This window comes from Zootoca vivipara, chromosome 10, assembly GCF_963506605.1.
Source record: "Zootoca vivipara chromosome 10, rZooViv1.1, whole genome shotgun sequence".
Taxonomy (NCBI): domain Eukaryota; kingdom Metazoa; phylum Chordata; class Lepidosauria; order Squamata; family Lacertidae; genus Zootoca; species Zootoca vivipara.
The window spans coordinates 41,408,314-41,530,240 of NC_083285.1; the positions used below are offsets into that span (position 1 = coordinate 41,408,314).

At 45.6% G+C, this 121,927-nt stretch overlaps 3 protein-coding genes and 1 pseudogene across 6 annotated transcripts; 1 reads left to right on the forward strand and 3 right to left on the reverse strand.

The window, feature by feature from the left end:
- Window positions 1-5,768: 5,768 nt before the first annotated feature.
- SHISA8 (shisa family member 8) lies at window positions 5,769-39,405 on the forward strand. Its single transcript, XM_035128044.2, has 4 exons — window positions 5,769-6,613; window positions 32,181-32,308; window positions 36,173-36,322; window positions 38,678-39,405. The coding sequence occupies exons 1-4, from the start codon at window positions 6,051-6,053 to the stop codon at window positions 39,049-39,051; spliced, it is 1,215 nt and encodes a 404-aa protein (XP_034983935.1). The 5' UTR covers window positions 5,769-6,050; the 3' UTR covers window positions 39,052-39,405.
- A 15,100-nt stretch (window positions 39,406-54,505) lies between these two features.
- Window positions 54,506-90,584, reverse strand: SREBF2 (sterol regulatory element binding transcription factor 2). 2 transcript variants are annotated; one of them, XM_060279788.1, is made up of 20 exons: window positions 90,282-90,584; window positions 77,368-77,757; window positions 77,212-77,289; window positions 75,493-75,674; window positions 74,556-74,696; window positions 73,267-73,491; window positions 72,722-72,836; window positions 72,368-72,549; window positions 71,570-71,762; window positions 70,532-70,713; window positions 69,056-69,329; window positions 68,195-68,364; window positions 67,810-67,978; window positions 67,155-67,275; window positions 65,885-65,994; window positions 63,505-63,637; window positions 62,324-62,492; window positions 59,345-59,530; window positions 58,494-58,605; window positions 54,506-57,831 (listed from the first exon to the last, which is right to left on the reverse strand). In XM_060279788.1, exons 1-20 carry the CDS (start codon window positions 90,364-90,366, stop codon window positions 57,611-57,613), a joined length of 3,438 nt encoding a protein of 1,145 aa, XP_060135771.1. In that variant the 5' UTR covers window positions 90,367-90,584; the 3' UTR covers window positions 54,506-57,610. The 2 variants fall into 2 exon arrangements, with proteins under 2 accessions (XP_060135771.1, XP_034983007.2); XM_035127116.2 differs by lacking the exon at window positions 77,212-77,289 and having other exon boundaries at window positions 90,282-90,582.
- Window positions 61,056-62,317, reverse strand: LOC118090842 (large ribosomal subunit protein eL36-like; annotated as a pseudogene).
- Window positions 90,585-94,921: 4,337 nt separating the features above from the next.
- CCDC134 (coiled-coil domain containing 134) lies at window positions 94,922-120,004 on the reverse strand. 3 transcript variants are annotated; one of them, XM_060279789.1, is made up of 9 exons: window positions 119,836-120,004; window positions 107,799-107,958; window positions 105,874-105,969; window positions 102,610-102,722; window positions 100,735-100,856; window positions 99,332-99,416; window positions 98,205-98,386; window positions 96,922-96,993; window positions 94,922-95,616 (listed from the first exon to the last, which is right to left on the reverse strand). In XM_060279789.1, exons 4-9 carry the CDS (start codon window positions 102,710-102,712, stop codon window positions 95,491-95,493), a joined length of 690 nt encoding a protein of 229 aa, XP_060135772.1. In that variant the 5' UTR covers window positions 102,713-102,722; window positions 105,874-105,969; window positions 107,799-107,958; window positions 119,836-120,004; the 3' UTR covers window positions 94,922-95,490. The 3 variants fall into 3 exon arrangements, with proteins under 3 accessions (XP_060135772.1, XP_034983590.2, XP_034983591.2); XM_035127699.2 differs by lacking the exon at window positions 105,874-105,969 and having other exon boundaries at window positions 119,836-120,002; XM_035127700.2 differs by lacking the exons at window positions 94,922-95,616; window positions 105,874-105,969 and adding an exon at window positions 95,626-95,981 and having other exon boundaries at window positions 119,836-120,003.
- Between the last annotated feature and the right edge of the window lie 1,923 nt (window positions 120,005-121,927).

Here is a 121,927-nt window from a genome sequence, read left to right on the forward strand (position 1 = left end):
CCATCCATCTCCACCATCCTATAAGCCAAGCCTCTTCATTTGGAGGGCCTGAGCTGCTGTCTCAGTCATTGGCTGAAACATTAGCATGATGCCACTGGGACTTCTGAGCTGGAGTCCCCAGGGTTGAAGGACAGCTACTCAACTTTCTCAGGTTGGAGAGGTTCAAGCCAAATGGACTTCTTTTGTACTGAAGTTTCCAGGGCAGAGGAGAAACCTTTAGGGAGAAATCTCCTCTTGCCCTCTGATTCCTGGTCTGGCCACACTGTATATGGGTGATGGGTGAAACTTGCCAGGCCATGCAAGTAAGAAACTGCCCTCATACAAGGCTTGTTTTGCTGCAGCTCTAGGGTGGGCTTGTGACCCGTTTATACAGTCAGAACAGAAATAAGGCTTTCCCCAGAACTTTACCACATTAAGCTTTAGGTTGTAAGGAGAATAATAATAATAATAATAATAATAATAATAATAATAATAATAATAATAAATTTATACCCCGCCCATCTGGCCAGGTTCCCCCGGCCACTCTGGGCGGCTTCCAACAAAATATTAAAATACAGAAATCCATCAAACATTAAAAGCTTTCTTAAACAGGGCTGCCTTAAGATGCCTTCTAAAGGTCTGGTAATTGTTGTTCTCTTTGACCTCTGGCGGGAGGGTATTCCACAGGGTGGGTGCCACTACTGAGAAGGCCCTCTGCCTGGTTCCCTGTAACTTGGCTTCTCGTAGCGAGGGAACCGCCAGAAGGCCCTTGGCGCTGGACCTCAGTGTCCGGGCAGAACAAAGGGGTGGAGACGCTCCTTCAGGTATACTGGACTGAGGCCGTTTAGGGCTTTAAAGGTCAGCTCCAACACTTTGAATTGTGCTCGGAAATGTACTGGGAGCCAATGTAGGTCTTTCAGGACCGGTGTTATGTGGTCTCGGCGGCCGCTCCCAGTCACCAGTCTAGCTGCCGCATTCTGGATTAGTTGTAGTTTCTGGGTCACCTTTAAAGGTAGCCCCACGTAGAGCGCATTGCAGTAGTCCAAGCGAGAGATAACTAGAGCATGCACCACTCTGGCGAGACAGAATGCATGTTGGGCTGTCTTGCATATGCACACACTTTCTCTGAACATAAACAAACAGCATACAAGGAGAAGGCTAGGCTTACCCCTTCACCCTAACATGCTAAATTTCTGTTTGCAGGGACCTCAACAACAGGGAAACTTGCAAAGACACTCCTGTCACTCTGAAGCCTGGACAATATGTAAGAAAAATCTTACTCCCTGACTACTTGTATAAACTGAGGGCTCTTCTGGGCATAACTTGTCTTCTTTGCGATAGAAAGGGAAAGCTATGCTAGGCACAAGCCAGCAATGCCATGACAATGTCTCCACAGCACTGGTGAGAGCCTGAGAACCTCAGGAAGCCTCCCTTCTTGGGACTGGCCTAAATTGCAGGGGGGTTGCGTTGCGTTGGGGGAGGGAGAGTGATTTCTGCTCCTGCACACAGCAAACTGCTCTTTGTCTCTTTTGTGCTTCATCCTGTTGTGAGCTTGCTATCTGCTTTTTCTGAATTGGCCTATGATGATGGGTTTTGCCTTAAAATATTGACTTCTTATAATACACTATTTGACAAATGAATGTTAATGTTCCTTTTAACAGCTGCCGACATTCAACTGAATTGGCAATTCACTTGCAGGAGTGGGGTTTAGAATAAGCGCTTGGCAGTGTGTGTGTGTGTGTGTGTGTGTGTGTGTGTGTGTGTGTGCGCGCGCACTTAAATTCTGTTGCTTCCCCACTCTTTTCTGCTCATAGTATCACAAACATGGGCTGATTGGAGAATTGAGGAGCAGATTTCAAATTCTCTTGCCAGATTATGGATAATTCATCACTTTTGCTGGGGCTCCTAGGCATTCCTCTCCACATATCTGTGTAATATTCGACTTGGAAAATAGAGCTGCAAGTCTTTGGAGAAGCCTTCTGGTTGTTCAGTCACCTGAGCTTGCAGCTTCTTCTCGAGGAAGAAGCCACTCTGGAGTTCAGAAGCTGGACAGTTCCCTTGTTGGGAAATCTGACGCAGTTTTAGATTTGTGAGGTGGTTATGCAGTAGTCTGTGTATTGTGATTTGTGGCACTGTGGGTTAAACCACAGAGTCTAGGGCTTGCTGATCAGAAGGTCGGCGGTTCAAATCCCTGCAATGGGGTGAGCTCCCGTTGCTCAGTCCCAGCTCCTGCCCATCTAGCAGTTCGAAAGCACATCAAAGTGCAAGTAGATAAATAGGGACCGGTAAACGGCGTTTCCGTGCGCTGCTCTGGTTCGCCAGAAGCAGCTTTGTCATGCTAGCCACATGACCCGGAAGCTGTCTGCGGACAAACGCTGGCTCCCTCGGCCTATAGAGTGAGATGAGCGCCGCAACCCCAGAGTCGGACACGACTGGACCTGATGGTCAGGGGCCCCTTTACCTATACCTATGCAGTAGTCTGTGTATTGTGATTTGTGGCCAGTGGGCAGTTTACAGCACATTGTAAGCCTATTGACATAATAAGCGGTTGGGATACCTTTTGCTTGTAAAAAGTAAGGGCAGCTGTGTTGCCCCCCCAAAAAACAACACAACATTAGGGGAATGCCTATCAGATACCACAAAATAGGGCACAAGCTTTCAAGTTCTCCAGAACTCTTAATCAGACTAGACGGTAAAAAAAAAAAAGGCTGAGGGAGAAACATGACTGGTGATCATGCCAAGAGCTTGCCTCCTGCGAGAGCCTTAAGGCACAGTGGGGGAGGCATTCGAATGTAGCTCTTTGAGGTGCTTTGCAGGTTACATCGGGTTGCATCTAATCCTGTTGGGAAGAAGCAGAACAAAATCTCTGGAACTGCATCTTCTGCAATTACAAAAAGCAGCTATTACCCAGGTTTGTCTCCATCCTTAGGTGGAAAGCACAGGTTTCTGGATTCAAGGAAAACAGGGAGAAGGAGATCCTATAGATTCTTCCACATCCTTTCCTGAGATCAGTTCCTTGAAATTTTGCTGTCAAATGTGCTTCCCATGTGCTGAATATTTGCTCACTTGGTCACTTCAGTTTAGGCTAGTTCTTTGATCGTTATTGATTTCTGTTATCCCCTGGGGAGGAAGTTGGATGGTGCCTGCTGCCGTGTCTTGAAGAATGGAAAATATTATCAAACCCTTGATTGCATTTTTATAAGCCGCCTTTGTCGGAAGGGGCCCAAGGCAATTTGCGATTTTGAACGGTGAAAGCAATCGATGAAAAATATAGAACAGAGGCCAAACCATGGCTCCTTCATGAGCTAATGGCCTGTGTTTCTTCCTTCCGGGTATGTGGGTATGGGTACACACACACACACACACACACACACACACACACACACTCCTTAAGTGGCTCCAGGGGAGATTAGGGAAATGACTGCCCCAACAGTTTTCTCAGTCTGATCATACTCCCTGCCCTGGGTTCCTTCTTTTTGTTAAAAGGTAATGTGCTATTACCACTAAAGTGAGTATTTTGCAAGCAGTCAGTCAATCTGGCTTCTCTTCCAGAAAGAGGTTGTTTAGGGGGCATTTTCGCAGTTAAGCTTCCCACTGACGAAAAACAAGTGGGATTATTTTTAGCTGCATATTTTAACACTAGCTAAGGGCCTGTCAGTGTGACAGGCCAGGAGTGTAATTGAACTTCCCTCCTGATGGTCCTGCATGCCTTTCCTAGAGCCATCACAACATCTTGTGGCAATTAATTGTGTAAGTTAATTATTTGTTGTGCGAATAAGTGTTTTCATCTTGTTTGCCCCGAGCCTTTGTTCCTGGTTCTAACTTGTCCTTCATTTTGTATGCAGGCAAAGCTTCCTTTCTAAAATTAATAGGCAGTCTTGCCAGAATAAGTATGACAGTACAAAGCCCTGGACAGTTCTCCTCAGACTTGGTTTATTTTTCTCTCAAGTGTCCTGGAAAAAAGTTCTCTGGCTGAAAGAGAATAAGAGTACGGATTAGCCTGTGCCCTTTCAGGAATACGGTGAGCTTCTCCGTGTGTGTTTTTCTAGATTTGAACACCTTGAATCATTCCCTAAGGGCACAGGGGAGCTAGAATTTTCATCTCCCAATCTGAAAGAGTAGCTTTAATGCTGCTTTGACGTTGGAAAAGTGGCCTAGAAATAATTTAAATTCATAGCTAAATGCTTTGGGGGGGGGATCAATAAAAGCAGCTCCTCCTGTCACAACATCAGCCTCTGCCACAGAGCTTTCTTATTTAATTAACCCAAAAGCTGTACGCATTAACAGGTGGGGAATTGCATAAAGTTCACAAATGGAGAGGGGAGGGAGTGAGTGTCTCTGTGTGCATGTGATAACTTCTCTTTGTCCCTTCCCCTTTCACACTTTCGCATATGTATTCATGCCGCTCATATCCATATATGCCCTTCTCTCGCACACCATTCAGCGTAGCTCTCATAAACAAGTAGTATTTTGCACTGCCTGCTTACCAACACTTCGTTCTTGTTGCCTACACTCTTTTTCTGCTGAAACCCTTCCCACAAACAGCACAGTGCCCCATCTGTCTCTAGACTCTGTGGGCTGACCAAATAAGCACATGAGTCGTGCGAATGTTCGTAAACATTCCGTGACACTTCAGCAGCTGAGCCAATGACTAAGGCTGGGGACTCATTTCAAGAACAGAAGCCGATGTCCTTACAGCCAATCACTGTAGAGGTTCTGCAGGCTGCAGCTTGTGTTTAGCTTTCTTTTGTCGGATTTGATGGGAGGGCAGAAAATTAGTAAAACAGCTATGTTCTCTGCAAGTGTTCATATTCTGTACCTCCTTAGTCTCTATGCCCCCCCCATCCAACCGTAGCATGTGTCTTTAATGTTTGACCTCAAACAGATATCTAGACTAGGGCTGGTAGTAGCTGTAGTTGCTCTTGCTGTTGCTGTTGTCTTTACACAGCGGCAGCAGCAGCAATGCTCTGGATGACCATCATTTCACAGTCGTGCTCTCAAACATAACATTGCAGTTGTAATACTGCCAGATTGAAGTTATATCTGCCTGTGTGCGTTTGCTAAGAAGCAGCTCTACTTCTCCGCAGAGAGCTGCACATGTGAAAAAGGAGAGCAAAGAATCCAGCACACATCCAATTTCCTCCTCTTCCTTGCAAGTAGCATGCTTGTTTCCCTCATGCCACTTGTGCATGCGGCCCTGTGGACACGGTCAATAAGGAGCTGCTGGTGTCCTCTTGCATCCCCTCTGGCCTAATGACAACCTCTGGCAGCGAGCCAGGACTTTGCACAGAGGGCACGGAGCGCATTGGAGGAGTTGGCGAAGCTTCTTCTCTGGTCTGCTTTGGAAACTGTCAGGCAATTGTGGATCTGGCTTTAAGAAGAAATAAGGACCACTCTCACTCCTCCTAGGCTCCCTCTCCCTCCCCTTTTCTTTCTTTCCCTCCTGACAATCCCTCCCTTTCTCAGTGGTGCAAAGGATTTCTTTTTTTTTTCAGAAAGCAGTGTCTCTGAGGAAGAGGGAGCGAAAGCGAGAAAGGGACAGGCTGCTTCCAGGATTCTGTTCGAGCCAAGATGGGAATGTAGTCTGTGGTGTTTCACAGTGGCAGCTTCTCAAACGAAACTAGAAGCATAGAATATTTGCTACGAAAGAAGAAGAAAGAGAAGGAGAATTTTACATCTCCCCACCTCCTGGGATCGCACAGGAAATTGTGAGGTTGTCTTTTCACTTAGTCAGTGCTGCACATTGTTTTGATATTTCTCCTTAGCCTCATCCCCTCCCTCCCTCCCTCCTTTTAACTTCCAGCTCCCATCTTTATTTCCACCCATCCCACACCCTTCTCTGGGTTAGAGGGTTTTGCTTTGACTGTGGGGTTTGCGCCGGAGAAAACTAGTGAGGAGGGGCTAAAGTATCTCTTCTCCACTGGAAGTGGTAGACGACGATTTGTGCTGGTTACTTGAGCTTTTAACTGGGGATTTTTGAATTCCCTTCTTTGGATTGTCTGTCTGGACAAAAGAAGATTTTTCTCCTTTGGGGAAGTCAGTCAGAGAATAAGAGAGACAAGAACATTTCCATGATGAGCTGGGGTGGCTTGCAGATGGAGCGGGGTTATATTTTTGGATTCTGTTGCCTAGTTCTCTTGGATCCAGGACAGGTTTGGACTGGGAATCCCAGTACCCAGAAACCTGAGCCAGAAGCGCAAATTGAAGTCAACAGCAATGCCAGCTTTGGCCCCACTTTGGAGGACACTGCTGTGGCCCCCACTGAGGCCATACTTTGGGGGGATCGGTGCCTTGGTTATTACGATGTCATGGGTCAGTGGGACCCACCCTTTAACTGCAATTCTGGGATCTACAAGTTTTGTTGTGGGACCTGTGGGTATCGCTTCTGTTGCCAGTTCACAACTGGGAGACTGGACCAAAGTGGCTGTACCAATTATGACAGGCCAGAATGGATCAACACAGGCCAACCACCACCTCAGGTGGACGAGACCCCCGAGAATCCCACACGGGACAAGACCAACATGATTGTATACATCATCTGTGGTGTGGTGGCCATCATGGTGCTGATAGGAATCTTTACAAAGTTGGGACTGGAGAAATCACAGAGCCCCCAGGCAGAGATGACCATGTCCAGGTAAGACCTCCCCCCCCCAAAAAAAAACCCATATCTCTGTCTTTTATCCCTTCTGTGTCTCCTTTTGACTTTTTCTTTGCAGTGAATTTCGATAAACAACATATCCTCCTGTAGCTCTGTCACCTCCTTTGAGGCGGACACTGAGGTCTACAAAGTCAACCAACATCTTTTCCTCTTCTCATCTCCTCACTCTGCCCCACACATACAACCTTCTTAGTCTTTAGGTCTAAGTCCTCAGAAGACAAAGAGAGAGAATGATATGGCTCTGGTGAATCATAAAGGAATTGTGCAAATGGGTGGGAATGAGGATTCCAAGTAGGTGAAGCTTAGCAAATAATGTTTCTTGAGAGTGGGAACTGTTAATTTTACTTAAGAGACTGAAATCTAAGAGGCTAATTTCAAAAGAAAATGTAAGTTGTTATAAAATGTGGAGAGTGGGAGGGAGGGAGGGAGAGAGATATACTGTGAAGAGAATAAGAAGGGTGTTAAGATTAGCCCAGGCAGGCAGGCAGGTACACTTCATGCTTGGTATCTACAAGGCTGAAAGTAAAGTTGGTGATATATTCATGTGTTGAGAGAGGTGTGTGTGTGTGTGTGTGTGTGTGTGTGTGTGTGTGTGTGTGTGTGTGTGTGAATAATGGACCTTTCTTTTCTCCAGGGACCCTGTTTTTAAAGCAAGGCTGTGGAACTTTGTGGAACTTTATATGCAGTTTTGTGTTTGTGTTTGTGTGTGCGTTTGAGGAGGGGGTGATGAACACTGGTGCCTAGCAAGCAGAAACATGCTTGCAGCTGCCCCTTGCCAGCACATTGCAGAGGGATCAAAAGGCAAGTGGCGCGCAACACTGTAAAAAGCTAGGATATTCAAAAGCGACACCTCTCCAACTTTGCTACTGCTCAAGGAAAAGCAGCCCGGAATGCTGCTGCTGCGGTATGTGTGATGAAAACAAGTTCAAAGCCATGGGGGGGGGAGTCGGGGGTCGGTGGAGATTGGAAACGGGTATTGGCGGTTAAGCGTCTCCTGCTGGGACCAACCCTTTGCCTCCTCTCACTTTGCAGCTGCCATCTCTGAAACAAAGGAACTGAACTTGGCAATTAATTGTAGGTTGTCTGGTGGCGTTTCCTATCTGCATCTCTTGCGCACGCACGCACACATTCTCCCATAGTGTGCATTCCCTTGTTTTGTTTTGCTCTCCTTCGCTTCTTTCTCTCGTTAAGCTTCCGTTCCTCCGGTTTCATCCTCTCCCTCTGTTACAAGCCCAGTTGTGAATTGTCCTCTTTTCCATTCCCCTCAACTTCTGTGCCTCCCCACTCCCTTGATTCTCCAGTCAGCCCTTTCTGCCAGGGGCCTCTCTCTGCCACCCACCCACCCGTCCCCCCAGAAGCAATAGGGGAAGAAGAATTAAGTCTCTTGTCAAAGGCGAAGTTGTTCCTCCCAAGGCTATGTAGCACTTGTAGGTCACGAGTCATGGCTCCTACAACACACATAGCAACATGCGCGGTCGTTTTGTCAGTAGTTGTGGGAAGGGAATGTGGGGGCTCAGGGATGATGACATACAGCGTGGAAGAGCCAGGGAGGGGAGGGAGGGGGCAGGGAAGCAGTGCCACTCTGGGTGCCAGCTCTTTGTACTGCTAGCGCTTGATCTGCTTCTGTGCCAGGACTGCAATCTTTTTACCTGATGTGTAGCAACAGCAAAGAAGATGTGCAGCCAAGGGGGCTATTTGCCCAGTCAGCGACTCTCTGTTTGTGCTTGGCATCGAAGGAGGTGTCGAGGCAACTGTGTGTTCCCTTCTCATGGGCATAATAAGCATCCCGTGCAAATGGCCCCGGAGCATCTCTCTCAGCCCAAATCCACTGATCAGCTGCTCCTCTGACTCCCACTGGGCAGCAAGGGAAGCAGAGTCCAAGCCAGAGCACCGCACCAGAATCAAGGATGTGATGAAGGTCTCCACCTCTTTGTATGGGGGGCTGCCAGGGATGATGGCCCATCCACTGTAGTGCCACAGAAACGGTCTCAGTTCAGGGGCACCCAACAGCCTGCATGATGCACGATCACAAAAGTAGCCAAATGGGCTTTTCTAATTGCTATGCTGTGAACTATTTCCAGGCAGCTATGTGAATCTGGTGGCAAGATTCCCCCACCTGCTGTAGCCCATGGAAAGGATCAAGTTCTAGAATGATGGAGTCAAGGATCCAGGGAAGGCTGAACTTTGGGTTTCATGCCAGATTTGCAGGGTAGGGTGGGAATACCAAATTCTATCACACAAATGTCTTTTCCCCAGGCTTCTTTCTGTTTCTGGCAGTGCAAAATATTGAGGTGTTTCTAATGACACCAGAAGTATGTAAACAACTAACAGGCCGACGGAATCAGACCCAAGTCTTTCTGTTCTGTTTCCAGCAGTGGACAGCCAGACATTTCTGAGAAGCTTAGAAGCAACTCCCCAAGGCAATGGCCTGCCCTCTTCTCTCCCTAGATTTTGGTATTGCCTCTGACCATAGAGGTTCCACCATACAATGTCTAACAGCCATAGAGAGCTAGTTCCCTCCCCATTAATGGAGGGGTGCCCACATCCTCCTTATCTTTTCCATCACATATCAAGTTTGAAACCATGGATGCCTTAACTTGCTATAACTTCAGCAAGACTGAAATTTGGTAATGCCATCCCAAAGTTCAAGCATTTCATGTGATGGTTATGTGACGTATTTTACAGATCTAAAAAGAAGAAATAGGGGAGAAATTAAATTATTCCCTGTTCTAACAATTTGACCCTTTAGCTAAATATGGTTGTATGTGTGCATAAACACATCCAAATACTTTATTCCCACTTTAAATCATCCCATCAATGCTCTTCTCTATGACAGCGCAGTAACGAGGTTACAAGTGGCATCATCTACATGGCTGATCGGGCATAGTTGTGTTGTGATGCCTGTCAACTGCAATGCCAGCATAATGGCTTGCTTCAATAGGATCTGGGTTTTTGCTAGCAGTGGTTGGTTCTGTGATGGCCAAGTGCCTTTATGGGTGTAAGTGTGTTGTCTCCCTGATTCACCTCCCTCTGACCACTGCCATGCTCCTCTCCTGTTGCTACGCTGCGCAAGAGCTTTGAAACGCACCAACATACCACATCTGGTAATGACGCACATTACTGGCACAATAGCACAAACCCATCTGCTACATTTTAGAAATGTGGTTAATAAAGCAGTACTAAGTAAATGAAATAAAATAAAATTTCATTAAGAAAATAAAATAAAAACAGGATCTGCAATGCAGGGTACAACTGCAGCATCCTTCTGAATTTGGCTGTCTGGCCTCTGCTTAAACACCTTCTGCCCACCACCTCCCAAGGCATTCTGTTCCACTTTCCTCCCTGCAAGGAAGTGTCTTCTAACGTTTAGCCAAAATCTGCAAATTTACACCTATTTTTTCTAGCCTTCCTCTTGCGAGCAACAAATTTACAATGATTGTTTGGGAGCTCCATTTGGCTATATAAGTTTTTGCGGTGGTGGGCCAATATAGGTATTGCAAACAGGCCTTGATTTCAATAGTTTAAATTAGCACATGTAACTTAATGTTAAATTATAGCCAGAGCCAAGTGAGTTCTGCTTTGGATGAACAGCCAAACTTGGGAATTAAAAGGAAAAAAGAAATCTTTCTATGCTTGGCAAAACTATTGCATCTTGATGCAATTGTTCCACTGTGCCCTTGATAGCAAATAAAAAGCATTGATTTTGGATATGGTTCCTCTGTTTTGAATGCAGGTAAATATGACTGAAAATTGGGGTATTTGCTGAGCAGCCACTGCTGTACAAATTTCTGGTTTTTTGGCTGACAAGAGGAACTTTAGATTAAAGGGGCCGGCCAACCTGTGCCCAAGAAGCAATTGCTTTGCTCAAATGTCTCTTGTGCTTTTCCTTTGCTAACTGCACCTCATTCTCTGCCCCGTGGCTAGAACCAAGCTGATCTTCTCCTGACCATGATGTTCTTCCTGGGTGCTTTGGGATGCAACTCACCATGCCCCTCACTTTTATTAACATGATACTTACTGTATTTTTTTATTTTAAAATTATTGCAAGCCAATGTATTTGCAGGGTGGGTTATAAATCTAAGTCATACGTAAATGCATGCGTAAGTTCATCAATCACCAATGAGACGGGTGACCCTGCAACTCACTCTGGAGTAAGGGAAACAAAACAAGGGATGTTTAAATAGGCACTTGTCCTCTAGCCCAAAGGAAACTATGGATGCTACCATCAAGCTGCTTCTGGAATCTACAGAGGTCATTGCAGGAACTGTGAACTGGAACAAAATGTGTTGCCAAAACTAGGAAAGTCATAATCAGAAGAGGAAGAGCCAGATTTTGGTTTCTATAGAGACAGATGCTAGGGATGAAGTCTGCCTAGAGGCCAGGTGTGTTGGCAGAGGTGGCAGGAGAAAAGAGCACAGAAATAGCACCATCACAGTTAACACAGGTGTCACTGTTTCATCTTGCTTAAGTTAATGCTCTTGTTTTACTATTTCATCAAGTCAAATGTGTGCACGGCAATATTTCCTGGAGCAAGGTGTTAATAATTCCTGCTAGAGAGAGAACGTTTGGAAATCAGTCCTATGCAAGCTTCCTATATATCCAGCCCCAGTTTTGCATCTTTCCTGACCTTTGATAATCACTCTATCCTCCATAGTACAGCGATTGTACAGGCAGCACTTTATCGCTTGACTAACTTTGCTAGACAGGTAACTGGGAGTGGCTGCTGGGACCATATAACACTGGTCCTAAAGGATCTACACTGGCTCCCATTACATTTCTGAGCGCAATTCAAAGGGTTGGTGCTGACCTTTAAAGCCCTAAATGACCTTGGCTCTGTATATCTGAAGGAGCATCTCCACCCCCATCATTCAGCCCGGACACTGAGGTCCTGGTCCATGGGTCTTCTGGCGGTTCCCTCACTGTGAGAAGTGAAGCTACAGGGAACCAGGCAAAGGGCCTTCTTGGAAGTGGCACCCGCCCTGTGGAATGCGCTCCCATCAGATGACAAGGAGATGAGTAGCTATACAACTTTTACACCTGAAGGCAGCCCTGGAGAGGCCATACAGAGGCAACAGGAAGCTCCCTGAGGACAGGCACTGGCTCATCCTCCTCCCCAAGCTTGGCAGCAGCTGCACTGGTGGAAGAAATAAGGACATTCCCCATGCCCTCCAAGTGCACCAATTTTCCAGGGACAGTCACGAAATTAAAAAAGCCATCCCAGCTTCTGATTTGATCTCAGACAGCAAGCAGCTCTCCGGGGCCTTAAGCAGGCATCTTTTCATCACCTGCCATCTGATCCTTTCCTCTGGCGATGCCAAAGACTGAACCCGAGACCTCCTTCATACAAGGCAGGGGAAAGGAGTCTTTTTCACCTTGAGGGCCACATTCCCTTCTGGGAAACCTCCTGGGAGCCACATGCCAATGGTGGGTGGAGCCACAGGCCAAAGTGGGTGTAAATTTTACCTTTGTTCGGTAGATTAGTTTCTACAGTCACTCACTCACACACAGTTCTCTCTATCCTCCCTGCAGACTAACAAGAGGCATTGTCAGAGTTCATGGACACATTCCGGCCAGGCTAAAACACTCAAGGCTGGTATAAAGCCAGGTAGTGAGGGTGTGACCTGATAAAAGGAAGTGTAGCTTGAGGAGAGTTTTGAGGGGCAGATGGATAAGTCCAGAGGGCCCCAACTTGGCCCCTTTCCCAGATAAATCGCTCTGCCCCTGAGTCCTTCCCCGGCAGCTCTCGAAGCTAACAAGGCTATTGAAATGGACAGGAAATGTAAAAGCTCTGGAAATTTGGTAACTTATTGCCTCTGTGAGTGTCTGAGCAGTAAGGTGCCTGCTGTAGCCTGCAGATTGTCTGCTAGGGAAACAAGTTTAGCAATAAATCCATGTTATATTTGTGGGTGAGTAGGGTCTTGAGAGTGAATTAAATGAAATAAAAAAGCTATGAGAAATTGTTTATTAGGGCAAAGAGACCTGATCTAGGAAACTGCTGCAAATTACAGCACAAACCGCTTAAATTTATGTTTGGGCCTCCACATGCTTGGACACAGCTTATGGAAACTGAGTGGTGGATATGGCTTTCAGCTACACAGTCCCTGGGAATAAAGCCCACTGAACTAGATAGGATTTACTTATGAGTAGACATGGATAGGATGCACTGTGAGTCACACAACCAATATATGGCATGAAGAAAAGAAGTGGGCCTTGTGCATATGAATCGGCTTTTACTAGTGCCTGAACCAGGGGTCCCCAAACTAAGGCTCGGGGACCGGATGCGGCCCAATCACCTTTTCAATCCGGCCCATGGACGGTCCAGGAATCAGCATGTTTTTACATGAGTAGAATGTGTCCTTTTATTTAAAATGCATCTCTGGGTTATTTGTGGGGCCTTCCTGGTGTTTTTACATGAGTAGAATGTGTCCTTTTACTTAAAATGCATCTCTGGGTTATTTGTGGGGCATAGGAATTCGTTCATTTTTTCCCTTCAAAATATAGTCCCCCCCCCCAGGTCTGAGGAACAGTGGACCAGTCCCCTGCTGAAAAAGTTTGCTGACCCCTGGCCTAAACCTATATACCGTCTTTCCCACATTTTAAGACACCGTCTTATCACTTTTTTTCCTCAAAAAAACACTGGGTGGCTTATTTTCAGGGAATGTCTTACCGGTATTTTTATTACATCAGGAGCAGTGCCCCTCTTGCTCCCTGTCTCCCTGCGGGGCAGGACTCTTGACTGAAAGAAAATGACGGGCAACAGCCACCACCAAGCTCCATGAGAGGGAGTCTGAGGGAAGGGAGGTGTGTGCATCGCTGGCCCAGCCCTCTCTCCCTGGCCCTGGGATGTTCGTGAGGGAGGGAAGGAGCTCCTCCGAAGGGCTGCTCTCTCTCTCTCCCCTCACAGGTGGGGACTCACTTAATAGCAATCTGCTACACTGGAGCTTCTTAAATTTAAACCAGTACAGTATAATGGAATCTATCTGTGTGATGCAGTCGTAGCAGTAGCCTATACTAAAGCAAATAAGGATCTCTACCAGCCAGCCAACTGCCCAAGACTTAAGAGCGAAAGTTCCAACAATGTAGCACTTTGTAGCACTGATAGCAAAGAGGCTACCGGCTGAGATACTGTAGAAAACAAAGCAGCCAGCTGAGCAGCAATTAAGATGGTAAATGGTAGCAATTAAGTAGCAATTGAGCCAGCAGAAAGCGGGGTGAGATAATCTGCTGGTCCTAACAACCCGTCCGTGTTTCTCTTACCCACAAAATGTTAACTTTTGTGTAGGGTGTAGGGCAGTGTTTAGCAGCTCCTAAACAGCGAGAAGGGGAAAGTCCTTAATCCCCAAGGCAAGGACTGCGCCACCGGCAGCGATCCCGGTACCGGTACAAATCCTTAAAGGGGAAGCTCTACAGACAAGCAATGGAAAGAAAAAAGAATCCTCACTTTTTAAAAGGCTATTAAAAGGGGGAAAGGTGGGGGGAAGCGAGAGGTGGGCTCTGTGTGTGTGTGTGTGAGAGAGAGAGAGAGAGAGAGAGAGGCGGGGGGGGGGGGAGAGAGAGAGAGACGCGCACACAGAGTCTCTCCCTAAAGGGGAAGGCAGCGTCTTCAATCGCCCCTCTTTTTTCCCTCGTGCTTTCATCTTCTCCCCACCGCAAATGCCACTTTTCTCCTCTTCACCAAGCAAGCAGAGCTCACACAGCCTAGCTAAAAAAAAATATTTTGGAATCCTTTTACAGGTATTTTAAAAAATGCTTACAGAAACAGGAGGGGGAATCACGAGGCTGCAGGAACGGCTCTACGGTGCATTTTTACAAGCTTTTAAAAGAAATGCGTGTCTTTGGAGCGACAGTAAAATGGGGAGAGATTTTTATGGGGGAGAGTTGGCTGGCGGGAGGGGGGAAGGGTCTATCACTATGTCTTATTTTCGGGTTATGGCTTATATCGCGCAACTGCTTAGAAATCCTGCTATGTCTTATATTATGGCTACGTCTTAAAAAGGGGGAAACACGGTAGTATAAGTGAGCAAACTATCACATGAGACAATGTTCGTATTCATTTTAAACCCGGTGTTTTGTTTTATTTAATTTTGTGAGCTGCTTTGGGCCCATCTTTGATGGAGAAAAGTGGAATAAGCTGTTAAAATAATAAGATGTTGAATTCCACCCACAGCAAACTGAAAAGAGGTCAGCCATGCTCATTCCAGCCTGTTCCCTGGGCCATCAGCAAGAATAATTATGCATAGTTATTGGAAATAACTTAGGGTGAAATCCAAAGACATCTACCCTGCCCACCATCCATCAGCAGAATGGGCACAATTGGTGGAAATGATTACTGTCCCCCTGATCCCTTATCCCCCCCCCTCCAATCTGCTCTGGCAGGTTGGAGATTCCTCCAAATCAGATGGGGTAGGTGGGAGAGGGCTACAGGGGGAGGAACAGAAAGGGAGGTCCTCTCTTCTTGCACAGCATGGAATGTCACCCTGTAACACAAAGATGTATACTGTATACCAGTATGTATTGGGCCATTTCAATAACGAATGTATGTAGGAAATATAGACCAAGAATAAAGACTTGTAAAAAATTATTCTTTGTTTGATAAGAGTACAATCAGGGGCTATTAGAAGTAATTAAATGGGAAGGAAGGGAGCTCTTGGGGGTATCTGACAGGGGCCCAAAAAGCCAGAGGAGGAAGTGAAGAAAATGTGAACAAAGGGATTTCTATTTATTTTCTTTAAAAGAGGCAGGCAAAGTACTGGCTCTGGGAAAGCATTTTAAAATAACCCGTTGATTACAGTAATTGCAAAAAGGGCCATATGCTGTGGAAACAGGTTGTGTGAATTGGCCCCAGCGGACATGTAACACTTCTCTGGTGCTGTTCATGCAATTTCTGGTGTTAAGACTAGAAGCGGCACTTCATTAGGAAGTTTATCAATTAACTGAGATCTCAATTTACACTTAAGGCTCAGTGTAGAAATGTTGGCCCGCGAAATGTACATCCTGCCCAAGAAGTCTATATGTTGCAGAAATCCTTTTGATTTTATGTCAACAACAAAAAAAGTGACACTTTGGAATGCCAATGAGCATGGGCAGAGGTCTATCAGCACCAAATAACTGAAACACGCCCTTCTAAATTTAGAACTCCTGAACTAGGTGTGGATAACCTCTGGCCCTCCAGATGTTAAAAGGTAAAGGGACCCCTGACCATTAGGTCCAGTCGTGACCGACTCTGGGGTTGCGTGCTCATATCGCATTATTGGCCGAGGGAGCCGGCGTATAGCTTCCAGGTCATGTGGCCAGCATGACAAAGCCGCTTCTGGCAAACCAGAGCAGCACATGGAAACGCCGTTTACCTTCCCGCTGTAGCGGTTCCTATTTATCTACTTGCATTTTGACGTGCTTTCGAACTGCTAGGTTGGCAGGAGCTGGGACCAAGCAACGGGAGCTCACCCCGTCACAGGGATTTGAACCGCCGACCTTCTGATCAGCAAGCCCTAGGCTCAGTGGTTTAACCACAGCGCCACCTGGGTCCCTAGTTCAGATGTTACTGAACTACAACTCCCATCATCCCTTGCCATTGACCAGGCTTGTGGGGCTGGCAGGAGCAACATCTGAAGGGCCAAAGGTTCTCCACAGGTCTCATTTTAGAAATTAACCACAGAATATTAACCAATGGGTTGCTTTGTTAAGATTCTTCCTTCAGATATGGAGGAAAGAAGGCTTTTAAAACAGGCTAGTGTCAGGGAGCAGATACTGTGCCCCCACCTGGAAATGTGCTGGATTCTGGTGCTGAGAGGTAGAAGTGGGGGGGTGGCTCATAGCAATGTTCTCATAAGGACAGAGAAGATGTAATGCAGCCAGGATTAAGCCAGATGGTCTCATACTGCATGCCAAGAGCCCCAGCAGCAGAAGGTGGCATGGATAATAACCCGTTCCCAAAAAGATGGCAAGGGCTATGAAGTGGAGTGTAATATACTTGAACAGTGGGCGACAATACATTTGTGGTTTGGGCTGGGTGAGGAATAACAGCTTTTGAGTGCTGACTATGAAGACCATGAAGAATAGAGATACGGAACCAGATTCAGCCACAGGGCTGGATCCTTATCTCCTTATTTTGGTCCATGGCCCAGTGGCGTAGGAAGCCGCTCAGGCACCCGGAGCAGCAAACATGACATGCATCCGGGGGCGGGGCATCGCTACATAGTGGGGTGCCAGCGGCGGCACTCGCGCTGCCCCCTAAAAGACGCAGCTAGGAGCGGACCGCCCCCTCCGCTCCCCACTTGCTATGCCCCTGCCATAGCCTCATCCTATGCAACCCACAGCTCCCTTCAGGTTCTCCCACAGGCAGACAAGGAAGAGCTATCGTATGAGGTAAAACAAGCAAAGGCCAAACTGGAGCTGAATCTACAAAGTTTGTGGAAGGAGTAGGAGAAGTGCTGGAAAACATATGCTGGCCAGAATTGCCTGTGTATTGTAGTTGTGAATTATGGGCAGTGGTGGTTCTGGTGTGTGTGTGTGTGTGTGTGTGTGCAGGATATGACAGCTTCCCCATGGAAGCAGTTTAGAATAACCCCTGACAGTTATATTGGTTTAAATTTGTTATGCGGACAAAATACCAGCACTGCAGAGATTCTGATAGTGAATTTCGGGCAGATATATCAGTGCAAATGTCTTGGACTGGAGGAAGGATGAAAGGGTAGAATTCTACTTGTGCTTTTGTCGTTTTTTTTTGTCTGTGCACTGAAAAAATCCTGATTCTGAATGTGTTTACTTGGAGTTGGAAGCAAGTGTGTCTGATTTCAGTGGAACTTACTTGCATTGAGATAGCTTAGTTGGCAGATCACGAGACTCTTAATCTCAAGGTTACGGGTTCAAGCCCCACGTTGGGCAAAAAGATCCCTGCACTGCAGGGGGTTGGATTGGGATAACCCTTGTGGTCCCTTCCAAAACTTTACAATTCTACGAAACACATTGAATGTTAATATTCTATCCAATTGACTAGCATTTTGATCCTTAGCACATTTCTGTGAAGGCATTACTTATAGCAGGTACGTGCATGCTTCAAATGAAAGTACTCTTATCACCCACGGTGGGAATGAAGATAACAGTGCTACGCTTGAGAAAGGAACCTGCGAGGCAGCGCGAGGTGCCCTTCCCCCAGCTCACTAATGAGAGCTAATTTTCATCTTGTCTCCTTTTATCTGTCCTAATGTCTTGCTTGCATGTAAGTTGAACGTACAGTTGCCCCAGGGAACAGGCCTGATTGGCTGGTGGAGTGATGTCTATTAGAGAAGAGCTGGCTCTCCTAAGAAGAGGTTCCCAGCCTGTTGGGAGGGCCACAGGTTGGGAAACAAGGGGACACCATAAATATTTAAAGCCCCATAGAGCTGAGGTAGGAGAAAGCAACCCATCAGGCTTGGTGCTGTAAAGATGCAGAAAATAATTGTCTTTCCCCACAAAAAAGAATTCAGCCTTTAAAAGGTATAATTGGGTAAATGCATCGGGAAGCAGGTCAGTTTGGTGATCTGATCAGGAGTGCAAGAAATGGTTGTGCCAAAGCAGGACTAGGGACCTGTGGGACTCGAGATGTTGTGGGGCACCCAGCTCCCATTTCAGCCCCTGTCTGTGCAGCCTATGATGTGGGGAGCTGTAGTCCAGCAACATCTGCAGGGTCATTTGCTCACGCCTGCCCTAAAGAATCCACACCAAGTCTACAAGCAGATTACACTTGCGTTAGTCAAAACTGCATATGAATGCGTGTTTATTAGGAGACATTTGCCCTGAAATGTTGATGAATTTTGATGAGGTAACAAACCCGCAAATCGCTGCAAAGTGCAGAGAACTGAATTTAAGATTGGGAAAATGAGAAATGGAGAGAACCAAAACTGACAGCTCCTTCCGTCCCCGGCTGCCGCAGAACTTACCCCTTCCAACTGTGGCACTGGCTCAAGCCAGAGGGGAAGAAGCAGTTGCCCTTCTACAAACAGGAACAAAGGTGCACTAAACACCAGGAACAAATCCAGAACTGCACACACACACCCCTCCAGAGGCCAGCAAGGTTATTTTGGCAACCTGAGGCAGAAAGTCTCACAAGTTCATTTCCTGGTAGTAAAGATGGAATAATTAAATAACTGACAATTTGTTGCCTTTTCATGTCAGCCAAAACGTTCTGCCAGAAGTGGCTGCCTCACTCTGGCTAATGATAGGGTTGGCCCTGCTAATCACTCATGGCATCGTTTAGCTGTACAGACAGTGGGTACTTCCACACAGCAGTTTATGGAGGACTCGGGGCTGCTCACACATGCATGTTTTGTGTGGCATCTGCATGAGATCATCCAAATTTCTTATTTGTGCACGAAATTCAGCAAGTTTAGAAAAATCCACAGAAACAGCAAGTCTGTGTTCAATGGGGAAATAATGTGTGGTGTCATTTTGATGAGGACTTTGTTGTGTGGGTGCTGTGAAAAACTTGCAGACAAGAGCAACACCGACAATAAACTGCAATGTAGAAGCATCTGGTGTCAAAGAATAATAGAATTGTAAAGTTGGAAAGCACCCGATGGGTAATCTAGTCCAATTCCCTGCAATGCAGAAATAACTGTCAATCCTGAATTTTTCTGCATGTTTTCTTTACACCTCTTTCCATCTCACCCTTACTTTATGGTCACTTGCAGACAGCCTGTTTATTGAGCATTCATCCTGATTTGCTTGTGGGAAGGTTATATGACTTCAGTTATCACATACTGTCTGGTGCATTGCTTTCCTGACCACAAAAAACTGTGGGTTTTTTAAAATCCTAAAACATATTGTAAACTCATACAGGGAACTCCAGTAGGGAAAGGCGGGACTCCACAGTGCCATCTGGTGTCGCAGTGTTATAGCACATATAAAACGCTTTTTTATTTACCAATCTAGCTGAGTCCCTGAATTTGCTGCTGGGTGATTGCAAAGTAACAACAGCCTGGAAGCAGCAGCCCTCTCCCTCTCCCTCGCCCTCCATCATTCTGTCATGGGAGCCCCAAACATTGCTTCTCTTTCTCACTGGCTCACATCCCAAAAGTGGTTTGTTCATTGTGACCAGGCGAACGTGTCGCAAGTAGTCTTGGCAGTTAAAACTGGGATGGAGTGTAAATGTTGGTGGGGCAAACAAGAATTTTGTGACACTTGTTTTAGTAGACACTGATTAGCTCAGTATTATTAGCTCAGGGCTAGAAAAGCAGTGATGTATAAGGATTTTGAAATGTTAAAATTATTCAGCCTTGTGGTAGGGCTGGTGCCTTAACAAATTACGATGGTTCTGAAAAGATGTTTTTCCCCCGCCCTGTCCAGTCCTCCGCACCGCACTCCTACTCCAGCCCTGCATTCAACATACTATCAAAGACAACAATCTAAATGCCATTGTGTGTAAACCCCAATATGGGTTGTGTACTAGGTTGTTGCCGCCCTGATTGTGCCCTTCATGGTACCCTTCCCTACCAACAGCCCCTCCACTCCTCTGGCAAGGATTCCTCAGCAACCTATGACCAGCTTCACCTCTAAACATGAAGTCAGAAGATTCCTGCTCAGGAGAATGCCATTCTCTGCTGTTCCTTATCGACTGGTCTTTTCCCTTGCAAAGCCACACTGTGGACCCTATTTATCCTTGCCCAGTTTCTGTCATTCTTTCCAGTGATACATCTGAGCTGCTCGGACACACGCTGGGCTCTAAATCTACATGGTCTGGACTAGCTGGGATTGCAGGTCATCACTCTGCCCAGAAATCCAGCATGGATGCCAAACTCCCCTCCAGAGCTGATCTAAGCCATTGAGCAAAATGAAGCAGATATGCTCTTCAGAATGCCAGTGTGTGTGTGTGTGATAATTATTGATTATGCAACTGGTACATAGAATTGCTCTTTTTTCCTTCCAGTTCTCCTTTTGCATCCCGACTCCTAGGGCTCGTCCACACTTTGCTTGTCCTGTGTCTAGAAAGCAGGGTCTGAGAGGTTTTCTGCTTGCTTCGCTGCTTTTCCTGGGACACTGAATTTACCACTGAATTAGAGCAAACGTCAGTATGCGGAAACACTGTTGATGTTTGCTCCAATTCAGCGAGTTTTCCTGGGGGGAAGCAATGAGACAACCAGATGTGTTGAAGTGCTTTTTTGTGTGTGTAAACAGCAATCCACCTTAACTGCACGTTGGCAGAAAGGCAGTACAGGTATATGGAGGGGAAAATAAATACTTTGAATACTCCTCCACCTTTTATCAGCAGCCCTTGTGTGTGGTGTAGTAAAACAATTTGTGTGTTCAGACCTTTAACCTCCCCCTTAAATAAATTCAGACAAGACTCAAATTTTGGTTTGGTTTCTGTCAGAATTTAGGCCACAACTTTATTGATTACAGCAAGTGAGTGGTTGCATAGGCTCTGGTTCAACTAGCTCCCTGCACCATTGCAGGTAGCGCTGACCCACAGCACCAGCATAGGTCAGCCTAGGGTGAACACTCGGATAGGTGGAAAGCCAGGAACAGGCTATGTCCACCACCCAGATGTCCCCCTGGACTCAGGCACGGGCACAACCCACTCACAGGGTTGACCAAATTGAGTCCCTGGATTCCTTTAACAGAATACCCTACACATAGGGATGGCAAGAGCATTCCCCCATCCTTATTACCTGAACCAGAGCCTATCCACCACACGAGCCAGCACTCGCCGCCAACCACTCACACCTGTAACCAATCTCTTAACCCCGCTGACACAGAGGTCAGCCACAAATCATTCCCAATCACAGACAGATGAACCTGTAAAGGGACGCATCGCGGAAAGTAATGCCCGGGTGATGGATCACCGTCCCACCCAAAGCCAGAACCTTCTTGGCCACTGCGCTCTGGATGCACTTTCTGGTCCTCTTGGTGGCAGCTGGGCAATGACTTCCTCTCCATTCACGTCACTGCAGGAGTTGCGACCAGAAAAATTTGAGTCCAGGAAGAGCTGCTTTCAACTCCTCCAAGTCCTCCTGCATACGGGTCCGCAGGCTCAAGCCAGGAGCTTTCGGCAGTCATTCTCGCCCAGCTGCACCACCATCGCCAGAGGTGTGCCTTCTGCAGACACCTTCGCCTGCACGGTTGGAAGAAGCTCCTCCCAACACATTCCTTGTCTGGACACCCAGGAGACGCTCACATGGTTGGGGAGCCCTAGCCTGCATCCAAATCCAGACTCCGCTGCCCTCTTGCCGGCCCAGTGGACAATGCTGTGCCCAACTATCCAGACTTGCAAGGTGGGCGGACCTAGGAATGAACAAAACAGCATTAACAACTGCACCTCAGTGCCGCTTCCGAACATAACTCTTGTATGCTTCAGATTTCCAGCTGCCCAGATCCTTAATCCTGTCAACAGACAGGCCCCAATGCGCAGCGGTGGTACCATGTTTCTCACATTTTAAGACGTGCCTATAAAATAAGCCATGGCACGATTTTCTGGAGGCAATAAAATATAAGGCATCCCCCAAAAATAAGACGTACTGCGGTATTGTAACGGTAGTGGTGGGAGCAGGTCTGCATGGCGCTTCTGCAGCGTGTGCCTCGCCGAGACCCAACTGGGTCGGGACTCGGCGCGCCGCGCGCTTCTGTCTTTCCCATGTCCCGCTGGGTCGGGACTTGGCGCGGCGCACGCTGCTGCTCTTGCCGGGTCCTGCTCAGTCGGGGCTCGGCGCTGAATATCCCTAAATATTTTACTTTTTTATGAATTTCTATCTCAATGCTTTGCACCAAAACAATATAAACAATTGCGGTGATAACGGACATCCTTGCCTAGTTACTTTTTGTATTTTACATTCATTCGTTATCACCTGCTTTACGATTAACTTCACATTTTGTTCTGAATAAATTGCTTGTATTCCTTTCAAAAATTTACATCCACAATTACGGTAATTTCTTTAAGCAGTTTTTTCATGAAATCCCAGGAAACATTATCAAAAGCTTTTTCCGCATCTATAAACATTATTGCTGCTCTCCCCCCCCCCCATTTTTTACCTCCAGTATTCTATCACATTCAATATGTTTCTTATGTTCTCTTTCATTTGTCTACCTGGAATGAACCCTGCCTGATCTTGGTGTATATATTCACCTAAAAAATGTTTCAATCTATTTGTTAAAATGTTTGCAAATAGTTTATAATCATTATTTAGTAATGAGATATGCCTATAATTTTTTATTTGCATTAAATCCGAATCTTGTTTTGGAATCACTGTTATATAAGCTTCTTTCCATGTTCCTGGAATTTCACCTGTCTTTAAGACATCAATCATCACATCTTTCAATGGGTTTACTAATTGTTCACTTAATTTTTTATAATATTTTGCCGTTAGTCCATCTGGTCCTGGAGATTTACCACTTTTTGACCAATTTATTACCTCTAAGACCTCTTGAGCTGTTACATGATTATTTAAGATCACAGTTTGTTCCCCTTTCTTTTGGCAGATTACTGTTATATATATATATATATATATATATATATATATATATATATATATATATACTCCTCTATTTTAAAATTCCTCTCCTTTCCTTTCTTGTACAATTCTGAGAAGTATTTTACAAATGCTTCTCTTATTTCCTTCATCTTAAAGGAAGCTCACATCTTCCTTTGTGGGCGCCCTTTAAAGGACCGTGCACAGCACCTCGGGCCACATGGGACTCACCAGCTGGTTGGGATGGCCTGCCTCCCTGTGCTAGTCATTGGGGGTTCCCGCCAAACCCCAGTTAACCTATCAGCACTGTTTGGAGGCAGGGCCAGTTGCATAAATAGGATTCTCATATATATATATATATATATATATATATATATATATATATATATATATCCTGCTTAATGCCAGAATAGGCTTCGAAACTATTTACAAGTATAAAAACCAATTACACAAGCATTAAAATATAAACATCTATAATTAAAATGCACAGTAACACAATCTCATTAAAACATGAAAATATAAACACTTCTGGAAGTGGAGAGCCTTCCGGGAAGAGGGCATGCTTACCCATCCCTTTCTCCAGCTAAGGATGTGCTAATTTGGTCTTTGCAAAGAAAGTCACTGGGAGGGAACTCAGACACAAGTCAGGCTGCAGGTCAGAGAGCAAAAATCAAGCCCTGGAAGCATCTTGGGGTGGGGAATCAGTATCTGCCGAGGTGTTCATGCTGTGAATTTCCACCTATATTCAACCTGTCTGTCTCCTTCCCATTTGCCCTGCATCCTCCCTTCATCACATCACTGCTCCCGCAATTAGATTGGGGGGGGAGCAAGGGCGTACCCACCGCGGGGCAGGGAGGGGCCGCTGCCCTACTCTAGAGGCAGGGCCGGTCGGGCAGCTGCGGGCAAGACTGGCGCTGCCGGCGGGGCTGGTGGGCAGAGGCGGAGGACAGCCCAGCGGAGCGCGAGTTCGGCGCCCGCAGCAGTCTCTTGCGCCCGAGCCGTGCGGAGTCCACACAGCCGCGCTGTGTGGGAGGGGGCAAGGGCTGACGCTCCCAACGTTCGGGAGACCTTTGCGCATGCGCAAAGCGGGGCGCATGCGCACAGCGCGGCTGTGGACTCCGGCGGCCGCCGTGCAGGGCGCATGCGCACAGCGCGGCTGTGCTCAAAGGTCTCCCGAACGTCGGGAGTCGTTCAGCGCCTGCCAGACCGCTGCAGCTACGGAGCCTCGGAAGGCTTCGCGGAGGCCGGGGCTTTGCTCCAGACCTCCGCGGAGGCCCCGATCCAAGCCTGGTTCCCTTCTCTCCCCCCCCCCCCGCCCACCCCCAGACTTCCCTCTTCTCCTCTAGGCGGCCGCTGGTTTTCTCCCCTTCGCCGCCGTCGCTTCAGGTTCACGTCTGCCTCCCCCCCACACACACCATCAAAGCATTCTTGGCATATGGCTGTCAAGCCTCTGCTTAAAAACATCCAAAGAAGGAGACTCCACCACACTCCTTGGCAGCAAATTCCACTGCCGAACAGCTCTTACTGTCAGGAAGTTCTTCCTAATGTTTAGGTGGAATCCTCTTTCTTGTAGTTTTAATCCATTGCTCCGTGTCCGCTTCTCTGGAGCAGCAGAAAACAACCTTTCACCCTCCTCTATATGATATCCTTTTATATATTTGAACATGGCTATCATATCACCCCTTAACCTTCTCTTCTCCAGGCTAAACATACCCAGCTCCCTAAGCCGTTCCTCATAAGGCATTGTTTCCAAGCCTTTGACCATTTTGGTTGCCCTCTTCTGGACACGTTCCAGCTTGTCAGTATCCTTCTTGAACTGTGGTGCCCAAAACTGGACACAGTACTCCAGGTGAGGTCTGACCAGAGCAGAATACAGTGGTACTATTACTTCCCTTGATCTAGACGCTATACTCCTATTGATACAGCCCAGAATTGCATTGGCTTTTTTAGCTGCTGCATCACACTGTTGACTCATGTCAAGTTTGTGGTCCACCAGGACTCCTAGATCCTTTTCACATGTACTACTCTCAAGCCAGGTGCCCCCCATCCTGTATTTGCGCCTTTCATTTTTTTTTTGCCCAAGTGTAGTACTTTACTTTTCTCCTTTTTAAAATTCATCTTGTTTGCTTTGGCCCAGTTGTCTAATCTGTTAAGGTCATTTTGAAGTGTGATCCTGTCCTCTGGGGTATAATACGCAAGTGTGGTGTCAGTTCCCAAAGGTCAACAACTCTGGGGACCCCTTCCTAAAATATGTGATCAGTTTGCTGTAGTTTTTACTGTTTATTTTGATTTCACCTGGGCTCTGTAGCCCCGCCCACATTCCCACTTTGTGGCCCCTCCCCTCCCGTGCCTTGCCCCCGCCCCTTGCCCCCCCCCTAGTTTTGATCCTGGGTACGCCCCTGGGGGGGAGCCTAATTGCAGTGTGATGCTGCTTTGTGGCTGGGGTGTCACAGCTTGGAAGGAGGGGTTAACTCTCCCTGCCCCATGCACTGCAAACACCATCCCGCAAATGTAGGATAACCAGCATGCTTAAGTCTTATTAATGCAGGAAGGAGTTAATTCCATAGACTAAGCTGTCCTGCCAGGCTTAGCTATGTCACTTCCCTTACCGAGGAAATAGGTAATCAAGTCTATTGTTCCTCCCCCTCCCCCAGTCTACCTTTGAATTCAATGTGTGAATAATGTTTGAGCTGGTTGCTCCAGCTCAACTGCATGGCTCTCACCAGCCACTCTTGTGTTCCTGTACCAATAATTTAGGAACTTTTACCACTTTGTAACTAAACTATGTTTTATTGGCTGTGCAAATTTTCAGCTGATGTATGTAAAAGCACATAAACCAAACTTTTGAAGAGTTTGTAAGTAAACCGTTTTTTAACTTACCAAACGTGTGGTTTTTTCCTATGCTGGGGTGGAAGAGGGAAATTTTGGAACTCACTTGGAAGGGCATATTTTTAGAGGTCTAACAGCCTATATTTCCAAACTTTACTGCATATTTTGTGACTTTAAATCTCTGCTAGGGTTCTCTCACCAAAGAGTTTTTCCCCCAAACTTGGATCCTGGTATACAGGATTTCATTCATATATATATATATATATATATATATATAGCCATGAAATCCCCTCCCGCTGGCAATGAGGTTTCTGTTGTATATGACATTTGGGGTTAGAATCATGGAATTGTAGCGTTGGAAGGGTTCACGAAGGTCATCTAGTCCAACTCCCTGCGATTCAGCAATATTTTTGCCTGATGTGGGGCTCCAACCCACAACCCTGAGATTAAGAGTCTCCTGCTCTACTGACTGAGCACAGGGGCTGCAAGATTCCAACCCCAAACTGCATGGATCAATGGACCACAATCCTTTTCAACACTTTGTCATACTGATCCTCCATTATATCAATGAAAAAAATAGCTTTGATTATTCCCATAATAAATAATAGAACTGTTGTTGCTGCTGCTGCTGCTGCTATTCTACTACAAAGGTACCTTAGTGGTCAGTGTCAGATCTTGTTCCTAAATCAGATGCAGGAAATGAAGGGCTATACGTCTTTACAATATATATAGGTTTCTGAGCAACGAGCCACTGTAAGCATCCTTTCATTCCAGAATGGAAAACACATAGTCCTCCTGAAGTTCTCATCTCAGCATGTGCTTTAGCCCATCAAGGCACATAAGGGAATGACCGCTCCCCACATCAAATGGGGAGCGCCTTTTGCGTGTCATGCGCAACCCCCCCCCATCCCAATGTGGCTCCCAGTAGTATGGGCTGTCTTCGCCCTCCCCAGGCTGGATACCTGGAGCTCCCTGCCTACCTCAGCCAATTGCCCAATCCCGCCTGGGGGGGGGCGTTGCCAGGGGATCGGCCAGGTAGGGGGAAGGACCACCCTGCCCACACAACAGAAGGTGAATCTGACCTGTGAAGCATCAGTTGGCTCCAGAGCTTCTCCCACCCTCCCCTCCCTCAGTTAAGTCTTCTTTTGCAGGTTAACCTCTTCTACACCGGTACGCGGGCGCTGCTACATCATGGTCGCTGTTGAAGGGCCGGAAAGGAATTTTCCTGCATAGGCAGGTTTTGCCTTCCCCATAGCAAAACATCACAACTTTGGCGGTTTCAGGCCTTGGACGGAATCCTTTAGAGAGCCAGTGTGGTGTAGTGGTTAAGAGCGGTAGACTCGTAATCTAGGGAACCGGGTTCGCGTCTCCGCTCCTCCACATGCAGCTGCTGGGTGACCTTGGGCTAGTCCCACTTCTTTGAAGTCTCTCAGCCCCACCCACCTCACAGGGTGTCTGTTGTGGGGGAGGAGGGGAAAGGAGATTGTTAGCCACTTTGAGACTCCTTCGGGTAGTGATAAAGCGCGATATCAAATCCAAACTCTTCTTCTTCTTCTATCTTCCTAAAGGGGGGGACGTGAAGCGGTGACCCACGCCCCCCTTGCGGTGGTGATCCCAGGGTTCCCCGTTAAAGGGGTCTTGATGGGAGGCATTGGCCATATGCCAAGAGGTTGTCATTGTTCTCGCCTCCAGCGGCGGCAAAATGGGGGGGGGGGGGCTCTCTGCTTGAACATAAGTTCTCCAGAGCCAGCCCAATTCCCACACATTCTGGATAACCCTGATGTCCCCCAGATGGGGACTGGGATGGATAAACGCCCAATGCCTGAGCCAAGGTCTCCCTACATCTGAAACTTAATAATGTTGTGGCCAATTTTAATCCCATAGCACGTTGTCTTGAGTCATTATTCACCTGGAGTCTCCTGGAGTTGGGGGGACTCCACCTGTCCATGCAAGTCAAAAGGATTGCAGTGTTTTAAATATGTTCCAAAAATGTTTAACTTTATAATGCCCTGAATTAAAGTACATCTTGGTGAATCCTGGGTTTAAAAAGGTGAATCACTTAAAATATACAACAAGCCATGTGCACTTCAAAAATATTCTAGTGTTTCAAGCAAACAAGACTTAACAGAACGTATGGCTTTACAGTAACATCAATTTGTCAACTAAATTGTAGCAATAAATACTTAAAATCTCTACCTATAGACTTACATTTTGATCTGGTTTAAACAATACAGAAAACAAACACCAAATGAAAATCTGCTGTAAAATTTTGAACACTCAAAAATCTTTTGAAATCATTTTTCAAAATCTAAAACCAAAACATTTAAATGGCATTACAGATGAACAATTCTTCGCCAAACTGAAAGAAACATTGACTTCAGATATGTAGGGGTTGGCAGCAGGGGAGGGGGGCAAATTATCGGGGAATGGGGGTCAGGAAAGAAAGCATATAGCCAGAGTGGTAGAAGGAGGGAAGGGGTTCAATAGAGATGAGTTATTCGTTCTTCTTTGTTTGTTTTTTCTTTCCTTTCTTTTCTTTGGGTAGAAATCTCTTTTTGGTCTGGACAATATTTCCCATACGGAAGCGTCCTCTTTTTTTCTCCCCCTTCTCTGGTGGGGGAGCATTACTGCCATCTGAAAGAGGACATCAATTTCCCCCCCTTCGACTTCCAACACTTCAGATGAAGAAACTATAGGGGGAAATCTGAATTTTCATTCTCCTCTTTGAGGTGCTGGTGGAGCCAATGGAGGACAGGCAGGTTTGGGAGGGGGATTTGGTCTGCCATAGGCCTTTTTCCAGATCTGCCTCGCTTTCCATACTTCTCCCCACTACATATCTTTCCTCCCACCTGATCTCTTCCAGCTTTAACCTCAAACAGCAATCCTTACAGGCATCATCATCATCTGTTGGTATTTGTCCACTCTGGGTGTGGGATATAGAGTATCCCACAGTTGCGTGTGCATGGCGGTATTCTCCCCAGGAAATTCCTTATGCGGTTCTGCCTTGTGCGGCCTAGCAGTGAGGCTCCCGGGAAGTTGAGCCCGCCCTCCACAGCTGGGTGATTGACGTTCCAGGCTGACCAATAGTTCTTCTGGGCTGGGCGGAGCTCTCAATGGGCCTGCTATGCACACTCCTCAATCAATCAATCAATTTGTAAGCTACCTTTCCAAAGCTAAAACCATGCTAAAGGTGGCTTACATCGTTGTGGGCTTTGTTACTGTAAGGGCAAGTCGTTGGTCGCCATCTTAGTTAAGGGCAACATTGGCAGGGGTCGGTCATTTTAGCTGGCCCATGTGACTCATTTGAAGTGAAGGTGTCCACGCAAGTGTGTTTTAAGCAAACGCTCAGTGGAACTTGGTAGCAAGAGCCCATGGCTTTTTTAGGGAAGCATATCACACCATGGATGAGACCTAGCATGAGAATGAAATCTATTCTTCAGCCAGAACCAAAGAATACAACAGAAAGGTTATCCGTTAACCATCATTTTGTTTGAAACTGCGAGTAAAGGAGTCCTTGATTGCTCTAGCTTCACATTTCACAGTAATCTGTGTCAAGAAAAATACATGCTGATAGTTAAAGCCGCTGCAGTTGCGAACTTCACTTAAGAATCTCCTGCCAGGAATCTCCTGCCACCCAGTTTGCTTCTGTGTCAATTTGCATGAAGAAAGAACTATTTTGTATAACGGACTCTGGAGCCGCACTATCGTAAGTGCACATGCCTCGGCCCAGGAGCCCCTGGGAATTGCAGGGAGGCTCCTAGTGTTTCAAATGCAAATGTGACACAAATTATAGATGTTCCTTACATGAAGTAATTTGGCACTTCATGCTGAAGTTATAAAAGCAATTGTGAGAAGGTATGAGATTGCAAGAACTGCTGGGTTTGGGCTATTCTCTAGGGCTTTTGTCTTATTATTATTTTAAAAGTTATCATGCAAGTTGCCATAATTTTTCTGGGGAGGTTTCCGGCCCCACCCCCACCCTACCCCCCGCTGATTATATTTTCCTGTTAAGAAAGCAGACACGCTTTTGCATGTATAACAGGCTGCGTTCGGGAACCTCAGGCCTGGGGTCCAAACTTCTGGAGAACCAGAGTTGCAGCCTCTAGGCCCTTCTCACTAGCCCTCATGACTCTTATAAGCTACACTCCCTGCCTCTGCCATATCCCCTCTCTCCAGGCCAAGGCCCTCTCCTCCTGTGCTTCCTCAAGTGCTTCTGTCCATCTGGAATGTGCCCTTGAACCATCCCCCACAAGTGTCCCTGAAAAAACGGGGCATCCTGTTTTTCCCTGCGAGAGCACAGCAGCCATTTTGGGCTCCATGATCTTACGTGGGTCATGTGACTCACACGGGAGCATGACTAGTAAGACATGCACCCTGGTTGGAGGGTATGTTGAACTGTCATAATCCTTCTTGCTTACCTGGATGGAGGGTGGAAAGATCAGGGTGCTGGTGTATAAATCTCTGGCTTTTCTGTGGCTGGAAGGTAGCCTGATGTACACACACACACACACACACACACACACACACACACACACTTATACCATACCTCTTGTTCTGCCAACATTTGGACCCACCTACTTTTTTTCTCTCAGCCTAGGGTTGCCATACGTCCAGGATCTCCTGGACATATACGGACTACTGCAGCCGGCAGCAGTGTCTGTTTGGAAATAGGTAAAAATGTTTGGGAAGATTCGGACATATGGCAGGCAGCCCCTGTTGGCAGTGCTCTTTTGGCATAAAAATACCTCGAAAACGTCATTTTTACTTCTTCTTTTTGCAATTTAGCCTGAAAAGCTCAACAGTTTTGTCCCCTCCTACTCTTACCCTGCCCACCATTGTTGCATGACTCCTGTAATGTGGCCCCCAAGTGGAAAAAAGGCTTGCCACCCCTGGCGGCTAAGGCCTCCGGCTCAGTCACTAATACCCCCAATTAAAGTAGTGAGGCTGGAGGAGAGTTGACGCCAGTCACAGTGTCCCATTCTGAAACAGATGGGCCAGTCGCCTGGCTTGGTGCAAGGCAAGTTTTTAATCTACACCCAGAGGATATGTCCACAAAGAGCCTGGCAGGCTCTGGATCAGTACTCATAAGGAAAGATTATACGTTGTGCAATGGAGAACAACAGATGAATTCCCCACAGGTCAGTTATTTGGGAAATGAATACATAAAGAAGAAAGACCCTGGAAGGCCAGAAAAATGGAAATAATAGCAACAGTGACGTGTTGGCAGCAGCCCAGATGTCCACACAGTAGCCCACTTATAATATGGCTTAATTGTTTCTCCATTGCTAATAGTTATGTATCTATTGTTGGTTTTGAGTTTCAGTTGTGTTTCAATGAGTTGAAAAAGTGGGGTAGATGTTTTTACAAATAAATGAAATGAAATGAAATGAAGGGCAGCTGGAAAGAAGCATGATCCAGACAACCAAAACACATCCACATTGTACATTTTGGTAGACAGCTCCCAAAATTCTGATTCGAAAACAAATGATAAGATATTCTCTCTGCCCTCTTCCCCTCCCCTTATAGAACGTGAATAAATTCTTGTTGTCAGTTTGGTTTCCTGTTAGTGCTAGACCAGGCTTCCTCATCATAGCTGCCAAGTTATCCCTTTTTTTAAGGGATTTTCCCTTATGCTGAATAGGCTTCCTCGCGAGAAAAGGGAAAACTTGGCAGCTATGTTCCTCATCCTCGACCCTCCAGATGTTTTTGGCCTACAGCTCCCATGATCCCTAGCTAGCAGGACCAGTGGTCAGGGATGATGGGAATTGTAGTCTCAAAACATCTGGAGGGCCGAGGTTGAGGAAGCCTGTGCTAGACCAAAGCCTCGTATTAGGTTCAGTAAAGCTTCAAGTGCAATTGAGATTTTTTAAAAAATGATGTTGGGGACACCGGAGCTGGTCCCCAACACTGGTGTTCGTGACACAACTCACAGACTATATAACCATGAAAATTGTTCAGCCCCATTCAAGAAAAACTGAGCTCTATCGGCAGATGAAAGAACAAAGCTGTTTCCCCTTGCAGTTTTAAGTGCTGAGAAAAAGAGGCATCCCTCAAACAGAAGCCTGTTCCATCCTGAGCAGGGAGGCTTGTGCAACAAATGAACAGCAAGGGCACATACCTTGCAGTGTCTGGAAAGGCAAGCAGGTGCAAAGGGTAAGCAACGTGTGAAGTGAAACAACACATGATAAAAGTGTCAGAATTATACCCACAGAAACAACAGCTCAGGATCTTTACTCATGATGCCGCTGCTTAATTTCCCTCCATACCTTTTCTAGGACACTCACGGATCTCCTGAAACAGCCAGGAGGACATGGACCATCTGACATCTTGCCAGAGAGCCACATTGGCAGTGTGCAGGTCCAGATTGGTGATGGGTTTTCTCGATCTCCCAGGAATAGCACAGGTAAGATAATCACAAAGTCCTCAGCTGTGTGCATGTTAACAGCTTAAATCACAGCTAGGCCGTTCTCCTTCTCCCTGCCAAAAATCTAGGAACTGCAATTAAGGGCACTGTAGAGTGGGGGTAAACTACAGTTCCCATGATTCTTTGGGGGAAGGCATGTGCTTTAAATGTGTGGTATTGTATGCAGCCTGTGTAGGGAAAAACTTTCTTTGTATACAGAATATCCCAGGTTCACAGGTTGCCCATCCTAGAGGGTTTGGTGAAAATTCACACAACCAGCTTGGTTCAGGGGGGGTGGGGGTGAAACAACCCAAAAGAGGACTTCTACGCACTGAGTGTGCAAGGAAACACCTAAGTCTCATTCCCTTTCAGCATGGCAGGAATAGAAACCTCGAGTCCTAGAAATGAACAATGCTACACCTGCTGGTCACTTTCCTGCTGCCTGGCTCTTAAAGGCACAGGAGCACCCTTCAAGGTTCTGCAGCAGCACCTTTTGTTAAGAGGGTTGCCATGTGGAAGCACTCCTGAAGCCTCATCACACATGGTCTGTGTGGAGCAGGGACAGCCCCCCCCCACACACACACCTCACGTCCTCGCATGGCCTATATAATGCCTATCCTCTACCCTCAATATGCCAAGCTGCCATCAGTCTAAGCACTACTTGGTATGAGTAAAGGAAGAAAATATATTCTCCCTCTCTTTTTGTTGAATGTTGCATGCCATTCCATATTTAGAACCTACCTTTCCTCCCCAAAGGCAGCCTAAGGCGGCTAAGGGGGACACACACACACAAATGCAATCAATGCATCCACATCAGTATCAACTGTACAACAAACTTACCAAGTGCATAAATGCCTACATAATGTATGCAAATGTATACAAACGGTAATCCAGTAGCACTGCCCCATTAAATGATTCCGGCAGAGCATATGTGCAAGAGGCAGAAACACGAAGCCTTCCTGCTACGCTGCCTCCATGCTGGGAGTGGCAGTGGGGAAGAAGCTGTACCTGTTGAAATTCTACCTGTTCACTTATTTTTGGAAGCACATAGGAGCCCTGGGCAGGGAGGGGGGTTAGCAAATGCCCATCACCAATATGATGATGATGATTCTTTTATTTTTTATATCCTGTCCATTTGGCTGGGTTTCCCCAGCCACTCTGGGCAGCTCACAGCATATATCAGAACATACTAAAACATCAAACATAAAAACTTCCTGATACAGGGCTTCCTTCAGATATCTTCTAAAAGTCAGATAGTTGTTTATTTCCTCGACATCTGAAGGGAAGGCCCACTACCGAGAGGGCCCTCTGCCTGGTTCCTGGTAACCTCACTTCTCGCAGTGAGAGAACCTCCAGATGGCCCTCAGAGCTGAACTGAATGATGGGGGAGGAGATACTCCTTCAGGTATACTGGGCCAAGGCCGTTTAGGGCTTTAAAGGTCAGCACCAACACTTTTAATTGTGCTTGGAAACACACTGGGAGCCAATGAAGAGTGTGGTCCCAGTGGCCACTCCCAGTCACCAGTCTAGCTGCTGCATTCTGTATTAGTTATAGCTTCTGAGTCACCTTCAAAGGTAGCCCCACGTAGAGTGCATTGCAGTAGTCCAAGAGGGAGACAACCAGAACATGCACCACTAGTGAGACAATCTGCGGGCAGACAGGGTCACAGCCAGCGTACCAGATGGAGCTGATAGACAGCTGCCCTGGACACAGAATTGACCTGCGCCTCCATGGACAGCTGTGAATCCAAAATGACTCCCAGGCTGCGCACCTGGTCCTTCAGAGGCAGTTACCCCATTCAGGACCAGGGAGTCCTACACACACACACACACACAGCCTGTCTCCCAGAAACAGTACTCCTGTCTTGTCAGGATTCAACCTCAATCTGTTAGCCGCCATCCATCCTCCAACCGCCTCCAGACACTCACACAGGACCTTCACTGATTTCACAGGTTCAAATAGATGATAGTTAGTGGGCAGCATAGAAATATTGTTAAATATTAAGAATAAGAATATTGGAACAGATAGTTTTCTGACTTAACTGTTCATGAGCATTTTGTAAAGGGAACAATTGGCAGGAATCCTTTCCCTGTATCTTTTCAGCCTCTGCTGCTCTTGAGCGGGGTGGGGGGGGTGGGATTCCCCTGCGGAGAAATGCAGCTGGTCATCGGGGGGGGGGGGCATGTGTGACCTCTGGCAATGTCAGCCCCCACATTTTGCAAGGTGAACAGTCGCCAGGGTGAAAACCATCTGAGCGCACCAGTGACTAGATGTGGGCAGGATTCCCCCACATGCACACTTCCCCCAAACATTTTACACATAAAATCTCTTCCTTGCTAATTCTTGTGGTGGGTGGGGGTGGGCGCTGGCAGGCAAGGGGCTATCTCTGCTCCGATTTACATCCAGCTGATGGAGGGGGATGGTTTGCTGCTGCTTCTCTTTGTGTTGTGACTCAGTTCTGCCTGGGGCCGAGAGAGCGCTCTGTCTCCTCCTCTCTTGTTTGCCCATGACACTTGTCCCAGTTTAAATACAGATTTCCTCCCTCCTCTCCCTGCCTCCCTCCCCATCACCTTTGAACATTGGTTAACTGAAGTGAGAACTGATGAGTGTCACTCGCTTGAGGCCCTGAAGAATGAAATCTGAGCGATAACCACATTGGCAGCCACTGCCAGGGGTATCATTCGGATCATCGTCATAATCACCGTTGCCTAATACTGCCGGGCCCCCAAATCCTTAATTAAAGCTGGGATCCATTCCCCCCGATATGCTTTGCAAAATGCACAAACTCTGCCCTAAAGGTTTTGCTGTCACAAGATTAACCGGCAGCAGGTGGTGAGGTGAGAAAAGAATTACACAACGCAAGCAAATCAATAGACTCTGGAAAGCCTCGTCCTGTGTTCCAAAGGCTGTTGGCTGTATTACTGTTGCGCTTATCCCAATCTCTGAGCAGCGAGAGGCTTCAGAGGTTCCTATGCTTACCCAGGGATCAGTTTCCTTGGATTGAAGGTCAATGGAGACTGTGGCGTTTTAGCATATATAGTTTTATTTACACATGTATACAACCTGAGCATAAGATGGAGGGGTTCACAGCATTAACCCTTCCAACAGATCTTGCTTCCCCACCAGGTTTCCAGGGAAGCCCCTAGTCAAGGTTGCCACCTTTGGGACAAGTGGGGGGGATTGGGGGGCTGAAAAATACTTTACCTGGTGCAAAATGAAATGACCACAAAGCAATCCATTACAATGGGTTCTTTCCAATGCTGGTCACACTCATAGAGCAGACCCAATGAAAGTTATGGATCTAAGTTTGCCATGCACATTAATTCCAATGACCCACCTGCTGAATTTCTGTCTGTCAGAAGAATGGTAAACGTAGAAACCCAGCCAAAGAAAGAAAGCGGTGGAGAGAGCAACACATTCTGTTTCTTTTCCTAACAGAGCTTTGCCTTCAACATCCCTTGCCATATAGCTGCTAATGCCAATTCGTTCACACAGACATAGTCAGACAACCACTAGGGTTTACATCTTTTCTTGTCACATATTTGAGGCGTTTTAAAAAGAATTCATCTGTTACCTATAGGCAATCATAGAATTATAGAGTTTGAAGGAACCCTAAGGGTCATCTACTCAAACCTCCTGTGATGACCTGGCATTGGAGGTGGGTTGGAGGTGTTTGTCCTTCTCCATCAACTGCTGTTACCTCCAGGTGTCTGTCCGCTGTGCCTCACTGGCTCTCTGCCTGGCCCGAGGTCCACTTTCTTGGGATACAGAATTTTGCAATTCTGCTCCCACTTGGGAGGGCCTAGGACACTGAGCGGATTGTGCTGAAGAAGCCGTACCTTGCCACCTCTTTCTTCTTCCAGACAAGAACCACTTGAACAATGCCGTGGTTAACCCCTCCAGCGTCTCACAGATTGGGCTGTCGCATTCACACAACAACCGGCTGCAAATGGCAAGCACGTTGCCACACCAAGCACCTGACTATGCCAAGTATGCAACTCTCAAGGCTGTAGGTAGGTACTGTGGCACTGCGTCTCCTGTCGGGCAAAGTAAAGTTGGCAGTTGTTGGAGGCAGGCTGTGAGAGCTGCTTGCCCCAGTGTGGTGTGCCATATCTCCTTATATTTGTACCCATCCGTCCATTGCTGTGTATGGGGTGACATCAACATTGCACCTTTGTTGTCTAGGGGCAGGGAACCTTAGGCCTGGGAGCCCAAACATGGGCCAAGCTTTTCCGTTTGGCCATAGTCCAGACCATGCCCCTGCCCTGGGCATGCTTCACACCCTCCTTGGGTGTTTTTGCCCAGCTGGAATGTGTTCTTGGACTGTTGCAATGTCTCTCGCTTGTCTTGACGGAGAGATGTTTGCATGGGGTGTGCCTAGGAACCTCTGACAGAACGTAGCCTCCTGTGCAGAGGTGAGATGGCCTCTGACATGTATGGAGGCAGGTGGGGGATTGTAAGGTTGTGCACAAGGAAGTGGGACCATTGGGCTGGACCAAATTTTCCCCACCATGTTGCTGGCCTTCCATTTTGTTGGGTAGTAGCTGGAGAAACTGGGGAGAAACTGGATTCAGGTCACATTTAAAGATAAACCTAATTCCACTTTCCAAAACAACACATGAACTGGAATGCTGCCACCTTTTGAAACTCATGCTTTCCCAAATTTTGCAGTGCAGTTTTCCAGCCATGCAATGTGACAAAAGTTCATATACGAGGGGGACATGTGCATAAAAAGCATATATTAGTGGATAAAATTATGCATTATATTAGGGTAAATTGTGTTGTGAAAAATGTGTTTTAGGCAAAATTGCATACGAAAACGTGCATATTAGCAGTTCGTATGTAAATGCTGGTGCATATTACTGAGGACTTTGGCTGTTGTTGGTGTTTTTTTTATAAAAAAAAATACAAACTGATGTGAAACTGTGGAGAAGTGAGACATGAGAAACTGAGAGAAACCAAAATTCACAGATTCACCCATCGCTACTAGTAAATGTTGGATTTCACTAATGCCAGAGGAGGATTGAATGAGGTGGGAAAGAAAGGAAAGTGATTGCAGGGGAAGAAAAACATGAGCTAAGACTGAAAAGGGAGCTGTTTTGGAGAGATGAATAAGTCATGAGCTGAGGGCAAACAAAGTGAGTCTCGTGGCCCAACTACAGTGGGGGTGTTGAATACAGAGCAGATGACTAAGAGCTGATGACAAAAATAATTTAACGTGGATTAGTTGCCCTTTAACAAATATTAATCACCCCTTTATGCATTTATTATTCCTCACACTTTGGAAGAGTTTTTAAGGCCTTAAGACAGCCTTCGACGGCATGGTGCCCTCCAGATGTTTTGGTCTACAGCAGCTTCAGTGAGTATAGCTGTGTAATGCTAGGGGTGGATGGGAGTTGTAGTTCAAAACACTTGGGGGACACCAGGTTGGCAAAGGCTGGATTAAGGCATGGTGATGGATTCTACCAACAGGTAACAGCTGGAGAGCCTCCATGCACCAGCCTATGACATAGAGAAGGGGTGAGCACCTCAAATCACTCTGAGCCATTTCTTCAGCTTTTAACCTATTCAAGAAGGCCTCATTGTTATGGTAACCACAAACAAAGTTATTTAAAATAAAGGCCTATGAAGAAAGCCAAAGCCTATCTAGCTGTACTCACAGGTGTTCAAAACAATGGTGGCTTTTCCTGCCAACATCAAAAGGCATGCAGGTTTGCTCTTTGATGTAATTATATATAAGACTTTGTATCATTCTTATCTACATTGTTGAAATCTACCCTTTTGTTGACCATGGTTTGGCTTGCCTGTCATGTTAAGCCAAACCATCGCTTTGCACAAACCTCTGAGCTCTAGGAGAGGAGGTTGTGACTGCTTTGCTCCTCCTTGTACATCCTGCTGCTGTGCTATGTCATGGGTTGGCTTAGCATATCCTTTGAATCTGGGCTCACGGTTCAGCCATCTCTAGACTAACCACAAGTTGTAACCAAGGCTTGTCCTGTGGTTCACAGCTTGTAGCTTGTTCAGGAGAGCTAAACCACAAACCTGGGTTCAGACAACTTGCCAAGCCAAACTCTGGCTAAGCTGAGCACAGCAGGAGGACTCTGGGAACCTGCACAATCCTGCAATAATGTGTGGTTTGGCTTAGCCTGACACACAAACCAAGACTGCGTGTGTCTAATGCTTTCAGCAGACCTGACATTAACCTTCTCCTGCTTATGTACAGATGGAATTAGTTAACATTTAACATCCCTCTTGTGATACTCACAAGCAGGATGCTTAAATGGTTAAACAGCTGTCAGGAGAGCCATTACAACCTTAAGAACGTTTTGTCCTTCGTTTTCTGCTCTGTTCCATATATTCCCTTCCAGAAAGTGCTCCTGAGGAATTCTACAAGCGGTTTCCTGTGGTGGACATGCCGCCATCAGCCACGCTGTCCTTTCCTCCCCTGACGCTACACCAGAAAGACGTTTCTTCCTTTCAGGACGGCTGTGCTCTGATTGGCTTGGCAACACCAGGACAGAAGGCCAAAGTGATGAAAGCCAGTACCCACACACTGGCAGGCAGCCCGGCCTTCAAACCAGGGTGGGATCCCAACCACCCCGACCTTCGACGGCAGGCCTACACCACCAAGCGCCAGTTCAGCATCGAGAAACTCCCTGAGGTCTTCAGCCAGACGCCCACCCACTATGCCCAGCAGCAGCGGCCCTTCTCCACCAACAGCAAGACGGAAGTCACCGTCTAGAGCAGACCTCCTCCTCAATCTCCCCTCCCTTTGAAATATTCAAGCAGCCTATGAGGTGCGGCCTGCCTTGTCAAGCTGGAGCACCTAGTGTTGACTTGGCAGAGCAGCTCCCTCCTCTTGGCTGGCACTGCTAGGTTCTGTGAGAGAGCGAGGGAATTAGGAAGGAAGCTGAGGGATTGCCTGCAGCTCCTAACAGAACTTGTCCATTTGCTGTGGCCCTCTGTTTTCTGCATCCTGACAGAACTCGGCCAGCATGCATGGTGAAACCGGCATGCATGTCGCTCCACAATTTGATGCACGACTCTTGTTTGTAGCTCACGTCTTCATCACATCGCACACCCCAGAATGGTCAGCATCCACCGGAAACCTGAGGACTCCACTACTGTTCTGCATTGAGATGCATCAAAGGGAAAGGGAAGGGGGGGGGGAATAAAATATATCCTTCTTTTCCCCTCGCCAAGAAAGGCCAAGTCAAAGGACAAGACAAACTGCTGCAATAATTAACCAGAACATTGTGTTTGAACATTTGCCCAATATAACATTCCTCTTCTGCCTTTCCCGGTGGTTAAACAAATGCAAAATAAAATAAAATAAATGGGAATACAACAATGAAAGCAGTAATAAACTGTTCAAAAAGGGCTGGAAGAAAATTTTACACAGTTCCCTTTGTTCTTAGCTTGATTCTTGTCCTTCTCTATCAAACCTTTTGGTTTAAGGCCATTTGTTAATATTTCTTGTTGCATATAAATCCTTATATACTGCTGACATGTTTTTTTTGCCTGCCACTCAAAGAGTCACTATCGTGGATCCTTAACAGGGGGGTTGAAAAAGAGGAGGGGGCATTGCTTTCTAGGGGATATTTCCCACCAAACTCTGAGAAAGGGTAGTGCTTCCTGTCATGAAGGTACGGGAAGAACCGTGCTGTGAAGAGTGTGGAAGAGTGTGTGTGTCAGGAGACAGTGTGACTTGTGTACCTTGTTAGTGGCATTGCCCATGGAGTCTTGTAGAAATGTCAGCCATAAGTTAGAAAAATCAGCTCTCTTATTTAAGGTTTGATCTAGCAAACCAAAAAGGAACCAGTGTGACTGGAGTTGGTGGTTCACCACAATTGCAGGAGATGGCTTTCATTTCACAACACTGAGTAGGAAATATGTACACAGACTCATAAAATAAGCCAGACTTTCTGATTTGTCTTGGTTTACAGTCAGCAAGCAGCATGTTGTCCTTCTCTATCAAACCACCGTTTGCTGTGCCACCATTTCTATCTCCCTCTTTGCTCCTCTCCAGCGCAAGGGGAATAAACAAGCCAGGAAACCTTGGTTTCCTATTACACCCAAACTAGGGATTGCGATGTGTTGCTCCCTAATAAGCCATAGTCAGCAAGCCAACAACAAATCACCTGGCAATCATGTCTTGTTAGGGAGCTTGTGTTCCAAATTCAGGCATACTGTTAGAAACTGGGGAATGCCTTCTGCTGACAAGGGCCTGGTGGTCAGCTTTCAAATATTGGCATAAGTTCAATGTTTTTAAATTGGGCACAGAGTTACTCCTTCATTTATCTCAGGATGAGTACTTAAGCTGTTGGTCCAAGCTTGTTGCCCCCCAAAAAGCTGCTTCAATTGGTTTGTCTCCAGACCTTCTTTTACATATGGGTTATGACACTGCTCTAAAATCAATAAAACCAGGCACCTCCAAACTTCAGCCCTCCAGATGTTTTGGACTACAATTCCCATCTTCCCCGACCACTGGTCCTGTTAGCTAGGGATCGTGGGAGTTGTAGGCCAAAACATCTGGAGGGCCGCAGTTTGGGGATGCCTGAGTAAAACAAAGACTCTGGGATTTTGCCTTCTGTGATCTGTGCCCCCCCTCATTCTCATCTTGCTCACCAAGTGCTGTGAATATGCAGTATGCCAGGTCATTTTACACAATATTTAAAAAATTTGCCAGTCACCAATTATGGTAGACTTTTTACTAAGGCCAGACTTAAGTGTTTCCTTCTGAAATGTTCCAAGGTAGATTTGTTGGTGTCCCTTATTTCACATGATTATGTCCTTGTACTAACCAGGAAGTAGAATGCCTGAAGCACATTCTCCTGTCCTGTAGAATATATAAGCAGGTCCAACAACATTTGAAAAACCCACTAATGGCAAATCTACCAGGAAAACCTGCCAATTCTATGCCAAGTTCCTACTAGGCATTAAACTTCCCAGTGTGATTTTGGCCATTGTCAAATTTCTGTCTGAGGTGGTCAGGATCAGAGATAAATTTGCATTAGACAAAAGTCTGAAAAAAGCATAGTCTTAATGATTTGTCCAAGTAGTCTGTGTACAGTACTTTTTAATGTATTTTATATGCACTGAATTTTGTCTTTTGGGTCTTTGGACAGCAATAAATACAGTAATTGATTGATTGATTGAACAAGCCACAATTCCTGATTCAAAGAAATTGGGAAGCCACACCTTCCTGGCTTGCCTACCCCAACTCACACAAAGGGAAAAGCAAAGCGGAGAGATTGGAGAGCGAGCACCAGCATATTGCTCATTCATTAATAAACTACAATAAGTCTGACTTATTGTTATGTGCAAATGCAGCTTATGATGTTTTGATCCAACAAAGTCTGGACACAACATGTTCCTCTGCTTGGTGTGACTGTAATTGGAGTCAACCTCTGGTGCATCTTCTCTCACAATGGACCGAAATCTCCCTTTTTTGGTACAAACCTAACCCTAGCTGTTTACCGTTCCCAAGCTGGCATCCTCCAGCTGTTTTGGATGACAGCCCACAGCCAGCAAAGGGAGATGTTGTCCAGGACATCTGGAGGGTGCAAGGTTGGGGAAGGCTGGCATATACAAATGCTGACTTTTCATATGGTGCTACCACAGAAGCAACCAGGAGGGTGCTTACTTCAGAGGCAAACTGGGGGAAGCACCAAGATGTGAATTTGAACTGGGCCACTGCTTGTTCTCTGTTCTGCACAGCCTGATGCCGTTCCTGATGCTCCCATAACAAACAGGCTCCACTGTTGCTAGGCTTCTCACTTCAACCCTCGCAGCAGGAGATTGCCCAACACAGAAATTTATCATCACGCATCCCCACTCATGTTTCCAAACAAAACACAACCTTCCAAGTGCAGGAATTAACAAAGCCAGGTTCACACAGCATGTGGCTTTGTTGGGGAATGAATGGAAATTGAGATTGAATCCTGACAAGACAGAAGTACTGTTTCTGGGGGACAGGAAGCGGGCAGGTGTGGAGGACTCCCTGGTCCTAAATGGGGTAACTGTGCCCCTGAAGGACCAGGTGCGCAGCCTGGGAGTCATTTTGGACTCACAGCTGTCCATGGAGGCGCAGGTCAGTTCTGTATCCAGGTACACAGGCTGAGACCCTACCTGCCTGCGGACTGTCTCGCCAGAGTGGTGCATGCTCTGGTTATCTCTTGCTTGGATTACTGCAATGCACTCTATGCACTCTTTGAAGGTGACCCGGAAACTACAACTAATCCAGAATGCAGCAGCTAGACTGGCGACTGGCAGCAGCCACCAAGACCACATAACAGCAGTCTTGAAAGATGTACATTGGCTCCCAGTACGTTTCCAAGCACAATTCAAAGTGTTCGTGCTGACCTTTAAAGCCCTAAACGGCCTCAGTCCAGTATACCTGAAGGAGCGTCGCCACTCCTTTGTTCTGCCCGGACACTGAGGTCCAGCATTGAGGGCCTTCTGGCGGTTCCCTCGCTGCAAGAAGCCAAGTTACAGTGAACCAGGCAGAGGGCCTTCTCGGTAGTAGCACCCACCCTGTGAAACGCCCTCCCACCAGATGTCAAAGAGAACAACAACTACCAGACTTTTAGAAGATATCTGAAGGCAGCCCTGTTTAGGGAAGCTTTTAATGTTTAACAGACCATTGTATTTTAATATTTTGTGGGAAGCCGCCCAGAGTGGCTGGGGGAACCCAGCCAGATGGGCGGGGTATAAATAATAAATTATTATTATTATTTATTATTATAATGGATCACATCCAGGAAATCAGCCAGTTCTCTTTCTGAAGTACATAGCAGCAAGTCGCTGGGGAACCTTTTGTCAAATAATTCAACCTGCAGAAGTGGTGGCGGTGGCTGGATCATAGAGCATGCTCTTTACCTAATCTGAAAGATTGTGGGTGGTGCAATTATGGGGCAAGAGAGGCGGTGGGACCAGCATTCAGCTGCAGAGACAGCTAGAGTGTTTTAGAGGATAGGACCTGAGCCAATGGGTTCAAATGACAAGAAAGGAGTTTCTGACCAAACATTAGGAAGAACTTTCTGACAGTAAAAGCTGTTCTAAAGTGGAACTGGCTCCCTCAGAAGGTGGTAGACTCTTATTCACTTTTTTTTTATAAAAAAAGAGGTTGGATGGTCATCTGCCAGGGATTCTTTAGCTGTGATTCCTGCAGTGCATGGGTTGGATTAAATGACCTCTGGGATCCTTTCCAACTCTACAGTTCTATGATTTCCCTCTGGACCTCTCACAGGAAATTGTGTCCAGTGAAGTACAGTAATTGCAAGTGTTGCTTCTTTCCACTGCCACCAGGTAAAATAATTTTTTTTTATCCTGGCTGTCTCTCACCAAACAGGCTAAAATCCCCTCAAGGGCACTTCAAGGCATTTTGGAACTAGGCTTAAGCATGAAGCGGTGAAAAGAATTGAGACTACAAAGTGTTATGAATTTAGATTAACAGTTTACTTAGGTTTTTTTTTAATGTATGTACTTAGGAAAAAGATTTAACATAGGAACAGCATACACAGCTTGCCTCCCACTTGGAGCAGAAGACCAAATAAACAAAGGATTAAATACAAATCTACTTTCCCTATCCTGATATACCGGTAGGCCCTAAGATTACAAAATTGTGTGATAGTCCTGCATACAGCCTCCAGGCTGACCATATGTTATTTAGTCTTTCATTCTCAACTGCCACCTTGATCTAATTCTCAAAGCATGTCACTGGCAGATACAGCCTAGAGCTACATTAATTCCTGCTAATCCCAATCCACAAAACCTCAAAAAAGTACTGTGTCTTCTTCCCAACAGCAAAGCACCACATTCTCAATGATTATTTTCCTTCCAATTGGATCCCTGGACACTTTAGGTTTAGGCTTAACAAGTTAACCTCCTAATCCTCAAATCAAGATTTTGTATTATTGTACAATACAACGAAGCAGTTCGTCTCCTTTACACACCTTAAAAGTCTAACAAGTCTTTAAGTCTTTGCCTTCCTGGATTAGCCTCCTCCCCTCACACTTCAGTTGTGTCAGGAATGGGCCAGATTTATTTTAGATAGATAGGCACATCTGTTCTATAAAATCTTGTTTTTGTTTCATTTGGGCTTGAGAAATCTGAAGTGAATTCTAGTACCAGGAAAGCAAATGCCACAATAAACTGGTTCGTCTTTAAGACGCTACGAGAACACTTCATTGTTTTGGACTGCAGCAAACAAAGATGGCTGCCCTTCTGGAAATATGGTTGGCACCTTTTTTGGGTTTCTGCTATAACAACTGTGTTCAGGCATAAATTTATTAGGCTGGGGACTATACAGGTAAAGAGGTGTAGGCCTGGTGAGGACATGGAGGCACATACCTAAGGAACCCCAAGTGCATTTGGTCTGTACTTTTTTGTCCTTTGTTAAATAATAAAATTTCCTAGAAGATCTCATTGTCTGGGTATATGCGTTTCTGAGGATCTATGTGTTCATGAAGCCTCCTCTCCTCAGAATTCAACCTCGTGGGAATTGGCATTTTCATTTTTGATAGATAGGCACATACATTTTGAAAAACTTTGCTTTTATTCAAATCTGGGCTATGGAAATTTATATAATAAAACACCAGGTGTCCCAACATGAATGAAGCTTGGCAAAATGCCATTCTTGGCATATACAAAACCTGCTGTATTTCGTTCCTCACATTTCAAGCTCTTTTGAGGCTGCTTTCATAGAACTCTCTTTGAAGGCACATCGTAATATGATTCACATCACCCAACAAGAGGTGAAGGACACACAGTGATGAAGGACACACAGCAGATTCCAAAACTCTTTGTCCACATTATCCTGGCAAGACCTAGAACAGCACTGCGGGGAAGAGCAGTATTATCCCTATCTTGCAAATGGTGAGGGAATGTAATCTATTGAGGCTTCAGTGGGGATATTCAGTGACCAAGTGGACAGCCACCCCTGAGATAGTTCAGTGAAAGGAGAGCTGTAAGTACAAATATTTAAAAATAAAATAAATATGAGTTGGCAACAGTTCATAGGTCACCATCACATTATTATTTCATCTTATTTATTGTTAGCCACCATGGATGGCAAACTCTTATGATACTGTATAAAAGGCAAGCTATAAGTTCCAAATAAATAACATTATTAGCCACTACATCGCATGTGCTTCTACCTATCCAGTTTCACAACTGAATGCCTTAGCTTTTCACCTATCGCATAAATTTCTACCCACTCCCATGCACCCATTTCCCCCTTACAAGGAGTTAAGTTTATTTGCAAATGATTCTGCAATGCAGTCTTCAGACAGAACCAGATGGGTTTCAAAAGAGGGTACCACCCCGAACCGGTGAAGCAAAATACGTGAAATGATGCCAGCAGCATCAACTGGATGATACTAGGTGTGCTCACCAACTGAGAGGTCTCATTTTTGATAGCCTGGACCATCTGTCAGCTTCTTCGAAAGGCAGGTCTGTTCTGTGGTGACTTGTAATAAAATGGAGCACACACAGCTAGAAGGTATCTTGATCCATTTTAATCACTCTTGCCAGCAAGCTCTTTACAGACTGTTGGGCAAATAGTTGGGGAGATGGTAACCGGGGGGGGGGGGGAGAGAGAGAACGGCTGCAGCCAGTTTAATATTAACTTGAGTTGTCCCTTCCCCACTTATCCAGTCTTCCTGTTCAAGATGGAAGAAAAATGTTGTGTCAGCCTAGGGATCGTTCAAGGACATAGGATGTTCTGTGCAAGGAAAACCTGAGGTGTTGGGCCCATCAAGAAAAGTGATCCCTGCTCACCTGCCCCCTGCAAACTGTCTATCGTGTCCTCTCCTGAGATTCCCCAGCAGTGCTTCAGAAACAAAAAAGAGGGGTTGCCTCCACCAGCTGAGTATAACTGACTGAGTTCTGTTCTGATCTCAACAGTAGTGTGCATGCTTTTCATGCAGAAGGTTCTATGTTCAATCCCTGGCATGTCCAGGTTGGGAACAATCCCATCAGAAACCCTGCCCAGAAGAGCAGTCATGAGCCCAATGAACCTGACCGCCACATCCACACTATGCACTTAAGTGGATGGCTTCCCCCACAGAATCCTGGGAAGTGTAGCTTACTCCTCAGAGCCACAATTCTCTCAGCACCCTTAACAAGCTAGAGTTCCCAGGATTCTTTCAGGGAAACGATGTGCTTTAAATGTAGGATGTGGCTCGCACCGTGTAGGTCTCCAATGACAGTCCCATGAATTTGTCTAAACCCCCTTTAAAACATTCAAGTTGGCAGACATCACTGGATCTTCTTTCCCTCATGAGATGTGCAGCTTCTGCCCCTTGTTCGTAGAATCATAGAATTGTAGAGCCGGAAGTAGATACCCATAGTTTTAAGTAGGCATTGTGGGAAGAAGCACCACCTTTCGTCTTTCCTGAATCTCCCAATATTCAGTGCTTCATTGGATTCTGGCATGATGTTATGAGACGGACCATCCTACACTTTCCCCACATCACACGCCTCACACAGAGGTTTCCAATGCCTAGCAGGGGCGGCAATGTGATGAGTAACAAGTAACTAAAGAGTTAACTGTGTACTGTAGCACCTGACCACTGAGGAAGATCATGTTACAGAATGTACCAGAAGTGATTCTGTATGTTGCAGTTGGTTTCGTTTCTGCCTGGGAGACGGTCGCAAGATGTCTGCGCTCTCGCCAGGTTGTTTGTTATTTTCTCTCTAGAATAAACTTAAGTAGTTATTAGAACACTTTGGACTCTGTGTGTTCTTAAGAGGCTTTTTATCCAACGGCTATACAAGTTTTCGCTGTGTGAGAAGAAGAACTCTGCTGTGTGTGTGTTTTACTGCCAGCCCGGTTCTACGGAAGCAGAGAAGCGGAGAGGAAGCGCGCCGGGCGATAATCAGAGGCTCCTAATTGAGTCATAAACAACTCAACGGAGCCCTATACCCGTCACAGGTTATGGGTCATAGAACCTAATCAATCACCAAAGCAATAAAAGGTGATTGCAGCTGTAAAAGCCGTGGAGAAAGCCGGTGTAAAGAGCTAGCTGGGAGAAACCTGTTGTTTTGCAGTCGGCAATCAATAGATGCACTCGCTAGCAGAAAGACCCTGTACCAGAAGGCTGGGATCCGCAGTCTACCCGGAGGAGCAACGTGAGCTATTCTGAGTGAGTACACAGACACGGAGCCCGGGGGTGGACAAGATGGCGGAGCAGCTACAGGAGTCATTTGTCGTGCCGTTCCAGAGGTTGAATGGCGACAACTATGCAGAGTGGAGAGAAAGGGCCAGAATGTGGTTGCTAGGAAAGGATTTGTGGACTTGTGTGTTAAATCCTCCAACCCCTGTCGCTGATAATTCAGCAGCTGAAGCACAGAGGTTTGCAGCAGAAACCAAGAAAGACAATAAGGCTCTATGTGCCATTGCCATGAGCTGCGATGCTACACAACTGCCCTATGTGCAAAATGCTGAAAATGTCAAGGAAGCCTGGGACAGTTTGGAAAGGGTCCATCAGAGAAAAACAGCTGGAGCTAAGCTGCATGCTATGAGGCATCTCTTTGAGTTGAGACTGAGACCAGGGCAACCCATTAAGGAGCACATTGCCAATGTGATTGATGCATTCCATAAGCTGCAGCGGCATGAGCTTGTGTTCAAAGAGAAGGAAAAAGTTTATATTTTGCTGTCTAGTTTGGGAAACGCCTATGAACATTTGTGTTTAACATTTGAGTCAATGCCTGAATCTGAACTCACGATTGCTTACGTTTCTGGGCGTTTGGCGGATGAGGAACTGAGACGCCAGAAAGAATCGGCTGAGAAGGGGGGCCATGGGCGCAGAGAAGCCAGTGGGGGTGCAGTAAAAAGCACTGAGGAATCCACTGTGAGTGCGTGCGCAACAAGGCTTTGCTATCGGTGCCAGCAGCCTGGGCACGTAGCGAGATTTTGCCCAGCTCCGGAAGCAGCCAAGGTCACTCAGCCAGGTGCCAGGCAACCCAGCGGACGTGGTCGTGGGACCAGCCAGCAGCGCCGAGGCAGAGGACGTGGGAAAACTCCAGATAAGCCTGTCAGCCGTCTTTCTGCTGCCTTAGCAACGGTCAGAAACAGAGGACAGGACAGTTTCACTTTTATTATCGACTCAGGCAGCAGCCATCATCTTGTACCGCCTTCAGGACAGATCCTGAACTGCAGGCCACTTGAAGATGAAAAGAGCCTGCATCTTGCTGATGGTTCTTCTGGAACAATTAAAAGCAAGGGTGTTTTTTATATGCAATGCTTAGACACTAACCTTGATGTTTATGTTGTACCAGGCATGGAAAATGGTCTTTTAAGTGTGTCTTGCTTATTGCGTGAGGGCTTTGAAATAAGTTTTGCCAATGGTGTTTGCAAAATTGCCAGAGATGGGGCTGAGCTGGTAAGCGTTACTGTTGGGTCTGATGGTCTGTTTGTCCTAGATGGGAGGGGGCAAGCAGGTGGAAGTAACACTGGTGATGCTCAGGCTAAAAGTGCCAATACCCCAAAGGGCACAGAGGGCGCTATCCATAAGGATTGTATTCATGCTTGGCACAGAAAATATTGTCACATGTCTTTTCCTTATGTGCAAAAAGCCCCTGATTTTGTCAAAGGTTGCAGGTTCAAGCCATGTCAAAAACACCTGCAATGCCGAGCATGTGCGAAAGCGAAGACGAAGAGATGCTCTTATCCTAGGTCTGAGAGGAAGAGCACAAAGCCGTTTCAGTTAGTGCACTTGGATATTTCTGGGCCTATGTCAACGTTAAGTTTAGGTGGTTCAAAATATGTTTTGTGTCTTCTGGATGATTTCAGTCATTTTTCCTGGGTCATAACACTGAAAGAGAAGGGGGAGGCTGCCAGAGTGATACAGGAGTGGGTAGCCGAAGTAGAACTACAGTTCTCCGTCACTGTCCAGTGTTTCCAGAGTGACAGGGCGGGAGAGTTTTTGAGTGCAGAACTACAAGGGTTTTTCCGAAGCAAGGGAATTAGGCACAGAAAAACCGCTCCTTTTAGTCCACAGGAGAATGGTTTAGCTGAAAGGAAATTTAGAACGCTGTCTGAACTGGTAGAGGCAACGTTGTTTGATGCAGGACTACCCCAGAAGTTTTGGGGGGAATGCTATAAATTTGTGAATTATTGTTCCAACCGCGCTTTTAATTCAGTTGTGGACAACACACCCTACTACATGTTGTATGGCAAAGTTCCGAAGGTGCACTATTTCAGAACTTTTGGGTGTGAGGCTTGGGTTCTAATTCCAAAGCAGAAGCGCAGAAAGGGAGGATCAAGATCCAGAAAAATGATCTTCTGTGGTTACGAACCAAACTCAAAGGCTTGGAGGTTTGTACCAGCAGAGGGGGACCAAACCCGCGTTCACATCAGCAGGAGTGCTACGTTCTGTGAACAAGAGGGCTGGAGACGCATTCATGCTAACCCCGAAGTTCTTCTTGACTGGTCTTCAGGTTTTGACCAGGAAGAGGAAACTCAGGTAGCTGATGCTGAAGTTCCAGGTGCTGCAGGACCAGATCCAGGTCAGGCAGCAGGTCCAAGTGGTGTAGCTCCTAGGGAAGTGAAGCAAGTAGTCAGAAGCGCACCGACTTCACCCCAGGTCAAGCCTGGGAAGTACAGCAAACGTGGTAGGTCACCCACTTCACCCAAAGCAAGCCCAGAGGGGGCTGCAAAGCGTAGTAGGTCTCTAGACAGTGCTGCTAGTCCAAGAGAGCCACAGTCAGAGACAAGCAGTTCGGATTTAGAGGGGGAAGATGTGGGACCAAGGCGTTCAAAACGCACCACGAAAGGTAAACCACCTGAAAGGTTTTCAGCTGTCAGTGTATGGGCGAACCTAGCAGTGTGTGAGCCTGAAAGCTTTGAAGAGGTGCAACAGTTGTCAGTAGAGGAAGCTAGGAAGTGGAAAGTTGCAATGGAGAAAGAGTTGAACTCCATGCAATCTCTTGGTGTGTATAGCCTAACACAGCTGCCAGAAGGTAAGAAAGCAGTCAGTTGTAGGTGGGTCTACAGGCTGAAACCCACAGTGACTGGAGAGCCTCAGTACAAGGCTAGATTAGTGGCTAGAGGTTTTACTCAGAAGAAAGGAATCCACTACACAGATGTCTTTAGTCCGACTTCGAGAGCGGAATCTTTCAGGATGCTTTTAGCGACTGCAGCGCAGAGAGGCCTAGTGGTCAACCACTTTGATGTGGACACCGCGTATTTGAACTCTGACCTCCAGGAGGAGTTGTACATGTTGCCTCCTCCAGGGTTTGAGAGTGTCGTGCCAGGTCAGGTGTGGAAGCTGCACAAGTCGATCTACGGTCTGAAGCAATCAGCTAAAAATTGGAATTCATGTCTTGATTCTGTTTTGAAGAGCCTAGGTTTCAGGAAGAGTCTAGCTGACAGTTGTCTGTATCTCAGAGATGAAGGAGAACAGCAGGAACTGTTGCTTGTCTATGTTGATGACTTGATCTGCTTAGCAAAGAGCCAGATGCAAGTGCAGAAGTTTGCAAAAGAGCTAGGCAAGAGGTTCAAACTCAAGAATCTAGGTGCAGTGAATGTTTATCTAGGTGTGCAGATAGACAGAACTGAGGATGGAAGTTTTTTGCTCAGTCAGAAAGGCAAGATTGAACATTTGCTTGAGAAGTTCAGAATGTCTGATTGTAAAGGGGTCAGAACACCCATGGAGACAAACTTTGTGAAAGAGTCACAAGTGAAGGACAAAGTAGCGTTTGAGAGTCCTGAAGTGTTTCAGTCAGCGCTAGGGAGTCTGTTGTATTTGTCACAATGGAGCAGACCAGATATTGCTTTTGCAGTCAATTTGCTCAGTAGAGAAGCATCGAAACCTAGCGTGCATGCTTGGAATGGCATTAAGAGAGTGCTTAGGTATTTGCAGGAGACCAAAGAGTACTGTTTGGAGATGTCAGCGCAAGGTGAGCCACAACTCACTTGTTTTGCAGATGCTGATTGGGCCAATCAGGAGGACAGGAAGTCAGTGACTGGTTTGGTAGTCAAGTTTGGAAATGCCCTGATTGGTTGGCGGTCGCGCAGGCAAAGCCTAATAGCAATGTCTTCCACGGAAGCCGAATTCTGTGCGTTGTCTGCGACATGCACTGAATTGGAGTACTACAGATGTTTGGTCCAGGAAATCTGGGGTGATTGTAGCCAGCCCATCACTGTTTGGGGCGACAATCAACCATCTTTGAGACTGGCGGAGTCTGGACAGTTCAAAGCCAGAACCAAACACTTAGACATCCGCTTCCGAAACGTATGTCAGAGCATACAGGTAGGCTTGGTGAAGTTGAGGTATTGTCCAAGCCAAGAGAACCTAGCGGATGGGTTCACAAAACCCTTGAGTTTCCAACGGCATGGGGAATTCTGTGAAGGGTTGGTTTTGGGGTAAGTTTGGATACCCGCTATCCCCAGTGTTCAGGTGAGAGGGGGTGTGATGAGTAACAAGTAACTAAAGAGTTAACTGTGTACTGTAGCACCTGACCACTGAGGAAGATCATGTTACAGAATGTACCAGAAGTGATTCTGTATGTTGCAGTTGGTTTCGTTTCTGCCTGGGAGACGGTCGCAAGATGTCTGCGCTCTCGCCAGGTTGTTTGTTATTTTCTCTCTAGAATAAACTTAAGTAGTTATTAGAACACTTTGGACTCTGTGTGTTCTTAAGAGGCTTTTTATCCAACGGCTATACAAGTTTTCGCTGTGTGAGAAGAACTCTGCTGTGTGTGTGTTTTACTGCCAGCCCGGTTCTACGGAAGCAGAGAAGCGGAGAGGAAGCGCGCCGGGCGATAATCAGAGGCTCCTAATTGAGTCATAAACAACTCAACGGAGCCCTATACCCGTCACAGGCAATGCTTGCCTTCTGCTGCTAGGGCAAAAATGGAAAACTTCTTGCCACATTTGTGAAAAGGGAGTTTCTTGGACCCAGCATACGGAGGAGGTAAGGAGAGTGAAAGCAATTTGGATTGAGAAAATAGTGGCTTCTAAACAAATTTTCAATCAGAGTCCCGAAGACATCTTGTAGCAAGTTCCTCGTATCTTTTAATCTAGTACTGCCAGGCACTGCCCGGGTAAGTCAGATGTACTGACACATCACTCCATTGGCACAGCTCGGCCTCTAATCTTCATTTCCTTGCTCACCCCCTACACACACACACACACACACGTTTAGCAGCAGTAGCAGCAGAGGTTGCCTTAAAGGCAGCATCAGTTCCTTGTTCCACTTTGTTCCTCAGAAGTGCTCCCTTTGTTGCCACTTTCCAAGACTCGGAAGGAGCAAAACGATTCCTGCCTTCACATAAAACACTGGCACCATGAGAAGAGAAAGTAGGAAGACTGTTACTGCCCAGAGCACAATGGCCTCATTCTAAAATCTTACGTTGGAAATCCCACAGAATTAATCTTTAATAGCTGAACCAAAACAGGTCCGCCAAACAGTGTGAGTCTCTGCCAACCTGCCTTTGCTTTTAGGGAGGTGTGTAGAAAGGCAGGAAAAAAGAGAGGTGGAGAGGCAGGACTGTTCAAAGTGTACAGTATTTCACTCCAGAACCTTTTGTGGAGAACACACATATCCTGGGTACGTCTTTGTGTTTTCATTATTCTATCCAAAGAACATATTGACGGAGGAGAAAAATGCATATATATATATATATATATATATATATATATATATATATATATACACACACACACACACACACACGTGTGTGTGTGTGTGTGTGTGTGTGTGTGTGTGTGTGTGTATATATATATATATATATATATATATATATATATATATATATATATATGGGGAATGGAAGAAACAGAGTACTGGGAGATGGAAGAAAATGAAAAATAGAAACTGCAGCCAGGGTTATGATCTGTGCAGAGATGCAAGCCTGCACAAAGTAGAGTTCTATATTCCATACAGGAGGATTTTCAGACTACAAATTAGTGGCACATATTCAAATTGAGGTGTTATGAAAACCCAACCTACCTACCTCCAAGGACTCCAGTATGAGAATGCTGAAATGAGGGTCAGCGGAGTTGTTAGAATTACTCCTTTACTAAGTTACTTCTGCCCTCTGCTGGACAATAGAAAAATTAAAGGCCAAACAGCCTGTCTGCTGTTATGTGCTTGAGAAAAATGGAAACACAGAAATTTGGACTCACCTGTTAATTTGTCTCTTCAGCAATGTTGGGGTGCAACAGGCTCTGCAGACAGGGAGCCACCTACCTCCTGGACATGTTGCAGAGAGGCACCAAGAGGAGAAAAGGCTTCTTCTTAGCTTCCAGGCTATATTCAGCAAGCTCAGGGATAGCCCCAAATTCCACTATCCACGTCAAGAAAACGAGAGCTTGGTCTCAAACACAATAACATTAACAGAAATAAACAGAAATATCAGCCAGCAATGAGAAAGCTAAAGTAATAGGAAAGATTTATGGAACTCAAGTCTATCTAGAGATGTGGAACCTGTGGCCTTCAAATGTTGTTCCACTGTGGATTCTCCCTAAAAGAGATATGTTATCAATTATATGCACCCTTCCTCATAGTTCTTTCAAACCTGTGGCATATGTATCATCAGTGTAGGTTTTCTGTTCCAAGTCCTTCAGATTGCTGGGAAGATTGGCAAATTAATCCTAATGCTTAACAACTTGCTCTGATCTGTTCTGCACTCCTTGTGAATTACTCTAGCTTATATTTATGGACCTTGTGTGACAGAGGAAATGCTGATGATTTAACCTTGAAAAAAACCTAATTACTGTAATTCAATTAGACCACTGAACACTGTAGCATTCTGACAATCCTATTTAGCCACTACCATTATCAGTTTTTATTATTGTACTACCACTGGTGTGCAAGCACACTTTGCAGGAGAACGTTTTAAAACATTTTTCATACACCCCCACCCAACAAAACGCACTCTTCTTAATGAAGCTTCTTTCAAGTATCAGACGTTGCGTACAATTTGATTTTTATTAGACAAGTCACGCAATGAACCCCAGGAGAGGGTCACAATCAGGACATATACCAGAAACGCTCACCCACTCACATCATTGCCAGCTACGTTTTCTTATAGCAAAGAATCCTTATTCCTAACTTCATTGGGATAAATACACTTTTCACATCATATATAAAAGCACAAAAAAGTTACAGTATATACACAAAAATAATATAGAGATAGCCTGGGTGACAACAAACCCATAAATAAATGAGGTGTCTTTTTTAAAAAAAAAAATGGCTGAAGTACATGGAAAGACAAGGCGATTCCCTTGTGGAGGTCCCATCTACACAAGCATAATTCCACAAGCTAGCAGTACCACCCTCAATGCCTCCTCCTGCTGTACAACATGAGGCTTTTACCCTTGACTGCAATGCCCATTCTCAGTTATAGTATTCCCTCCTGCTTGACAGTATAAATGGCTTTCACAGCCTCAAATCCATAGAACTTTGAGATATCCTGCGGTACACAGTGTCAATAGGAGATGACATTCTGATGCACATTAACTATTCCGGACACTTCAAAACTTAACCGAGCAGAATTATTTGCTACGAGAGCTTCTAGATGGGAAAGGTTTCTCTCTAAGCGTCAGGGATGCTAAATCACTTCGCTGAACACTCACAATTCACGCAGGTCCTTGTCTTAATCCCAGGTGGATGGCTGCTAACTCCAAGCAGACTGGAACAATCTGCATGAGTGGCAGAACAGCTGTGGAAGGAAACCAGCAATGGTAGCACCAAACACCCCAGGCATCCTGCTAGAATGAACCTTTTCGTTGAGGTAGTTTGTTACCCTTTCTGTTTTGTCGCTACCATCACTGGGGAAACGGCTGTCGGGAAGCACCCTTAAGAGAACAGGATGGTCCTTGGCTTCCAGCCTGCCCATTTAAACAACGGCCCACGGATCTGCAGTGCTGAATCCAAGGCACAAGCTTAGACTATGGTTGCTACCCATGTTTGTAGGATAAGCAACCAAGATTATCCATGTGATGTGAGATATGGAACTAAATGCCCTACACCCCACTCCTACGAACTAGTCCTGGCAAAGCAACTTCCCAGGTTCACTTTCACTGTGCATTTTGATACCTTTCGCAAGTGCAACCTTTCAAACACATCCACTCAGGTATACCAATGGGAAATTTGGAATGTTCATGAAATTACACCTCTTATTAGTTCCAATATATTCAGGAAGATTGAGAATTGGTCTTCAAAGTAACCAAAGTTAGCCAAAGCTTTGTCGTGGGATGGTCTTTTGGTTTACTCTATGGAAAGTTTTAAAAATTTGATATCCATGTGATATGCATCTCTTTATCTGTGCGATTCAGACCACATTCCTTTAATTATGTAATTGTTTCAGTGTTTGGAAAGCCCCTACCCCAGGATTTCATGTGTTTTGGGACACACAGAGCTTCATTTGAATTGAAAATTGTCAATGAGAGGCTTAAGGAGGAAATTCTTTTCTTTTTTTTAATGGAGAGTCTTAGTTCTGCAGCAGTGTTCAGCTGTTACCCATGGAAGGCACACTAGCTGCAAGAACTACTGCGATATACCATTGTGTGGGCCTCCTCAAAGGATTATGTGCCCCCAAATTCATTTGTTTGGTGCTTGTGTGTTTGATCTGGACAGATTTGGAAGATGAAATAAGAGAGGCTGAGCAAGAACAGAGATGGTGCATAGGCAACGGGAGAAGGCAAAAGTGATTTGTGAGACTCTGAGCTCTACGAAATATAAAATCTCTTTTCTTAGAACCTATTCTTCCAACAAGGAGGCCTAGTTGCAACCACTCCTCTTTCTCCAAGGTCTAGAGCTATATCTACACTACATATGTAAACCATTTTACAAACCTGTTTGACCGTCAAAGCTTCTCCAAAGGAGACAGCTGTTGGTAGTGTGGACAAGTCCTAAGACTGTTATCCTAAGCATACTCATACAGATGCAGCTACCAAAGAAATCAAACATCAGAAAAATGGATTCCTAGGGTTGTATCCAATGTAGCAAAAAGTTAAAGTCACTTAGCGGTATACTTGTTGCACTGGCAGAACACAGTTGTGCAAAAAAAGCACAAATGCATTGCCTAAAATTGTTGCACAACAAGCTTCAGCTAGCACAACTGTTGCATTGGATTTCTTTGTGGCCCAAACCTTTAAGCTCTGCTCTCGCACTAGCGGGCAGAGAACACAGAATTCAGCCCCTAGTCTGCTTTCTTGTTAAGGTAAAACTCAATGCTGACTGTAAGCATGCGATTCAAAAAGTGCACTTAGACTTACAGTGTCTCTTTATTTATAAAAAGCAACAGTAGGAGCGCTGATCAGGAGGGGTTTTAAACCTTTCCTCTCTGTGCTATTTTTTCCTGCTGAAAATCTTCCCCAAGCCATAGTTTGTCTCGGGGTTCCCACCCCCCAAAAAAACAGCAGCAACAAACTCCTAAGAGTAATGCTTAGCCCCCTCCTTGTGATCCTAATCCAGATTTTGGGGAGGAGTGTGGGTCCTGCATGTATTTTTTTTAAAAAAAATAAGCACAAACAAAGAGTAGTGGTTTGTCTATGCATGCTTTTTGAATCACAAGCTTAAATTTGCTTCTGGTTCACCACTAAGTCCATCCTTGTCCCCTCTTTTAGGGCATGGAAATACAACTCCAAAGTTAACAACAGTATGGCTCCATCAGCTGCCAGGAGGCAGATACATGTGTAAAAGTTGGAAGGGAGGACACAGAAGACGGAAGGAAAACCTAGATGTTGTCCATAGTGCTTGTAAAGTCATAAAATTCTATAAAAAACCCAAATTGCATTAAAAACTGTGGTGCTCTTCCTTAGGAGAGGTCCCCCTAACCTCCAAAGGCTCTCAGAGAATGCAGAATCTATAGAAAAGCTTCTATGCAACCACTGAGGACCAAGGAGCCAGATCTCCTCTCTGGGCCTGCCAAAAACATATGGCACCTGATGTGCAGATCAAGGGTCACCGCAGATGCTAGAAAAAGGGCTTAGGGCAGCTCTTCTTACTTTCTAGAAAACCCCTCCTCAGAAGATAGATTGTTTTGTAAAGAGGTGGGGGACCAACCTTTCCGAACCCACCCTTCTTCCTCACTATTGCAAATTATTTTGTCAGTGTGCGAAAATGCAAACACTCTCTAGCTCCAGAGTGGGCACCCTTTGTACTAGAAGGCATATACTAGCAACAAAAGCTGGTTTACAAGAAGACCCTGCCCTGGCTAGCATATCACAACTTTCATGGTCCTAACCTGAAGCAGTGTTCAAAAAGGGAGGAGGAGGAGGAAGAGGAGGGTAGGAAGGGGCAAGAATCGCGTTCAATGAGCAACGAGGCTGCCATCCTCCATGGTTAGGAAGCCGCAATTGCTGTGCCGCCACTCAGCTTCACAATCATCTGCTGGCAATCATTGCAGGAACGCTTGTCTCCAACTTTCTCCAGTGTGCGGGCAGCTTCCGCCAGCAGGACAGCTCGCTGGCCCGGGGACGACAGGAAGGAGAGGGGAAGATGGCGGCAAGCTAAGAGAATTGCCGTAGCTCTCTCTCTCTGTCCAGGAAGGGCGTCCAGTTCACCTAGGTACGGAAAAAAGAGGCATCACAAGGAATGCCGCACTTGTGGGGGCAGTAAGTGCACCATGGGAGCAAATTTGTTTAAGACTACACGGGGGTGAGCAAAAGATTGCTTCACAATGGGTGCCACCCAACAGAGTGCAAGAAGCAGCCAACCAACTCCCACTGAAACTCTAGGCAGCAATTTATTCTAGAGGCTCGGGTGCCCCAAGCTGAGACCTGGCCGGCAGCCCAGACTTAGCAGCCTTGTCCTGGTAACAGAGATGACACTTGCACAGGTGGTCGAGCCCCCCCCCCTCCACGACAGGCCTTTATTTTGCTCAAATTAGCAGCCTCAGATGTCAGCTAGCGAACATCTTTGTGCCACCGCTTCTTAAAACATTTTAAACACTCTGGGCTTGGATCCTACAATTTATGAACAAAAAGCAGCTCACCGAAGGGGGGGGGAATGTTTCCCCTCTCCCCCCCGATTTTGGGCAATTCCTCATCACAGCAAAACCAGGTCTCTAGAACTGCACACCAGGGAGGCTAAACTAACTGTGGCATTTGTCGCATATGGTTTGGCATTGCTTGCAAGCATTTTATAGATAGATTGTGCAGGCCGGGATGGTGGTGACCCAGTTCAGGGCAGAGATGGACAAGAAAGAGGACAAGAGCTTCCTGACCTTGCTTGGTACTCTGGGGTGTCCGACGCCTGAGACTGTGCTCCAGCAGCTGATGAGTGCGTGTGGGGCTGGCCCCTGCCATCAAACGCACAGTGGCCTCGTGCAGAAACACCTGAAAGGAGGGGGAAAGCAGAAGACAATGGGCAGCATCTACATTTTAGCAACCTTCCATCACCTTGTGGTGCTGTAGATTTGGGCATGCGCTGCACCTTCTGGTGCTAATCCTCTTGGCCACTTTTCCTTCCCTAGCTCCTTTCTGCTGAGCAAGAGTGTACAGAGAATGTGCCCTTTAAAAGAGGGGCATGCTACCCAACTATTTCTGACCAGCAGCGGTCCACACTCTACCACAGAACCATCTGCGCTGTTTGTGCGTACAAACCAGTGGGGATCAGTGATGAAGCCTGTCAGGCTAGAAATCCCCAGTTCAAATCTCGCAGCCACCATAAAAGCTACACGGCATTAGGCAACTCCGTATTCTCTCATCCTCACCGCTCACACGGGTGATATGTGGATAATAGGAATGGCATACATCACAGGGCTGTTTTAAGGATTATTGAGATAATTTACATAGAGTTTTGAACATTCAAGAAGTGTTACATTACCGTAGTTGAAATCCAAGGGAAACTGCAACACACCCACACACCCAATGAATGCTACTTAAGGGCAAAGCCTACAACAGGAAGGACGCATTCAGCAGGAAGCCACCACTGCAAACACACTGCTGGAAATTCAAAGCAAAACCAGTCCTGGCCTAGCTCATGGACCATTTGCCCCTTTGGCCTATAACAGCATTCAGGAACTCAAGGAACAGGTCATCATCTCCTCACTCATTACAAGTGGCAGGACCTTACCTTTCGATAAGCAGGTCTGAAACTATGGGCCAGTTTTCTCAGGCTGCCGAGGTCGCGCTGGAATCCAGTCAGCTCAGAAGCAGAAGCATGGTAGGCCTCTCCCAAGGCCTGGCTGGAGCTCATCTGTTTCTGCCACAGAGTGGTGCGGAGGGACAGCAGTAGGTCGCAAGCTAGCAGCTGGATCATCTGCAAGGAAACAGACGCATTCAGTGACAGGAGTATCAAGACATTCCAGCATCATCAGCTGGATGCAGCAGCCTTCAGACGGACAAAAGCTTCTCAAGCATATCGAAAAATACTACCAGAATCATACATAGTGTTTTTATCTTAAAGATGAGATGGTATCAACCGACAGCTCTGTGGTCAAATTCCCTTTCTTCTCAAAAAGTGAGCATTCTGAATAATTTGTTGTCTAAATATTATCAGCAAAGGACATGACAAGATAGCATGGAGGAAGCAACCAGGTTATCCAGAGGTAGCCAATGTGGTACCCTTCAGATGTTGTTAAGACTACAATTCCCATCATACTTGACCAAGCGCAATGCTGCTGAGGCTGATGGGAGCAGTGATCCAATAACATGTGGGTGGCACAGGGCTGGCTACCCCTTAAGTATCCTGTGCCCCTTTGTAGCTCAAAATCAGCACCTATAATTGTATTCTGAAAACTTGAGGGTGTCAACACAAAATCAGGGTGCAGTGGACTCCCAGCAACCCACCACTGACAAATCATTGTTACCACAGCATCCATCACAGTGAATGTTCAAAGAATTACCTAACAAGAATTGTTTCTTGCTTCCTGTGTGTTTTGTGCAAATTCTACTTGCCACTAGAAAATGAAAGATTAAGCCAAATGAAGAAATACTGAGGCCACCACATTGTTTTAATGTGGAACTGACGGTCCACTGACAGAAGACTGCCCAAATGATGAGCAGTGGGGGTGTACATTCATTTTTATTTTAGCCGCCATGACTGATGAGAGAGTGGTGACCGATGAATGAGCCTAAGGCTCAAACCACTTCTGGGAAACGATCAGTACCTTATTCAGAGATCTGCCAGCTGGAGGACACAGCCCTGCCACCATCTATGGACTCAGAGAACGTTTCCCCTGCAATATCCCCATCTCTCTAGCCTTGCAGGAGTCACAAGATAGCAAAATCAGGCAAGGATCCTTTAGCAACCCAACTACAGCTCTGCCAGGGAGGCAGAGCCAGCCACACGACAGGTCTGGTCAGTCTACAGATTCTGTTTTGGCTGCCCTTTCCAGAAAATAGCTTTTTCTACATGACTTTGCCTTGGCTGGACTTTACCTGCTTAACCTGACCTTGCCCACTAACAATTTGCTTGCCATGACCAGATGCTACCTGCTTTCCATGCAAAGCTCAGGATGATGACAGTGGAACGCTAAGAAAGTGTCCTTGAAAATGTGTCCCAAAGGTTCCAACAATTAGCCAGAAGTAAAATGAAGCAGTATGATCTTCAGAAGGTACCCTTGGGATAAAAAAACCGCAAAACAAATCAACATCTTCTACAGAACAGTACTTTGGTACGCCCTCTGGTGGCAAAAAAGTATCTTTAATATCAGTTCAAACTGCATTTTGAAGGACTCACTTTGGTTCATTCAAAAATACCTAGGCAAAACAGAAGTGTTGTTTTTACAGGGTTTTCAAAATAATCTTTATTGCGGAGACTTTGGGAGGAGGCCAGGGAGCTTCTAGTCCTTCTAGGCTGCTGCTTTCCTCATTGTTTCCAGGGTACTGTTCAGTTCCTCCTGCTTCCTCTTGGCCTGGGTGTAAGTCCCCACCCTTTTCTTGTTGGACTGCAGAGCGCCTTTGTCTTTGGAGATCTTCAACAGCACCATCACACATATCTTTTTGGAGACGAGGCAGCATGCTTCCTGGATCGTGTTTTACACAAACCTGGTGTGGTCAGGTGTCCACGGCATTGGCATGACTTTGCCCCATTCTTAGTCACCTTGTGGCCCTTGCTCAGGCGAAGGGCCATTGGGCAGCAGATTGCCATGGCTGCCGCAGCTGCTGCTTCATCTAGGCCATGCCCAAAAAGGAAATCAGCTAAGCAAAATAGAGATAACGATGGGCACTTTATTTGCCTTTTCACTGCCACATATAGCTTTTCTCAGCTTTTCAACCCATGTGCTCCACTTTCGTCTCTCGTGCTTTCTTTCTGCTTGCAGTACAGTGTGGTCTGGATTGTACAGGTGGCCTCTTGGCCCCTTCCAATTCAGATGTAAAGTTCCTAGGAAGTTTCTACCACATCATTTAAATCACTGAATCGGAAAGAACAGCATTCAATCCAGGCGAGCTGGGGAGATTCCCACCTGCAGAGGAGAAATGGGCGCACCTCTGTGCTGCACTGCGGAAACATTGCACGAGTACTGCCAGAACATGCAATGCAACTACAATGCACTACAGCTGCCACCCAGCAGTGATGATCAGCTCCGATTCTTGTACAGTGCCAAAAGTTGGGAAGCCCGAGCTTCTCGTAGAAACAAGGAAATGAAGGTGAAGCTGACACCCTGATACAAGGACTTCACACTGTTCTTGCCCACAGGAGACTAGACATGTAGTGCCTTCTGTAGGAACAATTCGCCCTGGAGGCATAATTAAAAGCAACAAGGACAGGACCAAACGAGAGCTCAGCCTGCTAATTCTGGCAGTGCACTGGAAGCCAACACACTGGAAACAAATGCACTCCTCAAGCACTACTGTGGGAAAGGGAACACTGCAGCTCTAGTCAACACACACAAAAGGGCAAGAGGAGAGGGAACATTCTCTGTCTCTCCAATCATGAAGAAAAAAATGTTAGCTGCTGCTTCTTCAGCTCCAGGATATTTGACCTCAGATCCACATGGAATGATGACTAAACATTTGCCCACAAGCCTTGGCTCAGGAAAAGATGGAGAAGGCAGTTGTAAATGACTGTGTTGTTGTTGTTGATGATGATGATGATGATGATACTTACGTTATTGAGACCTGTGCTTGAGACCCCACTGCTCATGTTGAGGCTATTCCAAAGGTGAGTGCTGGCTCTTTCACAGTGGCCAAAGGAGCTTTGCTGCCCGTCTGCCTTGCTAGACAAGGAGGCGTTCATGGCTTTGCACACATGAAAGACAGCTTTCACAAGGGCATTCCTAGAAAGGGGGGAAGAGAGAAGAGAAAGATCCCAAGCCAGGAACAAGGTCATTGCCTTTAAGGTATTGTGGCCATGGACCAACCACCTCCATAAGCTCCATAAGCCTCTCACTAACTAAGTTGCGATAATAAATAATAATAATAATTTTATTAAATTTCTATACCACTCATCATAACATAACAAACAAAAACAACCTCCCCAACACAGAGACAATTTAAAAGGCAACAGATTGCTTAGATTAGCCAAGGGCCTGGGAGAAGAGGAATGATTTTGTCTGGCACCTAAAGGTGTATAATGAAGGTGCCAGGTGAGCCTCTCTGGGGAGAGCATTCCACAAACAGGGAGCCAATGCAGAAAAAGCTCATTCTCATGTTGCCCCTTCTCTGGACTTCTTGAGGCGGCACATGAAGAAATGCCTCACCAGCAGTATAGAAATCCTCAACACCACCTCTAAGACCAGATTTGTCAGCTCAGGCAAAAAGACTACTGGGCAGTGAGATGGGCAGTTAACCAGCAGAATCTAATCTGTTCTGATTCCCAATGCAAGGAACACACACTCTAGATCAGGCACCCCCAAACTTCGGCCCTCCAGATGTTTTGGACTACAATTCCCATCTTCCCCGACCACTGGTCCTGTTAGCTAGGGATCATGGGAGCTGTAGGCCAAAACATCTGGAGGGCCGCAGTCTGGGGAATGCCTGCTCTAGATCCACCAACCCAACTGGATAGAGAGCCTGAAGGGAGAGAGAATCTCTCTATAGACCAAAGCAACTCCCCCTCCCTAACCCTCAAGTCCGGCCTGATGCTGCACCGAGTACCCAGGTGGCCACAGCTGGATGAGATCAACTCCTCCCTGCATCTCACACTTAGAAGAGTCTCTGCATTCACCACCCCAGTGCCTGCTAGCTGGTACTTTCAGTTAATACAATCTCAAAATACTGCAGCTCAGTTTGGAAACTACTTAAAGTGACAAAAGGCAATTGTGAGAGTAATACAAAAAGGCCACACACTCCATCATCTCCAAACATTTAGGAATTCGCTCCACGTTGGTAAACTGGGATCTCACGGCTGCATCATCACCCCTGAGCCAGCTGATTGTCATTGTGATTGCGGATGACCACCACCTGCACACCACATCAGGGCCTAGGTACGCAGAGACAAAATAACAATAAATATGAGACACTCTCACCAATGCTAATCTCAACAGGTTTTGTTTTAATGAAAAATGGCTTCAGGAAAGAGGAATCTTTTCCCCATCCACTGTTTCCTTACTTCAAGCTCCTTCCCCCTATAAACCTACGTAAGTACATTCAAGCACACCGAAACCCTTGCTGCTGAGAAGGGGAGCCAGCCATGGGAGGAAGGCAATTTGGAGTAAGAAAATGGTAGGCAGGGAAAAGTCACACACCCACACAGTTCTCTGTTCTAAATTTTCATCTTGGATCTACTTTTCATTTTGAAGAATGGCATCAGGTCCCAGTCACACACATTTCTGTGTAATGAAAATGAACTTACCAGGAACTAGAATAGTGTGAGGTTGCTTGCTGGTAGGAGGGAGGACCCTTACAAGGAGGACAGTGCTGAAAAGGTCAGTTTCCGGCAAGACCTGCTCAGATCTGATTTAAGCAGCTGCTTTGAAATGCCCAGGGTCTAACTTGGGAAAGCGGGCAGGGGCAAAGGGGTGCTGAGCAGCATGATACCATCACAGTAATGCTTCTGGGTGAGCCCTTCCTTGAAGTAAACCTGCCCAGGGTGCCAAAAGACTTCCAGATTGTGATGTTGAACTTGTACAAAGGCACAAATAGTGGGAAAGAAGAAAGCCAAAACGGACATTTGGGGCAGACAAGGTGTGCTAGGCTTGTGACAAGAGTGTGCATGCACACGAAAGCTCATACCAATGACAAACTTAGTTGGTCTCTAAGGTGCTACTGGAAGGAATTTTTTTATTTTGTTTCAACTCCCTTTGTTGCTGAAGTCAGGGCACAATAGTGAATGCCACCCTGCAGAGTTGGGTACCATCCACCTGCTGATGATGATTCCACTGACACACAGGCTGGTACAAAACCAAGCATCTTGCCAGACACTCCCCCTTTCATCTTACTGCTTCAGCAGAAGGGAACAACAGCAGCAGCAACCAGAGACAAGCTGCCCAGTACCACCCTGCCAACATATGCATCTCATTTAAAATGCTTCTGCCTTGGGAATGGAGTCACTAACCAGAATTTACAAGACTCAGTAACCTCTTGGCTGAGTTACCAGCTCTCACGGTGTGTTCCACAAAACCATTAAGTGGTCAAAGGTATTTACTTTCAGATCTTAGCTGAGGAGGCCGTAAGTACTGATCTCTGCAGAAAAAACCCGAGATCTACATAAGTACTGAACTCTCCTCTAGAGGTCTCCACTCAGCTGCTGATCAAATCTCACCATGATCAATGTAGAATACTATCACTGACATGTGATTGGACACTTGCTTGTCTTAAAAAGCAGAAACTGCACTGCATCTAAAAGAGAATTATCATGGGATATCAGGAAAATTCCACCTGCTCAATTTTTTATCTCTTCATATCAGCAGGTGTCTTCCTCATATGAGGAATGGTTGAGGGAATTGGCTATGTTTAGACTGAGATGAGATAGGATAAAGGTAAAGGGGCCCCTGACCATCAGGTCCAGTCGTGTCCAACTCTGGGGTTGCGGCGCTCATCTCGCTCTATAGGCCGAGGGAGCCGGCGTTTGTCCGCAGACAGCTTCCGGGTCATGTGGCCAGCATGACGAAGCTGCTTCTGGTGAACCAGAGCAGTGCACGGAAACACTGTTTACCTTCCCGCCGGAGCGGTCCCTATTTATCTACTTGCACTTTAATGTGCTTTCGAACTGCTAGGTTGGCAGGAGCTGGGACCGAGCAACGGGAGCTCACGCCATTGCAGGGATTCGAACCACCGACCTTCTGATCAGCAAGCCTTAGACTCTGTGGTTTAACCCACAGCGCCATCTGGGTCCCTTATGAGATAGGATAGCCATCTTCAAATATTTAAAGAGCTGTCACATGGAAGATTGAAGATATGGTCCTATTTTTTACCTCATGGCATCCAATTTTCTTAATATTTTGTACACTTGTTGAATTATCAAAACTAAGTTTAAATCTAAACTTTAAATTTTAACAAACAGGTTTGTTTAGTTATGAGAGTTTGAAATTTCAAAAAATTGAAAAGTTTGGCCTTTATGGATTTAAGAGAAATATCATTGACTTAAGATACATTTTTGATCAATTGGGCAGCATTAATTAATGTTGCAGCTGAATTAAGTTTAGAACACTAACTCAGCAGCGAATGCTTGCAGATCTCCAGCATGAAACTGAAAAAGATGGGACACTGCGCAATCCTTCACACTTACCCAGTGCAGACCTCAACACAGAATTTCCAGTGAAGGGTGGTGTTCCAATTCCCAAAGAGTCCACAAAAGAGTTGAGTAACTTCAGGTATTCCAAAGCATTAGAGAATTCACTACAAGCACAAGCAGAAATCAGACTTTTACCAGTAAAGACAATGCAACACATTTCCACAGTGCATCAGTTTAACGTGTGCAACTTAATATACTTAGTAAGGTAAGGTAAAGGACCCCTGGACGGGTACGCCCAGTCAAAGGTGACTATGGGGTTGCAGTGCCCATCTCGCTTGCAGGCCGAGGGAGCCGGCATTTGTCCACAGACAGCTTTCTGGGTCATGTTGCCAGCATGAATAAACCACTTCTGGTGTAACGGAACACCGTGACGGAAACCAGAGTGCACAAAAACACCATTTACCTTCTACATTTATCGACTTACACTGGCGTGCTTTTGAACTGCTAGGTTGGCAGGAGCTGGGACAGAGCAACGGGAGCTCACCCCGTTGCGGGGATTCAAACCGCCAACCTTCTGATCAGTAAAGCCCAAGAGACTCAGTGGTTTAGACTACAGCACCACCCGCATCCTGGCTATTCTTAGTAAGAGTGACTGGTTACCAGCTCTCTCCTTGCTCTGCAAATTGCTATTATTCAAGTTCTGTTGGGGAACTTTCTTTTATCATAGAACTCTCAACAATCCAGCAGCATACTAAGCATTTCTCTGTGCTTCTGTCTCCAAAACAGAAATAATTTGCTGATGAACCTGTTGAGCTTGACTGTTGCCCTTAAAACTGCATGCTACACCTGCACTAATCCATTAACTGCAATTCAGTTATAAATTGCTAGGAGAATTTGCCCTTTACCACATAGGCAATAGGTATGGCAGATGAATTTGATTCAAGTGTCTGTATTATGTCAGGAATTTTATTCTGTTGGCCCTGCCACATTGCTCCTAACCAAAGAGATGAAATCTGCGCTGCTACCGTGTTTCCCCGAAAATAAGACACTGTCATATATTTATTTTTCTTCAAGAAGACACACTATGGCTTATTTTCAGGGGATGTCTTATTTTTATTACGCGTCCAGCCTCGCCTCTTCCTTGGCGCCCTCCAGAACTGCGCCTATCACTATGTCTTATTTTGGGGGTATGGCTTATTTTCGGGGAAACAGGCTACCCTTCATCCCACCTGCTGGGCTACAGGAACTGACAGAGCAGTCAGTCAGAATCGGCTACTCAACCTGAGAAAAATGCCAATAGGGTAGGGACTGAATTGCAGCTTACCAGGGCTCTTCATCATCATGTCCTGCAGCCCCCTTTGGAACCTGAGGTTTCACAAGGGATTCCACAGCTCTCTCCAGGAGGTTCTCACAGAATGCCTGGTGCACCTGTGCAATGGGATCAGCTGTAGATGAAAAAACAATCAGCTTCATTTGCTTTTACTTCCTTTTCTCAATAAGTTACAAAAGATTCAGGGCTGCTTCCCTAGTAGTACGCAGGTATCCATCAGAAATAATCAGGTGCAAACCCTTGCCATGTTATGCAGGGTTCAAAATATGGTATTAGGACCTGGGATCAAAACCGCACTTGGGTCATGAAGCTCACTGGGCGACCTTAGGCCAGTCACCAACTCTCAGCTTAACAAACCTCACAGGGTTGCTGTGAGAATACCACCTTGAGCTGGTTGGAGTGAAGCTGGGATATAAATGAAATAATAAATAAAAATCTGTTTGGGCAGAGAAGTTCTTTGCAGAAAGAACTCCATCATATGGGAAATTGTCCAATTGATTGCTCAGTCAATGTTCCACAATTTCTTACAGCACCAAAAGCTTTCAAGCAAGAATTGGCTAGAGAGAGTGAGCATACACGTGCATAATGCTGTCCCATAACTTGGATGGCAGACTTAGGGCAATGTATTCACAATCCTGCTGGGTCTCACCTGGGTTCCTCTGAGTGCAATATAGACTCTCCTTGGCAGCTGTTTTCACTGTCCAGTTCCGCTCCACAAAAAACTTTTGCCCCAATGGGTGACACAACCAACGCAAAGAGTCAGGGATGGCACTGCGCTCAGAACTACACAAGCTCTGGGCTTGACTTAAGAAATAACTCTGGTAAGAAAGAAAAAGTGCCATGGTAATATATGGTGCTGGAGGAAAGCTGTGCATGCCTTTGACTCAAGGATAGTAATTCTGCATAAAGTTAATTATACAGATCAACTTAAAAGCCACTTCCATTCACGCGCAAAACCGTGAGGTCAGTTGAAATATGCCACCATACATACTTGTTCTAAATTCTGGTGGGAGGCTTGAAAGAGATTTACTCACCGCCAGGAAGCCCAGTTTGCCACCACAGCGGGTCTTCAAGCCAACTGCAGCAGTCAGATGAATCTCTGCTAGTGTGCTTGGTGAAATCTTCTCTTCTGCACATTCAGCCAGATTCACAGCACACAGAGCCATGTGCAATCCTGAGTAGGCAGAGCTGGATGGTAGCTTACCTGCACCAGAAAACAGAGGACAAAGCGTCATCTCCTTTAAAATAATTTACAGATAGACTCTTGCACCAAAGACAGTCATGCAGAAGCTCAAATACCGCTGTATGAAGGGGTATTTCCTTGGAATATTTTCTTCCTGAATCTTCTAACACTCAGCATCACTGGACAAATTAATTGTGTCACAAGATCTTGTGGGCTGCAGCCTACCAGATGCATCGAGTGCTATCCTGAGTTGCAGGTACATACCGTGTTTCTCCGAAAATAAGACGTAGCCATGGCAGGATTTTCAAGCGTTTGCGAAATATAAGCCATACCCCGAAAATAAGCCATAGTGATAGGTGCAGTTCTGGAGGGCGCCAAGGAAGACGAGGAGGCCTGTCGGGTTGGCGCCCGGAACCGGCGGCTGCTGCTGCTGCAACCCCAACAAAACGCCCAGCAGCACCGCGCCATGCGGAGTCCCAAGCCAGGGACCCAGCAGCAGCAGCTGGTTTTCAGGTAAGAATAAATCTAACAAGACACCTCCCCCCCCCAAAAGAAGAGTACAGCACTACTTGTATCATCAAGCTAAAATGAATCACACTCTGCACTTAGGTTTTTTAAATGTTCTATTGAGCATAGTCAAAGTACATAGATAAGTCTAGGTCATCACACTAGCCACTCAAAGAAGCAGCCACCTTCTCCCTTTTCCACTTACCTGTGATATGGAGCTGGTGGAGCTTATGATAGGCTAGCGCTGCATCACGCGCACTAGTTTTGGCTTCATCCTCAAAACCCGCAGGTGCTTCTGTTGCTCGCCTCTGCCGAGATGTCCTCTTCAGCAACCAACGCACCAACCCCAATTTTTGGAGACTGTAGCGGATAACGTTCCAGGACAGGCCGCAGGCCAAGTCTAAACGAGAGGCAGGCAATGCTCGGCCCAGGGCAGACAGACAAGTCTGTAAGTTTGATGCAGCAGCAGTAAAATCTTCCTGTAGACACAAAACCAAAACAGAAATGCTGAAGGGGCAGCAAAGACTTGTGAGAGTCTAGTGACTTCAGAGACTCTCTGAGATGGCATGTGGAAACTTACACAATCAAGCATAATCACCTTAGCCTAGCCTTGAAAGATCCAGCATCTTTGACCCTAAGGCTGCATTTTTGGTCTCTTCTCTTTGTCACCACTTAAATCTATTTCTACATTTATTTATGTAGCAAAACGTATATACTGCTTGATGAGAAAATCTCTAAGGGGTTTACAAAAAAACAGTTTTACAAACTGACAGTAACTTTTGAACTGCCTTTTTTTCTCTATCTTATTCAAATATGCTAACGGTGATGTGAGGGGCAAGGGATATCGCGAAGCCCCTCCCCTCCTGAGTTCCAGCCCAGCCCCGAGCGAGGCTGAAAAGAGGGAAAGCTCCAGCTCAAGTGGGGAAACAGGAAGTGGTGTCCAAGGCTCTGGCAGGGTAGAAGAGCCATCGTCCCAGGTGGGACAGGAAGGGGGAAGGAAGGGGGGCAGACCAGTCCCCCCAACTCCGGAACTTCGCAGAAAGCGTCGGGGGAAGAGGATGGGTCTCCCCAAGTTGTTATGCTGGCGCAAGACGCGCCAAAAGCCACTTGGAGGTTCTGATTCAAGCTGAACAGATGTGTCTTTGTAAATAGCACTGCCATCAGCACTGTAAATACTCAGCACCAATAAAAGATAAAATGCAGAGCTGTGTAGAGTCGTTACTCTGAAGTAGCCTATTCCGACCACCGTGACAGGTATATAAAGAAAGATTGAAATAGTAACTGATGTTCTGAAATACCTTTACTGGAGATATTACCTCAAACCTTCAGGTAAATCTGTTACAATCTGGCCACTTTTACAATTAGCTTCAGTTGCAAAATTCAAATTTACCCCAGGCCCATGGCAAAAACCAAGATTGCTTTACACAGCTAAAGCTGAGTGTGGCAATTCAAAAATATTTTATTTGGGCTTTCTGAAAGGACAAAAGTGGAGAACTAAAGAGCTCCAGAGTCTTTTACCATACAAGTGTTTCAGAAGGAGGACAAATGCTTGGAATCCCAAGTGCACAAGCCTCTCTAGAGAGTTGATCTGCACTTTGAGGTGCTACCTGTTCAGTACTGCTCCAGAAGACAAACTAGGAAAGAAACAAAATTTGTTTTCTGAAGCAAAAACTTGACCTACCTTAGCTAAATCCAGGTCTGCTTGTTTCCGATGCCGCCAGAAAGTAACTGATGACCGGGAGTGCAGTCGGGTCACTGGCTCTCCATGTACTAGGAGTTTTATGAACACACTCAGGACAATAACACCGTTCACAAGCCACAGGATCAGAGTGGGCATCATCCAGCCAAACCAGCCACCAGAGCCTACAGAGGATGGTGCCAGAAGAGATATGAAAGGGGGGGGCAGAGGGGAGATGGATGAGGTAACATCTTAAAATAACAAGCCTGGGATGAATTTTAATTATGTAAAAAAGCTGTGCATATAAGGAGGTGGGGGCTTAGCCAATAGGGTGTATTGGCCCTGAGTCCCAAATAAACTGCATTGCTAAAGTTGGGATTACAGGGGTGTGTGTGTGTTATAGTATGTTCAAAATGTGCAACACAATCCGTACTGGATCTACAAATGCAGAATTTTACTCAAACAGATAAAAATTATTTCACATTGTAGCTATACTATGTGATTCTTGTAAGAATCCCATTTAATAACTCCCATGTCTTGCAGAAGTGCTATGAGGATGGGGTTTTAAAAAGAACTAGTAAAACTCAGAAAAGATGAAGGCTGCAACCCTATACAAGTTTCCTTAGGAGTGAGTTTCCCTGAACACAACGCAGCTTACTTCTCAGTAAACATGCAAAGAAGTGCCTTGCACAATTCTTTAGAGAACATCGTAACAAGGGTCAAATCATTACTTTAATATACAATGCACGGATTTCTCAGTATCCAACCAATGAAGTGGCCAGTGTTGATATATGAATGAATGGTGTAAATGCTTTGATGTAAGCAACCTCGAGTATCGTTTTAACTATGGAAAGGGGGCATACAAATAAATAACACCATTTAATAAAAAAAGCAAATAAATAACACTTCATTTCCCCAGTGTCACTACTACTGTCTGTTTTCAGCTAGTGTATATGTGAGCCTTCAAGAACTCCAAACACCAAACAAGCAGCATGGAGATGTATACTGAAGTATACTGAAAGACTGGGTTTCTGACAGTACCTGAATTTATTGACAGCATACTCCTCCCTGAGCTATGATGTACAGAACCATCAGAGTCAACTGTCCTTTGGCCCTCCAGAAGGGATGTTAGAGGGTTGAAGGAGAGACAGAGGAACGTAAGAGCACAAAGCAGCATCCGTGAGCGGTCCACCATTCCAAGAGCGGCAGCTGGAGAGTCAGGTTCATCTTTAACCTAGACCATGGTGGTAGAGGATGATTTGTTAGAGAGCAAGAGAACTGTGAAACAGTGAAGATAATTAATTGTTCCCGGCCTACTGAGAATGTATAAGAATTGACTGATGTTCACAATTTATCATAGCATTTCAAACATGGTTATGAGAACAATCTCCGCTATCATGCCTCAACACGTTTCTGAGTGTGCTGAATCAGAAGGAGAGCTAGTGTTATTGTTGCAGCCAACCAATTTATATCTATAAATTGTGCACAACATTTGTTCTTCCTATTCTCACTCCTGTTAAGAGGCAAGAGAAGAAGGGGAGACAGCAGAGTTACGTCAACCTTTTTATTAAAAGTGGGACGAAATATTGTATTATTAGGCTTTGGGACTTTTTGGACTTCACACAATGACAGCCCAAACTAGCCAGGGATGACAATGTCATGGAACTGATTAACCTTTGTATTCTGAGTCACATCTTCCTCTAGAACTATAGTTCATTACAGCATTTAATGCCAAGCCCATGATCTCCAGCTCAACCAGCACACATCACCCATGTCTACAAATAACATGCAACCCTTATGCACGCTACCCTCTGTAGAATGTTTTAGGATGTCGACTACCTTCGCATCATCCAGCAATGGGCTTCCTGGTTCTGAATCAATAGAATAAGGGGAAAACCCTGCTTGTGACCCTGTGTCAGAGGCCGGAGGAGACATCAACAGAGCATTTTGGTTGAAGTCATCCATCTTCAGGTCCACATCATTGTCCACCAAAGTGCTTAGGTCAAACCCCTTCAACAGCTCTAAAAAGACCAGAGATTGCAAAGATTAACTACTCACATTCACAATTCAGTTTCCTTTCACCTTCATGCTTTCCCTTGCTTCACCTGCCCACACAAAATTGGGCAACCAATAATATATGTCATCAAACAGTGAAGGAGGTCAAAGGCACTTAAATAGCCACCAAACACTTACTGTTTTTCTGATTAGCAAGCTTCAGGACCATGTTCTCTTGACGCAGCTTATGGTTAACCTGCTGTAGGTATTTAATGTAGTCAATGGCCTTCCTCAGTACACCTGACTTGTGCATCTGCAAATAACGTGCATACATTAAAGAGAATGAATAATAATTTTTATCAATAACGCCACCAAATGCTCTTTCAGCACATGCTTCTACACGAAAGCTGCAATGATTTCCCCAATCACAGGGAAGAATACTAAATGGATTCAAATCAAATACTTTTAGCATCTATCATGGGAGACCAAAACTCCATATTGACTGAGCAAAGACTGATAATCTCACTAAGAAGCAGAATCTAGGCATATTAATACCACAATATATATTTTTATCTCTTTTATTTACGTCTCACCACGTTTAGTGCACATATAATTATGTATTTTTCTAACTTTCAAATAAAGAAAATAAAAAAGGAGCAGAAAATTATGACTTGCAAGCATATTGTCAACTGGGTTTGAAATCACAGCAGTCTTTTTGCTTTCAGCCACAAAGCAACTCATACCTTTGCATCTGTTCCCATGACTAGGTCCTTCAATTCTATGATCTTGTCATTTATAGATGATCGGTACCGCTTCTCAATTATATTATGGGTTGTTCGCCTCTCTCCTTCCTTTGGTGGTTCTGGTTGCTTGGCACCACCAGGCACCTGCTTGATGGGCATCTTCTCCTGCCCTCCCATCACCATGGGCATTGTGGTCAAGATGGTACCATTGCCACCAACTAAAGTCTTTAAAAAAGACAACAGTGACCCAGTTAAAGATTAATTTGGTTCTGTGGGTTGGGAGCTGGGGCCTCTGTGTTATGGTAGTTCTGCTCCTACTTGCAGGTTGCTATGTGAGATCAGCTCTGGGGGACTCCTGCTTAGCCCCATTGCACTTGGTGCATTCTGTCCCCCTTGCTGTTCACTACCAGTACCTATATGAAGCCCCTAGGAGCTGTCATCCAAGAATTTGGGACATAGTGCCATCAGTATGCCGACGAGAGTCAGTTCATACCTCTCCATCCATCTGAATCAGAAGAGATTTTGCAGATGCTGGATCAGGCATCCCCAAACTGCGGCCCTCCAGATGTTTTGGCCTACATCTCCCATGATCCCTAGCTAAGAGGACCAGTGGTCAGGGGTGATGGGAATTGTAGTCCAAAACATCTGGAGGGCCGAAGTTTGGGGATGCCTGTGCTGGATAGATGCTTGAAGGCAGTGATAAACTGGATCAGAGTCAATCCTCATGCTACAGAGGTACTACGGGTGTTTCCCAAGCCCAGGAAATAGGGAGGCATGTTCTGGACGGGACTGCACACTCTCCTGAAGGAATTGATATGCAGCTTAGGGGTTCTCCTCAATTTGAAGCTGCCACTAGAGATACAGGCGGTCTGAGTGTGCTCTCAGTGGTGAGGGTAGCCTATGCCTAGTTCCAACCTGTTTTCCAGCAGCAGCCATTACTGGGACAGGATAGCCTAAGCTCAAGTATCCATGCTCTAATAACTTAATGACCTGATTACAGCAAAGAACTGTGCAGGCTGTAGATGCTCAGTTGTTAAGTGGTACAGGCAGAAGGAATCATTTAACACAGGTTTCCTCAATCTCGGCCCTCCAGGTGTTTTTGGCCTACAACTCCCATGATCCCTAGCTAGCAGGACAAGTGGTCAGGGATGCTGGGACTTGTAGTCTCAAAACATCTGGAGGGCCGAGGTTGAGGAAGCCTGATTTAACAGATTTTTAAAACACTGTACTGGCTGGCAAGAGGAAGAAGGTGCATATTTGGGAAGGCAAGGCAAGGTGCCCTACAGTACCTGCAAGGCTGTTGTCTGAATAGGTGTGGTCAGTGCTGTGAGGGCTGGATTCTGAACAGCAGTCATAACAGGGCTGCCATCAGCTTTCAATGTTGTTAAGACAAGAGAATCAGTCTTGATTATCTGTGGCTGGACAAGGACCTAGAAGGAGAAGAGGCAGTTAAAAGATTTGGCATAACAACACAAAGCTCAATACTGCAAACACTGCAGAAGCTGGGCAACCTTTTTTATAACAGATTTCTGTGTGACTGCGTGGGGTTCCAATATGCAAGTTGCAATATATATCTAACAACTGCTTTAATGTATGTCTACCCCATGCTCCTTCCTGCAAATGCCAAAGGCCAATAAGAACTTGCCAATGAGCCAACCTGTTGGGTGTATGGTAAGAACTGTGCTGTCAATATGGAGTCTGACTGCCACTGAAGACAATTTGATCCTTCTGTACAAATAACAAGTTCTAACCCTTGTAGTTATGAAGGCAGTTCTAAAACGTGTTGTATCCAACTGCTAAAAGCTTTCAGCAGTGAAACAAGGAATACTGTATTGTCTCTGATTATTTTCCCTTCCATTTAACAATACTGCAGCTGGCACGTTACTAAATATTAAACCTCAATACGCTATAGATACAGCTCTATGTCTAGTAGTTTGGAAAAGTTGGCTATCCCTCCCCCCACAAAAAACCTCTCAAAAGTCTCTACTGACCTTCTTCTGATATTGGACCACTGCTGCCCATTTTTCTATGGCTAAGCTATCCTATAACTTAGCTATCAGTGATCTAATCCTAAGGAACTTCACTGCTGAGGATAGTTTGGTCTCCAAACAGTGATGCCACTTCCCGACTTTGAACAGAAAGGAAACCACCTGCATAAATATACATGCCTCAGAAGTGCAGAAAACTAAACCTTCCCGCATAATATTACAACATAAGACTACTCACTGGAACCTGCTGGACTTGAGGGGCAGCTACTGCCTGGACTGTGGCCGGGGTCAGTGTCTGGATGGTGCCATTGGCTGTTTGTGTCAATACCCTCTGAGCTTGCATCGTTTGCACTTGCTGCTGGATAGTGACTGGTTGAACTTGGGAGGAAGTCACCAGGCTCTGAACCTGGGGTTGCAGCACTAAAAGGAAAACAAGAGCAATCTGAGAAACTGCCTGAATGAGCTGATGCTGATGGAAGACAACAGCTTTCATTATGATGCTAAGCTGCAATCCATGACCTCTCAGGAATGACCAGTTCCCCCTGGTTCCTCTTCCTAGCAGCATTAGACCCAGGAAAGCAATCTATGAAGAATTGAAAAACCAGCAGCAAATATAGAAGTCAGGAAAACAGATAAAGAAAGATTGTCTAGCTCTAGTCACATTTATCTGGACCAGCTCCCTTTAAAAAAACCAAAAAAACAACAACAATGCTGCCATGAGCAAGTCCACATGGCTCAGAGGGGCTTCCCATATTCCTAGCATGGGCTTCCTAGTTCCCCCCCCCCCAAGGATATTTTCAGAGAATGTCTCTTGTACAAGCCTTCCCGTGTACTGGGGAGATCAGACATACCCCTACTAAGAGCACAGGCATTGCCTCAAATAAGGCTGGGTGGCACAAGAGTCGGAGCATTTCTGAGGGTGTTGGTCTTCAAGAAGTTAGTAAAGATGATTCTGTTCCAATGACTCGACAGAAGTCTTACTGAAGACTTCTACAGCTGCTAGGAGTTTTAAGTTTTTCTATTCTAGTTTGTGATGTTTTAAACATATAGACTTTGATCAAGACATGCCCTTCTGTGGCTACTGCTGAGAAAGGGGGAGGAAGGGAGAGTTAATATTTGCCAGTTCCCCTTCCCCCCCCATACCCCTCAGTACAACATCCTCTGCTGTACCAGGGGTCCCCCAACCCTCCAGAGAATATTTCCATGGGACACAAGGATCTGCAGAGGAAAGGAGGAACTGGCAAAAATTACCACAGAGCATCTCTCAAGCTGAGTTCTACATACTGTATGTAAAGTCTGAACCCAACACATCATAAGAAAGGCTAGAAAACAGTAGATTCTATACAATCAGAAGAAGTGGAAGATTCGGATACTGGAGAGACAAGCCAAGAATGAGAAACTGTCACACTCTTACAGAAGAGTACAGGAACCATTCATAAGCCTTTTTCAGTTGTTATAAATGTAGGAAAGTAAACAGTGGGGACAAGAGCCCTGCTTCCACCCTGACCCCCTCATTGTTAGTCAACCTCCAACGCACAGGTGACTATCTGAAGCACAGAGGCCTTTTATACTCATGGAGCCCCCCCTTTATTTTAGAACCCTGAAATATGAGTGGGGCCCTGATGGTGGAACTAGCCCAATTACCCCTACTGCCTCCCCCATATGTTTGCTTTCTTTGATTTCCAACACCTACGGAGAGTTAGAGTGATAAAGGTGCACGACGTATTGTGTAATTGTACATTACTTTGCAGCAGTGATACCATTCACAGAGTTACTTTTGAGTGCTACCTATGCTTTACTGCACAATATTTAAGGCCACTCCCCAACTCCCTGGTCTTTGGTCTCCAATGCCCTTATTCACCCCAAATGCCAAGCTTCTCTAATTTGCCTGTGAGATCCTAAAAAAACTTGTTTAGAAACATTTCAAACATTATTAGAAACTTCTTATTATTATTACCGTAGAAACATCTCACAGATCTGAAATCAGGAATGGTGGCTGTAAATGCTGCTTTTTGTTCTGACACCTTTTGCTCTGCTGGAAGATTAGGGCAAGACATTTAAGAGCTACCTACAATGTAGGACTACTTGTAACTACAAAGACTTTGCAAGTTACCTTGAAAGCTTGTGGCTGCGTTTTGGTATATTACAGGCTGCTGAATGAACCGGGTCTGGGGAGTAGAGCTGAAAGCTGGAGTAATCATCACAGTCTGCTGCTGGAGCTGAGGCTGAACCTGGGGACGGGGCTGAAGAGCAGGTGCCGTCCGCTGTGGAACAGGTGTTGCAGCGGTTGTCTGAGACACCTTCACTTGCACGGTCTGCAGCTGGGGAGAAGCTGCATTAGGAGAGAAAGTCTGTAGCTGCCCCTGGCTGTAGGGCCTCTGTGACGAGGGATCTGAGGTTCCACCACCATTACATACGCTGCTGCTCTGGAAGGAGCCACACAACTGTTCAGAAAACAGATCTGGAAACTCTCCAGCTTGGTTGCTGACGAACTGGAGCATCTCTATTAAAAAAATAAATTAAAAAGAAAGGAAAACAGTGAAATGATATGATGGACCATTGATACCATGGAGACTGATGAAAGGGTCACCAGATGTAATGCCAGGAACAAAATATATACTATGCACATTTGTCTGAGATGTGAAAAAATTCCTTCCTGAATAAATCAGGTCCTTGGATTGGGGATACTTTTACATTGAGTCTTATAACTGGACACCCAAATGATGAATGTGGCCCAAAGTGTATTTTTTTAGCTTCAGTTGTCAGCCAGCACCAGCTATTCCTGACCAAACCAAACCTTGCCATAATGCTTTGGTCACATTCCAGTTATTACTGCAATGAGCTATATGTTTAGCTGTATTTTACAACTGCTTCCAAACTTCAATGGGCTCAAAACATGGCTGTCTGGTTGTTAACCTGGGCTTGAAAATTTGATCATATTCAATCCAGTGCTTAAAAGCAGGCGCCAAAACTACAAGTGACATCAGCAGAAGTGGCCAGATAAGGATGTCCTGCCCTGCATGAGACTGCTAAAAACCAATTTCTTCCAAGATAGCCTAAAGATTTAGAAGCAGAGTAACGGCTGGAACATCTGAAGGCAAAACCTTAGGACATTTTTGCTCTTCCATTGTAGTAACTCTTATTTATTTTGTTGTACTGTATTTTAAATATATAGCTTTAAGCTTTAGTTAGCAGGCAGAGAATAAATATGCCAAATAACAAAGACCTCCACCAGCTACCATCCAAACACAATGCAAAGTGCTTATTTTAAACTTTATAGCCTCAAGCAGTCTGAGGTCACAGTACTTGAAGCTCCTATATGAACAGAGGCCCCACTTCAGGATTCCCCCTAAATAAGTGACATGGCTGGTTACTTGAAACAGAGCCTTGTCTGCTGTGACATTCCCATACTTTGAAACTCTTAAATCACTCCAACCTACATTTACCAGGCAAATTTTACATTTACATTTTTGCCTTTTACTTTCAGTCAAGCATTTGCCACCCAGTGATTAAGATTTGAAATATATTGGGTTGTGTTCAGCTAAGTTTTACTCAGAGTCGACCCACTTAAATTAATGGACTGAACTCAGCCATTGATGCTAATTTCCATGAGTCTACTCTGAGTAGGACTAGTACTGTATGCAACCCATAATGTTATTTGTTCTTGATGCCTAGGTGGCATTTCTTGTTTTTGCTGCTATTTGAATTCTTCCGTTGTTGTTTGCATTCTATGTGTGCTGCTTTTATAATATTGTTGTTTGTTTTGTTATCTTGTATGCTGCATTGAGAACCTGACAGGGTCAATAAATATAAATATTTTAAGGACAAATATGGTCAACATGCCAGAGCCCAAATAACAGCGGTATTTTAGCCTCAATAAAGTATAAGCCAGAGATATATTAAGTAATGATCTTACACATATGTATTTGGAAATAAGCCTCACGGAACTAAGGACTAAACTACATGCTACAAAGGACATCAGTATTTTCTTTTTTAATGAAATGCAGTCACGGTGGGGGGAGCACTGCTACAATTTGATCACAGCAGTTGAATCCTTTCCCCCTCCCACCCCACCTTCTGCTATAAAACACACACACATCTGGTACTATTTGCTTCACGGTGGGAAGAAAAACGTGACTAACTATTCTTTTCCTTCAATGGGCAGAATGGCAGCTTGCCGGGGGGTGGGGGTGGTATTGAGACAACAGCACTAGGGGAGGGCTCAATATCTGCTCTCCCCAGGAGGGCAGATAAAATGAGATTTCAGTACAAAATAAGAATGTTGGACGACCCTGTGTAGCATGTGTAACAGAAGGGGAAAGCTAGGAGAAGCTGTTTATGCAACTGCTGCACAACTGCTGCACAACAGCCTTGTAAGGTAGGCCAGTTGCATCTTAACTATCCAGTAATCACTGCTGCCACCACTCCCTCTTGTCACAGCCCCCAGATGGGACAGAATTCTGGGGTGCTCAAGGAAATATCCAGGATTCTAAGACAATGTGCCCTGTGCCTCCCAGTAATATCTCTTCTGGACAATGGGACTAGTATCAAACTGATTCTTCCACCCTTAGATTTGGCATAGGCTACTCTTTCCTCCATGAAACCCAGTCTTCACCCTAGTAGCATATGAACTACAGCCAGGCAAGATTATTCAAACCTGAAGTTCGGCAAACACACACTTCAGATCCCAACAGCCAAATTAGATTTTTATTAAGTTTTTTTCCACCCATATGTGTCTGAATGACACTTGGCTCTTTTCAAAGAATGTCACTTTTGGCAGTTAACTAGTGTAGTACTTGGATACAGTTGGAGAGATACAGACACCCACTGGGTCAGGCTAAGTTACAGGTAGGTAGCCGTGTTGGTCTGAGTCGAAGCAATATAAAAAAATTCCTTCAGTAGCACCTTAAAGACCAACTAAGTTTATATTTTGGTATGAGCTTTCGTGTGCATGCACACTTCTTCAGATACGAAGAAGTCAGGTTAAGTTGGTTATTGCTTGGAGGAAATGGCCACTGGGATTGCTCACTCTTAGTGCCAGGCAGAACCTTTCCTGGGCTTCTGGATTCGGAACTGGGTTAGAGTATGTGCTTGCCTTGCTCAGGCTTAATGGATGATAAGAGAGCAATGTTTTTCTCCACGACATGCAGTTTGATCCTGAACAACACCACCAAGTAAACAAGCACAGGATCAGGCCACAAAGGTTCCACAGGAGGAGCCTGCTTCAGCATCTCCTTGCATCACTATCATTTATAACCAGTTACAGGTAGGTAGCCATGTTGGTCTGCCGTAGTTGAAACAAAATAAAAAAATTCCTTCCAGTTGGTCTCTAAGGTGCTACTGGAAGGAATTTTTTAATTTATAACCAGTTCTACCATTCATATCATCAATATGGATTACCTAAATAAATTAGCTAAGGAAACAAAAATCAGCAATCGGAATAGAAACACTGCAAGCACACTCGGTTAGCAGCTGCAAAGTGGTGGCATTAAAACGTTAAGAATGGAAGCAGTAATAAAGCTGCAACTTTGCCAACAGCTGCATGTACTTACAGTACTAGCATTCCCTCCTACAGATTTAACAAGTGCCCAGAACATGTACACATGACCTAAGGGCACACAATGTATGTGCAACCTTTCAGACATTACTAGTGCAAGTTTAGAGCAAGGCACATTCAAAGTAGGCTGGTAATTTCATTCTAAGATTTAAGAGAGGAAGCCATGGTTCACTTCATTAACAGCAGAGAGTTCTGTTTATTAGGGGGAACCCGCTACTATGCTTGTTTGTTTTTAGAACCATAGAGCTGTAGAGTTGGAAAGGACCCTGAAGGCCATCTAGTCCAACCCCCTGCAATGCGGAAATTTCAACAAGCAATCCGCCATCCAATTTGAAACCTTACTGGACCCTGCTTAGCTTTGCAAATGTGCTAGCAGTTTTATTGCTGCAGCAATAGGACAGTTTAGGTGACCCCAATAAAGGATATTGTTATACTGTCACTTTTTACATTGTTTCTAAAAGACCAGCATAGCTACCTGCGTATTTTCACTAAGTAGTAAACTGTGACTTTGTGCTGGAGTGTCCTTCTGCCAAGCTCCATATACCAATTGTGTTTCATAGTCAATTGAATCAGCTGAAGTGGAAGTTGCCATTCCAATAAAAGTCATCGGTGGATACATTTGTCTTGGATGACAAGTGTTGCTTTCAAGGAAAGCTGTAAACCAGAATAACATTACAGTTGCTGTTATGTTATTGAAGTAGCTGAGAACAGGTCCTTAGAACAGAATGGAGTCAGACGACGTGTCCAATTTATGAGCAGGCTGCTGTTCTCCCAGCACATACAGGCATGTCAGCCAAAGTGTACCCACACCACATCTTGGCAACCACATACTGTTAAAGAGGGCACCATTCTTAACATGCGCAAAGATCTCTTCCCAGATTGGGAGCAGGTCAGTCTGCCAAAAATTGGGGATCAAATGTCCCTAATTGTACAGAGATCACAAAAACTAGACAAGGCTACCTGCCAATTTCCCAAGTAGGAAGCTTAGAAAGCAGATCTTGTAACTGCAGAAGTCACTAAGTAATCAAACCCAGAAGCCTGTGGAAGCAACTAAGAACAACCATTCAGAGTACAAATAAGCAGTTCTGTTCATGCCACAACCTCTTTTGTTTCCTCTTTATTCTGCAAGCTCCGCCAAGTTAGTAGCAAATGAGCCACTCCCAGGATCAGAGCTATTGTAAGTACTGTAGTCTAATTGATCAGCGCTGGGAAACAGGACTTGATACATATGGAAACCTGTTAGGCAAAGAATACTGGTCATACTTACAAAGAAGCAAGGGAAGACTATTCACCTGACAGAGTTCAACTAAGAGGTGAAGGGATAAAAGGGAAGGGAAGGGAGCCAAGACCACGTACACCCACCCACATGCTTTAGTGATTCTTTTGGAGAACAAAAATGGTACAAGTGAAGATATTAACCCCCATTTATAATCTATGGTGCAATCAGGAATGCAATTCCAGTAGAGAGAAAGTAGCAATGGGTTGAAACTCTCCCAAAATCAAAGTTATCACTAGAAGAGATCAACAAAAAGTTTGTGTCTTCCCTGACAGCTTCCCATGCCTCAGCCCTCCAGATGTTTTGGGACTACAACTCCCATCATCCCTAGCTAACAGGACCAGTGGTCAGGGATGATGGAAATTGTAGGCTCAAAACATCTGGAGGGCCGAGTTTGCTTATGCCTGATGCAACCAATCTACATTAAGAAAAACTTCTACCAGCGGCGTCGCTAGCCTTCTGGCTGCCTGGGGCGGCGAACCCGAAGGCACCCTGCCGGGGGGCGGGGCACCCATCACACACGTTTCACGCGTTGCACTACAGAGCGGGTTACCGGGGGTGATGCTCCAGAGCCCGGATCCGAGGATCCCGATGTTAGAGCAGCGCCACCGACAACACGCTCCGTAGCTCACTGACGCCCCTTGCCACTCCGCCTGAGCAGGAAGAAGCACAAAGCGAGCTACGGAGCGGGTTGCCGGCGCCACCGCTCTAGCATCGGGATCCTCGGATCCGGGCGCTGGAGCACTGCCACCGGCAACCCGCTCCGTAGCGCACTTTGTGCTTCTTCCTACTCAGGCGGAGCGGCAAGGGGCGTCTCCGTTGATGTCCCTCGCCGCTCTGCCTGAGTAGGAAGAAGCACAAAGCGTGCGGCAAGCCGATCCATAGCGCGCTTTGTGCTTCTTCCTACTCAGGCGGAGGCGGAGCGGCGAGGGGCTTCAGCGGCCGCCACTGACGCTGATCTCTGGCCCACCCCTTGCCTCCGCCCCACCAGGAAGAAGCGAGGGGCGAGGCCAGAAACATCGGGGCCTCCGCGATGGCGACCGCGCCAACGGCCTGACTTCTACAACAACCTTCATTAGCCTCCAGCAATTTTGGACAGCAATTCTCATCACCCCCAGTCAGCACAGCCACTGTCTCTGCAAGTCTATCATATATAATTGACAATGTTGTTCAAATAACACCACAGATTTTCTGGTCCAGCCAATTTTTCAAACTTCAGCAAGAGCAAATATAGTATAATGATCTCAGAGTTACTAAGCTACCTTGCTGAGAGATGTAACTAGAGCAGGCAGGGAAGCCCTATAGAGGCAGGTGCCTAAGAGAGCCCATATGAGAGGTTACGATTTATACCACACAGCCCTTGGGCCACAATTAAGGCATAATTGTTGCTACTCTCTCTATCCCCAAGCCATTTTCTTTTGACTACACAAGGTCTGAAACATGATGATATCAGCCTATGATCCCTTTATTTGACAGAACTATTCTGCAAAATGCAAATGGGAACACATCAACCAACTTTAGAAATATCCAGTAACTGTCATTTATAACAAGTAGAAGGTAAATGTAAAAAAGGTAAGGTAAAGGACCCATGGATGGTTAAGTCCAGTCAAAGGTGACTATGGGGTACAGCGCTCATATCGCTTTTCCATCCGAGGGAGCTGGCGTTTGTCCACAGACAGCTTTCCAGGTCATGTGGCCAGCATGACTAAACCACTTCTGGTGCAACGGGGCACAATGACAGAAGCCAGAATGCACGGAAATGCAGTTTTACCTTCCCGCTGGAGCGGTACCTATTTATCTACTTGCACTGGTGTGCTTTTGAACTGCTAGGTTGGCAGGAGCTGGGACAGAGCAATGGGAGCTCACCCTGTCACGTGGATTCGAACCACCGACTTTTCAATCAGTGAGCCCAAGAAGCTCAGTGGTTTAGACCACAGCGCCAGCCACATCCCTTGAATAACAAGTAGAATAGAAATCTGAAAAGTATGGAGAGGATTCCCTGACCACTTTACCCTGTTGAAGTTGATAGTATAAATGGCTAACATTTCAACCCTACCCCAGAACTCCTACTCTTGATATTGGACCTCCTGTATAAAAAGAAAGCTCCAGGTATATTATTTTAAAATTACATACAATAATTATAACCTGGTATCCAAATGCTTAACTTGGCTATTCTATTGAGGGGAGAGACAGACATGGGACCCCTGTTTTGGAATGTTCTTTGATTAGGGGTTCACAAAACACTTGTGTTTTCTGCTGAAAATTGTCTCCCCTTTGGTTGTCTTCCTCGCCTGCCTAAAAGATGCCAAGTATGGAATGTTTTTCATCAGTATAAGCCCCTGCTCTGGTCAAGAGCCTATTCCCTATTGGGGTGCCATGCCTGCTTCCCCCCCCCCCATAAAATTGGCCAGGTGAAACACACTTATTTAAACATGTGCAGTTTGGCCCTTAGGCCCTTGGAAAATTAAACAATCACAACATTTCACTACTGTATACATTTCAGGGGTCATGCATATGCATGAAAGGGGTCATGCATATGCATGGGTCATAGAAAGACCCACATGAAATCACTGGCATGGAAAATATCTGTGCCTGTAACCTTAGGGAGCCATTGCCCTTCCTGATGGACAGAATGGGGCTACAAAATGATCTACTGGTCTGTTGAGATAGGAGACTTCCTCATATTTCATCACATCTCCTTCCTTTTTAGAAAGAAATCAACATACTCACAACCCCCTGCTATACTTCTTCCTGTTACTACTACTGTGAAACCACTATAACAACTGATAAACAGAGACTGGTGACACAGATAAGAAGCCAAAATATTTGCAACTGGAAAGACTCATTTTAAACTAAGAGAGAGAGAAATCTTAACATACAACCATAGCCAAGAGATAGTCAAATGTATCCTGAATTTCAAAGTGTCCTATGTTTTTTAAAAAAGTCAGGACTCTGGGGTGGTTGCCATGTAATGCCTAACCAGGTGTTGCACATATTTGTCATAAGCTACCACACTCACTCTCCCACTTCCTCCACACATGCTGCTTTAATGACTTTCTTTTGCTTTTGTGGAAATACTGTACTGCAATAGTTTTTCATCATATGCAAACCAGCAAGCTATGGTTTGCACAAGCCCTGCAAATCAAGATGTACCTGCTTGAATTCTGGTTTGCAATCCTGATTTGATAGGCTTGTGCAAGCCCCAGTTTGGATGAAAGAAAACAATGTTTTCTATCAAAGCAATTCATTAAAGCACAGCACATGAGAAAATGGCAAGGAGAGACAATGCAATCACTGGGCTCATAATATTACATCAAACCGCATGGTTTGGCATCTCATGTGAACCAACCATAAAATAAAAATGGGGGAAAGAGCAAACACGTTTAAACATCCACGTTTGGCTGTAAGTATTCGTATTTTGAACAGTGATAAATCACAACCTACTCTGTCAAATTTATAATGTCAAGCCCCCCCCCTTCCATTTATTTACATAGAAAAAGCAGGCTCTTAAATGTGCTTGTTTGTATTACATTCTGATACTATTTCAAGCAAAATTGTTTCACGGGATATACAGCTGATTTCTTAATTGAGCAGATAAGACCAATAGTGGGTCCAACAGTCAAGAAGGCTGTTTCTGCACATGCTCAAGAGGGAAGTGAGGGGCAGATGGGGCTCATCAAGCTGGGAAAGTAGCCCATCTAGGAGAATGAAAACTCTGATCCTAAACCTCCACTGCCTTGTGGGATATTCTCTGGGAGAAGAAAAGGCTAAGGAGTAAACCCTACACAAAGGGGAATCCCTAAGACAGTTGAATGGTGCCTTGTATGCCTCCTTCCAGCAACTCCTGCAGCCATGCTGGTGCCAAACCTCTGGCTCTGCTTTCCTTTGGACCACGTGGGGGGGGGGTCTTGTTCAGATAAGAAGCTTGTGCTCCGGCAGGTCACTTTGGTATGGCTAACACAGCTGTAAATGCCAACAACAGCACTTCCCTGAGAAGCTGTGGACACCAATTATCTCTCAAACATCTCTCTTCATTTCCAAAGGCTATACCAGAGTTGAAAACATCTCAGGCACAAGAAAGGACAAGGATAGATTATAAACATTTAGGAATTTACTTCTACTAAGAACAGAGGTTAGCACTTAAAAATGTGAAGTGGTATGCTAGAAATTTGAACTTTTTTTTAGACCAGGTTTCTTCATACATCTCTCTTCTGAATCCTCTTGTTTTTCCATGTCTTTCCTCTAAGGTTTCCCCCAGAGGCTGACTGCTACTGTGTGGATAAGAGAGATCATGACTACCTTGCAGAAACCGTAACCAGATTGCTTACAGTTGTTGTTGGAACACAGCTGCACAAGAAGCATTATGTGCAAAGGGAGAGAGAATCTTGCCAGTAAGGTCACAGGACTAAAGGGCAGTTCATACTTTATCTAGCAAATATGGTTTCTGCCTGTACACCAGAGTTACATAAGTGTGAAAGAAAAATATCCACATGCATCTTTGAACATCCACATTCACAGACGTGGCAATCCTGGCCCAATCAGAGTTCCCACATGGGCATGTATAAGTGCATGCACACAGCTCTTTATGTTCAACTGATTGTGTTTTTACACTTGTAGATTGTGTATTTACACTTGTAAATACACAACAATGTTTGCCGTGTAAAGCATTAAGCTACTCTCACCTAAGCAAGGCAAAAGTTACAGTTATGGGTTGGTTGTAAATAATGAAAAATCTGCTTCTTCAGTCAAATTGTCCTGTACAACCAAAACCATCTCAATTTAAATACCTGATACAAAGCTTTACAAGAAAACAGTAAGGAAACCAATTTGTCACCCCTGCTGCTTAATAACCTATAATTTACAAATTCTATCCTGATCTCAGCAGCTTGTAGAACACATTGTGCAATGTTAAGAGTAACGTCTGACGTTATCTGCTACTGAAAATTCTAGCTTTCTATTTTCCACTTGTTGTAAGAATTCTTTTTTCAGATAGTTATTTCGAGCACTCTGATTCTTAAGAGCTACACCTCAAGTCAAGCAATTCTTTCCTGACAAACAAAATACTTTCCCAATCTGGATAAATACATGAAGTTAGGAGTGCCGGAAATGTGCAAAGGTGAATCAAGTGGGTACAGTACATGTAATTTAAAACACTGAGCAATGTTTCCCAATAGTGAGGTACTGTATAAAGTAACCTTACAAGGAATATGTTGAAAGGCTAATTATTTTGAGTCATGCTAAAAATAGAGAGGAAAAAGGAACCGTATTGACTTTTAAAAGGTGGGGCAGGAAGGACTTTGCAGTAAGTTCCCCAACTTTTAAGACAGCTATTTTTAGTGCATTAAATCAAGAATGTTGCTGGAAAAACAGCAGGTATAAAAAGTAGAAACCTAGCAGGCAAATACATTGACACTCAAATTCAAATGAGATACCTGAATAAGCACTCTTAAATCACAGGCCAAATACGTTTCTTTTTTGTTTCTCATTCCAGGAAGCTACATTCCAGTCAACAGTCTTCATATTCAGGATGCTTCCATACACACAAGGTCCTTGCCAGTCAAAAGAGGTGGCAGAACCAACATGAGAATGCAGTCCATTTTCCAATTGCAGTCCTTCCTAAGGTAAAAGCTACCTACTTTCCTACAGGACACTTGAAAATAACACTGCCATACAGTCTCAAACCAGTATTCCAAATAGCAGCAACTCTCCAAGGTCTCAGGCAGGGTGTTATCCTGGCAATACTTTGTGGGAGCAAATAAATGACCTTCTGCATGCAAAGCACTCTGAACTGTGCCCCCTTCTTGTGCTTCGAACTGTGCACTACAACAGCAAAGCAGGAGAAGTGGAACCTAGTATTTGGACAAGCCATTACTTAGAATAATGGTTGCTATTCCTCAGTGTCATATCGCAATGGAGAAGAGTATCCTTTGTGGGTAAATATTTAGGATTTTTTTCACACATGCCAACACAGCTACTTCTAACAAAATAAAAAAATTCCTTCCAGCAGCACCTTAGAGACCAAGTTTGTCATTGGTATGAGTTTTCGTGGGCATGCACACTTCTTCTGAAGAAGTGTGCATGCATACGAAAGCTCATACCAATGACAAACCTAGTTGGTCTCTAAGGTGCTGCTGGAAGGAATTTTTTTATTTTGTTTTGACTACGTCAGACCAACACGGCTACCTACCTGTAACTACAGCTACTTCTACTTTTTGAAGCTCTTAAGCAGCTGTAAATAGTACAAATAGCAGAATACTTTTGATGCAGACATTCTGCAAATCTGTAGCGTCCAGTAACTTTTAAATAACATCCCTTTATTTACATTTTAGGGAAATACACCAGACTACTCAGCTGAAAAATACCCGCAGAACACTAGCTTCTCGCTATTGCAGACAGTAGGTTCTTGATTCATGGAAAACTATGGCCATTTGACTCAATAAACCTGTCTTGACACCAACTACCTACTCCACTATTACTCCCCTCCTTCTTGACAAGATACTAGAGCAGATGGTCATTCTTCTATCATTTTGCTGTGTCTTTACCAGTTCAGTTTCTGACCTGGATATAGCACCAAGAGGAATTGACAACAGGAATTGTACTATCAGATCTTTCTGCACCTTTCATAGTTGCTGAACATACAGTAAATTCCTGTAAATCTGGTTACAGAATATTTTTAAGTTCCTTCCTCTTCCATAGGTTGGATAACTAAGTTTTAATGGGTTTTTGTTAGGACCAGTCGCAATATATTTTGGCACCTGAGCAGGACCCCTAAATGATGTAGATCAGGCATCCCCAAACTGCGGCCCTCCAGATGTTTTGGTCTACAACTCCCATGATCCCTAGCTAAGGGGACCAGTTTTGGGATGCCTGATGTAGATTTTCCCTGGCAGGAAGGGGGGACATCAGGAACATGGGGAGAAGAGTGGCATAGGGATCTGCTGATCCTGTGGATCCTGCCGCCTAAAGCAGTCACCTCATCTTGCCTCATGGGTGAGGTACGGTAAGTAAATATGTTTAGGATCAGAATGGCAAATGTCATCATCTGACACTGAGCTATAAGCTCAAAACATTACAGATAGCAACTACCAAGTGAAACCAAGAGACAGAAACTGCTTCCTATTTGTCACACACCTTCTGTACCAAATTAAGGCAAGCTTCACCATGATCCAGCTCACTCTGCAAAGTGTTTGTCTCCAAAATGACAAACAGGGGGGGGGGGATGCTGCCTCTGTATAACTTCCTTTTCCTTAACACCCTCCAGCCCCAGGGCACCTACACACAATCTTTTGCCACATATCCACTGGCTACACACTGATAATTTCCACAGATGTGAAAACCACCTGCCAAGTAAGGCACATGAATGAACTTAAATCAGCATCTTCCAGATTTCAGTGATATGTATGAATAGGGGCAGGGGCTTCAGATCAGGGGCATCCAGACACTGTGATGAGGGTCGGACTGCCTTCAGACTTGCTGGATCTACTTTGTTGTTGTTGTTTTTACTACAACCCCAAGTCCCAACCAACTAGAGCTAGATACAAAAGAATTCTGAGACCGGGGATTTGTTCCAATCGCTGAGAGAACCCACCAGTTAGATCCATATCTATCTTCTGCCCAGCCCTGACCCGGACCACACCTTGAGTAGGCCTAATGAATTCCAATATGCAAGTAACACTCACTCAATTCACTCTGCTGGCACAGGCTGGGTAACTGTACTCACAAATGAGCCCCCTCCCCACCCTAAAATCAATATTGCTTAAGATCCCAGGTAGCTGGGCTGCAATCCCGAACTTAGCAGCGCTTGCATAGCGGGCCTTGCTCGCGAGGAAGCACCGCACGGGGGGTGGGGGTGGGAAGGGGTGTCCCACGGGAATCCTGTCAAAAGTCGACGGCGCGCGCATCCCTCTGAGGAATCTTTCGCCCTCTCTTGAACAGTGAATTTGAGGAGGGAGGGGATCCACAGGGGGGTGAGGAGCGTGAAAACAACCATGGCTGTCGCCACGCATCTTGCGCGACACCTGCCATCCCATCCGGCCAGACTTATCCTGTCCGCCAGGCACTTCATGGTGAGGGGCTGGCGTCACTGTGCCGACAGCACTCTTTCCCCGCGGCAGGGGGGCATCCACGGGCAGTGGCGCCTTGGCCCCACCGCAGGCCGGGAGCGCCTTTCTTCCCCTCCCTGCGAAGCACTCACCGTCGATGTCGCCCAGCGTGAGCTCGTCGCCGAGCTCCGTCAGGGTCTCCATGGTCTCCATGCTGCTCAGCTCCCCGCTCTCCATCGCCGGCAAAGCGCAACCGGCTCCTTCTCCGCCGCCGCCCGCGAGTCAGCAGCCCGTCCCAGGGAGCGGCCGGGGTAACACCCCGCGCGTTAACCCCTTCCCGGCCGGGCGGCGCTAACTCAGCTCAGGCTCCCGGAGCTCCCGGCCCCGCGCGGCGCCGCCATCTTGGCCGAGCCTCCGCCTACTCCGCCCATCCACCTGCGAGGAGCCACCGCCGCGGCGGCCTGGGCTTGTTGTCAATGAGACCAGGTCCCCGCCGGCCAATCAGCGGGCAGAGCGGCTCGTGGTGTGATGGTGCGTCAGCGATCAGCAGCTTTCGTTAGCTTGCGGGGCAATCCCCTCCCGGGCGGCCCGCCTCGCTGGATTTGAATATGCATAAGGAGGCGGAGATCTAATCCGTGTTCGGGTTTGAACTTCAAAGTGATAGGGTCCCTCCGGCAGAGGAACGGGATCGCCGCCGTACTAGACTGTGACACCACACGCCGCACAAGCAAACAAAAAACGAAGTGTTTCGGTCCCATTAGAGGGAAGTCCTAAGATGTACAGTCAGGCAATACCTTTGTAAGGAACGGTCAAAATGCCAAAATAAGGAGCAAGCTTTCGAGTTATCCAGGTCTCTTCGTCAGTCTGGGTGTTAAGCAAAGGGGAGTGGGGCGGGAAGTCTGCATTTTATCATTGCAGTTCGAAATGGATGATTTACTTACCTCCTTTGCACAAACTTTTTGAGTTGAGCATTGACAGGTTCAGTCAAGTGGCTCTAGGTTTACAGTACTTTTCCAAATAGACTCGTGCATAAGTAATAAAATCAACTTCACTACAGGTTTCAGCTTGAGAAGAGAAGTCAAATCTTTCTAGACCATGATGGGTCTTTATGGGGATGCAATTACATACTGGGTGCTCTATTTGTTAGATATGACAAATTGATCGCTACTACAGCTGGTGCTGTACTGGTGCCCACCTAGCAGTTCGAAAGCACGTCAAAATGCAAGTAGATAAATAGGAACCGCTACAGCGGGAAGGTAAACGGCGTTTCCATGTGCTGCTCTGGTTTGCCAGAAGCGGCTTTGTCATGCTGGCCACATGACCTGGAAGCTATACGCCGGCTCCCTTGGCCAATAATGTGAGATGAGCGTGCAACCCCAGAGTCGGTCACGACTGGACCTAATGGTCAGGGGTACCTTTACCTTTACCTTTTACAGCTGGTGCTATTGGACACTGCGTTCCAATGGGAGAACAGCCTTTACCAAAGATGTCATGGACTTTGAAGCAGCACGAACTCAGGACGCAAGGGAGAAATGAGCTAAGAAGGCACAATTGGCAAACCCTCACCATGAACAACTCCCACCCAGAAACCCATTTCCCCACTGGGGAAGGACCTGTGGATCCAGAATTGGCCTCCACAGTCACTTACGGACTCACTGTTAAGACTGTGTTCATGGAAGACAATCTTACTTGGCTATGAGTGATCGCCAAATCTTTACATGTGCACTTTCCCAGCCCATTTAAAAAAAAGGAGCATCTTGAGCAATGTATTTTGTATGGCAATGTATTTTGTATTTCCATCTCATTTTTTCCTCAGTACTGTATTCTAAGGATTTAAATCTTATTTAAGCATCCATTCAAAGACACTTCACGTGTTATATTTGTCAATGGTATGGTCTCTTTCTGTTGTTCATATATGCATATCAGAGTTACAGCTTTCTGTGCCAAGGTCAGGAATACAGTTTTTCCTATGCACAAACACTTTTAAAACAAACATCACATACTACATGCATTATCCAGAAATGATCCATGATTGCGTGTTTCTCCAAGGTTACAGGAAGCAGTTGAGGAGTGTCACTGTGAAAACAGCTCCTGACCTTTCCCGTCAGCACTGATAAGAGGGGATTGCCTGTTTTTTCTATAACTCAAAGTGTTAAGCCTACAACGCATGAAATATTATTCTGTGGTTCTGCATCTATTGCTTCTCTCCCACTTTCACTATTGCTGCTCAATCAATCATCTAAATAAATAGTGGCATACTTTCACTGGATTATTCAAGAGGAGGCAGTGCAGGTTTAAATAGGGATTGAAAGTAATAAATGGAGCATGTTCACATTCTCAGATGTGGCTTCAAGAAGAAAAGTTGATGCCAACACTTTCCAGTGGATTTTCTTCTTCTATCTGCTTAGCACTGCTGCATCAGTTTTACAGAGTCAACAGGATACAGAAAGTTGCATTTGATGTGAGGAGCAGCGGCACAGAGCCATACTGAACATAAAAACCCAAGGATACTGGCCATAACAAATACCCTTGAATGATTAATTCATGGACGTTCCATCCCCATATATTACACAACATTAAAACTCATTGTGTTTTGGACGGCATCCTTGGCCTCTCAGATTAAGGGAAGTGGGCAAGGTGGAATTCAAGAACGCTTACCACAAGTTTTGAGTTAATATATCAGTGAGCAAAGATAAAAACAAAAAGGTGGCTAACTGAAGAAAGTTTCCCTAAATTAGAATTTCTGTCACTATTCTATGTCCTAGGGTAAATTTCAATGCAAAATATGGTAGCTTTAATTTCCTCATTTTGTATGGTGTAAAGTTTAGAGTGTAAACTGAGGGTATTTTTGGTGGACACCCACCCACCCTGCCTGAAATCCTACAAAGCTGCTTCCAGTCAGTGTAGACAATACTGAGCTAGATGGTATAAAGCAGCTTTCTGTAAACTTTAGGATTGGGCACTGTTAGGGAGAAATGATCAGCTTTGGGTATTTGTTGCAGGTGTTTGATGTTGACTGATTAGAAACCCATCTTTTAAAATGCTACATGTATTTGGAACTGAAAAACCTGCTGCTTCATCTCAAGCCAAGAAAACAATATTGAAAGTGTCCTTCTACTTTAATGTCACACGTTAAGGAGGGTCTTTCTTTTCTTCTTTAGTGATCACTCATAGCCGAGTAAGATTGTCTTCCATAAACACAGTTTTAACAATGAGTCCGTAAGTGACTGTGGAGGTCAATTCTGGATCCACACGTCCTTCCACAGTGGGGACATTGGTTTCCGGGCGGGAGTTGATCACGGTGTGGATTTGCCAAGGATGCCTTCCTCTTAGCACATTTCTCCCTTGCGTCCTGAGTTTGAGTGTTGTCATTGACAATCGTAAAATGCATTTCCCATGCTATCAAGAACCATGCCTCACGAGCCAGGGAAAAATGTTTGCATTTTTTAAATATAATTTTCTGTTTTATTCAAGAAAAGCAAAGTCCATTTAAATACATATCCAAAACCTAAGCAAATGTAATTTTGATAATAAAAGTTGTCTCCATCTCTAACCTTGTAAAACAGCCCAAAGGCAGCAAGTCAAACTGAAATGTCCGCTAAAAAAAACACAACCCTCCTTCCCCACAAGACAATCTGCCACTGGCAAGATTGGTCCAAACCAACCTTGACAACAAGTGTGCCAAGTTATAGCGCAACTCATGACAGTGAGGGGCCATCACACTTAGGGGAAATACAATACTCCAGTTAATCAGTGTTTGGAGATAATTTTGCTGGTGTAAATCTATCCCAGTCTTGAACAAGAGCTACCCATTGTGGCAAACTGCACAGTAGCTTCATGCTGAATGCCTGCAGTATACAAGCCTACAAGTCAGCTGGCCAGGGAGAAATCGGTAGTAAGAATTAAAAGGGAACACTGACCATATTGTGGGCAAGGTTGGCCGGCCTTTACTATGAGAGCAAATACAGTACAGCTGGAATCCAAAACGAACTTAGCTCCAGGTCCAAACCTAAATGGAATGCTTGAAAAGGTCAAGAAAAAAGGCAGCTTGTTCCTGTGGAGCAATAAGGCAGTAGACTGGGTGGGAAGGACAATTCCCTCAGAATTTCACTGACCATGTAATAAAGACACAATCGATAGGTAAGAAGAGAAGAACTACTGGGAGAACAAAATTTACACTGTTAGACTGTCTGCTTTTCCACAGAGTAAGAACAGTGGCAAGTGAGTATCTCATCTTGACATTTCAAATTAAAGGTCACCACCAAGATTGCAATGGCACCATTAACTGAGGGATGGGGATGTACGGAATCAGTCAAGAGTCAGCAGTTATGGACACAGCAATTCCACTCTCTACCCACTGGACAATAGAATCTGAAGGAATTTACATAATCACTTCTCTCTAGCTCTTCTAGTGTCTCACAAAGAAGAGCAAACGAGTTCCCTTCACCATAAAGAAGGGGAATGAAATCTCCCGTCTCCTTGAATGTTTCAGTAATTTCCCATTGTGCAGTAGTGGCACCGTTGATGACAAACAATAAATGTGTTCAAGTCTTGAAATGCCACAAAAGTCTTTGTTCTTTTTGTTGCAGCAGACCAGTACAGCTACCCCACTGGAAATATGGCGAAATTGTCAAGTGCAAATGCTCGTTTATGATGACCTGACTGTGCCATTCATCTTCTCAAGCCAAAATTAACCATATTAATTCTCATCCCCCTCCTCTTTTATGAGAAAAATGGTTTAACAGCCTTGTGAAAAAGAGGAAGACTTTGACACCATAGAACCAGAAAGGAGTGTGGATTATTACGGCATTTTAATAACAGCACCTCTTTGACGTATCCTAGGTACATTCAAAAGGAGTACTCTGTCAGTGCGTGAATAATCCCAATGAATCTATGTCCTTAACCCATAACTCTTAGAATCCTTAACTCTTTCAAGGTGACTCTGTGTTACCTTCCCATTCTGACTGCACAAGAATTCACAACCTCAGAGGTGGCATGAACCGGAGAACTTCCCTTTCGCAGCCCCTCTCCCTAAGCGTTACAAACTGGCAAAGCCACATGAAACAAAAATACAGAGACACATGAGGAACAGCCTCTGACAAACTCTGTACATTCCAGTTACTCGAAAAAGCCTTCCCATAAGGGAAGATGTGCTCAAAAACCGCGATATCTGCCTGGGGCGCCTCCCAGTTGTTAGCCAACATCTTGCTGAAAGAAGAAACAAACTTCCAAAACCTTACAAAACAAAACCGCAACATCCTGGCATTTTCCTGAGGTCATCAAGGGACTGGGATACTCCTCTCCCAGCGGCTTCCATCTCCCGCCCAGGGCAAGTCACGGTGACAGGAGCAGGTGGCGGCATTACAACTCTGACTGTGAGCGGGAGATGCGAGGCCCCTTGCGGATCTCCTTCCGCTTCTCCTCTTTCTTCCTTCGCTTCTCTTCCTCCCGGAGAGCCTTCTGGAATGTGTCTGCACTGGGGGAAAACTGACAGGGAACAGGATGAGCTCAGCCACGTGGGAACAAAGAGACAGTTCTGCGCACAAGCCTCACAGTTAGCCAATTACACCTCCTCCTGCCACTTACACCTGTTTTTCATATTTGTAGTTTCAGTGACTTGGATTCAGGAGACATGAATTTGGCTTTAGATTATATAATTCCATCCACAAATAATGGGCTGGGGATAGTGTTCTTGGATCTGCACTACTGCTGTGCATTGGAAATGACATCTCTATGGAAAGGGGGGTTCCCGAATAATCACCGGAACAGAGAACTTATTAGGATTCCAAAGTCAACTCTTGATTCTGTCATGGAGCTACCTGTAGAACCCCAGTCAAGTGCCTCAGTCACTTCTGTGAATAAAAGAAAGATAAAGAGGCTTTGTGCTGTAGTGTTGGACTAGGACCTGGGAGATCAGGGTTCACTGGGTGACCATAGGCCAGTCACTCATTCACAACTTAACTGACCTAACAGGGCCTTTGTGCAGATGACATGAGGTTGGGGGGGGCGGGGGGCATGTACAATACCTTGAGATCCTTGGAGGAAAAGTGGAATATTAAATAAAATGAATAAATTCTGGCACTCTTTAAAAAAACACAACTATGCCACACATACCTATGCCGGCAAACACTTTTGTTAGATAATAACATGTATGGCATTACTTGCAAATCTGCGTTAGTAGGAACAAAAAACTAGGAAAGGTGTCAATGGGTGCAGCTCTCATGCCTTGAGCTACGATAATGATTCTACTCAAAAACCTATTTCCAGGGGCAATCTGCTTTGCAAAGCAACTAAATCAGTCCAGATATGAAAGAGACAGAGAAAGAAATAGGCAACAGCAGCTGCCTTTGACAAACTGCAGCATGCAGCAAGTACCAAAGGCAACTGAGCATGGCCACTGTGGGCAACTCCAGATGAGATTTCTGTGTGGCCAAGCTGAGCGCATGGTCAGTGCCTGCCTCCAGCTGCAGTGCTGGGTTGTCACATCAGAAGGGGAACCTCTACAGGTTGTGCAGGTGCGCTGGCTTCCCTTTTCAATTTCCCTTTGGAGGTAACAATATGAACTGTCAGCCAAACATGCAACCAAGTGTGCATTTTGCTGGCTGCACAAGATTTCCGCACTGGAAGATGCTGCGGAGAACAGAGTCACTATTACCAGCTAGTCGTGCCTAGGCATTAGCACATATCCATCATGAAGCAGTGCTGCCCATTTCTTCCCTTGCCAAGCCCCAGCAAGGCGTCAGCAACCCAATGGCCAGGATAGGTAAAAACAGGCAGGCTTTATTATCTTACTTCAGAATTGTCTGTTTTAAAGGGGTTCCGGTATTCTGGAGATTTCTCACTTATTCCAAGCTCTTGAGCCATCTGCAGAAGAAAAATAGTGAAGATCAGCTTCATTCACATGTCTTGTAATCTTCTCACTCTCCTGCCTGCTTCTCAGTTCCTGCAACTACATCACCCACCACTGAAGCTTCCCAGCCTCATTTGGTAGTTCAGTGCAAATTCCCCCAAATGTGAAAAAACTATCCCTCCCAAATTAAGGGTACTGCAAATGCAAGAAGTTTTGATGTCCCTTATGGGCTGAACCACTGATCTTGCAATTCATTCAGTTGCTGTGTAAATTGTCAGGGAACCGCATAAGCTGCACACAAAGGTAGCATGGCTTAAAGGGTTGCGGTGAGCTAAAGCAAACTATCGGGGACCAAGATGCAGAAATGTGCAGCCGTACTGCTAATACCGGATTGCACATCACAGAACTCCGACATGGAAAACTCTTCCCTGCAGAAACTAGCATGTGACCATTGTGCAGATCCGTCATGCAGGTCAACAACACATGTATGCACCACCAAGGAAATACAACAAGTGAGTAGTAAGAGAACCCATACAAGTAATGCTGGCACAACACACCCACTCCACAAAATAGAATAGAAGCATAACCAACCCACCCCACCCACCATTCCCCCATCCCTTTCTTTTCTTCCTAATTGTTTAAACCAGGCATAGGCAAACTTGGCCCGCCAGATTTGGGACTACAGCTCCCATCATCCCTGACCACTGGTCCTGTTAGCCAGGGATCATGGGAGTTGCAGTCCCAAAACATCTGGAGGGCCGAGTTTGCCTATAACTTAAACCAATAACTTATATACTGACCACTAATAATGAAACATGTAGATATTTTTCCACGTTTATTATGCTATTTTTGTGATATACAAATGACGTGAGAAAGCTTGGTATACTTATTTGTATAACATTATTCTTGTTTATAAAACCCAATAAACAAACAAACAACAACACATGTATGAATGGATTATACTATTGCTGAGAAGCAAAAGTCTTTACTACTCAGTGTGCACACATAGTGTGAAATGCACATATACGATGCATATTACCATCTTTATGAAAGCTTCATGCTAGTTCCTATACCACAAGAGCATCCTCCATATACAGATTCTGAAACGACTGAAGCAACCCTCAGATTCTTGGTTTTCCTCAACTCATATTCCTTTATCCCATTTCGCCAACCCATTATCAGAGGCCAACATCATCATAGAAGTCAAACCAGCACACCAGCTTACCAATCCGAGGACTTGCGAGTGCGGACCTTGATCAAATACACCTGTCTGGTTGCAGAAGCCAATTCCCCAGCGAATCAGGTTGTTCCAGTTGGAGTTGCGGTCAAAGTAATGGTGCACTATCTTGGGAAAACGCAGGACTACATCACCAAAAAATGCAGTGTTCTCCACCACATGGGAATATGCTAGAGGTAAAGAGCCACAAATGAGAAATCAGGAGTTTTGCCGCTGGTAGAGATCAGACAAGTTCCATGAGAATAGACACGGAATCCAAATGCAGAATAAACACGGAATCCAAATCCACCTCAACACACTCTAACCATTCCTATTGCTTATGTGAGTGAGGGGAGAATAGGAACATTTTAATCTATATTAGTGATTGTACAGAAAAGGGTTTGTATTTTATTCCAAGTTTATGAATACAGAAAAAGAGGGCTCAACCTTATGTACACAGCATTTGAAAATAAAATATTGGTGGGACAGATTAATATGCTCACATCCAGATCTCTGAACTTCAGAAATCCAGAAGGCAAGCTAGCAGCCCACAAATCTGGCAAGGAACCCAAAGTAGTGTGTCATTCAATCTGACATAATTTTTCCTACAGCTATTCAAAGGAAACAGGAGTCGCATAGTATTTTCAAAATTATAATAAGAGAATGAATTCCAGGGGGGTTCAGGCTACCTGGGATCAGTGCAAAGGAAAACTATTAAAACTATATCCTTCCCTCCATTACAGATAATGATGGCAGTAGCATTGGGGGGGGGGAGGCTGCTGCTGCTCATTGTCTAGGTGGCTATCAATCTGAATGAACCCACACATCCCTGTTTAATGATACTGACCAGCCTTACAAGTGTTAACTTTCCATTATATGCACAGGCGAAATAATAAGATTCTGTTCTGCTTCATGTACCATATGCTATGTAGCTTCATTTGGCTCTGTTCCCATCCCAGGACCTTTGCAAATGTCAGAAATGATGACACAGAAGAACAGAAGTGACAGGGGTGGCTAAGCAAGAGTCGCCAAAATGGCAACGAGAGATGTAATGCCAGAACAGCTCATTGTTACAAACTTAATGGCTACAGAATGATGGATGGAGAAATCGGGATTATAAAGCAAAGAGCTCCCACCATCCTTTAGCTTCTCATCCTGAGGGAACGGCCCATCTGGAGGGACATCTGCTGCTATAAGTACAGCCCGCGAGTCTTCAAGAACCTGCACATCACACCAGAAAGAGGACATAGTTGATATCAGCTCCTGCCAAAAACATCTCTTTCCCACACCTGTGCTGCCAGCAATCGCCTCTTCTCAGCCGCACACCCCCACCTCTTCTGCTTTGCTACAAACAGATGCCCATCTGACACAGCCCTGACAGACGAGGAAACTTGGGGGAAATAACAACCTCAAAAGCCAGGAAACCAAATTGTGAAAATGAATATCCCAGCCCTTGAAAACACCTCACATCATTTGCGGAGGAAACCAACAGCTGCAGTTCCTGGACCAAGTCTGGTTTCAACAGGCTTGGCTATAGCCAACACACAGGAACATTTGTGCTGCGACACTGTTACATCACACAGCACAAAATGGAGCTTGTTGCCCAAGCAGGTGGGGGCCACAGACAAACAGCAACTGTATGAAGCCACAACAGCCTTCTACATGTGATGTGATGGTACCATCGATAAGCTGCAAATCACTTCTCAAGTACCTAGTCTAATATAATACCTCAGCTATTCATTTAAACCCAACCAAATCCCAGCCCAGAAGAACAACTAAGATCTCATGCTGGTCCTGAATGTGCAGACCCATGCATTGGGCAAATCTCCAGTGTAAGGCAATCTATTTTTATGGAGCAGGTGCTGAAAATGCTCTTCTATGTACATATAAGCGGCGACCATTTTGCATGGGGTTCCATTCCTCGCTGCCATGCACATCAGCAGAGGTGCGCATAAGCCCGTTCTGCCTCCATTCCTTCCTTTTCTGGGTCCAAAAGGACCCACGCATCAGCAGTTGTGCATCAATTGGACACACTTAAAATGGTCACTACCTGTACTCTGCAGTGTAAGAAAGCACTTGGTGAGGGTGTCTAAGGTAAGGCCTAGACCACCCTAGGCTATCTTCCCAGAGTAGATTTAAAACTGGCAGACCCCTCACAACCAATTTTCTGGAATGAGTGGTAGCCACTACATTCGCCAGCAATTCACTGGAATTGTGGGGTGGTCATAGTGCCAAGTCTCTGCCCCACCACCATCGTCAACCTTTTCCAATAAAGAGGCATTGTTGACTAAGACCAAGCATAGGCAACCATGGCTCTCCAGATGTTTTGGAACTACAACTCCCATGATCCCTAGCTAACAGGGCCAGTGGTCAGGGATCATGGGAGTTGTAGTTCCAAAACATCTGGAGAGCCAAGGTTGCCTGTGCCTGACTAAGACACTACACTCATCTTCTAAGGCTTCCTGCACTGCTTTTAAGATTATCTAACACCCCATAACAAAAAATAAATAAATCCTGCGCACTGTTAGGCAAGGCTCACTTTGAAAAGACCCTTGAGCATGATGTCTATGATCTTGTACTGTTGGTTCACATCGTTGAGTTCAATCAGGTTCTTCAACGCATTCATCTGGTCTTTGCGTTTCACTTCGAACAGCTTCTTATCTGTAACTTGGTCAAGGATACCATGCGCTACAGAACATCCAAACTCTTGCCCCATGTTCCCCTCCCCACAACCCACAGCACAATCCTAACGTCTTTTTTGCCCTTCACCCTGGGGCATTGTTAGGTATATAAAAAGACTTGGGGACTTCACATAAAATGTGTACCCTGTTTCTCATATTTTAAGACATACCCATAAAATAAGCCATAGCAGGATTTTTAAGCATTCAAGGAATATAAGCCATACCCCGAAAATAAGACATAGTGATAGGCGCAGCAGCAATGCCGGACGCGGCAGGAGGAGGAGGAAAAAAATAAGACATCCCTTGAAAATAAGCCATAGTGTGTTTTTTTGAGGAAAAAATAAATATAAGACATGTCTTATAATATGAGAAACACGGTATATGCTGATTTCTATGTATGGATGATGCCTCCGAACAATTTTTAAAAAAGTTTTAAGTTTAAGAAAAGAGACGGAAGGCAATAGGAGATCTGGGGCCCACCCCATCAAAGTAGCCCTTACAAGGGACCAGGCTTCTTTTAACTACTGCATCCAGTTTCTTTGAGGAAAAGCCAATGGCAAGAAATAAAGCTTACAGAGACTGCAAAGAATATCTGCTCTCAGTGGCCTGGCAGCTGTAAACTAGAATCTATGGAGGATGACAGCATAAATCCAGAGGGAAATACAAATGACGAGGGTTCACATTACCAATTAAAAGCAAGGGAGAGTCAAGGAGAGAGAAAAATACAACTCCTCCTGAAACAGAAACAGCAGAGAAACTTTTTGCCCAGAGGAAGAACCATGTGACATTCCATGCTGCAATCACTGTGTCAGAATAAAGAATCCATCTATTTCACAGCGGTCTTTTCCAGCTTGATGAAGATCATGTGAAGAATGGCTTTCATACGGAGAGTATGGAGGGAAAAGTTGAGTGAGCTAGGAAGGAAGTGAAGCCTATTTGACATTTCTGAGCCAGGATGAGATCTCTCTCTCTTTTTAAGAGGGTTGGTATTGCGGTACACAGCTTATTTGGGAAGGACAAGGTCTTTACTCTTCTCACACAGTACAACACTGCATATCTGAGAAACATACATCGGGCCCAAGGGCGAAATGGTTGGTAATTCCTTTAAGGGTATCTGGGCAAGACAGGACATTTAGAATAAAATGCATGCATGACTTGTGGCCTCTTTAGCCCTGTCTTTGGAGACTTCAGTAGCATAATGAAGGTGTCAGACACACCTCTCTGGGGAGGGAGTTCCACAACTTAGGGGCTGCCACAGAGAATGTCTTATCCGCCACACCACCACCCATCCCCAAGTCTCTGAAGGTGGAGGAACTACCAAGAGGATCCCCTCTGTCAATCTTAGCAGGTGAAAGGGTCTGGAAGTTAGACAGCTGTGGATGCAAGAGAGGACTTTGCAGCGGTGGAGCTTCAACATTGGAATGTTCTTCCCAGGAGGCTCACCTGGCAGTGATTGATGTCCTTTTGGCACCAGGCAGAGACATTTTAATTCACAGGGGTCTGCCAGATGAGCCTTGCCCAGCCTAGTGCTTAAGAATGCCCCTTGTGGTATGTATGCGTACCCTTTTGAAGTATATATACTTTTACATGCACATCTACAAATCTACATGTTTTCTCAAGGCTTACAAATCCACTCCCTTTCTCCACCCTTGCTAGGCACAAATAAGAAGCAACACTCTTTCAGTTAGACCCCACTTCCAGAGACAAAAATCAAGGCAATGAAAGAAGGATACAGATTTCCAATCCTGAATCAGGGGTTTTCTTCTCTGTGTCTGCAGTGACGCCTCTGCATAATATCAGCATAAAGAGAAATGTGGAGGCTCGAAAATAATCCATCCTTAAAAGCCTGGAATGGAAAGAGGGGGGGAAAGGGGGAGGGAGAATACTTTAATCATTCTAATGATTTAGGTTAAAACACAGAAAACTCTCCACTCTCACTACCTAATTTATATTCATTAACATAAGCAACTCCCCATGTGTATGAGAAGACAACAAAGAGCTAAAGCAACAGACACCACTGGCAGTAAATGGACAGTAAACCTCTCTCTCATAGGCAAAGTTTCAAGACTGAGCTTCAGCATACAGGTGGGCGCCCAACTACATTGAGAGGGCACCACACTGGCTACCTCTGTACTCAATTCTCAGGCCACGTCACCCACTTCTTTATCAGCCTTGCAGTCAATCTGAAAGCTACTGTTTACCCTGGCAATGAGGTTATTTACTTGCATTGCCACAAACATCATTGTGTGCAAATCCAAACCACAGGTCTCACATCCACAATCTGATCAATATACAAAAACAGGCTTGAAGGAATTCCCAGTCCATGAGTGGCTCAATATAGTAAAACAGAAATTGTGATTACCAGTAACTGCTGTTCTTTGGCCAAATCCCATACAAACACAGGCCAAATCTCAGAAACGCCTAGAACTTTGAGCACGAGGCTCTCCCATCCCTCCCTTAAACTGGCATTTTGTCCACCAAGCTCGTCTGCCTAAAAACCTGTCCAGCTTCTTCCTAATGCTGCAGGTGTGCAGCAATGGTATCTGCAGCCTTTAAAGCAGGGAGGGTGGGGCTGGCTAAGTGACTGCACAACAGCAGTTTCCCAGTAAGTGTGCAATCCCACAAATGGGAGGACTATAGCGTTCCTACTGAGCAGAGGGAATAGAAGTTAATCACCCTGCAACACTGCTCTTCCGACCCTGGTTTAATTTCTGCCCTCAACATTCTGCTAGAGAAAACATCAGGAGGCCACTTCCACTTTGCTGGCATGCAGACAGCTTCAACTGAGACACATGTCTGCAGTGCTGAAGATGGCTGAGCGTCTTGTGGAGGATGTGTGAATCTCCAGAAATAATAAACCTAGCAAGAATCTGGGAAGAAGCTCAAAGAGCTTTACTCCTTCTTGAACAGTCAATGAAATTTAGCACCTCTTCTAAACCCACAAGTGCAATGCAAGTAAAAATCAAATGGCTGTATGGACATCTAATGAATGCAATTCACACTTCTGCTCATCTGAAGGATTTGAAAAGATGATTGACAAAACTGTGGTTTGCTTAATATGAAATGAATATGGTAGTAATTCCAAAATAGGCCTTAATGCGAGACAGTCCTTATGCACCATCAAGAATTGCAGACCACAATGAAGCACAATCATTTCCATACACTTTTCTCACTGAAATGATTGCCCTCAAAACCGCAACCTTGATGGTGAGATAATCCATTATACATGTTGCTACTGGTTCAGACTGTTTAGTCATCAACTGTGACAGAACATGAAGCATCCTCTTAGGCCAGGAAGTCTGAACAGGAGGAAGCCTGAGTCAATTCTGTAAGAAGTTGTTTCATGCAATGAGAGAAACCTGATTAGCTTTCAGTGGGAACAAAGTGAGCAGGAACAGCTGCTAGATGAATGTTAATGGAAGACTAGGCTATGAGAGGGGAGTGCTATTCCCTAACTGAAAAGATAACCCAGCACATAATGTACATTACAGAAATGTGCCGCATTGTGTCTAGATGGTTCCATGACATAGAATCATAGAATCGGAAGAGACCACAAGGGCCATCCAGTCCAACCCCCTGCCAAGCAGGAAACACCATCAAAGCATTCCTGACAGATGGCTGTCAAGCCTCTGCTTAAAGACCTCCAAAGAAGGAGACTCCACCACACTCCTTGGCAGCAAATTCCACTGCCGAACAGCTCTTACTGTCAGGAAGTTCTTCCTAATGTTTAGGTGGAATTTTCTTTCTTGTAGTTTGAATCCGTTGCTCTGTGTCCGCTTCTCTGGAGCAGCAGAAAACAACCTTTCTCCCTCCTCTTTATGGCATCCTTTAATATATTTGAACATGGCTATCATATCACCCCTTAACCTTCTCTTCTCCAGGCTAAACATGCCCAGCTCCCTAAGCCGTTCCTCATAAGGCATCGTTTCCAGGCCTTTGACCATTTTGGTTGCCCTCTTCTGGACACGTTCCAGCTTATCAGTATCCTTCTTGAACTGTGGTGCCCAGAACTGGACACAATACTCCAGGTGAGGTCTGACCAGAGCAGAATACAGTGGTACTATTACTTCCCTTGATCTAGATGCTATACTCCTATTGATGCAGCCCAGAATTGCATTGGCTTTTTTAGCTGCTGCATCACACTGCTGACTCATGTCAAGTTTGTGGTCAACCAAAACTCCTAGATCCTTTTCACATGTACTGCTCTCAAGCCAGGTGTCTCCCATCCTGTATTTGTGCCTTTCATTTTTTTTGCCCAAGTGTAGTACTTTACATTTCTCCTTGTTAAAATTCATCTTGTTTGCTTTGGCCCAGTTGTCTAATCTGTTAAGGTCATTCTGAAGTGTGATCCTGTCCTCTGGGGTGTTAGCCACCCCTCCCAATTTGGTGACATCTGCAAACTTGCTCAGGATTCCCTCAAGCCCATCATCCAAGTCATTGATAAAGATGTTGAACAAGACTGGGCCCAAGACAGAACCCTGTGGCACCCCACTAGTCACTACTCTCCAGGATGAGGAGGAGCCATTGATGAGCACCCTTTGGGTTCGGTCAGTAAGCCAGCTACAAATCCACTGAATGGTAGCATTGTCTAGCCCACATTTTACCAGCTTCTTTACAAGAATACCATGGGGCACTTTGTCAAAGGCCTTGCTGAAATCAAGATAGGCTACATCCACAGCATTCCCTTCATCTACCAGGCTTGTAATTCTGTCAAAAAGTGAGATCAGATTAGTCTGACATGACTTATTTTTCAGGAACCCATGCTGACTTTTAGTGATCACAGAGTTTCTTTCTAGGTGCTCACAGACTGTTTGCTTAATGATCTGCTCTAGAATCTTTCCTGGTATTGATGTCAGGCTGACTGGGCGGTAATTGTTTGGGTCCTCTCTTTTCCCCTTTTTGAAAATAGGGACAACATTTGCCCTCCTCCAGTCTGCTGGAACTTCGCCTGTTCTCCAGGAATTTTCAAAGATTATTGCCAGTGGTTCTGAAATCACCTCTGCCAGTTCTTTTAATACTCTTGGATGTAGTTCATCTGGCCCTGGATGTTGAATGACATGTTGAATGTTGTGACGAACGCAAATCAAAGTGGTCTGAAATGAAGTCAAAAAATGGTGCAATGACTCCATCTCTAGCCACCTTTTTAAATCTTTGATGGTTCGTCTGCCTTCCTACACTCAGATTAAAATAACACACCAAAACATGGCTGAGGGGTTATCTCAGAAACATTTAGTCAGAACAGAAAGGGGCAAAAAATGTGATATATAAGATATCAATAGGATTTATTTCCTAATGTGAACTGGTAATAGGTGCACTTGAAGTAGGGCCGTGTGTTTCCACGTTACTGTTCTGCCTAAATACTAAACTTGCTACCAAGTGTTGTGATCTCCATGACTCTGCTGGGGGCGGGGTGTGATTGGCAGAGTGTGTCAAGAGGAGGAAGAAGATGACGACCCCAGGATGGGAGGTAGCAGCAGTTTGGGCAATGATGTAAAGGAGGAGCCCCAGTCTCAATTTGAGGGATGAGAATAGTCCAAGCAGAGATTTTGAGGAGGGTCCTCACCTGCCAGGGGACCTTCCTACAGGGAGGCCCCGCCCATCCTGCTGACCAGCACTTCGCCCAGTGAGAGCAGCAGCAGTGGGTCAGGTGGGAGAAATGAGGAAGTTAGCCAGTTGGAGGAAGCAAGGCTCAGCGATGTTGGAGAGCCCTTGCGCCGCCTTGACTAAGAGGTGGAGGGGAACAGGCAGCCCCTTCCGTCGCCCAAATTAAGGCACGCCACTAAACGTAAGGTCGGGAGGAGGCGTTTCGGGGTGCCCAAGCTCTTATGCTGGTCACGCAACAGGAAATGTCCACTCCCGGATTCTGCGAGTGACTAGGAGGTCATGTTTTCTGCTATCTCTGCACTGTAAATATTATGCACAATAAGACCGTTAAAGACAAGCATGGACTTGAGCATCTTTACTCAAGTGTAGCCGCAATAACACCATTACATCACCCAAAGCCGCTCTGGGGCCACCTGACATCACAGAGAGGGAGGGGGTATAAAGGATGCCCTGACCCCATCCCTGGGGAAGGAGATACCCCTAGGAGCAGAGGTGGTGGCTGGCGAATCAGGAGAGCAAGCCAGACAGGAAGGAGGTGGGAAAGGAAGGGGAATTGGAGGGATGGATGGGATTCCCGCTGCCTAAGAGATGCCAGCGCAGGCACAAACAGACCCAGTTAAAACACACTTCCAGTACTCTCACCCAACCCTTCCGGGCTTATGAATTTGGCCACCCCTGCCCAATAACATTAAGGAAAATGGTTCCTGCATGGAGATGACAATTTACAAAAATACCAGCAAGGCAATAAGCCTTTACAGTATTGCTTTAAAAAGGCAAGATTTCCAATTACATGGAATGCTACAGTTTTATCAGTTATATAGGAATCACAGTTACCTATTCATAGAAATAAATCCAAATAGGCTTTGGCTTGTCCACCAAACAGTTGCCTCTTGCATTGACAAAGAGGGAAATATAGACTGGGCTAAGAATCCTAATTAAGTTGTGTGTTTTGAACGCAACATGCTTTGGAGTATAAAAGAGCTTATACCTCAGGAGACAGGTGCATGAGACAGAGAACATGTTTTCATTATCTGTAGACATTTTTCCTATGTAAATTTATTCAAGATATTTAAGATTGGTTCCACCCATACAATTACTATTGAGAAAATTATATTAGGTATACCCTACCATTATACAGAAAGAGTGTTTGCCCAGAGTAATACAGCCTTATAGTTATGTTTTTAAAAGATTTACTATAAAAGAAACTGGGAGTATGACAACAGCAGACTTTTATTACTGGTTATAAATCTACTTTAGCTACAAGCACATCTCAGAGCACAGCTTAATTTAAGGACAAAAACAAAACAAAGACCTCTACCTGGTTATTCAAATAAAGGGATGTAGAACAACTTGTTCTGGCTATTGTGATGTTCACTAAACCACATCAGGCAAAGCCGTCAGTCAATGATCATCCGGAAATTTTGTCTATGAATCTTCTTCAGCAACATCACAATTGTGTTCTTCTCAGTTGAGTTTATCTGCAACAAAAAGTAAAATTGTTGAGGAAGAGCCCATCTACCAATACCAATGTTTACCCTAAAGGCAAACTTTACCACACACAAGCTCAAATATATTAAAACTTGTGGGGCCAACCTAAATTTAGTGACATAGGATCCCCTCACTTCCACATCCCAAAATCTGAAACCTTGGGTAACAGTTTCTGCTTCAGTGATAAAAATCTACATTGATGGATTTCAAGAGAAAGTCCAGTCTCATCAACCTTTTACAGTAGACATTATACTCTTGGACTTCCAAAAATATTTTGACCAAGTCTGCCACCAAAGCAGATGGACAAATCTCACAAGGGAAGGAAGGATAGAATCAGTGGGCTGACACAAGGAACCATAACAGGGTATCATTTTGCTTATAAATTGCCTGGACCTGGAGTGAAGTTGGCGAAATTTGCGGTTGTTACCAAATTATTCAGGATGATGAAAACTCCAAAGACCTCCAAGAGAATATCTCCAAACTAGGTGTGTGGGCAACAAAATGTAAGCAAGCAAAAACAACTCCCAATTTCACATTGCAGCTGAAGAGCTGCTAATAAGGAAAACAGACATTTTGATGAAGGTGACAACATCAATGGCAGTGAAGAAGCTAAATTCCATGCTAGGGATTCTTAAGAAATGAAGTGAAAACAATACTAGATAGTGAAGTGAACCTATGGTCTGGTATCACAGACCTCAGAAACATACAGAAAAGGTCAAACAAAGCTATTGAGGAGCTGGAGGACCTTCTCTACAAGCAAAGTCTATGAGGTATTTTCATTCAGTTTTTTAAAAAAATGACTGAGGGAAGGGAGAAGCTAGAGGTTTATAAATATATGATTAGTGTAGAAAAGCCAACCTTTTTCTGTACACTTTATTTAGGGGCCATTTTGGAAAACAGTGGTGTAGTGGTTTGAGTGTCAGACTAGGACGTGGGCCACTAGGGTTCCAATCCCTACTCAGCCATGAAGTTCATTGGGTGACCTTGGGCCAGTCACTGCCTCTCAGCCAACCTACCTCACAGGTAGCAGTGAGTAGTGATGGGAGGTGAGAATACAGTGGTACCTCGGTTTAAGTACACAATTGGTTCCACAAGTCTAACCTGAAGCGAACTTTCCCACTGAAAGTAATGGAAAGTGGATTGATCTGTTCCAGACGGGTCTGTGGAGTACTCAACCTGAAGCGTACTTAACCCAAGGTATGAGTGTAATTGGTTCTGGAAGTCCGTACTTCACCTGAAGCGAACTTTCCCACTGAAAGTAATGGAAAGGGGGTTAATCCATTCCAGACAGGTCCGCGGAGTACTTAAACTGAAAGTACTCAAACCGAAGCGTACTTAAACAGAGGTATGACTGTATTCTCAAGAATGAGAATTTTCTAGAAAATATACTCTGCTAGAAAATTCTCTGGGGAATATTCTCCACAAACTGTACATTCTAATGTAAGAACTAGTTTTACAACCCACATTTAAAACAATCTCGTGAGGATAAAATAGGAATGAGGAAAGGTACCACCCTGAGATGGGATATAAATGTAATAAAGACATAAAGAAAAGCAACAAACAGGTATTATGCAACCAAAGAGGCAAATGCAGATGAAAACCATTCAGACTGGAACTGTAAACATCTCGTCATTTAGGTACTTAAACAGTTGGTGCTAGAATTTGGAAAAGCTCTTGATTTATAAAGTTATATTATATGTGGCTCCCAGGAATTTGAGATATTTTCCCAAGTAAGCACCCGCAGTGGTAGAAGACACCTCCTGTCTGTTCCTGGGATTCCAAAACTAATTTGGAAACAGATGGAGCTGGCTAGTGAGAGATCGGTTGTTCCACTGGGAGCTTACAGTTCAGACTGTGAAGTGAATGTTAAGTACCCATTACACTGTGCATAAAAGGACTTTCACAATGAGAAAATAATAGGTTTTATTCCATGAGCAAAATCAAAGCAAGTTGTAGTGGTTGAAAGCTACACACACGGATAGGGCGAAAAAACCATTAAGCGGCATTAAGTACTGTAAATATCATTCCGTGGCACAAGCTTATCTCAGGTACTTGACACAGATGAGAGCATGCTCCTATTTTTATTTTGTTTTTACCTCCAATAGAGCATGATTGGTAAAGTAATGCAAAGCACAAAAGCACTCTACCCCCTTGTGGTTTCCAACAACTGGAACTCACAAGCATTACTGCCTCCAACCATAGAGGTACAGCATAGTCATCATGGCTAATAGCCATCACCAGTAGCCCTCTCCTCCATAAATTTGTATTTTGCAAGTTGGTGGCCATCATCTCCTCCGGTGGGAGCAAATTCCAAAGTTCAACTACGACGTAGTACTAGTCGTAGTAGTGCTTTCATTTATCGTTCCTGAATCTTCCAACGTTCGGCTTTAGCGGATGGCCACGAGTTCGAATGTTGGGAACAGAGGGAGAAAAACTTTTCTCCGTGCCACGCATTTTATAAACTTTATTTCTGGTTTACTTAAACAACTTACATACCATTTAGCTACAACAGACTAAGTTGTTTACAAAGATACAATACAACTGATGAGAATCAGTTAAGAAAGCTATAAAATTAAACTACCATTAAAAGGCCTGCTGGAATAAAGCGAGTCCTTTATGAATTGCATTTGCTATTATCTCCCACTCACTCAGTTTGACAAGGTCATTTTGGAGCTCTTCACAATCTCTTTTTGTTTCAGTGACCCTGAATAGTACATACAGAATACAGTAAGATGCAATACAAAAAAATAATAATCAACAATTGAAGTCATACAATTATTCAACTAACAGAAAATAATAGAAAGTGCTCTCTTATTAATACTTTCCTAGGAGCAAGCGCTACTGAACACAAAGTGACTTGGTTCGAAGGAAGGAAGCTCTTAAGATGTTTTTGCTATCCAGTTTTGTTTTTCAGGTATTATGATTATTGATTGCTATTTCCTTTTCTGACACCCCCCCCGATATTTACAGTACTTCTGTTTCAGAAATCCAACCTATTTCAGTCTATCACAGCACAGCTGCGGCCCATTCACAGATATTTTCCAGTCATGTTATCTGTGCAACGCTGAAGTTGCTCAGATACCTTTCTAATTTTGGGTGGGACTGTGGCATTTACCGGCTGGGCTATTTTCCTTTATGAGAGCAGCAACTGAAAATGTTGTATACAGCGACAGATGTACATGCCACCAGTAGCTTCCATGAGACAGAAGGTAAGGTGATATAATAGAAGATATCTGCCAAGACTTAAACCATGAGGAAAACGAAGTGGTAGCAATTGACAATACTACTACGACCACCACGACCGCCACTATATCATCTTTACTTTGCAGCACAGGTTAAATGTGACACATAAATATACCACGAGAGAGCCATGCTCAGTCCTGCCTCAGCTAACAAGACAGCAAATGACTACATACAGAGAAGTCAGACCCGCTCCACGAGAGGGGCTAATGGAAATCAGAGCAGCTTGCTGCTCTTAATTGGAGGGTTAGAGGAATTGCAGTTTGCTGCCAGGCTTTCTGGTTCACCAATTTTCCTATGGCTTCCTAACCATTATCCGTACAAAATAAAACAGGGCTGAGAGAGAAAGACACACCAGCCTTTCATCTTGAAGCTTTCAATGTTTATATATAACCCTGCTCCAATAAAGCCTTTTCCATCTTTCCAGTTCTCATAATTCCACATACAGGGGCGGCAGCAGAAGGGGGGCCTCTCCAAGAACTTTAGCTTCTCTTAGCCGGTTTTAGCAAATAGGTAAAAGGTAGAGGGGCCCCTGACCATCAGGTCCAGTCGTGTCCGACTCTGGGGTTGCGGTGCTCATCTCGCTCTATAGGCCGAGGGAGCCGGCGTTTGTCCGCAGACAGCTTCCGGGTCATGTGGCCAGCATGACAAAGCTGCTCCTGGCGAACCAGAGCAGTGCACGGAAACGCCGTTTACCTTCCCGCCGGAGCGGTCCCTATTTATCTACTTGCACTTTGATGTGCTTTCGAACTGTTAGGTAGGCAGGAGCTGGGACTGAGCAACGGGAGCTCACCCCGTTGCAGGGATTCGAACTGCCGACCTTCTGATCAGCAAGCCCTAGACTCTGTGGTTTAACCCACAGCGCCACCTGGGTCCCATAATTCCACATACAGGGGCGGCGGCAGGAGGGGGGCTCCTCCAAGAACAATGGCTTCTCTTAGCCGGTTTTAGCAAATACAGGAGAATAAAACCTACTTCCAATATAATTTAAACTTCTTAAGAAGAACTGAAAATACTTTTAAAGGAGGCAGGTGAACTATAACTGCATGATTAAGAGCAGAAAATTAAATTACCAGCCCGGTGTCATCATGCATTGACCCAAATGTTGCAGAGGAAATGCATATGTGTTTAAATATTAAGTATTCCAATAATTCCACTGACTAACGGATTCAAGTGTGTAATACAACCCAGTGTATATATTCAAACAAAACTGACAAAATGGGCAACGGTCAGGTACTAGACCCCTCCATTCGGCATCTTAGCCACAAAACCTTTTGTTCACTTGACCTCTTCAAGTTCTGCCTGCTCAATGAACAAGATGCCATCAAGGATGCCAGGAACAATGAACAAGGTAATCAAGTCTGTTTGCTTTGCTTGGCATTCGCAATTTCCATCGTGCAATGCAAACAGTGCTTCAGAATCCTTACTGTGCATCACGATCCTATGAATATTTACTCAGAACTGAGTCCCGCCCTGTTCAGTGGGACAACTCTGAACCCAGCAATTTAAGTACTGTATTAAGGCGATGTATCGGGCTAATGGTGCTGCTAGGCCATGCCAATGCAAAAATGTGGTGCTGCAGATTAGCTGGCCTTTGTTTTATAAGGCTTACACACCTTCATTTTGAAAGCTCAAAAGCCAGCGTGAGCAGATTCTGGTAGCCATTATGCCTCCCACCCAAGTTCCCTGCTGTAACCCATATCTTCGCCTACTTGCTTCTCCTATGCACTGCAGGACAATACTAGGATTCCATTTGCTGCAGCAGTCAGGTGACCTGATGCTCAAAGTAACTTGTGGAGCAGCAGGGGCTCTCTTGGCACTGCTGAGGTTTTCCCAGGAGACAAGCTGGATCTCAGGTGGAGATTCACTCAGCTACCCCTACCAGGTTTGGAGATACAGGTTCAAATACCCACTTCGCCATGAAGCTTTTTGGGCAGTCTTGGGCACAAGCACTCTCTCTCAGCCCAAAAAATGATAGCAAAGTGTTGTTCTGAAGATAAATTAAGAATTTGCCAAGCACTCTGTGCACCTGAAGGTTTCCACAGAACCTTTTACAAGTTGGGTTGGGCAGAGCTAGAAGAGAAAAGCTTCTATTTCAACAATCTGGGGGCGGAGGAGAGAAGAGTCACCGTTTCCCAGTGCTCAGAGGGTAAACATCCAATTTATTTGCGTTTACCCCCAGGGGCATTCTAAAAAGCTCAGCTATCGGACTGTCATCTGCACACTGCTACTCTATCAATTAGGAAGCGGCGAGCAACACAAAAGTAGGACATAAACCTGTCAGAATATAGGTTACGAAGGATTTGAGAAAGCACCATCAAGTGCCCTTATATCTTTTGCAGCCTCCTTTCCCAACACAAATGCAAATAACAGAAGAGAAGCAAAGATGAACACCATTGGGGTATCCTTTTGGGGTACATTAAATGCTCAGTGCTCCTTGCAGATCTGGTAAGGATGCCCTGGGAGGGGAATATATGGGAGGAGGAGATCAAGACATAGCAATTGTATACAAAGATTTAACATCCAACTACAGAAGCAGCATGTTTTATAAGAACAATCTGCTTCACACACTGAAAAATATGTCTGAGAATTTATTTACTGGATCAAATCCAGAATTATATTTGTAACAAAATATATTGCCATTTGCAAACATTAAACTGAAGCACTATAAAAAAAATCACTTTGGATTCTGCTTCTTTCTGTAGTATTCAGCAGGCAGCCACTGGTAGGATCCAGGCATGCTATTCTATATTAGCAGCATGCCATATATCCAGGATGAGAGACAGAATATAATATAATAAGCATATTAGCAACATGGCAGATGCACCTACACACAAAAGCCAAAGAGCAAAACCAAAACCCTCCAAAGGGCTTAGCTACATGAAGGGTAACTAATATGATGCCTTCCAAATCTTGTTGGGCTGCAATCCCCATCACAATTCACCTCTGGCCATGCTGGCTCTGGCTGATGAGAGCAACAGTCTAAGAACAGACTGAGGCCACAATACTGGATACCCCTGGATATACTGTGCAAAATAGGCAAGAAGGTGGCATAGTGAATATAGCATTATCACATTGCAATCTTGTATATGTCTACTCACAAGTAATCTCCATTGAGTTTGAATGGGACTTACTCCTAGGTAGGTGTTTATTACACCACAGCCTTAGTCTAGGGATTGGGATAAGGCAGGCATCCCCAACCTGTGGCCCTCCAGATGTTTTGGCCTACAACTCCCATGATCCCTAGCTAACAGGGCCAGTGGTCAGGGATGATGGGAATTGCAGTCCAAAACATCTGGAAGGCCGAAGGTTGGGGATGCCTGGGATAAGGCATACTATGAGCCTCAGGGACACACAACATGGTTGCGACTTGAGCACCACATTCTTCTCTTATAATATTGCATTCTTACAATATGTAATCAAACTAGCACTAGGCAAAGAAGCTCAGTGTCAGAAGCAAGTTCCATTCGTTGTGCAGCCATGTAGACGAGACGTGAAGCAGAAAAGAAGTAGAGAGTGGAGGCAAATATAACAAGGCAGCAAGAGGTGTACCTTCCTCAACAGAGGGTGGGACAATCCACTTCCAGGCTTAATTCAAAGTGCTGGGTTACACCTTTGAAATTCTGCATAACATAGAACCTTCAGATCTAAATGAATGCCTTTTCCCATACAAAAAGCCCATGCCCAAAGATCATTACGGAAGGCCTTTCTACAATCACCAACTAAAACGGAAGTGTGCAATATTGTGATGAGGAAAAGAGCCTTCTCAGTGGTGGCCTCCTATTATGAAATACTATGCCTAGAAGAGGCGCATCTGGCACATACGCTGGTGGCTTTTCAGTGCCAAGGAAAGCCAACTTCTATTCTCCCAAGTCTTTCAACATCCTCTCATTCTTAATTAGTATTATGTAAGGCTGATATTAGTATGCATCTACATTTATTGGGGCTGTCTTGCTCTTTGCTCTTATGCTTTTAGCTCTTATGAGGTGGTTTCTGCTCTCCCTGTGACAAGGTGAATTTGAGTGTAATGGTTATTAGATATAAACAATCCGTGCTGTTTGGGAATGTGTTGCATTTATATTGTATTATTTGTATTTTATTATTTTGCAACTTTTTATTCCACATTGTCCAGAGATCAGTGTTACGGGGCGATTAGCAAATTCTAAATAATAGTAAATCCAGTAGTTAATCTGTAAGAGGATCCACATGGAATCACTGATGTTGGCTTCAAGAGACAAATGAAATACCTACAAGTAATAAAGAGAGTTGCAAAGGTCACATTCAAGTTCAACAGTAAAGAATAGCAGGAGTGTCTTGAACACAAATTTCATGGGAAGTAAATGTTTAATGGAGTTACAAGTATAATTAAGGGTTTAAGGCTGTAATCCTACAAACACTAGAAGCCAGCCCCATTGCAAGTAAATAACAGGATCAAAACAAATGCCACACTATAGTCACTATCAGAGAACTAAAAGAGACACTATGATTTAAGTTAACAAATTTGGGGAGGAAACTAGTTTAATGCAATATGCCATAGGAAAAGTCATTAATGAAGTGCAAGAAGGTGTGTGTGTGAGAGCACAGCAGTTACAGCAACCGATTCGGGGGCTTTGCAGATTCATCCTCCCCAAAAACTTAATCTGCAGGCAAACTCATGTTCCAAAATCATCTAACACAGTAACGAACAAGGCCCCTAACCTTGGAGTTTGTGATAGTGATGGCAGTAGCAACTGAGCTTCTTAATGCCTCAGTTAAGATATGTGATTTAATATGGATACTAAAGAAACTGTCAAAACCAAACTCAATCCTTTATTACTTATTGTCCATGCAAGTGACCTTTCCCCCCTGGCATCTGTGATAAATGGTATTGGATTCCAGAGAGATACCGTGTTTCCCCTTTTTTAAGACGTAATCATAAAGTAAGCCATGGCAGGATTTTTAAACATTTGCGAAATATAAGACATACCCCGAAAATAAGGCATACCTCCATGCCATATGGAGCGAGACCGCCAAGCGCCCCAGCCAGCCAGCGGGACTCAGAATGTCGGCTGCAGCAGCAGCAGGAGACCTGATGGCTCGGTGCCTGGAGCCAGAACTGACGGCTGCAGCGTGGAGCGTGCCAAGTTCTCCGCAGCACCAAACGGTTGGAGCGCCCTGCCGGGCTGGGCAAGCACCCCAGCCAGCGGCCTCCGCCTGGCCCAGCCAAGGAGACCTGCCTCGCCGCCACCCAGAACCGGCAGTTGCAGCGTGGAGCGCACCGAGCGCTCCGGAGCGCCGAGCGCTTGGAGCGCTCTGTCGGGCCGGGCGGAGCGCCTGAGCCAGCGGCCTCCGCCTGGCCCCACCAAGGAGACCTGCCTCCCCGCTGCCCAGAACCGACGGCTGCAGCGCTGAACGCTTGGAGCGCCAAGCATTTGGAGCGCCGGCCGGGCGGAGCACCTAAGCCAGCGGCCTCCGCCTGGCCCAGCCGAGGAGACCTGCCTCGCTGCCACCCAGAACTGGCAGCTGCAGCGTGGAGCGCACCGAGCGCTCCGGAGCGCCGAGCGCTCTGTCGGGCCGGGTGGAGCGCCTGAGTTAGCGGCCTCCACCTGGCCCCACCGAGGAGGTCTGCCTCCCCGCCGCCCAGAACCGGCGGCTGCAGCGTGGAACACAGCAAGTGCTCCGGAGCGCCGAGCGCTTGGAGCGCTCTGTCGGGCCAGGCGGAGCGCCTGAGTTAGCGGCCTCCGCCTGGCCCCGCCGAGGAGGTCTGCCTCCCCGCCGCCCAGAACCGGGGGCTGCAGCGTGGAACACAGCAAGTGCTCTGGAGCGCCGAGCGCTTGGAGCGCTCTGTCGGTCCGGGCGGAGTGCCTGAGTTAGCGGCCTCCGCCTGGCCCCGCCGAGGAGGTCTGCCTCCCCACCGCCCAGAACCGGCGGCTGCAGCGTGGAACACAGCAAGTGCTCCGGAGCGCACCGAGCGCTTGGAGCGCTCTGTCGGGCCGGGCGGAGCGCCTGAGCCAGCGGCCTCCGCCTGGCCCCACCAAGGAGACCTGCCTCCCCGCTGCCCAGAACCGACGGCTGCAGCGCTGAACGCTTGGAGCGCCAAGCACTTGGAGCGCCGGCCGGGCGGAGCACCTAAGCCAGCGGCCTCCGCCTGGCCCAGCCGAGGAGACCTGCCTCGCTGCCACCCAGAACTGGCAGCTGCAGCGTGGAGCGCACCGAGCGCTCCGGAGCGCCGAGCGCTCTGTCGGGCCGGGTGGAGCGCCTGAGTTAGCGGCCTCCGCCTGGCCCCACCGAGGAGGTCTGCCTCCCCGCCGCCCAGAACCGGCGGCTGCAGCGTGGAGCACAGCAAGTGCTCCGGAGCACCGAGCGCTTGGAGCCCTCTGTCGGGCCGGGCGGAGTGCCTGAGTTAGCGGCCTCCGCCTGGCCCCGCCGAGGAGGTCTGCCTCCCCGCCGCCCAGAACCGGCGGCTGCAGCGTGGAACACAGCAAGTGCTCTGGAGCGCCGAGCGCTTGGAGCGCTCTGTCGGTCCGGGCGGAGTGCCTGAGTTAGCGGCCTCCGCCTGGCCCCGCCGAGGAGGTCTGCCTCCCCACCGCCCAGAACCGGCGGCTGCAGCGTGGAACACAGTAAGTGCTCCGGAGCGCCGAGCGCTTGGAGCGCTCTGTCGGGCCGGGCGGAGCGCCTGAGTTAGCAGCCTCCGCCTGGCCCCGCCGAGGAGGTCTGCCTCCCCGCCGCCCGAACTGGCGGCTGCAGCATGGAGCACGCCAAGCGCTCCGCAACGCCAAGTGCTTAGAGCGCCTTGCCGGGCCGGGCGGAGTGCCTGAGCCTGTGTTCTCCGGATCGGCAGAAATCAGGGGACTGGGTGGGAGGGCGACTGCAGTATCCGGAGGGCTGGGGAGTTGCTCTAGGACTTCTCTCCCTCCCTCCTTCTCCGTCTCTTTCCCCTCTCATCAGACACTCATGTGCTGCATCTGCATTGGGATAACTTGATGGTAGAATTTGGGCTAGATGACAGGTAATTTTTTTAAAAAAGACACCCCACCGAAAATAAGACACCCTGTGTTTTTTTGAGGAAAAAAAGTTATAAGACGGTGTCTTAAAAAAGGGGAAACACGGTACAAGGATATGTCTAGATCAGGCATCCCCAAACTCAGTCCTCCAGATCTTTTGGTACTACAGTTCCCATCATCCCTGACCTGTTAGCTAGGGATGATGGGAGTTGTAGTCCCAAAACATCTGGAGGGACGAGTTTGGGGGTGCCTGGTCTACAATTCAGGGCCTTTCTATTCTAGGCCCAAGGGTAATTTTTTATATGCTCAACTTGACCAAAAAAAACCCAGCAACCTCAATTTGCAAGTACTGGGGTTGGTATTCAGCTAACTTGGACTCAAAGTAGATCTACTAAATTGAAGCTTAGTTAATTAATTTCAATGGGTCGACTCTTGAGTAAAATTTAGGTGCATAGTATTCCAGTTTCCCCAAATATCTGCAAATTGAGAGCTTTTCAGAATGTGCGACAAATATCTGCAGATCTTTTAAACCTTTTTTAAAAAGATTGTTTGAGATAATCCAAAACGATTAATATATATGGTAAAATGTTGCAAGACTGAACTTGTATAGTAGCTACTAGATAACATGAGAAGTTTGTGGTGCTAACTAAAAAACGAATCTTTAAAAAAAATTCTCTTACCAACACAGAGAATTCATTTTGCATTTTGTACGTCTATATAAAATCAAGATCGAGGTGAAAACCCTTTTGCTGCTTAGTCCTGGGATTCAGGATGCGATGGGTACTAGGTACCCGACATCAAGAACCCTTTTTATAAAGCCGGAAGAAATGCGGGCCTGCTGATCAGTGCAAAAGACCCGAACAGACACCGCGCGGAGGAGAGCTTTGTACCTTAATTCACCACCAAAATCATCATTATTAAGGTGTAGACGAGAGCACCTTCCTCCATTAGTTTAGAATGACTGCTATGACAGGATCCTCTTTCTTTGTGGCATCGATCATGATCATTCCGCAGCTATTTATTCCGAGGGGCGTCTCACCAGCGGACAGCATGAGCTACGTAGTGATTAAATACATCTCTGTAGTCTCGTTTAACACGCCGGAGGACATCGCTTCCCGAGGGGCACTCCCTCCGGCAACCCCCCGCGCGCTCCCCCAAGTTTGGAGAACAAGTTCTCGGCCGCCTCGTTCAGCCTCCCTACGCGAGCAGCGAAGAAAGCGAGGGCGATCAGCTCTCGCTCCCCGCAGCCGCGCGGTCCTTCCCGATTTCAGGCAGCGGGACCGCCAAAGCGCGCGCTCTTCCGCGGATCCGGGGCTGCAGCAGAAGTCCGATCCCCGCCACCTGCTGCCACCGCCCCCCTGGTCGATTCACTGGGGCTCACGGGACCTCGCGCTTCCTCGGGGCCTGGCTCTCCCGAAGGGCTTCGGCGTTTCAATTCTAGCCCTCCTCATTCTACCTCCGCTGCATTTCCAGGATCGGAGACGCTCAGAAGCGGGGCGAACTACGGAGCAGTTTGCTGCCAGCCTGGCAGTTCCAGGCAGTAACCCAACCCGCCCACCGAGAACCAGCTTGGGATCACACGGGATGGAAGCTGCCCGCTTCCCAAGCGACCCTCGCTCTCGAGCCCCTTGGAAGGAACCTCACCTGCATTGCCCGAAAAAGGGCACCCGGCGTCTCCAGCCGCCCGAGCAGCAGCAGCAGCAGCTCACTCTGGCGAGGCTGTCATGCTGAAGCCGCTCTTCCTTTTCCCGGCAGCTTTCCCCAGCGGACTGGCCTCGCTTGCTAAGCAAACCAGCATGCCCTGCACGGGCGCGTCATTTCCTCCGTGCGCTTCCCAGAGGCCTCTGTGTTGTAGTTCTGCCGCCTGGAAGATCTTCCCCCATCACCACGTTTACGAAGCTGTAGGGGAAACAGCCACGTTTACTAACGGGGGGAATGCCAGGTGCTGATTTGCATGGTGGGTGGTGGGGTGTTTTTTTTTTTTTAAGCCCACGCACAGAACTTTGGAAGCAATTACTAGACATACTGGGAGAAGCAGCGTGTAAACCATAATAAGCAGTGAAAGGCAATTAGGAGTTCTTTAGACTGCGCGCAAGTTTGGTCCGGGGGAAGCGGGGTGAGCGCAGGAAGCAATTAGTGATTAATGAGAACACCTGCTTGCTGTTTAATCAGTTGCAATAATAATTAGCAAGCACAGGTACTCTGTCTCTGTTATAAATGTGAAGGACGCTTCTTCTACCAATATCCATCTGGCTATGCTGGGACATGAGAGGTGCCTCACTTTACAAGCCCCAACAATTGCATGATCACAGCAGGCAAAAAAAAGTGCATTGCTGGACGTTACTCCCAAAGTAAGACACGTTGAGGTCACTGGGATTTACCCTTAGATGAGTGAGTAAACGATTTCCAACCTTACCAAGTCGCTCCATTCACTTATGAGCAATAAATTATTAAATTTTATTTATTTGTTGCTTTTTTAAATAAGAGACTTGGAAGTGATTATGTTGTTTCACTCAACCACAAAATGAGCACCAAAACCACAATGGCCAAATCATATCTAAGCCCAGCTGCCTGAGTGAAGAGGAATGTCCTACGGTATTACCTAACGCAAAGGCAAGCAACGCTTTGCACTAACGGGTCTACCACCCTCTGAGCGCTCTTAGAAGCTGCACATGGGAAATGGTCTCAAATGACCATTGTAGGTTTTAGGTAGGTTCATACAAAGAGGGGTAGCCTAGTCCTTGAGATACTGGAATCCTGAGCAGTATAAGGCTTTAAGAGGTCAAAGCCAGCACTTTGGTACATGCAATTAGCGCACTTATCTAAGTAACTTTCTCGAAGCTTTCATGACTTTCTCAGGGAAACAAACCAGCAATATCTTGTTCCCAGAGCACTTAATTTTTGTTCATCTCCAATGCATCCATTGTGCTTCAAATTACTGTGCATTACAGTACATGTCTCAGTCCTACATCTTACATGCACCCATTGGCTAGTGCCTGTGGCATTGCAAGTGATACATAACACAACCCTTTATTCCTTTTATAAACATGTTTTATAATTGTTTTAGAACCCAAGCAGAATGCTAACTACGTAGCAGAAAATTGGGTCAAACTGAAATGTTACCCTACATACAAATTGCTTCTCTCAGTAGTATGGGGTGGGTGACTTTCTTTAATCAGTAGACCAATCAAGGTAATCAGTTTTACTGAATATTTGGCAGAGGTTATTTCAATTATTTAATTGTAATAGACATTACAGGCATACTTCATAATTTTTAAGGCTACTTTTGTTTTGGCATGATTTTAGTAGGGAAGATGATAATGAAAATAAGACAGTCTTTTCCAATAATTAGTGAGGATATTTGTCTATGGAATCATACATTATCTAAAACAAACAAATACAATTAAATATAAATTATTTAATTAAAATCATTAAGACTTGACAGGCTTGTAAAAATACATTAAGGGGCAAGTAAGTTTATTCAAGTATGAAATCTTGTAATGTAAATGCTTTAGACAAGGGGCAACATTTGCTCCCCTTTTTGCATTTGTCACAATGGGCCTTTAATTTATGTGCACTGAAAGGTAAAGGTAAAGGGACCCCCTGACCATTAGGTCCAGTCGTGACCGACTCTGAGGTTGCGGCACTCACCTCGCATTATTGGCCGAGAGAGCCGGCGTACAGCTTCCAGTTCATATGGCCAGCATAACAAAGCCGCTTCTGGCGAACCAGAGCA

What these genes read in the sequence shown, in the direction of transcription:
- SHISA8 (XM_035128044.2), top strand. Translation starts at nt 6,051, where the DNA reads ATGATGAGCTGGGGTGGCTTGCAGATGGAGCGGGGTTATATTTTTGGA. An exon ending in GCAGAGATGACCATGTCCAG is followed by an intron (nt 6,614 to 32,180) that starts GTAAGACCTCCC and finishes TACCTTTTCTAG; the next exon opens with GACACTCACGGATCTCCTGA. An exon ending in ATCTCCCAGGAATAGCACAG is followed by an intron (nt 32,309 to 36,172) that starts GTAAGATAATCA and finishes TTCTTCTTCCAG; the next exon opens with ACAAGAACCACTTGAACAAT.
- SREBF2 (XM_060279788.1), bottom strand. Translation starts at nt 90,366, where the DNA reads ATGGAGAGCGGGGAGCTGAGCAGCATGGAGACCATGGAGACCCTGACG. An exon ending in CATTGCTGGATGATGCGAAG is followed by an intron (nt 71,763 to 72,367) that starts GTAGTCGACATC and finishes ACCATGGTCTAG; the next exon opens with GTTAAAGATGAACCTGACTC. An exon ending in TTGCACTCAGAGGAACCCAG is followed by an intron (nt 67,276 to 67,809) that starts GTGAGACCCAGC and finishes TTTCATCTACAG; the next exon opens with CTGATCCCATTGCACAGGTG.
- CCDC134 (XM_060279789.1), bottom strand. Translation starts at nt 102,712, where the DNA reads ATGGATTATTTTCGAGCCTCCACATTTCTCTTTATGCTGATATTATGC. An exon ending in ACTCGCAAGTCCTCGGATTG is followed by an intron (nt 96,994 to 98,204) that starts GTAAGCTGGTGT and finishes TTTCTTCTGCAG; the next exon opens with ATGGCTCAAGAGCTTGGAAT. An exon ending in TTAAAACAGACAATTCTGAA is followed by an intron (nt 95,617 to 96,921) that starts GTAAGATAATAA and finishes GTTCCCTGTCAG; the next exon opens with TTTTCCCCCAGTGCAGACAC.